At 38.4% G+C, this 144179-nt stretch overlaps 9 protein-coding genes and 1 long non-coding RNA gene across 14 annotated transcripts in view; 4 read left to right on the top strand and 6 right to left on the bottom strand.

The window, feature by feature from the left end:
• Positions 1–42581: 42581 nt before the first annotated feature.
• LOC147490131 (uncharacterized) lies at positions 42582–43202 on the top strand. Its single transcript, XM_086574807.1, has one exon. It carries the CDS (start codon positions 42582–42584, stop codon positions 43200–43202), a length of 621 nt encoding a protein of 206 aa, XP_086430933.1.
• A 4108-nt stretch (positions 43203–47310) lies between these two features.
• Positions 47311–48252, top strand: LOC147490132 (uncharacterized). Its single transcript, XM_086574808.1, has one exon. The coding sequence runs from the start codon at positions 47311–47313 to the stop codon at positions 48250–48252; it is 942 nt and encodes a 313-aa protein (XP_086430934.1).
• Positions 48253–68172: 19920 nt separating this feature from the next.
• Positions 68173–72442, bottom strand: LOC147490133 (glyceraldehyde-3-phosphate dehydrogenase GAPCP1, chloroplastic-like). The gene is made up of 13 exons (XM_086572015.1): positions 72193–72442; positions 71626–71717; positions 71463–71530; positions 71336–71374; positions 71088–71188; positions 70706–70818; positions 70513–70612; positions 70247–70393; positions 70060–70120; positions 69385–69482; positions 69149–69291; positions 68917–69000; positions 68173–68521 (listed from the first exon to the last, which is right to left on the bottom strand). The coding sequence occupies exons 1-13, from the start codon at positions 72259–72261 to the stop codon at positions 68377–68379; spliced, it is 1260 nt and encodes a 419-aa protein (XP_086428141.1). The 5' UTR covers positions 72262–72442; the 3' UTR covers positions 68173–68376.
• Positions 72443–88156: 15714 nt separating this feature from the next.
• Positions 88157–89118, bottom strand: LOC147490134 (uncharacterized). Its single transcript, XM_086574809.1, has 2 exons — positions 88826–89118; positions 88157–88526 (listed from the first exon to the last, which is right to left on the bottom strand). The coding sequence occupies exons 1-2, from the start codon at positions 89116–89118 to the stop codon at positions 88157–88159; spliced, it is 663 nt and encodes a 220-aa protein (XP_086430935.1).
• Positions 89119–89472: 354 nt separating this feature from the next.
• LOC147490135 (uncharacterized) lies at positions 89473–90786 on the bottom strand. Its single transcript, XM_086574810.1, has 2 exons — positions 90286–90786; positions 89473–90012 (listed from the first exon to the last, which is right to left on the bottom strand). Exons 1-2 carry the CDS (start codon positions 90784–90786, stop codon positions 89473–89475), a joined length of 1041 nt encoding a protein of 346 aa, XP_086430936.1.
• Positions 90787–91767: 981 nt separating this feature from the next.
• LOC147490136 (uncharacterized) lies at positions 91768–92676 on the bottom strand. Its single transcript, XM_086574812.1, has one exon. It carries the CDS (start codon positions 92674–92676, stop codon positions 91768–91770), a length of 909 nt encoding a protein of 302 aa, XP_086430938.1.
• A 15-nt stretch (positions 92677–92691) lies between these two features.
• Positions 92692–93000, bottom strand: LOC147490137 (uncharacterized). Its single transcript, XM_086574813.1, has one exon. The coding sequence runs from the start codon at positions 92998–93000 to the stop codon at positions 92692–92694; it is 309 nt and encodes a 102-aa protein (XP_086430939.1).
• Positions 93001–124894: 31894 nt separating this feature from the next.
• Positions 124895–127444, top strand: LOC147490138 (uncharacterized). Its single transcript, XR_015203073.1, has 3 exons — positions 124895–125286; positions 127173–127236; positions 127355–127444. It is a non-coding gene; the product is annotated as an uncharacterized LOC147490138 (long non-coding RNA).
• Positions 127445–134100: 6656 nt separating this feature from the next.
• Positions 134101–135855, bottom strand: LOC147490139 (uncharacterized). The gene has a single exon (XM_086574814.1). The coding sequence runs from the start codon at positions 135853–135855 to the stop codon at positions 134101–134103; it is 1755 nt and encodes a 584-aa protein (XP_086430940.1).
• A 6191-nt stretch (positions 135856–142046) lies between these two features.
• The window catches only part of LOC147490140 (uncharacterized), a 13654-nt gene continuing 11521 nt past the window's right edge, over positions 142047–144179 (top strand). Inside the window, exons 1-5 of one of the 5 annotated variants that reach the window (XM_086571214.1) lie at positions 142047–142372; positions 142714–142844; positions 142950–143066; positions 143591–143713; positions 143873–144058. In XM_086571214.1, the coding sequence (XP_086427340.1) occupies positions 142807–142844; positions 142950–143066; positions 143591–143713; positions 143873–143999 (405 nt within the window). In that variant the 5' untranslated portion in view covers positions 142047–142372; positions 142714–142806 and the 3' untranslated portion in view covers positions 144000–144058. Of the gene's footprint in view, positions 142373–142710; positions 142845–142949; positions 143067–143590; positions 143714–143872; positions 144059–144179 lie in introns of all 5 variants that reach the window. The other 4 variants (XM_086571215.1, XM_086571217.1, XM_086571216.1 and 1 more) reach the window with 4 other exon arrangements.

Here is a 144179-nt window from a genome sequence, read left to right on the forward strand (position 1 = left end):
GAACACAAACACTTAAAAAAGCAGATGTGATAGAATTAAAGGCACTTGTGGCGACCAAAGATCGAACTTAAACGTCGCAAAAGAGGCAAAAGAAAAATAACAAGCGAATGACGATTTAAACGAGCGGCTCGGCCAAGATCACGCAAATGGCACATTGTGAATCGTCCGTAAAGACAATTGACGAGACTTTAATAGAAATGGGAGATGAACTAGAACGTGAGAAGATGAATTACAAAGATTTGTACGAAGTTGTATATCGCGAAAAAGTTTGTAAGGAACCATTTGATTTGCCCAAACCAATGATCATGTGATTGTGCGTTTGTAATACCATAGAGCTAAAAATTCTTTTTGAATAAAATAAAGTATGTGTTGGCAATTGAATATCATTGTGATGTCAGATAACATACCTGTGGAAAACTGACAATGTTGTTGAATTATATAGATGACACGAAATATAATGAAACTCCCCCAATGCTAACTTTAAGCTTGCAAAATTAGATTGAGCAAAAAAATACTCCGACGCAGAACTGACGAAACGAAACGGGGTAACTTCATCAGATGTTGACATAGCGCGAGTAACTGACTAAGCGAGCGTAAAATCGTTCAATTTAGACTAACGAAATTAAATGTGGTACGTTAGTTAGATTTTGTCGTAGCGATAATACGACTAAGCGGCGAAACGAATAAATGCTCAATCTTAGATTGCCGAAATTAAACGTAGTAATTTCGTTAGATTTTGTCGGAGCGATAGTAACGACTAAGCGAGCGTAAAAGCGTTCGACTTAGACTGACAAAATTAAAAGTGGTAATTTCGCCAGATTTTGTTGTAGCGATAGTAACGACTTTTTTAAATAAAAGCGCTTCATCTTAGACCGACGAAATTAAACATGGTAATTTCGGTCAAATTTTGTTGTAGCGATAGTAACGACACTAAACGAAATGCGTAAAGCGCTTCATCTTAGACCGAATTTAAATTAAACGTGGTAATTTCGCCAGATTTTGTTGTAGCGATAGTAACGACTAAGCGAGTGTAAAAGCGTTCAACTTAGACTGACGAAATTAAACGTGGTAATTTCGCCAGATTTTGTTGTAGCGATAGTAACGACTAAGTGAGCGTAAAAGCGTTCAACTTAGACTGACGAAATTAAACGTAGTAATTTCGCTAGATTTTGTTGTAGCGATTATAAGGTTCGCTAAAACAAAAATCATACCATTGGAACTGAAGTGAAAGAACTGCTTCTTTATTTATTACCGAGTCTTAAAAAATGCAAAGATAACAACGGAAAATACATGCCCGAATTGGAAACAAACTAAATATTGTATTATTTTATCCAGGATAACGGAAAAACACAACTAAAATGTACTTATAGAACTTGCGTAGATGAAACGCATTCCACGGCTTATCGAGAACATTCCCATCTAAATCTCGGAGAAAATAAGATCCTTTGGTGGCAGGGCGATCTATGATGTATGGACTGTCCCAGTTTTCTCCAAATTTATCGAATCTATCAACCTCGCTTTTCGACAGAGTACCCAATCATCTTTCTCAAACACTTTAAGTCGAACTTTCTTATCATATTTTCGTTTCATATCAGATTGATAACGAATTAACTGTTGAAGACCAACATCTCTTGTCTCATCTATTAAGGCTTTGGCTTGAGCAAGTGCTTGATCATTCGACTCCAATTCCACGTTAGAAGTTCGTGGTGGTTGGTGTCATCAACTCTCAGGGCAAGACCGCTTCGCATCGTAAGCAAGATTAAACGGAGAAAATCCAGTTGAATGCTTAGGTGTGGTTCGATAAGCCCACATAACCGCTAGAAGTTCCTTAACCCAATTTCCTTTGGCCCGTTGAAGTCGCCGCCGAGCATTGCAAGAATGGATTTGTTAGTAGCTTCAAATTTTGTCCATTAGCTTGAGGATGGTATGGTGCCGAAAATTATGATTAATCTTCAAGTCGAACAAAATTGTCGAATTTCTTCAAAGATCAAATTGTTTGCCATTGTCGGAAGTCAATGATGTTGAAATACCAAACGACAAAAACAATGTCTCGCCATAAGAATTTTTAACATCCGAAGCATGGATCCGGGCTAAGGGCATAGCTTCAGCCCCACTTGGTAAAATAATCGGGCCCGCGACTAGTAAGAAACTAACACCGCCGGAGCTTTCGGAAGAGGACCGACGATGTCAAGACCCTACTTTGCAAACGGCCAAGGGCTCAAGATTGGATGAAGTTCTGTTGCTGTAAAATTTCCCATATTAGCATATTTCTGACAAGGAACACACTTCTCAGACAAACGCTTAGCATCTTATTGCATGTACGACCACCAATATCCTTGTGTCATTGCTCTATGAGCGAGACTTCGCCCCCGGGAGTGGTTCCCACATAGGCCTGAATGAATTTCCGCCAGGACGAGCAAACCTTCACTTTCTGGCGAGACAACGGCTATAGGGTTAAGACTTGTGCCTTTGCGATAAAGTTGCAAATGCATCGCTCAAGTCGATATGAGACAATATTTCCAAGCATCGCGTTTGACACGATCACCCACTTTATGATCGGGAGGCAAGATGTTATCATGTAAATATGTGATATAAGGAAAACGCCAATCATTTTCGTCACAAGGTGTAAGCGGAAAAGTTAGCTCTATATCAGGAACCTCTGGAGCATTGTCAGCTTCATGATCGTCATCGGTATGGACCGAGACAATATCATTGACAGGATTATTGTGGTCATCTGATAGCATAAGTTGTGGATCAAGCGTTTTCTCTGCAATGATAGCTTGATTATCAAGATCACGCTTGCGCTTCCGAGTCAGCACAGGAGATATCAAATTGGCATGACGTGATTCCTCAGAAAATGTCTTAATGAAAAACAACTCGAAAGTGATGTACATATCGCGCGATCTTCGATGGACGGTCGATACTTTCGTTCCTTTTGAAATTCAATGGTAATCTGGCGAGGCTTATCTAACTTAACTGCTGCGGATAAATATGCGAGAGAATCCGCATGTCGCACGTCATGACGCGGACGCTGCACAATACTGATAGAATCAAAATTTCGAGCAATCCGATGAATTAAGTCTACATAAGCCGCCATTCTATCATCACGAGCTGCATACGATCCACCAAACTGGCTAGCGACTAACTTAGAATCTGTGAATAATTCTAGCTTAGTCGCCCCCAAGTGAAGAGCAGTGCGCAAGCCGCAAATGAAAGCTTCGTACTCGGCCTCATTATTTGAAGTGTCAAAACCCAATCGCACTGACTTCTCAATTTTTTCTCCATTCGGTTGCAAGATTACACACCCAATACCGGAGCCATACTTATTATGCGAACCATCAGTGTAAACAATCCAACAATCAACAGATACATCTGATAAGTTTGGCAAATCATCGTCCCTGAGAGGTAATGGCGTGTTGTCAACGACATTCTCTTCGTCTAGTAATGCGTCAGACATAAGAATATCCTCAATTGGAAAATCAGCCATTAGCATAGCCAAAACTTGTCATTTCTCAGCTGTGCGAGTTTCAAACACAATGTTATAAGCTTAAGGTAACTTTCCCATTCTCACGAGGCTTAATTGATTCCCCGAAAGCATTGCGAAAAGCTTTCGCGGTGGATATTCTCAGATAAACTTTGACGATTAGGCCCCTCGAAATAAGGTTTAAGACGCCGGGCAAAGATGAACCAAAGCCAATGCAATATTCTCCACTTGAGAATATCTTGTTTCAGCAGTTGTAAGAGTCTTGTTAACAAAGAATATAGGGCGACCATCGCCACCGCTGACAAATAAGATGGCACTTACGGCATGATCGGGCGGCTAAATACTGACCTATAGGCTACCCCCTTCTTCGGACCGGCAAGAACTAGAGGTTGGACTAAGTATGCTTTCAAATGACGAAATGCAAGTTCACACAAATTCTCCGGTCAAATTGATCGTCTTTCAATGTTTGGAAAAAAGGACGGCATCGATCAGAATACCGAGAGATAAAGCGATGTAGGGCAGCCAAGCGTCCTGTAAGTCGTTGAATTTCTTTCTTTAACGTCGGAGAAGGCATTTCAAGGACAGCTCGAATCTGATCCGGATTTACTTCAATTCCGCGTCTAGTCATCATGTATCCTAAGAATTTACCATATGATAAACCGAAAGAACACTTAGCCGGATTCAAACGCATGTTGACATTGAAGAGTCTGTCGAAAACAGCTTGTAAATTAGTAAGATGATCAGGTGCTTCTGTAGATTTGACAACCATGTCGTCGATGTATGCTTCGACTGTCTTTCCAAGTAGGTCAGAAAAAATAGTGTTGACTAGCTTTTGATATGTGGCTCCAGCATTTTTCAGACCGAAAGGCATTACCTGGTAACAGTAAATGCCTTGGTCTGTAATGAATGCAGTGAACTCTTGGTCCTCAATGAATAACGGAATATGATGATAACCAGAATAAGCATCCAAAAAAGACAAACGCTGAAAACCAGATGTTGCATCGACCATTTCAGATATACGAGGCAATGGATACGGATGAACCGGACAAGCCTTATTGAGATTTGTGAAATCGATACAAACACATAATTTGCCGTTCTTTTTAGGCACTGCAACAACATTTGACATCCATGTTGGATAAGTCACAGGCTTATAAAGTTAACAGACAAGAGACGGTTGATTTCGTCTTTCACTTTCATCTTTCTATCGGGGCCATCCTTCGGGGCTTTTGTCAAACTGGTTTTGCATTAGGATCAATGTCGAGTTTATGACAAGCCACTGAAGGATCTATACCAGACATTTGCTCTATTCGCTAAGCAAACACATGATTATTCTTCCGCAATAACAAAATAAGCTCTTGTCTCTCCTCTTCTGGAAGTTCGGCTGAAATAATAGTAGTCTCTTCGTGGAGTTGGCCAATTTGAACTTCTAAAAGTGGATCGACGGGTCGGAGGTCCTTCAACATTTCTATTGGCGAGTAAACCGAAGGTCCCGATGTTGTAATTGCTATTTGACGGCGGAACTCGTAATAGTTAGATCCAACAACTTCAGACTTCTTATAATCATCAAGAACATTGTCGTGGCAAATTAGAGATGCCAGTTGATCGCTGCGCACCTTACAGACTTTTTTATTGAATAGGAACTTGATGGCTTGATGATATGTTGAGATGACAGCTTCCATATAATGAATCCAATCTCGACCAAGGATGATATTGTAAGGGGATTTACAATCCATCAATAAGAAATCAATATTGACTTCCTTCTGCATAAGAGTGACCGGGAGAGACACCTTTCCAATGCAATGAGTAGCGGTACCATCAAAACCAACGATAGACACATTTTCAGGGGTGACCAAGTTATCAATAAAAGGAATATTGTGATAACACCCAGAAAACATGACGCTAGCTGAACTACCAGTGTCGATCATTATACGTTGTACACGATACATACATATATATCTGCCGGTTATTACGACATAATCATAATGAGGAACATGTACGCCCATTAGATCTTGGTCAGTGAAACATAATGGTTCATCTTCAATAGTCTCCGTGCGAAAACCTTCCACGAAATTGATCTCGTTAACTTCATACAAATTAGACAGATATTTTACTTTAGAACGACGAGCAGTTTTCCGCTGAGTATTGGACAATGAATCAATGATGGAATGTCCACCCTTAATGACATTGTGATCAGTGATAGTTAAAGCTTGAGTTGTTACTTTCTTCTGCACATATTGATCAAGTTTCCCATTCTGCACAAGCTTTTCAATTCTTCCCCGCAAAGACCAACAATTCTCTGTCTCATGACCATAATCATTATGAAATTTGCACCATAACGATTTATCGCGAGTTGTTTTAGTGTCGCTGCGGTAAGGGAAACGGGCGGAGGAGCGGACTATTATCCTTGATTTTGTCGTAAACTACTGCATATTTGGTATTAAAGCGAAGTTAATTCAAAAATCAGTAAAAGGCTTTCCGTCCCCGCTTTCGTGTAGTCTTCTTTCTTATACCTGAGGCTTCCGACCGGTTGATGTTGATCAAAAGTCGGATTCTTCGCTTTATTCACTGATCATTGAAATCCTTTCCTTTATTATCTTTGTCACGAGAAGTTCGAGCAGCCCATGTCTTCAACATTGATAAATTGTTGAACTCACCGGTATAACGACGCCGAGAAGATGGAATATCCCGAACAAGAGAGTTGTATAACCCATCTTTATCAAACAAGATAGCTTCTTTAAAAGCGTAAAACCACCATTAGATCGGATTGCTCGAAATCTCGGTTGCAGCTTTCATGAAACGAAAGGCGATAAAACTACGGAGAGTGTCCTCACGTTGTTGCTTGATGTTGAAAAGAACTCGGACTCCATTTGGACGTTTGAGATTATGATGAAAATGTCTTGAAAACTTTTCGGTTAAGTCCTTGAACCGACGAATAGAGCGCGGAGGTAATTCGCTAAACCATACCAACGCTTCCCCTTTTAATATAGAAGGGAAAAGTTTGCATTTTAAAGCATCATCACCTCCCGATAAAACCAATTTGTTTGTGAAATTAATCACATGAAGCATAGGGCAACCCTCGACATCATCATATTGATCAAACTCTGGTTGTTTGAAGTCTTTGTTATGAGTAGCCCTTTAGACGGCGAGAGAAAATTTGTCCAAAATACCATCTTCAACTGCCAGATTTTCTAGTGTCGATTCAAAAGGATCGCTGTCTAGAAGAGCTTTTTTAATCATTTCTCTAACACGTTGAGGAGTCATCAGATCCGGGTTGGATCGTGATCATAGTCACGATGACGCCTATGGGAACGAACAGAACGAGAAGAAAACGACGAAGATTCATTGTTTCCGTGTCGAGATGATTGTGGATGGTACGTTGAGCTTTCAGTACGATAATGTTCGGAATGATAAGAACCACGCGTTGCTGAAGTGTTTCACCATACTGATGGTTCCGATCATGAGTGCGATCATTATTCTGTTAAACCACTCGAATTCCTCGATTTGCCGATAATTTGTAGGATCGTGGGGTGCGGACGACGATTATTAGCGATTTGCCTACCGAAACGTGACCAAGTGGGTGGAGATTTCTCGCGGAGGTCGGGAATTCGTCACCCATTACTCTTAACTCGTTGATGGTTGCATTCGCGAATATCGCGAATCTCTCATCCTCACCACTTAAACGATCCCACACACTATTATGTCATTGGCGCAGTGTGGCGTTGTGGTGTGACGATACAACATCATCTCAAGTGGAGCGCCGTTTAAGATGACGCCTATAGTAATTATTCTGTTTGTGGACAGTCTTTAACTTTTGAAGAAGTGCTTCTCGAGACATATGACTTACATTATCCGCGATCGATACGGAGAATCGCCGAGGCAATAACCTCACGCTTAAATAATTTGGCGATTGGTGGAACGACAAGATTAGAAGGTATCATCTTTGTCCGGTATTAAGTTGTCCTTGACCATCATGTTCGTGATGATCGCCGCGAATCATATCGGGACCTTGAGCTCTTCGAAGTATCGTCCATAACTTTTCGCAGAATGTAATCGGGGTGTAGTATAAGAACCGCAGACGGCGCCAATTATGTTTCGACCAGGATATGATCAAAACATCAAGTGTTGATAAAAAAGACGAAGAAGAACGAGAAAAGTAATTAGAAAAATGATGGTGATCGGTATGGTACTTTTATGCCTTTTGTTTAGTGTGCAGTTACATAGCTTTCAAGATCAGAACATTACGAGCTGAATTAGTAATGAAACTATGAGGACAATGATGCAATAAGTGGTGCGTCTCAAGTTTTCTAATTTGGAGGCTATTGAAACAGAAAGTCAAGAGTTGGAGCTAGACCTATCGAGTTTGGGAACTGTCAACACCATGTTCGCTGCACTTTTTAGTAAAGCTAGGTGTGGCAATAAAGACCACCGTATCGGCAACGGTGTTAGAGGAAGCACTGAATGGTGTGCCAAGAATGTTGAGAAACAGTGTGCTCACTTTTATTCTGTCACCCTAACCGAACAGGAAGCACAAGCAGGCCTTGTTTGTCAAGTCCAATCATTGGACAAGAAGAACTTAGTACAGGGTTTAGCTGAGCTTGCACATACAAATGAGGGCGGATGGGAGGAGCCATCCGCAGACCCACATGTAAAGATAGAACTTGGGGCGGCAGGTAAATCGTTTCTTTTACCGTCATGTACATAATAGACGGACGAGTAGTGACTCGGCCATCAGCCATAGTTACACTGGGGGCAAGCAAGCCTTGTCCTCGTCCTTGGTAGTGATGTATGTGGGGACAGATTAGGATTGTCCCCAGACCGTGTGGTTTTCCACAAACCTATTCGCTCTGAGAGGTCGCGGACTATGAATGAGAAACGTGGTTGAACACCTCAGGGTAAGATGGACACTGTTTGGAGCAAATGATCACCATTATATTTGTATGCAAATACTTATGCTGAATTAATGTTTTTCGTTAAAACTCACGTGTTATGTGTGCGAAACTCAAATATGAAAGTTTCAGGTTACAGAGAAAGAAAAAGATCTCCAAGGCAGCGGAGGGGATGAGCCCTTCACGGACGATGAGATCCGAATTCAACTTGGGGGCAAATTGAGTTGCCCCCAACATCTCCATATTCACATCTCCATATTCAACTTGGGGGCAAACTAAACTGCCCCCAACATCTCCATGGCAGCGGGGGGGATGAGCCCTTCGCTGACGGTGAGGTCCGAATTTAACTTGGGGGCAAACTGAGCTGCCCCCAACATCTCCAAGGTAGCGGAAGGGATGAGCTATTTGCGGACGATGAGGTCCGAATTCAACTTGGGGGCAACTTAGTTTGCCCCCAATATCTCCATATTCAATTTGGGGGCAAACTGAGCTACCCCCAACATCTCCATGGAAGTGGAGGGGATGAGCCCTTCGTGGACGATGAGGTCTGAATTCAACTTGGGGGCAAATTTAGCTGCACCCAATATCTCCAAGGTAGCGGGGGGAGGGGGAGGCAGCGGAGGGGATGAGCCCTTCGCGGTCAATGAGGTCCGAATTCAACTTAGGGGCAAACTGAGCTGCCCCCAACATCTCCAAGGCAGCGGAAGGGATGAGCCCTTCATGGAAAGCAACTTGAGGGTGTCGGAGGAACACAAAAAAAACATGAGATCAAGTCATATGGTACGACGAAGGTTTAGAATTCAAGTATGAGTACAGGAGAGGTCATGTAAACCCCAAATTTGAGTTTTTGGGCCTTGTTTTATCATTATCGATATGGGGGTGACATGTTTAAAATGCAGGTAGCTAACCACTAAAATCAATTTGATTGGTACGACCAAATGTTAGAGTTGAGTGGTGGCTGTATAGGTGATCGTTTGTTTATTTAGTTGTATTAATCATCCCATTTCATGTTCTAAGGGTATGGTATGTACAAGAGTGTATAACTCGTTGTTTATGGCTTTTATAGCTAAGATTTTAGTGTGTGCATGGCTATTGTTAAATTTTATTCTTGGCGATTGAATACGCATGAGACCTAGTATTCTTTGAGTTTGGTATCCTTGTGTATTAGTGTGAGATGGAAGAACTACGTATAGCTGGATCCCTGAAAGGGAAGCGGCTTCCTTAGATGCGGGAATTGCACTGAGAGTAAAGTTTTACTATAACTTGAATATTTATTGCTATGGGTGTCATTATTTCTAGTCATGTTTGTATCCACTTGGTTGCAAGATTAGAGATATCTTCATTTGTTTAGTTTATTTAGTCGATATTCGCTTGTTACTTAAGTGATCTGACATTTATCCATCCTTCATTTATGGGTGTATTTGGAATATGTAGGGCTAGATGGTTTTGTTGAGGTTGTTCTGGTAACGTGGAGATGTATGTTAGTTGCATTGTATAAGTCGTCTATTAGGGATTTCTAGAATGTTGTTTGTATATTTATAGTTTTCTTCTTATTCGAGGATCGGTTACTTGACTTAACTGGCATTGGTCAAGATGGTTAAGTAGCTGGTTCTACGAATCAGTATATCTTTTAGTAGTTTGGTTTACGACTGAGGCATGAGGTTTTATATTTGGTTTGGATGTATTCTTATTAAAAGTTCAGGTTATGACAGGTTATTATGTTTATGAAATGTCGAAAGTACAGAGGAGGTTCTGTTGAATTTTTTTCAAAAAGGTCACAGCTTAGGAACATTTGTTTGAGTTTTGAGGCGCTACAAGTCAAGGTCTTCTCGGGTCCGCCGTTTTCAGTGACGGACCCGAGAGGGGGCATCGGTGTGAGCCAGTTTCATGACCATTAACATCACATGTAGAAGAGTTCTAAGAATATAACACTGAGAGAAAATAAAGGCAGAAGAGGTGAACCCAAAAAGGAGGAAGAGAGATACAAGTGGACCTGGTATGGTATTGGGCAAAAGAAAGGGGCCCAATATCAGAGAGGTCCAAGGAATTTGACCTAAGAAGAGAGAAGGGAGAGACAGGGAGGGAGGAAGAAAAGGGCAGCAATGAAGATAAGGAGGAGAACTACGGACAACTTGATCCCCTAGGACGGGGGTACGTAGGCAACCCAATGGGTTCAACTGATGAAGAAAAAGGGGAAACATTTCCTATCTAAGAGAGAAAAATGAGGGAGAGGTGACATGTAAGAGGAAAGGGTATGAATTGGGTTCATACACCATACTAGTAGTCAAGGCACTTAGAGCATCTTTAGGAGAGATACCAGAAAAACACCAAATATTTGAACCAAACCAAATACCAAACCAAACCAACACCAAGCAACTTCAGGAGAAACATCAAATATTCGACACCAAATCACGCACGACTTTCGCAAAACCGCAATAGACCAAGCCCAAGCCCACGCACGGTTTTCGGTAAACTGCGACACATCAAAATTTGGTGTTCAAAAGACTACGAGACAAAGGCCCAAACTAACACCAAAGCCCATGTGGTGTTCATAAAACTGCGCAAATTATCCAAAGCCGCGAGAGAGATTTGATACATCACCAAAGCAAACACCAATGTTTCGCCGATCGATTTGGTGTTTGCTTTGGTGTTTTCATCAACATGTGTCTCAACTGAAGATGAAAAAACACTAAATTATTAATAATTTGGTGTTTGCTTTGGTGTTTTTTTGGTGTTTTCATCAACATGTGTCTCTCTTGAAGATGAAAAAATACTAAATTATTGAAAATTTGGTGTTTGATGCTAGGATAGTGTCTCTTTTAGAGCATCTTTAATGGTGAGATCTGAAAAACACCAAATTTTTTTGAGCAAACCAACACCAAACCAAATAAACACCCAACAACTTCAGTGGAAACATCAAAGAGTGAGCACCAAATGTACGTCACGGTGTTTCCAAAACCACGCCAAATAAATCCCAACACGTATAGTCGCTACTTTCAGAAAACCGCGAGAGAAAAGCCCACAATAGAGGCTTGTTTTTGTCCAGAAATGAGAAAATGTGTTTGCCCACGCCGCCACACGGTGTTGGAAAAGCCACGCGGTGTTCAAACACTGCATCGTACATTTGGTTAAACACCAAAGCAAACACTAAACTCCAGCCGATTTGGTGTTTGGTTTGGTTTGGTATTCAAGAGGTCTCACCATTAATGATGCAGGACAATAATGGTATTGCTAATTAATATTAGTATTAGTTTTAACAACTATGGTTATAGTTCTAAGTTAGCTATTAGTTCTTTTTAGTATTGTTTCTATTTTCAAATTAGTAATAGAGTAGTCTATATAAGAGAATGTAGTCTCTACACAATTAATTCAATATCAATATCAAATTATTCAAGTATTTTACATACCCTTTTATTTTCTATTCGCTTCCACTTCGTTTTTATTTTCTATTCGCTTCTGCTTTGTCAATTGGTATCGAGCCAAGGTTCGATGGGCCATCACGATGATGCTGAATCGCATTACCCGGACGCAAATATGGGAGATTTTGTTACCATGGCAGATGTCAATCGTGCTTTGGAGCAAGTTTTTATGGATTTCCGATTGGAAAATCAATGCTTCATACGAGAGGTGATTTCGGTGGAGTTCCAGAAAGAAAGTGAGTGAGGGAAAAGTCACGCTGAAGGCGACAAACAAGTTTGACTTCAAAGCACCACCCATAGTGCACCGAATTCCAACCTTGAACGTCTTTCTCACAATACTGACAATTCCTGCAACAACAACAATCCACTTCCCCAAACTATTAAAACCCATCAACCCACCGCCACTCACCAACTACAGGCCACCACCACCAAATTCTCAACCCAACCCCACTTCTAAATTTAACAACAGCAACCAATAACTCAACTTTACCAACGTCAAGTTCTTCCATAAACCCATATTCCTCCCTCCACTATTAGAACTCTTTCTCAAACCCAACATCCCTATGATCCCGGTCCTTACTTAAATTACACCCAATACCCCATTAATCTTCACATCCACAATAACACACCCTTTATTCAAACCCAATATCCCATCATTACAAACCCCATTACGAATCTTAGGTTTCAAGGTGTTGAAAATGTTTCTGGCCATGCTTTCTGACCACCCACCCATCGTCCTCAACCCCAAATTCCTTGTGTTTCCGATATTAACCCACCCAATTCACAAGCCTTTAGTATCCAACAAGCCCAATTAGCCCACCAAGCCTAACAGGTCTTTCAATACCCATCCACACGTGACCCAGTTCAATATGGTTCAAAATTTAGCACACCCCCACCCATTAATGGCCCAACCCAAATTGGTTTTTCAACCCAACATAATTTCCTGCCCAATATTCATGAAAACCTCAAGCCCTCTAATGGTCTAGCTGACGATGAAGACGACGATGATGTAATTGAGGAAATTGTTATCCCAAATACTTTCCAAAATTTGCAAAATCAAAATAGTTTTTGTCGACAAGGGAATAATTATGGTGGTACCCGAACCAATTATGGTGAAAATAGTAATGAGTATCGCATCAAGGCGGATTTGACAACTTTTAATGGTCTTTTGCATATTGAGGAGTTTATTGATTGGCTTAAGTCTGTGGACCGTTTTTTTTTATATTATGGAAACTCCTCAAAGAAGCAAGTTAAGATTGTGGCTTTTAAATTTACTGGTGGCGCATCTTCTTAGTGGGAGCAAAAACAACAACAACATATTCGTCAAGGTTTGAAACCGATTTGTTCTTGGAAACGTTTGAGGCAGATGTTAATGGAACAATATCTTCCTCCAAATTTTGCTCAACTTCTCTTCACTACACTCTAGAATTGCAAACAAGATAATCGTACTGTTCAAGAATATATTGATGAATTTTATCGGTTGCTTTCTCATAATGATTTGCAAGAGAATGAGGATTTACAAATTGCTAGATTCATTAATGGTTTATCATAGAATATTCAGAAAGATCTAGCTTCACATCAACACTTCACTTTACATGTTACTATTAATAATGCATTTAAGGTTGAACAATTCATGGAACGACCTAAACCTTTTAACCGTCCTTCATATAACCAAAGATCCCCACCATTTAAATCCAACCCATCTTATCATAATTCACCATCTTTAGTGTTTCACCATCTCCATTTTCACAAGTCCCTTCTACCCGATCCACTCCACATGATACCCCTACCCAACCCACCACCTCTCATTATAAAACACCTCCCTATCATCAACCTCCAAACCGTCCTAATACCCGCTCAAATCGTTTTCCAAATTCCTCCAACACTAACACTCAAAATCCTAAACCTCCATCCACCAATCCATATCTCCGTCCCAAACCTGGTACGTGTTATAAGTGCGGTAACTCTGGTCATTCTTTAGATGAGTGTCAAAAACATAATATTGCTATTGCAGATGAGGTTCCTAATATGGATGATGGTTTTGAGGCTAATATTGATTGTGGTGACGATGAACCGACATATGGTGATGACGAGGGTGAACACTTTTATTTTGTGGTTCAGAATTTGTTATATACTCTACATGTTTCTATTCCACACCGACATAATTTGTTTAGAACTACTTGTACAGTTCAAGGCAAATTGTGTTCTCTGATTATTGACAGTGGTAGTAGTGAGAACATTGTGTCAAAAAAAAATAGTGGAAAAATTGGAACTTGCTACCAAGCCACATCCCCCCTTATGAAGTTGGTTGGATACAAGATGAGTGCAAACAACATGTTAAGGAATAGTGTCTTCTCAGTTTTTCTATTGGCAACTATAAGGATACTATTCTTTGTGATGTTGTTGATATGAATGCTTGTCACATTCTTCTTGGTCGTCCTTGGATGTTTGATGTGGATGTTATTCATCGTTGCAAGCAGAATACTTATTCTTTAGTCAAGAATGGTTTGAAAGTGACATTGGCTTCTTCCTATGCCAAACCTAAGTCTTCTTCATCTACTGCTGAGGCTCCTACTTTATTGGTTTCTACTTATGTTAACTCTGACTTTGAGAAGCCAAATGAGATATTTGCAGTTGTCGTGAAGCCTACTTCTTCTGATTCTCCTATTGAGGTTCCTGATGAAGTTGCCCCCATCTTACAAGAATTTTCATGTGTTTTGCCTTTTGATGGCCCTCCTTTGCCTCCCATGAGGAACATTCATCATCATATTAATTTTGTTCCAGGTGCTAGTTTGCCTAATTTGCCACATTATCGAATGAGTCCAAAAGAACATGGTATTCTCCAGGAATAGGTTGAATAGTTACTAGAAAAATGATTGATTCGTCACAGTATGAGTCCTTGTGCTATTCCAGCATTACTTGTTCCAAACAAGGATGGTTCTTAGTGTATGTGTGTTGATAGTAGAGTCATCAATCTGATTACCATCAGGTATCGTTTTCCTATTCCCTATCTTGATGATATGCTTGATATGTTAGCAAGTTGAGTTATTTTTACTAGACTTGATTTAAAAAGTGGCTATCATCATATTAGAATTCAAATTGGTGATGAATGGAAAACAACTTTCAAAATGAAGGATGGATTATTTGAGTGGCTTGTTATGCCATTTGGCCTTCCCAATGCGCTTAATGAATCAGGTTTTGCAGCCCTTTATTGGAAAGTTTGTTTTCGTCTATTTTGATGACATTTTGATATTTAGCCGTTCTGAAGATGAGCATCTTTCTCATCTATGGGAAATGTTTAATGCTCTCAGCCAGAGTCAGTTGTTTCTTAACCTTAAGAAGTGCCATTTCATGTCTTCCAAAACTACTTTCTTAGGTTATGTTGTATCCGATGATGGAATTCATGTGGATGATGAGAAAGTTAAGGCAATTCGTGAGTGGTCTACTCCTAAATCTGCCCATGATGTGCATAGTTTTCATGGCCTTGCTACTTTCTATCGTCGGTTCATTTGGAATTTTAGTGTTATTGTTGCTCCCTTAACTGATTGCTTGAAGGGAAATAAGTTTGTTTGGTCTGATGAAGCTGAGCAAAGTTTTGCTTTGTTGAAAGAAAAGTTAAGTTTAGCTCCTGTTCTCACTTTGCCATCTTTTGAGAAATTATTTCAGGTTGATTGTGATACCTCCATTGTTGGCATTGGTGTAGTTTTGTCTCAAGAAGGTAGACCTGTTGCTTATTTTAGGGAGAAACTTTGTGAAGCTCGCTAGAAGTGGTCTGCTTATGAGCTGGAATTCTATGCAGTGGTGCAAGCTATGAAATATTAGAAACACTATTTGATTCATTGTGAGTTTGTTCTTTTTTCCGATCATCAAGCTTTACCCTTTATCAAGAGTAACAAACATCAAAACCGATTGTATGCTCGCTGGGTTGAATATTTGGAACCATTTAATTACATCCTGAAACATAAATCTGGTATTCAAAATAAGGTTGCAGATGCTCTTAGCAGAAGTAATTTCTTGATTGGTGACTGTTTGTAGTGAGATCGTTGCTTTTGATTATTTGAAAGATCTTTATCTCGATGATCCAGATTTTATAAATATGTGGTCCAAGTGTTCTGCCAATCTATCAGGTACTGCTGATTATTTATTACATGAGGGTTTTCTTTTCAAAGGAAATCGTCTTTGCATTCCTCAAGGTTCTCTACGAGATTTTGTTATTAAGGAACTTCATGGTGGAGGCCTTGGTGGTCATCTTGGTCGTGATAAAACTCTAGCATTGGTTGAAGAGCATTATTTTTGGCCTTCTTTGAAGCGAGATGTTGCTGATTTTGTTCGACGTTGTTTCATATGCCAACAATTCAAAGGACATAGACAAAATACTGGAGTGTATACACCTCTTACCATTCCTTCTGTCCCCTGGGTTGATTTGTCTATGGACTTTGTACTAAGACTTCCTAGTACAATGAGGTAATGATTATGTCTTTGTTGTTGTGGACCGCTACTCTAAAATGGCACACTTTATTCCTTGCAAGAAGATAATAGATGTTGTTAATATTACCAACTTGTTCTTTAGAGAGATTATTCGCTTGCATGGTGTTCCTGAGTCTATTACTTCTGATCGTGATTCCAAGTTCCTTAGTCATTTTTGGCAGACATTGTGGAAACGTCTTAATATTTCTTTGAAGTTTAGTAGTACTGCTTATCCACAGACTGATGGCCAAACAGAAGTAGTCAACCGTACTCTTGGTAATCTTATCCGTTGCATTACTGGTGATAAACCCAGATAATGGCATTTTGCTCTTTCCCAAGCTGAGTTTGCATATAATTCTTCAAAGAGTCAGTCTACAGGCAAGTCTCCTTTTGAGATTGTGTACTCTCGTTTACCTAACCATACTTTGGATCTTGTTACTTTGCCTTCTTTGCCCGATTCCCATGCTGTTGTAGATGAGTTGATTGATAATGTGCAAAAGTTGCATGACGATGTGAAAAAGAATCTTGAATCTTCTAATGCTAGTTACAAAGAAGATGCAAACAAACATAGGCATCTAAAGACTTTTGAAGAAGGTGACATGGTTATGGTTTTTCTTCGTAGAGAGCGTTTTCCAGTTGGTACTTATAACAAGCTCAAAAGGAAGAAAATTGGTCCCATGCATATTCTCAAGAAGATAAGTGACAATGCTTATGTTGTCGACCTACCTGCAGACTTGCATATTTCTCATACATTTAATGTCCAGGATATCTTTCTTTACCATGGAGATGAGTATGCTTCTTTACTTGAGGTGAACTCGAGGTCGAGTTCTTTTCAAGAACGGGGGACTGATGTAGGACAGTAATGGTATTGCTAATTAAGATTAGTATTAGTTTTAGCAACTATGGTTATAGTTCTAAGTTAGCTATTAGTTCATTTTAGCATAGTTTCTATTTTCAAATTAGTAATAAAGTAGTCTATATAAGAGAATGTAGTCTCTAAACAATTCATTCAATATCAATATCAAATTATTCAAGTCTTTTACATACTTTTTTATTTTCTATTCGCTTCCGCTTCGTCAATTAAAGATGAAAAACACCAAATTTTCAAGAATTTGGTGTTTGGTGCTCAAGAGGTCTCACCATTAAAGATGCTCTTACACATCAATCAAAATTCCGAAAGTCATGTGTCTCCTCTTATTAATAAAATAAGAGACAAAGTCCCCATTTTCATTCTATAAAGCATTACCATATGATAGTTGTTTAATATGACTTGCGAACTCTTGGATACTATTATGTTGTCTTTAGTTACTTACAACAATACAATAGTGTGCAAGAGTTCAAGGGAAATATTCCTTAACAACTTGAGGTCGTATGCTCACTGGACCATTAAGACCAAATAGAAAATAAGTGGCTTCTTCAGATAAGAGAGAAAAGTAGGAATTTGTATAGGCTTCATTCTCAAACATAAGTCAAATGGCCTTTAGTTATTGGAATTGTTTCTAACTTAGCAAGGATACAATTCGAACAGAGTGTGTCACTACCACACTAGCATTCCTCCACAACGAAAATTTGCAAAAAGAACTAGTATACGATTAGTAAACTTTGTAATGTCACGTAAAACATTTAGCGTCATGTCTTATCGTCTAGTGCTGGCAGTGCACCACTTTGCCAATTTGGAGCGGACTTGGAATCTCCTAAAATTGAGAACCCGTTACATTTTGTTAGAATATATCAGTATTAGAATATGTCAGTATTAGCATATGTCCAATATGGAAAGTCCCACGTTTCTATAAGTGTGGACATCTATATCTAGTAGTTTATATTATCATGTTTTAGTTTAATATAAGTATGTAACTCTGGGTAGAGAACAATCTCTCAACCTAAGAACTCTTTAACCCTAATCAATCTCTAGTCTTCTTTGGTCTTCTTCTTGGTGTCTCTAATATATCAATGTCACAACTCTCCTAGCATCACCACTAACACATAATTTAACATGGTATCAGAGCGAAGTTCAGTGGTATGCTAGGAGAGGATTCTCTCACCAAGAAAATCTAAGTTTGTTTTAATTTTCAGTATAGTATTCAAATTAAGTTTCAAGCTTTCTCACAAGAAGAAAGTCTCGATCGAAGTTTCAATTGTTTCTCTGTTCGCGGGTTTACTGTTCACCGCACCGTTCACCGGTGGTACTATTCACTGGTACTGTTCACCGCAACATTGTTCACCGGTACTGTTCATCATAACTATTCACCAATACTATTCATCAACATGATTAAAGAAAGTTTTCAAGATTCCGCTAGTGTTTAAAGTTTGTTTGAAGAATATCAGAGCGAGGTTCAGTAGAATGCTAGGAGAGATATCTAAAAGTTTCAAGAGGCCCTTTTGAAAGATTGGTTTCTTAGTATTGTTTAAAACTTCCGCCCAATCTTGTCTTCCCGCAATCTCTCTGTCTTAGTATTGATAAGAAGGGCACAACCTCTCTATATTCCAGAGTCTTTGAAGTTAGTATTGGACTAGGCACACATGCGCTCAGTCCGCACGCCAAAAGTTGTTTTTAGTATTGTTCGTTTTGTATTTAGAGAAGAAATTTCAGTGTTTATATCATGTTTAGTTTAAATTACGAGATGGATGCGCTAAACCTCCATTTGGGGTGAGCTCTTGCTTGACTCTACTTCCAGGTAGTTGGGCACAGGGCACGCTCCAATATGCCTTGATGAAGGGGCTCGCACGCGCTCTTGCCTCCACACATCAGGTTTCGAGATTTTTGAAGTATCAAGCCTTTGGAAGGTAGTTTACACTCTCGTCCATGATTAGAGGGGTCGTATTGTTTGTATGCCATTATGGATGTTGGGGTTTCTAGCTTCTGCCGCAGTTGATATTGATGCCGTCTTCTGTCTCAGTTTCTAGAACATGATCAAGTTGTTTGTTTGAAGTATTATAGGGGCACATGACCTCTATCTCACGAGGAATTATTCTTTCCATATTCCACTGTTCCAGAAGTTCGCAATCATAAAAAGGCGCGACCCACCATCCACCCTCTAATGTGAGTATTGTTTGATGCATGTTCTGTTATAATTTTTTTTGTATTGGAGTATGAAGTATTGTTTTTTGAAGTTGGCATTGGTTGGTTGTATAAGTTGGTATTTGGTTTTCTCTGTTTCAAGTTCAAGTTGGAATAGACAAGTCTTTGTATGTTCCTACTCAGCCTAGTATATTCCACCTTGAGAGGGGGAATAGGGAGATATGAAGACATTCAGTAGTGTATGAGGGAAAGAGAATATGGAGACGTATGAGAAAGAGTACTCATGTCTCCATATTCCAGCATGCCTTGACGAACTCTTCATGACAAGGCATATCCCGTATGCAGTCTTCAGTATTCAGGTAGCAGTCAAGCCTCAACTGCAAGTATGTTTCAGGTAGCAGTCAAGCCACAACTGCACGTATGTTTCAGGTAGTAGTCAAGCCTAAACTGCAGTCTTCAGTATTCAGGTAGCAGTCAAGCCTCAACTGCATGTATGTTTCAGGTAGCAGTCATGCCTAAACTGCACCAATATTCAGTATTCAAGAGTACCCATAATAGTATTTTGTTGACTTCAACAGTGATATTGATAGTAGAAGCCAAGAAGCGCACATCAAATCAGTGTTATCGTTTGCAATTTAGATTATGAAAGCCATAGCAATGAATGAAGTGAGTAGCAGCCAAGTAGCGCGCCATCAAACCGGTGTTATGGTTTCAGTTTGTGACTGTGGTACACCTTCAGTATTCATGTTAGGCCATTGCCTACACTACAGTTTCACCTCCAGAACGTCTCAACAGTTGTTCGAGTTCTTCAACTAAAGACAGTTCTATGCGAAAGGGGGAGCAGTATTCTTATCGTTTGTTTTTTTGTAATCCAATCTGTAATTTGCATAGTTTGTGTAATTACAGCTTGAGGGGGAGTGTTAGAATATATCAGTATTAGAATATGTCAGTATTAGCATATGTCCAATATGGAAAGTTCCACGTTTCTATAAGTGTGGACATTTATATCTAGTAGTTTCTATTACCATGTTTTAGTTTAATATAAGTATGTAACTCTGGGTAGAGAACAGTCTCTCAACCTAAGAACTCTTTAACCCTAATCAATCTCTAGTCTTCTTTGGTCTTCTTCTTGGTGTCTCTAATATATCAATGTCACAACTCTCCTAACATCACCACTAACACAGAATTTAACACATTTATTTATGCTCCCAATTTCCAGGACGCAGCCAATGCAAGTCCTTTCCAAACTGTCAAAAATGGTGTAGTGGTTAATTATCTTTTGCAAGTTTTCAACCAAAACCACCATAAACTAGGGAGGTATTAATCCAAGGACTGTGACCACACACACTCTCTCTCTCTTAATTCTACACCAGTTCATCATGATCGAACTTGTTTCTCTTGACTAGCTTCCTTCATTTAATACTGTTTCGCCGATTTGGCACGGCAGCAACAATGGGGTTTTGGAAGTAGTGGCTCCTGTGTAATGATGACTAGGGGAGTTTCAGTTTCCGAACACGGCAGGCTTAAGCAAGAAGTTACTGTTCCAGGCTTTTGGAAATAGTGTATCGCCTCAGATAATCTCATTTTTGGACAAGTAGTGTGGCAGAATTTCTAAGTTTGGGGATTTTATTGAAACGTCTCTGATCACAGCACAGGTGTCGCCTTTCTGCTGATTGTGGTGTGAGTGTTTGACTTGGCCAAAATTATTTGTTCTCGCCTTTCAGTTGATGAGTTTCTGCTTCAATCAAAGTTTCTCTTCTCTGATTTCTTCTTGGGTGTTTGTTGTATTAGAGAGGGTAAATATAGTTAGTACAATAGCTGGTAAATCGCGGTGATTGGATGGAACTGTCGTGGAATGAGGCAACCCTCTATGGTTAGTGTGATTAAAGAAAAAAATCAAAGAGAACCGGCTGAAGATTATATTTTTATGTGAAACTCTAGCAAATTGGGATAAATCAGTCAAGCTAATCCTACCTACATTAATATCCATTCTTCCAAGATACTCCTATTGAGCCACGTCAGCAATATTTTTTAAAAAGTCCCTATTTAAAAAATAATTAATCATCTGATTACCAAGATAACCTTGGTTTTGGTCTTTTTCAAAATTTTAAAAAAAACTTTTTGGTCTTTTTCCAATGTTTTGGAAATAAAAAGGTCGAACACACGCCATGATTTTCTCTTTTCAAAATAAATAAAGAATAGACCCTTTGTCAAAATCTTGAGCGGCAACCACCCTCATCTATTTTTTTCTAGTCTCCAAATAAACACGCAATTTTTTTTTTTTCTCTCAAAACTTTTTTAAAAAGTAATAGGCTTGCTTCCGGGATGAACACGATTTGAAGGAGTAGAATTTAGTTGTATGTGTTAGTTCACCTACACTGGAGATGGCAGATTTAGGTGAGGCTAATCCACTTTTCCAGCAATCATACCCAATTCTTGAGGATGACTAATCCATGTTTCCTCTAGTGATTTGGCATACAAAGAAACAGGTACGGAAAATAAGAATTTTGATATTGTATTTCTTAAATGGCAAAATGTATTTCTTGGGTTTTGATTATTCAAAGAATCATAAATTGAGGTGGAAAAAATTTTTTAGTGGCATCAAAAGGTGTAAGCTATGCTATTGTTTGGTATGAGCTCAAATGGAGTTTGTTTGGTATGAGCTCAAGTTATGATTAAATTTGAAAGAAAATGGTCTTACCTCTTATACTTCTTCAATGATCTAATTAGTGCTTTTGTATTTTATTAAGTAAAGAGCATTCTGCTGATCTTGAAGTGAAGTGAACTGAAGTATCTTAAAATTTTCACATTAAGCTATATGAATTATGGGTGCTTTGTACGGAGTTGATAAATTAAAGGGTCAAATTTTGTTACTATTGGTGTTTTTTATATTATTCTTATGTAGTTGTTCTATCTTAGATATATTTTTAAGACATACTAAGTTGTAAACCTGTCAAATTTAGGGAAGACATCCAATGATATACAATGGAGACTTGACACACTTCTTATCATATCAGCCTACTATTTTGTCGATATTGTTGTGCAAGATATTGTTATTGCTTAAGAATCGAACACAATAATAGCTTTGTGGCATACTCTTATCTAGACCAATCTATCATAACTTAGGTTACTGAAGTCATGTTCTTCTGAAAACATGATGGCCTTTCTTCTTTCTTCTTTCTTCTTTATTATAATTAGGCAACTCTTCACTTTGCAACGGTCCACTAAGGAAATTAAGGTAATCAGAAAAATGGCCGAGAACAAGACTTCAAACTAAAAGTAGTGCAACACTCTCTTTGTAATATTCTTGAATTTATACAGTTTCACTGAACAATATTTTGACAGGAAGCTAGTTGAGGTATATATATTTTGCATTTGTAGTGATGTGCTCATTAAGAACTGGAAGGGTTTCTTTTTCCAATGCTGCCAACATTTAATGAGCTTTATTGCTGCTGGCCTTAGGATATGGCGGGGGTTTTCAAGTAACAAGTCTCGAATAGTTCGTGTTCTATTTACTAATCAATCTATATGAAAGTTAAAGGAACCAAAGTTTAATCAGTGTGTGTAGATGTTTAGTTTACATTGGAAGATTTTTTTTTTTTTTTTTTTTTTTTTCCATATAATTTGAATCATTGTGATATTTGTTTTCTTAAGTTAATCCATATAATTGTTTGATTTAGTTTGTTGTTTGTTTTTAATTGATGTTAATGGGAATGTGGGATCCTATTGTAGGTTCCAATTTTGTACATATTGGATTGTTACAAGCCAAAAGTTATACTAACTTGCTTATAGAAGATTTGTAAAGGCTATAGGCACTTGATATCGTGATTTGCTAAATGGTTTTGAATACTTGCGTTTGCTCTTGAAATGGTTTCACAACAGGTAACGACTCTTCCACAACAAATTCTTGGATACCAAGATTCTTGATTTATTGAAAGAGGAATAAAACACAAAGTGCTTAAAAACACCATTAATCACTTTTGCTATTGTAAATATTGCCAATCTATTCTTTGACTAGGATGGGTATTAAATGTAGTAATATCATACGTGACCCATGATTGTTTTGGCTTGATTAAGAAGCATTTAATTTGTTCTTTTAGCCGATTATGTGTATTGGATGAAACGTGTAGGTTCTTACTCAGATACTATACTATTATCATCTAGCCTTCAACATTGACAAGAAATACAAGGTGCTAGAACCTTAGAAAAGTGTGTGCAGATAGAAGAGAATGAGTGACTCACTTAAAAGGTCAATATATTCTTCTTTTGAGCCAATGAGTTAAGTTGAGGGTTGAAGATGTATGGTTAATCAGAGACATTTGCGCCTTTGCATTGCTACTCTTACAAATGAATGGCTACTCATTTACTTAAGCCGAGGGGTGTTTTTTTTCCCCTCCTGTTCAGCTATCTTTATTACAAAGGAAGGATGATTAACTGGATCTATATGTGGTATGTGGTGTCTTTTCAATGTACGCATCTCTGTTTCCTTTGTGTTCTGAGTTTGTTAGTTTTTAAATAGAAATCGTGATTGGTCAAGTACAAGCTTTTGTGCTGATGATTTGCCAGATGGGCTCTTGATCAAAACTTTTAGTATTATTTTTACACTTAAGTTTGGTAATGGTTGTAATATGGGGTTGGTATGTACATTGGATTGTTAATGACAAATCTTATATTATAGAAGAGACCATTTAATAGTATTTATATGAAACTTATTTTTGACTATGCATTTTGTGTAGTATGTATAACCTGTAAGTTGAGTTAACTGCAACGTATTACTTAATATGCAAATGGAGATGTATTTAGAATTCAATTTGTTTGATTTATCTATACTATATTTACTGATAAATGGCACCATCCTATGCACCAACTAGATTTAACAATCCCGGCCATGGCCAGGCAGATTAGCTAGTCAATGATGTAGGGGGTTGTGATAGGGACAACAATAGGAATCGATCCCCACTACTAAGATAAGTTGCTCTTGGACCAACTACAATCTCCAGACAAAAAATCTAAACTTTTACTACAACTAACCTAGCATGCCCAACTCTCTAAACAACTATCACAAACAAATAATAATGCAAAGAAAATATAAAACATACCACAACACAAAGATGTAACATGGTTCGGCCAATGATACCTACTTCCACAAGAGCTAATCTTTTTATAAGTGTGGGAAGGAAGATTACAATCACTCCTCTCAAGTCTCTCCACCTTACTAGATCACTCCTCTCTCCTTACAAGTTTTTCTCTTTGCAAGGGTTATCTCTCAATTTTGATAGCTCTCAAAATTGGGTTTCAATTCATGACTTAGGTTTTCCAAAACCTTACTTCTGGTTTTTATAGTAACCCACAATTTTGCGGTTACTATAGAAATAGAAGTCTGCAAATATAGACATGAGCGCGGGCGCGTTCTCGGTAAGGCAAAATCGAGCGCGCGCGCCCTCTGATTTTTCCTCAAACCAAAAGTCCAATAACTTTGTTTCGCAAGAGGATGAAAAAAAACTATATTCTTTTTCACGACAAGGGCGTGGGCTCGCCTTGGGCAAGACCAATTTGAGTCGTGCGCGCTCAGACCTCTTCACACGACCAGTACTTGCTTTCTCTCATCTTCCTCATCCTCATGTGAGGGATAACTTCAACAATCTCCCCCTCCCGAACAGTGAGGGGGGATACCTCCATGCAATTTCCAAATCAACAGGAGGAGTGTGCTACCATTCGGGTAGCATAACAAACATCAAACTTATCTTTCGGTAAGACTTAAGTCATCATATCCGACCCGTTCTTGTCGGTATGGTTTTCTCAATACACAAATGCTTGTCTTCGAGAACTTCTCTAATCTAATAATAACGCACATGTATGTGCTTGAATCTAGAATGAAAACTCGGATTCTTGCTAAAATGGATGGCGCTATGACTGTCACATAGAACTACAAACTGTTTCTACTTTAGCCCTAGTTCATCGAAAAACCTCTTCATCCATAGCATCTCTTTGCAACACTCAGTGGCTGCAATAACTCGGCTTTTGTAGTGGAGAGGGAAACACACTTTTACAACTTAGATTGTCAAGAAACTGCTCTCCCTACAAAAGTAAACAAATAACCGGAGGTGGACTTCATCGAGTCTACATCACCTGCCATGTTTGCATCAGTGTAGCCTTCAAGCAAGGTCTTACTTCCACCAAAACACAAACACGTTTTGGAAGTGCCCTTGAAATATCTCAATATCCACTTAACACCTTCCCAATGCTCTTTACCCGGATTTGACAGAAAATGGCTTACAACACCAACGGCAAAAGCAATATCCAGTCTTATACACACCATTGCATACATCAAGCTGCCCACTGTGGATGCATAAAGAATCTTTTCTATTTGACTCTACTCATGCTCACCCTTTGGACACATATCTTTGGTCATATGGAACTGGCCACCAAGCGGACAACTGACTGGCTTTGCTTGATCCATGTTGAATCTCTTCAACACCTTCTCAATGTAGCTTTCTTGAGAAAGCCACAACTTCCCACTTTTTCTGTCATGAGTGAGCTGCATACCAAGTATCTTCTTTGCTTGACCCAATCCTTCATCTCAAAGGACTTACTCAAGTCTTTCTTCAGCTTGGATATCTTGTAGATGTTCTGGCCAACTATCAACATATCATCCACATACAACAAGAGCACTATGAAATCCCCATCTGGAAATTTCTAAACAAAACACAATGATCGGAAGCGGACTTCATGTAGCCATGCCTCACCATAAAAGAATCAAACTTTATGTACCACTGTCTCGGTGCCTGCTTTAACCTATACAAACTCTTTATCAGCTTGCATACTAGGTGTTCCTTGCCTTTGACCTCAAACCCCTCTAATTGGTCCATGTAGACATCTTCTTCAAAGTCTCCATGAAGAAAAGTTGTCTTGATATCTAGTTGCTCAACCTCTAGGTTCATACTTGTGGTCAGACCCAATACCACCCTGATAGAAGTCATCTTAACTATAGGAGAGAAAATTTCATCACAGTCAATACCTTTCTTTTGACCGAATCCCTTCATAACAAGGCAAGCTTTGTTCCTTGGTTGTGGATTATTCTCCTCATGCTTGACTTTGTAGATCCACTTATTCTTGAGAATTTTTCTTCCTTTCGGTTTCTCAACTAAGTCATAATGTGATTCTTATGCAAAGAATCTATCTCATCATGTATGAGTTTCAACCACTTCTCTTTGTTTGTACCTTCAAGAGCCCCTTGATAGTACATAGGTTCTCCACCATCAGATAGTAAAACATATGTATGTGGTGGATACTTGGTTGAAGCTAGTCTCTCTCTGTCAAACCTCCTTTCCCCATCTTCTTGTGGCTTAGGAAGATGCACTTCTGCTTGCTCAGGTGGTGGTTCATGCACTTCATCTGCATCTTCTATATCAATAGGTTCTATCCCATCATGAGCAATAGGATCATCATCATGAGCTTCAAACCCATGGTTCTCTGCATTCTCAATGCCTTTTGCACGTTCCACAGTAGGAACTTTTGGTTATGAATCAACAAGATCATTAGTGAAAGCTTCTAGCTTCTCACCATCCTCAAAGTCTGCTATGGTTTGTTCTTCCAAGAACACAACATCTCAACTTTGGATTACCTTCTTATTAATCAGATCATAGAGTTTGTAGCCAAACTTTTCATCCCCATAACCCAGAGAAATACACTGCTTAGCTTTGTCAACAAGCTTGGATCTCTCATCCTTGGGAATATGAATAAATTCCCTGCACCCAAATACCCTCAAGTATCCATAATCAACATATCTGCCTAACCATACTTTAGACACCCCATTTTTGCACCCCAGGCATAATTTATTCACGATTTTGCCTTGAATTAAATTTGATCATATAAGGTGATTTGTTTTCTAGAGTCTTCATTTCTACATCAATCTTCTTTCTTTTTATTTTCTTTTAGCATCTTTAGGCTCTCCCCATCATGTTCTAGCTATGGCTAAAGTTTCGTTGCTTTATGAGTTTTGAGCTAAAAATGACCAAAATGCCCTTATAACCCTTTGGAGCCCAAATCTCGTTTTTTCCACTCTTTCTTTGGATGAGATTATTTCATATTTGAATTCCCCTTGAAAAATCCTTCAGAATGAGTACAAGCTTGCCTAGGTTCCTTTTGGATTTCAAAAACCCTAATCTTGCCCTATCCCGTTTCGGCCCGTTGTGCGCGATGGTCAGTGCAATATATTTTTGGAGTAAGATTTCGGCCCAAGGGGTTTTTTAAGAGTTCATGGGCCTTCCTAATGGATAATTGAACAATATTTGTGAAGAAGAGTTTGCCTAATTTTGACCCGGTCAAAGGGAATTTGCAGTGTTCATAAAATGGTCAAAATGGGCTTTTTTGTGGATTTTGGACCCGTGCTCGTAGGCTGTGGATCCAGCTCGAGTTGGACCTTTTCATTAGGGTTTCTAGACCATTTTTCAAGCCTCTAAAAATCTAGAGAACCTTCCTTAATTGTTTGATTTGATTTGATCCCTAAAATCAAGAATATTCTAGAGAATATGCCATTTTGGAGCCAAGTTTGGAAACTCTGGATGGTGGACTCATTGAGGACGTCTAGGGTTTGTTTGTTTGCCCTAATCCATCTAAAAGATCCAAAAATCAAGGGCCAAAATCGAACCCCTTATCCCACCTCTTGAATCAAGGGCCAGATTTAGGAGGTGCAACCAAAAAGATATCAAGTCATTGGATTTTTCTTAATCAATACTCCGCCATTGGATCAAACTCATTACCATATTGAAATCAATCCCAAAAATCTATAAATATGGGTCTCATTCACCCATAAAAAACATCTGGAGCTAGTATTTCGGAGTTAATAATCTGGAACTAGTTATTCAGAGCTAATAGCCTAGTAGTCTTCTTTTCTTGAGTGTTCTTCTTTTTTTCTTTTTTAGTTCATCATATTAGAGTAGAATTTCTTTAGTTTAATCTGGAGTTGAAGGTAAAATTTCGACTTTGAGGTTTTTCTAATGAAGTTCTTCATGTTCTTCGTCTTGAGTCTCTTTTTCCCCTCTTTCGATCTTGAGTAGAAGCTTCTTTTCACCAAAAGTTTTTTTTTTCTCAAATCACCTGTTTCAATCCAAAAAATCATAGTTGTCAATTCCAAATCAAGTTTATCATCATCATTCATCAACAATCAATCAAGATCATCAATCAATCAATCAATCTACAATCAAGTATGAGACAACATTCAAAACAAGGTGACATCTTTCTTTTCTCTTTTATTTCATTTAGCATTGCATATTAGGTTTTTATTATTATTATTATTATAGAATATAGTTATTAGTTTTTAAATAATTTAGTGAAGATCATCCAACTTGGTAGATTAATTTTTCAAGCTTTCTCCGTTCACCTATCTCAAAACATTACACCTCAATAGAAGTAAGGCTGGTTTTTACCAGGCGAGTGTGGGTGCCTAACACCTTCCCACATCGTACCTTGACTCCTGAATCCAATAATCATCTAGTTTTGAGGGCTAGTCCTTCACATAGGTTTTACTTAATTTTTCCTTAATAAAGTTAGTGGCGACTCTAAAATCAATTGCATAGACCTAGGTACACATTTTTGTGCGTACACATACTCTCTCTGGATAATCACTATTCAGAGGCTTCGAATGTGATAGTTTGATCACGTGTACGGCTGTGCGCATTGCTTCTACCCAGTAACTTCTCGGTAACTTAGAGTGAGACAACATGCATCTCATCCTCTCTACAATGGTCCGGTTCATCCTCTCGGCTATACCATTGTGTTGCGGAGTCTTGGAAACGGTCTGCTCATGACGAATCCCATGACTCTTGCAATACTCTTCAAACGGCCTAATGTACTCACCCCCATTATCTGAGCGAATACACTTCAAAGGCTTCCATGTCTCTCTTTCCACCATGCTATGAAAAGTCTTGAACATGCCAAGTACTTCATCTATGGTCTTCATACTATATGCCCATATCTTTCTTGACGCATCATCAATGAAAGTCAAGAAGTACAAAGCTCCCCCGTGGGACTTTACTTTCATAGGACCACATAAGTCAGTGTGAACTAGCTCAAGGACATTGTCCTTTTTGTGAGATGAGAATCTTTGGAAACACACCCTGTGTTGCTTTCCTACCAAATAGTGAGTACATCTATTTAAATGCTTATCTTTGATGTCTGGCAAGGCTTTTTGCTTGGCAAGAACTTCCATGCCTTTTTCTTTCATCTGGCATAGTCTCTTATGTCATACCTCGGAGGAAGTTTCTTCTTCTACCGCATTTACTTTTGCTTTACACAAACTAGCATGTGTCTTGTAAAGAGAGCAAGTTTTCTTCCTTTTGGCTGCTACAATGGAACCTCTGCTCAGTTTCCATACCCCATTACCAAACGAGTTTAGAAAGCTATCATCATCTAACTTCCCAGCGGAAATTAGGCTTAGCCGAATGTCAGAGATATGTATTACATCCTTGAGTGTTAAGGTGTAGCCGACATTGGTTTCTACATGAACATCACCAATGCCTACAATTTTCGAGATGCCATTGTTACCCATCTTTACCTCCCCAAATTCACCATAGCTGTAGGTAGTGAAGAATCCCCTGTGCGATGTGACGTGATAGGATGCTCCTATATCTATCACCCACTCTGTATCCTAGCATGATGTACTAAGATAGCACACACTACATTCTAACATAATTCCCACTAGACCATCGTCGACTAGTGCGGTAGTATCTCTGCCTGTGTTTCCATTCCTCTTTACCATGTCTTCATGTACAAAGTTATTCTTTTCATCCCTCTTCAGTGTTCTGCACTCATACCTGAAGTGACCTTTGGTGGCACAATAGTAACATTGTCTCTCTACCTTAGGAGTTCTAGTTTCACTCTTAGATTTGCTTCTGTCATCACTTCTAGAATGAGATGGTTTTCTGCTCTTACCTTTCCCCCGCTTCTCTGTGACAAGGATCTCTGAGTGAAAGGAGCTGCTTCTTGAACCACTTCTTGTCTCCTCATTCAACAATGCCCGTAGCCATCTCCATGGAAATAACTCCATCCTTAGCGGCTCCGTTAAGAGAAACTGCTAACGTCTCCCAATTGTCGGGTAGAGAGTTTAATAGGAACAAAGCCTCAACTTCGTCACCTATATCAATCTTCATCAAGTGCAACTGATTGATGGTATTATGTACTTCATTAAGATGCTCAAACATTGAAGAACCTTCTTTGTATTTCGTGTTAGCAAACTTCTAATGAGCAGCACTTTGTTTTTGGCTGACTTCCTCTCATAGAGGTCTTCGAGTTTCTTCCACAAGCCAAAAGTAGTAGTTTCTTGGGATACATGGTGGAAGACACTGTCGTCAATCCACTATCGAATGTACCCTATTGCTTTTCTATCAAACTTGTTCCACTCAGCCAAAGCAGCCGCTTCCGATTTTACTCCCCCATTCTCAATGGGTTGTGCCAAGTCCTTGCAATAGAGGAAGTCTTCCATCTTGGTTTTCCAAATAGTATAGTTAGCTCTATTCAGACTAGTCATGCTAGTGTTTACAGAATGGTCCATCTCTACAAGCTATTTCAACTTAAACCTTCTCTCAGGAATTTTGTCAAACACCTTCTGAGCAAAATTTGGATAACAACCTAGATTAATCTAACCTGACTCCGATACCACTAGTTGGGGACAACGATACCAATCGATCCCCACTACTAAGATAACTTGCTCTTGGACCAACTACAATCTCTAGACAAAAAATCTAAACTTTCACTACAACTAACCGATCCTTTCATAGTATTCTTAAACTGATAGAAGCACACTTCACTACATTAATGAGAAAAACTTGGGAGAGTTTGCACCTTGGCATTGATCTCGTGTTAATTTTGGCATTTTTTGAATCGAGTGTTCTAGTGTATATATGTGAGAGGTTGTGTTTGGATGATTATTATATATATCATTAGATTGTCTAAAGAAACAATGTCATACAAAGAAGCATAAATCAAATGTGCAAATAAAAACACCACTTCATAATAAGCCGGTGTTCTTTCTACAGATTTAGACTTTCAATATGTATTATCATATTGTAGCCTGCATGTGTTTGAAAATCAGAATGAGATCCAAGAAAGAAAAACGAAAAGGAAGAAAAGTCATATGTTAAAAATGTGAGAGTGCGTGATGGGTATTTGGGCCCTTACTCGGGAAGTATATTGGTCTACTTCTTAAGAAGTTAATAACTAACAACAAATGCAAATTCCATGTATATAAAAGGGTTATGCGAATAATATTTTGAGTATTCTAATTCGGTATATCTCACATAATCTTTAGAGAATATGGGAAACCGTTGGAAGCTGATTTTACACCCTATAATAAGTTATTAACTGAAGAATATGTAGTATTTTTGAGGCTGCGTTAAAGATATATTCGAAATAAGTCGATGCTTTATTATAGACATTAAAAGTGTATGATTTGTAATAGGGAATTAGCTTCTACAAATCATCTATTTTTTAGCAATTTTTTTTATTTGATCAAATATATAAAAATTGGAACACTAAAAGTGTTTGATTCGTAATAGAAAATTATCTTCTACAAATCACCTATTTTGTAGTAATTTTTTTTATTTGATCAAATATATAAGAATTGGAAATACATTCAAACTCTCCAAATATAAGAATTAGAAATATACTCAAACTTTCCAAAGAGGTTCCATGTACGTAGAATTGTAGGCTATTAAAAAAGACTATCTTTCATATTAGAGTACCACATAAGAGATAGAAAATGCTAACTCTCATATTAGAGTGCCACATAGGAGAGAGAAAATCCTCCATTGGAGATCTCTGCTTTAGTATATAGATAATAGATAATTGCCCAACGTTAGGTGTTTATTGAATTTCAATGTAACTGTTTTTGTTGCAGTTATCTCCACAAATTCAAAAATTGATCACCTTATAACAAGTAGTTATTTCAACACAATGGAACCATGCATAAGAGTTTTCATTCACATTCCAACACAAGTCTCTCTTGGGGAGTCCGGTTCCTCTATAACCGGGGACAGAGATCACATCCCTGCAGCTGTTGAAAATTGCATGCCACGTGTACAAACATAACAATCCTCGATCATCAATACTATGTTAGTTTCATTTTTTTTTCATATTTTATTTTTGTAGGGTCTAAAAACAACATAAAACAGAAAGTACATATTACAGAACCCTCAGAGCCCTTGTCTTCTACATCAATGCCCCCACCAGTCCACCTCAAAGGTCTCATCTCCATCTCCTACCACTTATACCACTTAAATGGGGACAAAATCTCAACACAAGGTTCAACACCAATAGTACACAACCTTCTCTCCCTCTTAGCACACTTTCAACAATAATTCCTCTATTTTCGGCAGTGCGTGAATCCATTAAATTTGAATGGGAATTTCTATCTATAAACACAAGCTTAAGAAAGAAAAAGAACCTTTCAGCAATCAAAATAGAAAAATGTTCAAATATCAAGATTTGATCTAATTGAATAAAACTGCAAAATAACTCCTTGTAGTATTGAAGATTGAACTTTTGATTCTTAGATTTTAAAATATCTACATTGAGTTGCTGGGTTCTTAGAGGAGGAAGATGGTAGATGAATATGTTTAATTGTTTAAGGTACAGAAGATGGAAGAAGCATTTTTGGTAAGTATTTTTAAGGAATGAAATAGTAAAAAGAATAAAAAAAAAAAAATAAATGAAAAAGAAAACAACCGAACTAACATCCAAGTTTGTTGTTACTACTTTGTACACGTGGAATGCAACTTTCAACAGTTGTAGGGATGGGATCTTTGTCCCCGGTTATAGAGGAACTAGACTCCTTTTGGGGGGCAGGTTCTTAGGGAATGCTTGCGCAGCTGGACGAACATGGTTGTCACTTACCAAGCCTCCCAAACCAGTTCGAGCATGGCAGTTCATGTCCCCAACTAGTGTTGTGCGACAAAAATTAAGTTTTGGAATAACAGATTGATCATACCAGGTCGCATGACTTCTTTCAGTGTACCATAATTGCTCACAACAAATTTTTAATTTTTCCATGCATATATATATATATATATATATATATATATATATATATATATATATATATATATATTTTATTTATGAATGTCCGATACGATTTTGCAGAGAGTGAAAAAAAAAATCACTCTCAAACCCATCTTTTTTTATATAATCACTCAAAAGGACCGGGTAGATTTTAGGACAAGTATACCCCTGACGCGAAATAAAAAAATGACCCGACCCGGCGTATGTAGTATGAACAACCATTGTTCATACCTCAACATGAACTATGAACAATTCTTGTTCACACCTCAACATAATGTATGATTTTAGGACAAGTATACCCCTGACGCGACTTTGAAGTCGGGAAGGGGATGGAATGGAGCGGGTTTGCCATCCCCATCCCCATCCCCGACTTCAATTTTATTCCCCATACTCACCCCAATCCCCACTTGAGAGTAGTCGGGGATTCCCCATCCCCGCCCCGTATGGGTACCGGGTCCCCATACCCACCCCATTCCACATTAACCTACTTTGACAAAAAAAAAAAAAAAAAATGACTTGTACTCATCATACTTACCTAACTAAGTAATTGTACTAAAAAAGTTTAGATCATTTAATAAAAACTAATAAGCTTTCACAATAGTCTAAGTAGTAAATTGAATTTGTAAATACAAAAAACTATATTCTAGCTCAATAATATCTAAGTCTAAGTATCTAACCAATAATATATTTTTTATAGCATAAGTGGTTTCGGTCTAGTGGTTTGAGGGTTACTTTTCCATAAGAGGGGTCTTGTGTTCAACTTGTATACAAGTGAAAAAAAAAAAAAAAAAAAAAAATCATACATACATAATCGGGTCGAGGACCACCTTCCCCGTACCCGCCCCCATACCCCCCATTAGGGTCAGATCCCCATGGAGCCCCGTACCCATGGATAATATTTACATCCCTAATTTAGGGTATGATTGTTCATACCTCAACATAATGTATAATTAGTGAGAACATCTATTCATACCTATTTGGGGTATGAACGATCATTGTTCATACCTCAACATAATGTATGATCAGTAAGAAAACACCTATTGGAGTATGAACAATGAACAATCATTATTGTTCATACCTATTTGGGGTATGAACCTCAACACTATGTATGATTAGTAAAAACATTTATTGGAGTATGAACAATCAATGTTTTTTCCTATTTCGGCATACCTCAACATAATGTATAGTATGATCAGTAAGAACATCTATTGGAATATGTTCATACATATTTGGGTATGAACAATTATTATTCATACCTCAACATAAACTATGAAAAATCTCGATCTGTTCATACATCAACATAATGTATGAGGTATGTGAACTTATTTGGGGTATGAACAAACATTGTTCATACATGAAGAGGCCAAAACGACAAAAAGGGTAAAATCAAAAGATATTAATTTCAAATCCGGGTTATTTGTCCTTAAGTTTCACCCAAAAATTGAGTTTGTGAGTGATTTTGAAAAAAAAATGTGTCCTTGAGAGTAATTTTGGCCCGCAATTGGTCCTCTAGACCAATTTCTTGTAAAATTTTGTCTCCCAAATTTTGTACGCGCATAGAAATATCAATTATGGCATTTCTTCATTTCTTGTGTTGGATCCAGAACAAGAACATTGCGGCTATCTGCCTTGAAAATATCAAGTTTTCAATATATTATATATTAAACCTATTTTCCAAGAGTGGAACTTGGACGGGCTAAGCGTGACTTTTGGTTGGGCTTGGGCTTGGGCCTGGAGTATTGAATTGGGTTCTCGTTAGGGATGTTGGCTGGGTTCCGACCCAAACCCATGGGAGGCAGCCTTTATTATGGAAACTTAAGTGAGTTCAAGCTTTTCAGCCTTTTCGAAAGCCCAGATGACAACGTCCATGGATAAGGCTGCTGCTTAAAAGATCACATCGCCCATTTAAAGCCCATCTCCACAACTCCACAGTCCACAGTAGTAATCAAGATTTCCTCTGCAATCTTGTTGACCAAACTAGATAAAGAAAAGTATGTTGAGATCATTTTCCATTTATGTATCTTGATCTGACATAGTAACATTTAATAAGTGATTCTTAATAAATTTCATCAACAATGCCAAGCATATTTCTACAGATTAATTAAGGATAATTGTAGAGGTGTGGATTTGTATCTACGACCTGATGTTGAGGTTGATAGGGAATGGCTGCACTCTTGCTTGGGATAAGAGTTGTTATGTAACAAGTTCCTTGGGTAAACTTGAATCAAGCCTTACGTAGTTCATCTCTCTCTAACTACTTATAGATGTTTGAGCTGACTTTCCTTATTTGCTCCAGGTCGTTATCAAGTGTAGATCCATATTTTGTGATATCTTGATGCTTCGTCATTACTTCTAATGTTACAAAGTAAATGTCTCCTTGATTGGTGCATTGACTGAGCTTCAGGATCGTGGTAAATTATTTGCTTCCATATATGGCTGTGTTTGATATTTGGGACAACCTGAGTCTGGGTTGTTGTTATGTCCTGGTGGTGTGGTACGAGCTGGTGATGTACGAGATGTGAATATACGACCTGGGGTGTGGACACATGTGTTGTAGTGATATGTTTGAGAATGGAGGGTACTTACACAGCCCCTTTTATTTTATTTATTTTTTGGACAGTTGTGGTGTGAAAAGAAAAAATAAAATAAAGCTGTCAACACGTGTCACACAGCTAGTTTTGAACAAGTTTGGAAAATATGCGGGAACTGTTACATCTTATCTATGGGCCCAAATCGCGGCGGTTTGTGGGTGAGGTTATGATTGTGTTTTGTGGGGAAGGCAAAACGTTTTGGCTTTTTCAAGGTTTGTGCAGCTGAAGGGTTTAGGGTCTGGCGGTCTTTCATTTCTTCACTCTATCAACAAAAAAGAAAAAAAAAAAAAGAGAAAAAGAAAACCAAAATCTTTTCGATTTTTCATCTTCAGGTGCGTCTCTTTCAATCTAAAAAATTTGATCTTTTGTTTCCTTTTTACTTTTGTAATGTCGATTACTAGTGATAGTTTGAGTGGGGAAGTTGAGTTGGATCAGTGGAGAAAGAGAACTGTGAGTGATGAAGATGATGGTATTAGGGCTCGTAGTGGAGGTGAGGCGTCATCGTCTTCCTCATTAGAGACGATGGTTAAGAAGGCGGTACCCAGGTCGGTAGATTGTACTGCTACTTTGAGAGAGAAGTTTGGTTGGGTGGACTCCGATCTGACTATATACGACCTTGGTGGAGAGAGGAATGTATTTGGATTGGATTACGTTCCTCGGGATGAGGGTGTTGCTGTTTGTTATGGTCAATTGAAAGCTGGGATGAGGTTGGTCATTCTCCCATCTGACTGCGGAGGTTTTGAACTTTTGTGGAAAAGCTCATTGTCAGTTCATGGGGAATAGTTAGAGGGTTTTTCATGTGTTGGATTTGTTGAATGAGAGGGGTTACAACATCTGTTTATCAGATATGCTTGAGCATTTTTCTGTGAAGAAGCCATCTGCTATGAATTTTAGCTTGCAGGTGGTGAAGGGGAAATCCGTTATGATTGTGGGTGTGAGTAAGGAGGATTGGGGGCGTAGGCCTTTACTGGTTGTGGGTAATTATAGTCCTTCTGACTGGGAGTTGGATAATCGTACTATAAAGTGGGATGGTAGGTCGTTATGTTATAGGTCATAGTGTATGTATGGTAGTTGATATTTTGAACGTTTTGACCACTTTATTTTGGTTTTGCAGATGTTGCTATTCGTGGGCGTACGAGTACCGGGGCTATTGAAAAGTTTGCAAGGCTGAGTTGGGAAGAAAAAGAGTCCTTGTTGGAGGAGATTGCACACTACTTCAAAAGACGAGGTGGTGCTAAGATAAACTTGAAGAAAGCTGAGCAGAAGAAAAGGGCCCCAAAGCTAGTCTTTGACATCTCTGATTCTAGCTCGGATACTGAGATGGAAAGAAAGGATCAAAGGCGGGTACCTATTTTTGGAGTGAGAATGGCCGAGGAGGCTCTGGAGGGGCCGAAGAGCACTCGAACTGAGTTTGAGGAATGACTTGTTGTAGTGGAAGGTCGTTCTTCATCAGGTCGGGCTCCTTTGATAAGGATATGAACTTGAAGGAGCTGGCAGTGGATGTGGGGGTGGCTAATTCTAGAGGCAAGAAGAAGGCTAGTGAGACTGAGTCAACTGCCCAAAAGTGTAAGGGGTCTGGGAGTGCGGTCCCAGGTGACAAAGGCTGGTGATTTTGACGTTCTAGATAGAATAATCACCTACTATGACCTCGTTAGTGGGTTGATGCGGCTAGTGAAGAATAGGGACTGGTGAAGAATGGGCTGCTGAAAAGTATTACCCTGGATGGTGATAGGCATCAACTGGAGACTGGGAAGGACTTGGAGGCAAACCTGAAAGACATGGATTGTTCAATGTGCTTTGTAAGTGTCCTTCCAATCTGAGTTTTTGTTTTGTGCTTTGTGATGTTGACTCCTAACTTACTTTGATGGTTTGTCAGGTTCTGGCTATGTACAGGAAGCTGAGAAAGATGGCAACTATCTCCAACCAGTACAAGAAGGAGCTGGAGGTTGCCAATAAGGTTTATGACAAGTTGTTGGCTGTGTAAGAGGTTGAACGGGCTGAAGTGGTGGGGCTGAGGGCTCAGGTCGGGGATTTGGCTGGGAAGGTGGCCTTATTGCAAACGTCTCTTGATGCTTTAAGGGTGGAGGTAGCGCATTAGATTGCTGAGAGCAAACAATCGCAGGCCATTGCTCAGCGAGCTCAGAATGAATATAACGGCCTAGTTGATCTGGTAGAGAGTGGGGATGTCTATGTTCTGGTGGATGATTATATGGAATTAGAAAGTAAGTACAAAACCCTCAAAAGGTCTATTGAAAGTGGGGCTGCAATAGTAACTATAGAAAGTGTTGTTGTAGATGCTAGTAGACGATCTGATCTACCAACCGACACAGGTCTTGCTCCATTTTCTTTCGATCATGAAGATCTTGCCAATCGAAGTCTTGAATGTAAGCGGTGACCCGGCTAGTAGCTCTGTTGGTAAACTGGGTTGCCAACTAGACCCCTTGAATGTGGAGAATCTGCCTCATGTCAACTGATTGAGCTCTTCTTGTAATTTTGATTGATGATGGATGAAGTTTCTGAACTATTTTTTCTTTTGTTGTTGATACTGATAACTTTATTTTGATGGGGATGCTGAGGTCGTTTTCCCAGGATAACTTGGGGGCTTCTAGTATCTAACCGAAATTGTATTAAGTAAAATTATTGAAATTACTTACTTATTTTGAAATGAGATTGTCAGTGAATTTTGTATGAATGTGATTGCTTCCCTTGCTTTTTGTTTTATTGTTTGACAACCTATGTTGCATATTAGTAGACTCGATGACCTGTCATACTTTGTTAGGTCGTCTGATGATTGTAGGTCGTAGGTGTTTGCGTAGGACCTGATAGATGCACGTAGTTGGCACCTAGGTTTTTTCGTGTCCTTAGGTGTGTATATTGATTGAGTGGTTCCTTTTGGGGGACTTTTTATTGATTTTTTACTGATAATTAGCCTTTAAGTGGTAATTATAATTGAGTCAAACTTAACCCTTTCAAAGGCCTTAAGTTGACTTGTGGTCTTTTTGGGGGGTACCTTGGATTGTATTTGACTGATAATTAGTCTTTTCGTGGCAATTACAGTTGAATCGTTATTAACCCTAGCATTGGTGTTAAATTGATTTGTGGTCCTTTTGGAGAACCGTGGATTGAATCTGATTGATAATTAACCATTGCGTGGTAATTATAGTTGAGTCGTGCTTAACCCTGGCGTTGGTGCTAGGTCGGTTACTTTGATATCCCAAATCGGGTAGCGAGTGCGTGGTACTCATGTAATACAAGGATAACATTTATACGCGAAATGCTAATGAAATTTTATCCATATTGATTGATACATCTAGAGAAAAATTATTGGTAAAAGCGTTTGAGTAAAGTTGTATTCCAAGGTCGGGGAAGCATATCACCGAGCTGAGTTTTAATCCAGTAAGCTCCATTTACAACGACTTTGTGAACTATGTATGGGCCTTCTTAAGTTGGGTCAAGCTTGGCTGGTGCTAAGGTCCTTTTGAGGACTAGGTCGCCAGCTTGGAAACATCTTGGGACGACCTTCTTGTTGTAAGATCGTTGGATGGTTTGGTGGTACCGAGCTAGGGATATTGCAACAGTTTCCCTTTGCTCCTCTAGGAGGTTGACTTCTTTAGCTAAGATGTTGTCATTTTCTCCTGATTCAACGATGTCAGAACGTGTGGTTGTGATTGTAAGTTCTGATGGTATGACTGTTTCTATTTCGAAGCAAAGTGTGAAAGGAGAGTTGGTGCTGGCTCGGGTTGTTGTTCTGTATGCCCATAAGATGTTCTCGAGTTGTTCTGGCTATTGACTTTTCTTGCTCTCCAACTTCTTTTGAAGATTTTCTTTGATAGATTTGTTTGTGGCCTCTACTTGGCCATTGCTTTGTGCATATCTAGGTGTAGAAAATACTTGAGTGATACACCAATTTTGTAGGAATGCCTTGACTTGTGTGCCAGCAAATTGGGTTATGTTGTCCATGATGAGGGTGTGGGGTAAAGCAAATCTTGTGATGATATTAGTCCATATGATGTTGATGATGTTGACTTCCTTGACTTGAACAAGTGGGATTGCCTCCACCCATTTGGTGAAGTAATATGTGGCTGCAAGGACGTATTTGAGTCATGTTTTCTTTTGTGGGATAAATGGTCTCATGATGTCTAGCCCCCACATATGAAAAGGCCACGGGCTGGCAATGTTGATCAACTCCCGTGCTGGACTTAGGTGGTTATAGCCAAATGTTTGACATTGGTGGCATTTGAGAACATACTTCTTTGCCTCGATGTGCATGCCTGGCCAATAATACCCTTAGGTGATTGCTTTGTGAGCTAGAGATCTTGCTCCTGCATGGTTGCCACATTCGCCTTTGTGAATTTTGTCGATGATGAGTTGGCCTTAGCGTGGAGTTATGCACCTTAGGTGGGGTCCGCCTGGATTTTACTGGAACAATCGTCCGTTGATCACGGTGTATCTAGGAGCTTGAAATTGTATGGCACGAGCATTCCTTGCCTCGCTTGGAGCTCGCCATGTAAGATAAATTTCAAAAATGGGCCTATTCAAGATTGAGTGATCTCTTCTTCGGATGAGGGGTGGAAGTCCGTGAGGATGTTGACACTTTCTTGTTGGTATCGCGGGCCTCTCTAGGATGTCAATATAAACTATGTTGGGACATGCATCTTGGGTTTTGAGGCTAAGAATGTTAATTAACAATTTTTGTGAAGAAGAGTTTGCCTAATTTTGACCCGGTCAAAGGGAATTTGCAGTATTTGAAAATATGGTCAAAGTGGGCCTTTTTGTGGATTTTGGACCCGTGCTCATGGACTGTGGATCCAGCTCGAGTTGGACCTTTTTATTAGGGTTTCTAACCCATTTTCAAGCCTCTAAAAACCTAGATAACCTTCCTTAATTGTTTGATTTGATTTGATCCCTAAAATCAAGAATATTCTAGAGAATATGCCATTTTGGAGCCAAGTTTGGAAACCCTGGATTATGGGCTCATTAAGGACGTGTAGGGCTTGATTTTTTGCCCTAATCCATCTGAAATATCCAAAAACCAAGGGCCAAGATCGCACCCCTTATCCCACCTCTTGAATCAAGGGCCAGATTTAGGAGGTGCAACCAGAAAGAGATCAAGCCATTGGATTTTTCTTCATCAATACTCAGCCATTGGATCAAACTCATTACCATATTGAAATCCATCCCAAAAAGCTATAAATATGGGTCTCATTCACCCATAAAAATAATCTAGAGCAAGCTAGAGCTAGGAATTCGGAGTTAATAATGGACCTAGTTATTCGTGAGCTAATAGCCTTCTTTTTTCAGTTCTCTTCATTTTTTTTCTTTCTAGTTCTTCATTTTAGCCTTCTTTTTTTCTTCTTGTCGATCTTGAGTAGAAACTTCTTTTCACCAAAAGTTGTTTTTTTCTCAAATCACCTGTTTCAATCCAAAATCCACAGTTGTCAATTCAAGATCAAGTTTATCATCAATCAATCAATCAATCTACAATCAAGTATGAGGCAACATTCCAACCAGTGACATCTTTCCTTTTTCTTTTATTTCCTTTAGCATTGCATATTAGGTTATTTTTTTTAGTTTTATTATAGCATATAGTTATTAGTTTTTATAATTTAGTGAGGATCATCCAACTTGATAGATTAATTTTTCAAGCTTTCTTCGTTTGCTTATCTTAACACGCTTACCCTCAATAGAAGTAAAATTTGGTTTTACCAGGCGACATTGTGGGTGCCTAACACCTTCCCACATCGTACCTTGACTCCCGAACCCAATAATCATCTAGTTTCGAGGGCTAGTCCTTCACATAGGTTTTACTCAACTTTTCCTTAATAAAGTTAGTGGCGACTCTAAAATCAATTGCATAGACTTAGGTACACATTTTTGTGCTTACAGGTTTTGGCTTTCTGGCTGGGATATCCCTAGAGAGTCGGGACTTACATTTTCGTTGAGGTGTTTCAGTTAAGATAGGAAAGAAGAAGGCTTATCCGGAAGCTAGTTGGAATAGAAGACCAGGGTTAAGGTTATCTCGTGCAACCATTAACTCACTGATTCAAATGGAGAATCTACCAGACGGTTCTTCTCAAGAGTTATCGCTGCCACCTATATCTTCATCACAGATGTATGTGCCACAAGGAAGTTCTCCACCAAAGACCTCCATCGAGGGGACAAATTTTATCAGCGAAAATTCGAAGTCCACATACAAGTAATTCTGGTGAATCGTCAATCCCTACCGGTCAAGAGGAATTAATGGAGAAGGCGATGGAAAAGATGTTTCTCAAGATGATGTCAAAGTTTGCAATAACTCCAAGTCTGGGTCAACCACAACAACCAGGTATCACACTACCTCCCATGGTTAGTCCTAACCCTACCATTCTACCAACCTCATTACCCACTCCGTATGCGACACATAGATCAACCCAATTGCATGTTCCTATGTCAACCCATACTCCGTCCCAATTTTTTCCTCAGGATAACACAACCTACATGCCTCAACCATCCACTCATCAAACTTTTCAAAGCCCAAACCAAATTCCAACTACAACCATGATGTCCAACCCATTTATGTTACCAACCCCAACCTATTTTCCACAAACTCCACAACCACTGTTCTACACGAACCCCCAATACCAAGTGCAAAATCCAATCCAACCACCGGTTGACCCCGTAATGGAGGAGATTAAGAAATTGAAAGAAGCAATGACCAAGATGAAAGGTGAAGACCTGGACCTTGATAATCTGTGTCCATATCCACAGATCAGAGTACCACATGGATTCGAATTTCCAAAGATGGAGCGATATGAGGGAACCGGCTGTCCAAAGGCCCACATTCGTATGTATGCAAGTTATCTACAACCGATGGGAATTGGGCCAGAACTAATGGTTCAACTATTCCAGAGGAGTCTTAAGGGTGCAGCCCTTACTTGGTGGATGAATACTGAAACGCAAAAAATCAAGACTTGGCCTGAACTGGTAAATGCTTTCGTAGCTCACTTCTCTTACAACACTGACATCCAAATGGGCCGAAGGCAACTTGAAGCTTTGAAGCAAGGTCCGAATGAAAGTTTTACAGAGTACATTACAAGATGGAGGACAAAAGCGGCCCAAATCATTGATAGGCCCGCGGAACAGGAGCAAATTAGGATGGTTATGAAGAGTTTGAACCAAGAGTATGCAACCAGGCTAAGTGCTAGTTATCATCCGACATATCAAGCCTTAGTTGCCGCTGGATCACAAATAGAAGATGGGTTATCATCCGCAATATTTCTCCCATCAGCTCAATGTCTATAGGATCTAACCAGCCAGAAGAAGCCTCCCAATCAGAACGGTGAACAACAAAGAAGCCAATGTGGTTGCCGCACAAGTTCAACCTCACCACATACGCAAATTCAATCGAGGTGACAACTCATCCTTTTTCCCATCAAGTCGGTTTCCTCCAAGACAAAGAAGCGGGGTTTTCCTGTGCAATGAGACAGTTCACAGAATTGGGTTTCCCATTACAAGTTGTATTGAAGGCTTTAGTCCAACAGGGTTTGATTACGTTAATGCAGCCGAGGCCTCCTCCAAATCCGGTGCCGTTCTGGTATGACGCTTCAAAACATTGTGACTTCCATCAGGCTCCAGGTCACACGACGGAGAGGTGCATGCCCCTTAAACATCTTATCCAAAACTTAATTGATGAGGGTAAGATAGATGCGTCCAGTCTCGGCACTCCCAATATATCGACAAATCCACTACCAATGCATAATGGGAGAGTTAATAATTTGGAAGCTGTCAAAAAAGATCCAGCATCATTCATCATTCCGATTAGACAGACATCCAATGTTAACACCACAAGGCCTGTTAATCTTCAAGATGCAGTCAGAAGATGCATGGAGCAAACAAAGCCTAGAGGTATCCAATTAAATGAGGTGGTAGCACCATTTCTTCATACTCCACAGATTCAAAAGCCATTCAAGTTGACTAGAGAGCACCTGGAATCCTTTATGATGCAGAGGCCCATTACAAAATGGGTAGATCCTTTGAATACATCTCAATCTATGACATCACGAGTGGGGTCAGAACCTCAAGGACCCATGATTCGCCAGAATCCAACTCAGCAGCAGGTGATCCCAACTCCGATCACAATCCCCAAGGTCCAGTTCGTGCCAGCCAAGAGTCATGATACCGAGGAGGTTCTAGGGAAGAAATTAATTGAGCCCGAGAAAAGTACAGATGACTCAACAATCTCACTACATCAGTTGAAGCAATTAGAACCTAGTTTGACGGAGGAATGTGTTGAGACTCACGGTTTGACAAGAGGAGGAAGGATATACAAGCCACCACACTTACAGAAGGATCAGGTCTTGGCCCAACAGCCTGACCCACCCACGCCATCGAACCGAAAAAGCGGAGGGTAATGAAGTAATCCAACAATTGCAGAAAACCAAGTCCAATATTTCCATATGGGGCTTACTCATGGCGTCACCCCAACATAGGCAAGCAGTTCTTCAAACCTTGAACCAAGCTCATGTTCCAGCTTCCATCCAAATTTAACGATTTGGCGGCGTATTCATCGCTTCCCTCGGGAAGACAAACTCCATAGCATTTTCTGATGATGATCCGACCCGGATGGTATAACCCACACGAAAAGCATTGACTATTACGGTGCATTGTAACAACCATAAAAGTACCATTTGTACTAATTGACAATGGATCCGGTTTGAATATCCGCCTATCCAATTCTGCGAAAGCCATTGAATCATGCCGTAAGACTTCACTTTCACTAAGGATACGACCCGAGCAGCAGTTCATGGGTTTGATAATCAAAGAAGAGAAGTCCTTGGCGAGTTTACAACCGACGTCCAAATAGGTCCAGTCACGTTCAAAGTCACATTCTTGGCTATGGACATCGAGGCTAATTACAATTTCCTTTTGGGCAGACCATGGCTACACCAGGCCGGTGCAATTCCCTCTACACTTCCGTAAAGCTTAAGTTCTTATGGCAAGGAAGATTATCTGCATCACTGGTGATTCGGATGATTTGGATTCTTCAGAAGAGCATAAGGTAATACCAATGATTGAAGAAAAGTGTAACTACACTGAGGAACCATTAGGGATTGTGGAGTTTAGGGCACCCGACAAGGAGAAGCTCCCTACCCCATTTTGCAATGGAAATCCCAAGACGATTTCGGTTGTTGTTCCGCGGAGCGTAACTATTTTCCAGACTTTGGATTAGGAAAAAACCAAAATGGCATTTTAGAACCGCTGCAGATTCCTAGTCAAGATGATCGAAAAGGACTAGGCTATACTGAGGAGGTTGTGGAAGGACTGTCAGAATTGTTTATCAATTCTAGTGCCACGTGAATCATCTCGATTGGCTCTACCGATCTAGGGCGCAGATTGAGGCTATTATTGATTCCAATATATTTTGGGGCTTAAGACGACGCACCCGGATCCAAACTCGAAGTTACTATTTCAGAGCCAGATGTTAATTCCTATTCAGGATATCGCCAACTTAGGTTGGATCATGAGGCTAGACAGTTTAATTGGATAAATGAGGTTGGATCGACATCCTCCTCGTCAGGTATGGACTATACTCCATCTTTTACTTTGGCCAGTTCCCGGGTTAGATGTCAACCGAGGAGGAGACGGCTAGATCTCCTTTTATCATGTCCAAATGGACCCTCGCACCATACTTGATTTGGATGATTTGTTGAATATGGAATCTCTTATTGACCCGGCTTCGAGTGGATGTTGAGAACATGCCACTTTCTTCTCCCGCCGCATCGCAATATGAAATTTGGGAAAGGTTTCTAGATACTTTAGATTCTGATGAGGATCCATTCATTGATGGACACTATGATGATTGGGGAACCCAAATATCCATGACCGATCCGGTCCCCAGCCAACATAGTCCTCTCTTTGAGCCTTCGGATGAATCCGATATGGCCCAAAAAAAAAGCCCGTGAGACTTTCTGTTTCAACCCATGTATATAATCATATTTCAAAAATCCAAAAAAATTCAAATATTTCAAAAATCCAAAAAAATTCAAATATTTCGAAAATCCAAAAAAATTCAAATATTTTAAAAATCCAAAAAAATCAAAAAAGTTTTAAAACTCCCGCAGATTTGATTTACCCCCTTGCCTTAGGGCAAGATGATTGGATGATTTGTGCAGGTTATGACCCCTTTTCCCCCGACGATGAAGAAGAAATGGACAATGAAGTTGCTGAGTCCATTCTTCCTCACGAACATTATGAAGACCGATCGACGCCACCATCGAGGAAACAGAGACAATTAATCTTAGCACCACGGAAGAACCACGATGTGAAGATTGGTACAACTCTAACCCTCTCTCGAAATAAGCGAAAACCGATTGAATTGCTAAAGGAATACAAAGACGTGTTTGCTTGGTCCTATGATGATATGCCGGGCTGGACACCAATATAGTAGTTCACAAGTTGCCACTATCTCCGAAAAAGAAACCGTTAAAGCGAAACCGGGAGGCTTAGACCGGAATGGATCTTGAAGATTAGAGAGGAAGTAATCAAGCAATACAATGCTTTGGTTTTCGATGGTAACTCACTATCCTACTTGGTTGGCTAACATCGTCCCCAATCACCAAGAAAGATGGTCGAAAGTAAGGATGTCGTCGACATAGAGATCTTAATAAGGCAAGCCCGGGATGACTTCCGTTGCCTAGCATTGATATGCTGGTAGATAACACTGCTGGTCATGAACTATTATCATTCATGGACGGATTCTCTGGATATAACCAAATCAAGATGGCGGAAGACGATAGAGAAGACCTCGTTTATCACCCCATGGGGACCTTTTTGCTACAAAGTTATGCCATTTGGTTTGAAGAACGCGGGAGCTACGTACCAAAGGGCCATGACTGCTTTACTCCACGACATGATGCATGTGGAAGTAGAGGTGTATGTGGATGATATGATTGTTAAGTCATGGAGTCGAGATGACCACTATGTGAATCAAAGAAGTTGTTTGAACGGCCGTAAAGTTCAAGTTACGGTTAAATCCTCGAAGTGTGTTTTGGAGCCCGTCCGGAAAGTTGCTTGGTTTCATGGTTAGCAAAAAGGGGCATTGAAGTTGATCAGGCTAAGGTCAAAGCCATTGTGGAAATGCCCGCACCGCCACGGAGAAGGAAGTCGAGGATTCTTAGGGCTTAATTTCAGTATATCAGTGAGATTCATTGCATTCACGCCCGTTTGTGAGCCTATCTTCAAGTTGCTAAGGAAGGATCAACCTAAGGAATGGAATGAGGAGTGTCAAAGGGCCTTCGACAAGATTAAGCAATATTTGTTGAAGCCGCGCCGGTACTTGTTCCCCCCCCGGCAAACCATTGTTACTTTACATCTCTCACGAAAACTTCTATGGGAGGGCGGTTTGGACAACATGACCGGAGACGGTAGAGTTGAGCGAGCTATTTACTATTTGAGCAAGTGTCTTCACAAGTACGAAGCAAACTACACTCCTATTGAGAAGACATGTCTGGCACTAGTCTGGGCAACACAACGTCTTAGACACTACATGCTTGCATATTCAGTTTTGTTATTATCAAGGATAGATCCGCTCAAGTACCTGATGGAGAAGCCTATGATCACTGGCCGAACCTCACGTTGGCAGCTGCTTTTGGCAGAGTTCGAGATTACGTATGTCACACAGAAATCTATCAAGGGAAAGGCATTGGCAGATCACCTAGCAGCACACCCTTTGCCGGATTATCAGCCGCTCAGGACTGAGTTCCCAGATGAGTATATTCTAGCAGTCGAGCCAGACACGGAATTGGTAGAACCACAGTGGACTCTATATTTTGATGGTGCTATGAATCAATCTGGAAATGGAGTAGGGGCAGTTCTTATCTCCCCCGAAGGAGTACGCACGCCTGTTTCTATCAGACTCGAGTTTGAGTGCACCAATAATATGGCAGAGTATGAGGCTTGTATTGCTGGTCTTCGAGCTGCACTACAGCTCCAGATAAAGGAGATTGATGTTTTTGGAGACTCCTTGCTAATTATCAGCCAGATCACAGAAGAATGGAAAGTTAAGCATGCCAACCTCCTTCCTTATCACAAGTGCTTGAGAGAACTGGTTGGCGAGTTTGACCGTATTACTTTCACTCACCTTCGGCGGAAAGGCAATAGCTTTGCCGATGCTTTGGCTACTTTAGCCTCTATGCTCAAGATTCCGGAAGGTGAAACGTTTAGGCCCATCGAGATTATATCTCAAAGTGAGCCAGCTTATTGCTTTGCTATTGATATAGCGGGCCGAGTCCTCGATGGAGAGCCGGGTACCCGCGACATTCGTGAGTATCTTCAAAGATCAACGACTCCCTAATGGTCCGACTAAAAGAGAACGCGGCGATCACTTCGGCTTTTAGCTTGCCGTTTATCATATGTGGAGATGTTCTATACAAGAGGTCGCATGATGGGATTTTACTCGGATGCTTGAATGAGAATGAAGCTCGGACGGTTATGACCAAATACATGAAGGAATTTGTGGCCCTCACATGAGTGGGCACATGTTAGCTAAGAAGATCATGAGATCGGGATACTATTGGACAACTATGGAGACAGATTGTTTGCAAGTGCGTTAGAAAGTGTCATAAGTGTCGATTCATAGAATTTGATGCGCGCCGCTGCCGAAGTTAAACCCATTTTCTGCGCCTTGGCCGCTTCTCGCTTGGGGGCTCGATGTCATTGGCAAGTTAAATCCTTCGAAGATCCAACGGACCGCGGCTTTGTCCTTGTTGCCATTGATTACTTCACTAAATGGGTCGGGCTATATCTTTAAGTAGTGTTCACGGCATTGAATGTGGCGAAGTTCTTGCGCACCAACATTATTTGCCGGTATGGGATACCGCATGAGGTTATCACTGATAATGGTACATGCTTCAAGGGGAAGGAGTTTAATGCTATACTGCAGCAGTTCAAAATTCGGCGACATTTGTCTTCACCCTACAGACCTCAGACTAATGGGGCAGTTAAGGCGGCAAACAAGACACTTGTCGATTTTGTAGAAGATGACCGAGACATACAAAGACCGGCATGAGAAGTTACCATATGCACTATGGGCTTATCGAACTTCAATTAGATGCCCCACGTGGTCTACTCCCTATGCACTAGTCTATGGAATGGAGGCCGCTTTGCCACCGGCGTAGAAATGCCTACTCTACGTTTTGCGGGAGGGTGCCGTTTAGAGGAGGAATGGATCCAAGCCGAGTGGAATCTTTGAACCTAATCACGAAAAAGCGACTTAAAGCTACAAAATTTGCACGAAGCTTACCAAAGAAAATCGCCCGAGCATTTAATAAGAAAGTTCGTCCGAGAGATTTGAAGGAAGGGTATTTGGTCCTCGAAAGAAATTAGGCCTAAACATCCGCCGGACCCACGAGGGAAGTTCGCACCTAATTGGGAGGGCCCTTCATTATTAAGAAGATTCTACCGGGAAAGTTGTGATCCTCACGATCTTGACGGTGTTGAGTTCTCCAATCCTACCAATGCCGACCCGCTTAAAGAGGTACTTTTCGTGACCCAACCTTGTTTTTTTTGAGACAAAGAGTATAGTGGAAATCTTAGAGAAATGATGGGACAGGCCCTTTTTTCCGATATATTAGCCTAAAAAGCCCACCCAATGTCGTATGTTTCCTCTAGAAGCCATTTTGAGCCTTGGCCTTTTCTTTCATCCCCACGATTTGACCTATGTCCTTTAGGAAACCAGTTTTACCCTTAGCCTACCCATAGATACCCCAATCCCATTTTATAGAACTTGTCATGATCAGGAAAATCATTTTCATCACCAATTATTGATCGTTAAGTATCTACTATGGTCCCAATCTACAATATGCTATGATTACCCCAATGGTTACCCCCAAGAGAAGCTGGAAAAAAAAAAAAAAAAATCATGCAAGGGGCAGAAAAAAATCCATGCAAGGGGTAGTACAAATCAATTCGAAGGGCAGTTCATATGAAGTATAGGATACTTTATCATTTTCTTTTCATGACAAATTCTACTATATATAAAAAAAAAAAAAAAAGTTTTCCTTATTCTTTTAACCCACTACCTAAGCTTACATTATAGTCCCATGAAAGTCCGCTCTTGATCTTTAGATCCACTATGTCTCCTAGTTGAGAAACGTTCAAAAAAAAAAAAAAAAAAGGCATTGGAAGATACACCAATACAATGTGATCCATTCAGAGGTTATCAAGGCCGAAGGGATGTTTTCAAAAGTGTCTCTAAGAAGTTGTCCTATCGTTTTTTATGATCATTGTGAGTGGTGGAAAGGATTTATGGTTGGTTTTCAGCATATAGTGGATTGAGCGGTGGAAAGGATTTATGGTTGGTTTTCAGCATATAGTGGATTGAACGGTGGAAAGAATTTATGGTTGGTTTTCAGATCATCATGCAATCGATAGGGAAAAGGGTGGTGTGTGCTTACTACTTTTGGTGCTAAGATTAATCGTACTCCTATCCTGAGGTCGTTCTCGTGAGGATCTTCTTGTCGGTAACTCGTTCCCACACCTTTACTTATTATTCAATCATTTGTGGTATTTTTTTTTCTGCGGATAAAAAAAAAAAAATGTTTTGTTTTACATTGTTTTCAAAAAAAAAAAAAAAAAAAAAAAAAAAAAAAAAAAAAAAGATTTGTTTTCGAAAACTTGGTTTGCTTTGGATGGCTTATGATGAAAAATCTAGGATTTCAAGCACGTAGAAAATTCTGAAGCCAATATTCCTAACTAAACCATGTACTTGTTTTACTAACATAGTATGCATACACCATAATCTTTCTAATAATTCACGCTAACATAGTTGCATTATAGTTCATTGTGTTCATGCATATCATTGTATATTTCACTAACCTGTAATATGTAAGAGAAATAAATTGTCTAACCTTTGCCAAAGAAGTTTCTCCCAAGTTTCACAGTTGCTAAATGCCAAATTCCTGAGTATTGAGACGTGTTGGTGAACAAGATGAGCTTCAATAATAAATTGAAGGGAGTAAAGAGTTTTGGCATCACTGCATTCTCCTCCGTTGGACTGATCGGTCTGAGTAAGGTATGGCTCATCCTCATCGTATGTGTGTACTGTGAGTTTGTTGATTTCAGACCTAATTGATTGGTGTCGCCACGCAAATTTGAGTTAACATGTAAATACGTGAAGCGCAAGCGCATGTATGGGCTTCACGAGAAAAAATATTGCGCTGGCTTACCTTGGCCTGGCGCCGGCATGGCATGGCATGGTGTAGAATGTCTGACAGTGTGGCACTTTGGCTTATTTACCGCCCTGGACGATGGTTGAAGGTACGACTCTCCTATTCTCTTTCGCTCTGGACGAAGGTTGTTTTCTTGTAATTCTTCCTTGGAATCTCAAATATAGGCATGGTGGATTTGTACCAGGAAAGGGAATAAAGGCGGAATTTGTTTACAAAATCAGTACGTGTTCACGAAATTTGGCATGTTTTTGGTTTAAAAATAGGTAATTTTGTTTTTGGTTACAAAAATGTTTGACGGAAACAAAACTTTTGACTTTCAAAGATTCCTTTGGGGAAACCAACAACTGTCCGTTATTTAATTCATTCGGTGCAAGCACCAAATGAGGGTGGCGGGGCTGCCCCTTTACCTGTTTTATCATTCGGTCCTGTTCAACCAGTTTTGGACCCGTTTGATCCGGTTTGCCCAGGTTGACCCGGTTGGTCTAGACTGACCCGGGTTTGAACTGTTTGACCCGGTTTTCACCAATTGACCCGGTTTTGACCAGTTTTGACAGTTGACCCGTTTTTACTTTGAAAAAAAAAAAAATTTGACAAAAAAAAAAAAAAAAAAAAAAAAATAAAAAAAAAATGATGAATATTAGTACCATGGGGTTCTTACCCTCCAGTATGAGAAAATATTCATCAAATTTTGTTTTTCCACCGCACTATTGGTAACCACTTGATCATTAATATCATTTCGGTAATTCCATTTGTGCAACATTAAAATTGTTCGCGAGAACAATGTCAGTTTTTACTGACAGCCTCACGGATGGATCAGCCTGAACTCATAGTGACAGTCTTTTCCAACCCAAGTATACTTGAACGTAATTGATTGATTGATTGATTGAACTTGAATATCATCATCCCCAGCATCCATCTTTCATCTCCAGCACATCTCTTATCTTCCCTAAATAGATGCGTGTGTTCTTCGTCCATCTTCTTTAGAATCTCCTATCCCCAGTGGATCTTCTTGCTCTCCCCGGTGAGTCTTTCCTTTCGTCAGTGTTTGGTTATCACCATTATATGAGAATCTTTAATCCAAGTCAAAATCATGAATGAATTGATCTATCCATTTAATTTCACCCGCTTTTCCAAAATGAATTTGAAAATATTAGATTTTAAAAAAAATTGCCCTTAATTTCAAAAAGTTGTTCATCATTTTCAGAAAATATTTTTCAATCAACCAATATCATGTTACGCGGTGTAAGTCCGTCCGATGCTTCCGCTAGCATTGATATTTTGTCTTGTGGTATAAGTCCGTCCGATGCTTCCACAGATAATCCAATTTGCCATGTTAAGTGTGGTATAAGTCCGTTCGATGCATCCACCAACATTCAATCATTTTTAAGCCCTCACAAACAACTTGAAAAAAATCAAGGATTTCAAATATCTAGGGAAAAGCCCTATTTCAAAAAATATTTTTCAAATGAATTTTCAAAAATTGCATGAGATCTTTTGGCTGGAGCTTGGCAAAAATGGTTTGTCTCCATGGCTTTGCCGCTCGGTTACAAAGCAACCTCCGCCAAAGAGGGGCAAATGTAGACACCCCATTTTGCACCTCGCATAATTCATTCATGATTTTGCCTTTAATTAAATTTGATCATATAAGATGATTTGCTTTCAGAGTCTTCATTTCCATATCAAACTTTTCTTTTTCATCTTCTTTTAAGCCTTTAGACTCTCCTCATCATGTTCTAGCTATGGCTGAAGTTTCTCGCTGCTTTTCGAGTTTTGAGATGAAAATGACCAAAATGCCCCCAGAACCCTTTTGGAGCCCAAATCTCGTTTTTCCACTCTTTCTTTGGATGAGATTATTTCATATTTGAATTCCCTTGAAAAATCCTTCGAAATGAGTACAAGCTTGCCTAGGTTCCTTTTGGATTTTGGAAACCCTAATCTTGCCATATCCCGTTTTCAAAATTTGTTATGCGCTTTGTTGAGTGCAACGTTTTTGGAGTAAGATTTCGACCCAAGGGTATTTTTAAAAGTTCATGGACCTTCCTAATGGATTAATTAACAATTTTTGTGAAGAAGAGTTTGCCTAATTTTGACCCGTCAAAGGGGAATTTGCGATTTTGAAAATATGGTCAAAGTGGGCCTTTTTGTGGATTTTGGACCCGTGCTCATGGACTGTGGATCCAGCTCGAGTTGGACCTTTTCATTAGGGTTTATAGCCCATTTTCAAGCCTCTAAAACCTAGATAACCTTCCTTATTTGTTTGATTTGATTTGATCCCTAAAATCAAGAATATTCTGAGAATATGCCATTTTGGAGCCAAGTTTGGAAACCCCGGATTATGGGCTCATTAAGGACGTGTAGGGCTTGATTTTTTGCCCTAATCCATCTGAAATATCCAAAACCAAGGGCCAAGATCGCACCCCTTATCCCACCTCTTGAATCAAGGGCCGATTTAAGAGGTGCAACCAAAAAGAGATCAAAGCCATTGGATTTTTCTTCATCAACACTCGACCATTGGATCAAACTCATTACCATATTGAAATCCATCCCAAAAGCTATAAATATGGGTCTCATTCACCCATAAAAATAATCTAGAGCAAGCTAGAGCTAGGAATTCGAGTTAATAATCTGGACCTAGTTATTCAGAGCTAATAGCCTTTTTTTAGTTGTTCTTCATTTTTTCTTTCTAGTTCTTCATTTTAGCCTTCTTTTTCTTCTTGTCGATCTTGAGTAGAAACTTCTTTTCACCAAAAAAAGTTGTTTTTTTCCTCAAATCACCTGTTTCAATCCAAAATCACAGTTGTCAATTCAAGATCAAGTTTATCATCAATCAATCAATCAATCTACAATCAAGTATGAGGCAATATTCCAAACAAGGTGACATCTTTCCTTTTCTTTTATTTCCTTTAGCATTGCATATTAGGTTATTTTTTTTTTTTTTTTTTAGTTTTATTATAGCATATATTATTAGTTTTTTTCCAACTTGGTAGATTAATTTTTCAAGCTTTCTTCGTTTGCCTATCTTAACATGTTACACCCTCAATAGAAGTAAGGCTAGTTTTACCAGGCGATTGGGGTGCCTAACACCTTCCCACATCGCACCTTGACTCCTAACCCAATAATCATCTAGTTTCGAGGGCTAGTCCTTCACATAGGTTTTACTCGAACTTTTCCTTAATAAAGTTAGTGGCGACTCTAAAATCAATTGCATAGACTTAGGTACACATTTTGTGCAATGGCTCAACCAATTATTGTTTTCAACTAGAAAAATTTACTAATGAACTATCACCAAGTTCAAAGTAAATTCACGATGATTAATATCTAAAACTAGCATACTACAAAACCTTAACATATGTTATATTAGATATAAGCTACAAAGTTACTTCATCTAACATGTATTTTCACAATATTACAATTATAACCATCGTCTAACAACACGCATTACATCTCAATGGAGGTAAGCAATTATGTATTGAATACATTATAATTACTACCCCAAGATCTGAGTGTGGTTGATATTAACTATATTAAGGTCTCTTAGACCATCTACATACATCTACATATGTACAAAGTAAATTAATATCAAACTACTTCTAGTCAAACCAATTAATATCTTAGTGATAAACACGTATAATTTGTTGACTAGATTATTAAAAAAGTTTAAGCTTAGAGATTTTCCTCCTAACACAAAACCTAGCATGCAACTCAAGGCAAGAAAATCATCATATAATCAAACCAAAAGAATTGCAAAGAGTGAAAGAACACGATACCTAACCAATTGAAAAACCAGATTACCATATTTTCCTCCTTCCAGAAAATCAGTTCAAAAGAACTGTACCACTGAATCAACTCATTATGAATTGGGTATGAAGTCTTATACCACTGGAAAGCTCTTTGAATCAGCTATCCAACACAAGAAGCGGATTGCAAAATCAAGCTCTGAACTGAAAGTTATAGCAGTTTCGTGATGAGTGACGAGCTGTCAAAAGACGAATTGAACCTTTATGTTTTTCTTGATAGAAATCTCATATTTGACTCCTACAACCGTAGGATAAAGGTCTACAACCATATAGGGTATGATACACCACAAAATATCAATAAATATTTAATCCTTAATTGGTTTCCCTAACAAAAACGAAATTATTAGAAAATTTTTAAAGTCATAACCTAATAACACAAACAATAACTCAAAGTAAAAGACTTATCTTTTGATTGCCGTATTAAAGCACTCTCCTTTGTTCTACTACAAAATTATTTTCTTAAGATTGTTAGAATAGTTGTATGAAAACAGCAACTAGAGTAGAACAGAAGGAACAGTAGACGAACAGTGAACAACCAAGGCGCGTACCAAGACATTTCCATACTTTGTAGTTCAGTATCTTTCATCAAATGCATGAAGAACATATTAGGCACTCGAACCTCAAAAACGAAACAAAAGCACACTATTACACATGAAGCTCTAAATTGCATCCCATTTCTTGTTCTGTCTCCCAATAGTGACCTGTCTTCCAAACTCTTGCCACAACACAACAGATTGAGTAAACTGATAAATTCACAACACACCTTTTCATGTTATTAATTGAGTATGTTAGTGATGTGATGATTGCTCCAAGCATGAAGTGCAAGAGTGAAGTAGGTCGATGTAGACAACATTTCTTGTGTGAACTCCAAAGAAACAAGGCAAAACTCCTTTTTTTTACCATAATCTTTGTCGTATTTCTCAAAACTCCTATAGACAGTGACATATAGTTGACCGTTCTTGAAGACATGATCAAGCAAATATATACCAATATATGGTATTGTCTGCCCTTATAATTTCTTGCATAGTTATGATAAGTGCGGTGTCGATTAGTTGTGGCAGTCCACGATATAAAACTTGTTCAGAATTTTTGGTTTTACAAAGATAAAAAAACTAACACAAGGATTAGTCAATAAGACATAATGTTGTAGTGGAAGATCAATGTCAATACTAAGTTTTTCAAGATATATAGCATAATAATTATTTTGAAAGAAAAAATATTGAAGTGATAAATAGTCAAGTTAAATGAAACGGCAATACAAACGGGAAGTCTATAGTACAACTACTACAACTAAAAAACACCAAAAAATTTGTTCTTGAATGTATATACCTCCCTTTTGCCTATACACATAATTAAAATGGTATACCCCGTCCATACCGATTCAGGTGTTGTTGGGGAGTCTATAACACCATTCTTAAAAGCATCGAGTTTCGTTTTGTGGCATAGCTATATTAAGAAGGCAATGATCGATGGACATGCCGACCACGCCTTGGAAGTTCAGATTACTACTTGTGCCTATTAACTTGAGAAAAAAATGAAATATCCATACATGCAAAACACGGAAATCGTGGCCATACATATTTAAGTGTAATACCTTGTGTACCATGAGCAAACGTTGATGGGGAGTCTATAGTAGTCGGTGATTGGAACTATTGGCTAAACAATGGCAGCAGCCCGTTGGTGGGTCGATTAGGTCAACTACATTACATATAAGTAATAATTATATCATAATTGCTAACCTAAATAACAATTGGTATACCAAAGATGGAAAATTTAGTAGAAAAAAATCAACTGTCATCATATTGAATGGAAGAGGACAACCGATCACTACACCATATCTGTTGAAAAAAGACACTTTTGGGTGTCATTTTTTAAAAAAGACACTTTTGGGTGTCGATGGTGACCCGCTTTTTTTTGTCTTTTTTTTCTACAACACTTAACAAGTGTCGTTTTTTTTTTTCATTTTTAAAAAAAAATCGAATCGAGCCAAAAATGCCCCTACAGTTTCAGAGCATTAATAGCATCGATAATAAACAGATACTTGTGCCTTTTGAAGTGTGTAGTAATAGACAAAGCCCAGTCCTCATCCATCATCAAATGGCTAATAGTAACAATTTTATAGCCTACTTCGAGATCTCACCTTAATAACAATGGTTAAAGGTTCCCATCAAGAAGTTACTCAAACTCCTACTAACAAACCATTGCAGCTTTTTTAGTACTTTTACAACCCACTAACAATACCACGGGCATGCGTGTAATTAAGATCTGCAAGTACATTGCATCGAAATCTACTAATCGGCATTTCTATTAAAGCTAACCAATCAATCAATGAGCTTCTCACAATAGATTGATTATAAGACCAATTCAACAACCAAAGTAGTATAACGTCCCCAAGTATAAGCGACATTCGAAACAAAAACAAATTAATGTAAAGTAAATTGAATGTTATGTCCATATCGATGTGGCAAAGGAAAAATCAGGGGACTACGTGAGGCGGGGGGAGAATATTGTGAAGGAGTAGATTCCACAAGCAACCACACTGCAAAATACTATGGTGAACACCCATCCAAATAAGAATTTGATGAAGAGCTTCCAGTTCAATGCTACGCCAAAATAAAACCATAGAATGCTTAAGAAAATAATGTATTAGAGGTCTTTAAGAGCAGTCCCGTTCGTGTAATTATATTTGTAAAACTCACCCAAGGATCGTCCCATGAATGCCTATGCCTATCAAGGAACCAACGAAAACATGGCAACTTGACACCGGAAGTTTCAACCTAGTCATCATGATCATAGTTGCCACAAAGACACAATTGTGAGGCCAATCCTCTAGAATTGCTCATATAAGTAAGCTTCCGCCTAGGCAATCGAAGTTAGTTTCCATCCCCATACATAAAATCCTATTGAAGCTGCAAATCCCAATGCCTCTAATCAACCAAGTGACTTTGATAGGACCCTAAGAATATCTTAAACGTTGGCATAGTTAGTGAATGCAAAACCCAATTACATGCAAGTACAATGAATTTGGATCGAGAGTTTTTGCTATTTCTGTGGCAAAAGATTGTAATGGAAGCTGAAATGTTGTATATCTAAGTGATCATGAGCCCCTGAAAGAATAAATCGGACTCACCGCATCTTGTCCGCCTCCTGAAAATTTAGCCCTATGATAAAATATTTCAAAAATGGCTCCATAGGGGCTCGCATAATAGCTGCAATCTCAATAGAGGATTGAATAAACCAGAACTTCGATTTAAATGAAGGTTTCGGGAAAAAAAAAAGGATAATAAAGAAGTAATAACCAATTTATCTATATAGGTAAAACCCACGCAAGAAGGCATGACACTAGGAGTTGTGGAAAACCAAAGAAGTTTTCAATCTCGTCAAATATTGATTTGTCCTTACCTTCTCATAAGGTTCCCCATGGCAAAATTCTGATAGTATTGAAACCTGAAATCACATTTTCACTTACTACTCACCCTGCATCTCATACGAATAGAAAGGAGAAAAAAAACAAATCAAAATCAATGCATTTTGGTACTTTTTCACTTATCAAGTTCTCCTCACTTTGAGGAACAAGAATTACAAGGCCAAGAATAAACTAATAAGTTGTTGAAGCTCACCGGAGGAAGTCTCTTTAGATTTAGAAAGAATGAATCAATGTAATATTTTTGATGTCCCGCTGACATTCTCTGCATGAACCTCGTGTTTAAGGCTAGAATGATTCCCAAAAGCTTTCTCCAACCATTTGGCTCCTAACCTTATGATTCGATCTTCGAATCTACAAAAAGCCATAAGCTTAGGCCCGCTAGACAAATTTCTCAATAATGGAGCATTTGTCGGCGTGGCGATTACATTCCCTCTTGAGTAGTCGTGTACATATATCCATTTGTGGAATTCTACCAGTTCCTTCATCACCGACCTACACTATATAGTCTTTGTAGTAACACCTACAACTGCTACTATACTTCCATTGGGAGAGTCCTTGATAGGCAATGCCGCCAGAGATAATGATGGCGAATCTGTAAATTTGCTTACTTTCACATGCCAAGAAGCCGCACCATCCGGTACTTCGATATTCCCCAATGTTGATTAGATCATCCGGTGGGATTGGTTTGGGATTTCCTCTAGTCTCACCAGTTATAGGATCAAGTGATTCACGATACCAAACTGCAGAGTTATGATGTTGTCGCCCCAACCTTGATCCGATATCTTGAAGAGTTTACAAGTTCGTAGTAGATGTAGAACTTATAGTTACTCCCCGTGGTCTCTATGGAAAGCTTGGACAACACCATTTTTGTATCTAATGGTTATAGCATTGAGAGCCCTTCGACTTGCAAAGAGGGCCCATGTCACATTCCTCATCACTTCATAACACCGCAAAATGTGAACATACCACAATTCTCTTCAATAAATGAATGCTAGGAATACATGATTTAGAAAGGTGTTCATGAGACTCTAGCCAAAACAGAATAAAATAATTAATGAAACGAACAAACAAACGAACGAAAAGAAAGAAAGAAGTTGGTAAAATGTATCATGGATCAAGATCCACCTCAAGATGTCTTTGCTTGCATCACCGGACTATCATCTTGTCGATAACAAATTCAGAAAGCTTGACTGAGCCTGTGTTATTTCCACAGTGGAGTTCAATATATTCCACATCCTCAATATGGGACGCCGTAGAAGTTAAATGAACGGCCCATACGCTAAGGTGTTTATTGATTTAGTTGTATAGGATTTGGTGAAGTGCCACGTTAATACGGTTAGCATCCCAATTAAAATCGCAAGCATGACCTGCATTAAAATTTAGAGAGGAATAATGGGTTTCTCATCAACAGACTTGTAGAATCACAAATATCACAGGCTCAGTTATTAAAATTAGAAGCGGAATATTCTCTCTTAACAACAAAACATCTGGCATCTCGAACTACTAGTAGACGGGACGAGTGCAATTTATTTAAGACTTATATGAATTGGTAAACCTTTCAGAACCAGATCATTCAGAGGAATGAAAGAGCTTAACTTGGTTAAAAATACATAACAAGCGACGGTGCAACTGATGACCACATTGCTGATAAAATTTCTAAACGTGCATAAAAACCAACAAAGAAATCCAACTTACCATTATAGCAAGACGAGCAACAAATACACACATGTAATACCTGACGAAAAGACAATTTGTATTTGCATATGAAAATTCCTCTTCTTTCACCTCCTTGTGGAACATTCTTCGTCAGTCCCCTTGGAATTGTATTCTCATTCATAGAGAGAGAAAACAACATAATCTATCTCAACACCTTCTTCTCTCTCGTGACCCCATCTTCGCCACGGAGATTGGAAACTCAATCAAGAAGATTTCTCGACTATTTCCATATACAAGTATTAGTATAGTAGTAGTACACTAGTACTACAAGAGAAGTCTCTAAAGTAATAGTAGTACTAAAAGAGAAGATAAGATATGAAAAGATTGTTTATACTAAATGTTGTGTCACTGCCCATCTCCTCTTTTAAGTTTAAGACAAAGTTTTCAATTTTCAAAAGTGAAGATTTAAGGATCCTTCTCATCCACAATACCATATCTTCCCTCCCTTTTTCAAGATTACTTGTGCATGCATATTTGGACCGTTGGAGTGGAATATCGAATTTTTTTAAAAGTGACGCAATGATATGAACAAAGTGCAGATGCTAAGAGTGGACCTGAGGAACTTGTACAGCAGGTAAGAACCTAGCTTGAAGAGCCCTAATTATATTGGAATCAATATCGATTCCAATATAATTAGGAAAAAAATCAGCTCATTTCAAAGATCTCTAGCCTTGTCGAATGTGGTTTACAAAACTGAAATAATATAGACCATTACAAAAAATTGCAAATGTAAACACAACTTTTGGAGATTACACAAAATGAAATGAGCTGTGCACCTGCAGTCTAAGGTAAGAAAAGATTGGAGTCTCAAGCAAGCGGATCAACTTGTCCAGCTGGACCAAGAACTTAACATTAATATCTTCCTCCACCGATGGATGAATCACGGAACTTATGCGTCTTTTTAAAAACCCTGTCAAGAAAGACAAGTACACCGTAAAAGCTTCACAAGGGGTTTAAATGTTTAATTGCCTGCCTGATGCACATGACAAGTTACCCACCGAAGTTAATAAGCAAAGACTTATTGTTGCTTGTTGGTGAATGGCACATATGTCAAATCCATGGCATATTTTTATTAGAAACAACACAAATTTTTTTATTACTTTCTTAGAAACATCAACTTTAAACCATACCTATTCAAGGTTTGATGTCTTAGCTATTTTCTTCATTACATTCTCTCTTGTCTTCCTACAAAATATGCTTGTTGGTACTAGTGTGTTATCGACTAGATGGACGCACCTTTGAATTTGGAATCCACAATCTTGACTTTTGTGAACAGCTATCATATGCCAAATCGGTGAGACAAACACATATGTCAAAAATTGTAATAAATTCTTCATCAATACTCTCTATCAAACCTAGCTTGGAAGAAGAACTGTTTTACCAGGCTACAAGCTTTCTCTCGTGAATATTCGATAATCGATCTTCTACTTGTGAGCTTCAACTTAGTATGTGTATTAATTCTTCTAGGTCTTATATAAAAACTTGAAAATTTGATTTCATTGAGTTCCATTCAATCACAAAATTTGATTTGCAATTCTGAAAATGAGACAAATAAATTTAGTCCAAACTAAAGGTTATAATTAGGATATATTATGCGATTCTTAGTTCTAAATAATATTTTAACTAACATTACTTGAACAAATAGGTGAATTGACGAAATTGATTGAAAGAAAACAACCATGGAAAGAAGAACACTTACCGTAATCGTTGTTCATGTTTCACGTTAACCAAAGAAAACAACGCAGCTCGAGAGAAAAGTGATTGGGAGTTTGGGAGAGAAGATGAAGAATTGAGTAGAGGAAAAATAAGTGAATCAAAACCCTAGGGTTTTAGCCATTTAAATCTCGAGAGAAACTTGGAAAATGAAAATGAGGAGGAAGAAACCGTATTTCCTATTTTGACTACTTTTGAGTAAATTCGAGCAGATATTCTAGATGTACGATCGACGGTTTTAGACGAGGACCACGGCGCTTATTTGTGTTGGAACCGCCGATAGATGACAAATGTCGTTTGGGTTAAAAAGATTTTGTCGATTTTAACAGTTAAGTGTAGTGGATGAAGCAATGACACGCTTTTCTGACAATTCGAAAAGAGGTATTTCATGTTGAATGGGAGTCCGAGATTGTCCCAGAATCGCATTGCTCCCTCATGTCGATATTAACAGCTCTGGCGCTCGTGTTTGATTCCTTTGGTGGTGCATATATAATGTTCTTTGTTCATCGGTTAGTCTCGCCAACGTTCTATACTTTGAAGGCGATCACGTTCCTAGACACCTAACGCTTGCTCATCATCGACATACTACTCACGATGTTGCCTCATTCAAGACGATCATATTCTCGTTATTGCAATTCTTCGCTCAAGAGTCATATTTCTAAGACGGCGATGACGTTGTTGTTGTTGGGTGAGAAGGATCCTAGACATAGACATGTAGAACCTAACGGTACCTTGAGTACTAGCAAAATCAATTGACTAAGCAACATTTATTTTTCCCGAACTCTAGACATGTACCAAAATCAATTGACTAAGTAGCCTAAATTTTTGTACCAACAATTAATGGGATAGTAGATGGGATAGCCTTGAGCATCAACCAAATTAATTGACTAAGTAGCCCTTTTTTCACCCTGAACTCTAGACAGTACCAAAATCAATTGCAATCGAAGTCGACTTACGCAAAACAAATAAAAATTGTAGAAAGCGGTATTCGCTTTACATGTATAGGGTGCGACACGCACTCGGATATAGTGTGTATAGAGGCGACCTGCCCCTCGTGCTTCGAGGTCCAGTAATTTGAGCGACCAGCTCGACTCAAAGTGTAAACAGGGTGCGACACTGGCCCGTGTTTCTTAAGCCACCGAATTTTGTTGTTTCCTATTTTGTAAACTCTATATATACAATTGTAATCACTTTAGAATTCAATCAAGTAAATATACATTGAATTGAATTGAATCATCTGGTTCTACATGGTATTAGAGCCAAACCATTGAAATCCGCTGCATTGAATCCTTGAGTCTTAAACCCATTATTGAATTCTTGAATCTTAAACCCCTCTCACAAAGTTTTATTTTTTATTTTCTTCAAAACCTAAATTGTTTGTTTTTTTTCGCAATGGTGACTCGACAACAATTCTTCAAGCATCATCCATCACCACTACACCCCACAAGACAACTCGGCGCTTCCCAAAACTGTTCCATTAGATGAGTCCAACTATACCATCCGGGCTCCTCTCATGGATGTGGATTGGAGCAAGGGAAAGCTTGGTTATTTGACCGGCACAAAGGTTGAACCGCTTATGAATTAATCGCCGAATATGAAGTTTGGGGCAAAGATAATGAAAAGGTAAAAAGTCGGCTTTATTGATTCTATGGAAATTTCTCTTATGAACCGTTATATTCGTCTTCCTACTGCAAAAGATATTTGGGATGCTGTGGAGAAAATCTTCTATGATGACTCTGATGAAACTCAAATTTTTGAATTGAATATGAAGTGTTTTGAACGAAGCAGAATGGGAGACTTATTCCTTCCTATTACAACGAATTGGTGGCTATGTTCCAGGAAATTGATCAGAGGGTGACCTCCCATAATAACAGTGTTGAAGCTGTAGTCTATGAAACGTCCACGATGTCCAAAATGCGTGTTCATATGTTTTTACGTGGCCTAGATCAGGAGTATGATCAGGTGCATGGAGAGATCCTTCGGAAAGAACCTAAATTTTCCTTGGAACAAAGTTATGCTTACATTCGTAAGGTACAATCTGAGAAACAGGCTATGGGGCGCTTTGTATCAAATGAATCCTCTGTCTTGGCTGTTCATAGCAAGACAACTCCTCCAGTTTTTTTTTGGTCCTCCATGCCATCCTAAAGGTAAATCAAATCCTTGGGCAGATAAAAAATGTGGTGTTTGCGGAGACTTGGGTCATAGCAAGGAGAGATGTTATGAAGTGATTGGTCATCCTGATTGGTGGGACTTCTCGAAGAGGCCACGAAAGAATTTAAGCAAGGCCGCCATTGCTAATGTTGTGAATGGAGAGAATCCTTCAGCTAGGGTCGCGCAATCAGGTATGAATGGTAAGGTTATTTCCAATAATACATGGATAATTGATTCAAGTGCATATGACCATATGACAAATGACCCTAACCTTGTGAAAAGTCTTAGACCTTCACCTCAGACCGTTGTTTCTACTTCTGATGGTACTCCAACTCTGGTTAGCGGAGAAGGATCTATTGAGTTATCTAACACCCTCACTCTTGAATCTGTCTTAGTTGTTTCATCCCTTGCTTATAACCTATTGTCTGTTTGTCAAATTATCCTCGTACTTGCATGTACTGTGACATTCTATCCATCTTTCTGTGTTTTTTTAGGACATTCTGACTCAACAGATTCTTGGTTATGGTGTTAGAAAGGGGAAAATGTACTACCTGGACTTGACAGAAACTGGAGAGAAACAAAAGAATTTTCTGGGGCAAGCTAATCAGGTTAATAGGGTCGAGAATGCAAAAGAAGTTGCGTGGTTATGGCATCGTAGGTTAGGTCATCTATCTTTTAGTTATTTGAAGAGGTTTCAACCTCAGTTATTTTCAGTTGTTAGTGAGTCTGAGTTTCATTGTGACATTTGTGAACTGGCCAAGAGCCACCGTATTTCTTATTCACCAAATATTAATAGATGTCATGTTTCTTTTATGAAAATTCATTCTGATGTTTGGGGTCCTGCTAAAGTTTCTTTATTTTCTGGAGCTAGATATTATGTGACTTTTATTGATGATTGCACTCGCATGACGTGGGTGTCGTTACTGAAAAACAAAAGTGATGTATATGGGATGTTTACTGATTTTTACAAAATGGTGGCGACGCAGTATCAACAATCTATTAGGGTATTTCAGTCTGATAATGGTGGAGAATTTGTGAATGGCCTCATGTCTGAATTTTGCAAAAGAATTGGAATTTGTCATCAAACCTCCACTTCGGTACTTCCCAACAAAATGGTTTAGCCGAATGGAAGAACAGGCAGTTGTTGGAGGTTGTTCGTGCTTACTTGTTTGGCATGAATGTACCTCGATCCTATTGGGGTGAAGCAGTGAAATCAGCAGCCTATGTTATCAACCCATTTCCCTCACGGGTAATTGAGTTCCGAATCCTTATCGAAACTCCATACACTTTTGTCCATCCCATCTATGCCTAACTTGGAGCCTCGGGTGTTTGGATGTACAACTTATGTTCATATCCCACAACCGAACGGCAAACTTGATCCTCATGCGAAGAAGTGTATTTTTGTGGGTTATGCCGAAGTTTCAAAAAAGGGGTATAGGTGTTATGATCCGATTAATGCCAAGATGTATATATCTCTTGATGTCTCATTCCATGAATTAGACCCAGATTACTCGAGGGGAGTTTCCCGCCTCTTCCGCCGGGGAGAGTGGCGATGAAGGAATCGATGTCTTTGAAGAATTGGAACACTTGGAGGAACGATTTGAAGTTCCCCGAAGCAGAAATTGATCCCAGAATGAGAGAGACGTACATGATCCGGATATATCTGAAATTGTAGTACACGACATTTCCCCTTCTACATCAATAACCGAAGATCTCGATCAGAATGCTCCACCTCAGGTACCTCCTATAACCTTTAATAAGCCTGTTGGGGTAGAAAGTCTTGAACCTAGACAATCACAAAGAGCTAGTAAGGGAGTTCCTAAGAAACAATATGAACCAGACATCAAAGCCAATGCTAAATACCCTATAGCTAACTCTATGTCTAACCATAGCCTTTCTGAAACCCATGCACTTGTCATAAATCAATTGTCTACTATATCTATTCTTAGTAATGTGCAGGATGCTTTGAAATATTCAAAATGGAAAAAAGCAAAGAATGAAGAATTGGAAGCCCTTCAAAAGAATGTAACATGGGAGGTAGTTGATATGCCTGTTGGAATGAAGACTATTGGATGTCGTTAGGTGTTTACTGTGAAGCTTAATGCAGATGGAACTATTGATAGATATAAGGTGAAATTGGTTGCCAAGGGATACACACAAATAAGCATGGAATTGATTATGAGGAGACTTTCGCACTTGTAGCGAAAATCAATACAATCCGGATTTTAATTTCACTTGCAGCAAATAGAGATTGGCCCTTGCACCAGCTTGATGTGAAGAATGCATTCCTGAATGGGAACTTGGAGGAGGAAGTATACATGGATATGCCTCCAGGTGTGAAGAACCATCCCAAAGATGTTGGGAAGGTGTGTAAACTAAAGAAGGCTTTGTATTGCCTGAAACAGTCTCCAAGAGCTTGGTTTGGAAAACTTACACAGTCAACGAAAGTTTTTGGGTACAAACAGAGCAATTCTGACCATACCTTGTTTATCAAACACAAGGATGGTAAGATTACAGCTCTAATTGTGTATGTTGATGATATGATCGTTACAGGAGATGATCCGAAGGAAATAAATGAATTGCAAAAGTATTTGTCTAAGGAATTTGAAATGAATGATCTAGGACAACTGAAGTATTTTCTGGGTATTGAAGTTGCAAGGTCTAAAAAGGGGATTTCACTCTCACAGAGGAAGTATGTCCTTGATTTGCTTGCTGAAACCGGGATGTTGGATTGCAAACCCCCCATTGGATAAATCACGGACTCGCCATTCATTCTGACCAAGTTCCTACTGATAAAACCAGGTATCATCATCTTGTAGGAAGGTTAATCTATCTATCTCATATTAGACCTGATATTGCTTATGTTGTGAGTGTGGTTAGTCAATTTATGCATTGTCCTAGTGAAGAACATATGGATGCAGTCTTTCGTATACTGAAGTATTTGAAAAAAGCACCTGGCAAAGGTTTACTATTTGGAAAGTATGATGCATTGGATATTGTTGGATACACATATGCAGATTGAGCTGGTGATAAAATTGATAGACGGTCTATATCAGGATATTTCACGTTTGTCGATGGAAATCTTGTCACTTGGCGTAGTAAGAAGCAAAAAGTTGTTGCCAGATCGAGTGCAAAAGCTGAATTTCGAGGTATGGCACAGGGAGTATGTGAATTGTTATGGATTCGTACTGTCTTAATGGAATTGGGCTTCGAACTTCAAAAGCCTATGGATTTACATTGTGATAATAAATCCGCCATTCAAATTGCACATAATCCAGTTCAGCATGATAGGACAAAGCATGTGGAGGTTGATCGTTATTTTATTAAAGAAAATCTTGACAGGAAGGTTATTCGTTTTCCGTTTGTAACCTCTGAGGAGCAATTAGATGATGTTCTTACCAAAGGTGTATCCCACAAGGTGTTTGACAGCTCAGTTGAAAAGTTGGGCATGATTGACATCTATGCACCAACTTGAGGGGGAGTGTAGAAAGCGGCATTCGCTTTCGTGTATATTTGTCGCGACTGCGCGCTTAGGCTTTGAGGCTCCAGTGATTTGAGCGACCGCGACTCAACTCAGGAGTGTAAGCAGGCCGACCAGCGTCGTTTTCTCAAGCCACCGAATTTTGTTGTTTCCTATTTTGTAAACTCTATATAAACAATTGTAATCACTTTATAATTCAATCAAGTTAATATACACTAAATTAATACCAGATGAAACTAAGACAAACCCTTCAATATGTAATAAAACTTTTAATCAAGTTAATATACACTAAATTAATACCAGATGAAACTAAGACAAACCCTTCAATATGTAATAAAACTTTTTTGAGACGTGAAAGAGAGGGAAGTAGAGCAGAAAAGGTTAGGTGTTTTTTGAGGCGGGGGAAGCTGAGCATAAAAGTCTTTTTGGCCAATTTTTTTAGCGGAGACAAAATTGGGAAGTGATAGACATCTCTACGTGTAGGAAATGTAGAACCGAGAGACAGCTTATTCAGGGAACTCACCCACGCCTCTTATAAGTAGTAGAGATAGAGATGTACATGTCTCGAAGACAACACAGTAAACAGAACTTAAATACTTATTCAGCTCATTACAAGGGTGTCAAGGTGTCGACTTACTCTAGATGTGAGGAGCTCCAAAACTATACAGAAACAAACATATACGATCTAATCCGGGCAAATAAATTAGATATTATTGAGATGGAAATCAGCTGGTCTCAGGGAGATTTGTAGATGACTATGAGTAACTAAAATAAGCAGATTCATTGATATAACGTAACATTATTAAGTCTTGGAGACTTTTGAAGCTCACCAATTATGTTTACATCACATCACTTCCTATAGCAAACTACATATAGGCGCCATTTAAGCCAACAAAACTGGACCAGTAATAAAATCTACGTAGCCAATTGTTTCTTCCCACAACAAATGGGGGATAATGACACTTCAGTTGTTTACAGCCACTAAAGCCATGTGCTCAATCAGGTCCAACACTCGGTTGCTGTAACCCCATTCGTTGTCATACCATGAAACAAGCTTCATGAAAGAGGAACTCAGTCCTATCCCAGCCTTTGCATCAAATATGCTTGACCTGAAAATAATGTCCACGAAAACTGTCATATAATGAGAGAAGCCACATGTTGCACATAAAGTCTATCCACTTTTGTGAGCTCAGGTTCAACGATACACCAAAACCAATAAGTTGCAGACAGGTTGGATCTTAAAAAATTCTAGTTTGTATACAAAATTATCAGCGAAGTTAAAAACAGATCTCATAATTTTGGAAGACAACGCTGCTAGTACATAAGATGTGCCTCAGCTAGAGTGCTAGACTATGATCAGACAGATTTTGGGGCACTATTAGATTAAGGGTAATTAAGCAGTCCCTGTGAAAGCTTAATGGATTACAGTGACTAAACTCATATTAATGGGTCAGCTGTCGCCTGAACCACTGAAAGAAACGAACATGCAAAGTTTCGACTCTACCTTGCGTCACCAACAAAATCATTAGAGACAACATCCTCGTCTGTGTATCCAAGAATGCCTTTCAATGGACCCTCTGAAGCATACCTGGGTAGAAAATAATAAACCAAGGTTAGCTGCATACATCATTAACAACATCTATAACAAAAAACCAAAAGAACGGAGTCCACAATTTGATGCAAATGAGAAAATTGTTCCACACTGTTCACAAAAGAGGAAGAAACAATAAGCATACTTGATAGCAGCTTTGACATCTTCATAGGAAGCACTTTTCTCAAGTCGACAAGTCAAATCCACAACTGAGACGTTTGAAGTTGGTACACGGAAGGCCATACCAGTAAGCTTGCCATTGAGTTCTGGAAGTACTTTTCCAACAGCCTATATAGTTCCAGGGAAGAAACCATGGTCTTTTAAAAACTTTAAGAGAAAAGAAGGTGAAAAAAAGGGATTATTTGGTGATTCTCCAAGTACCTTTGCAGCACCAGTTGAACTGGGTATGATGTTCTGCGCAGCTCCACGGCCCCCTCTCCAATCCTTCATTGAAGGGCCATCCACAGTCTTCTGAGTCGCTGAACAGGAAAGCAGGTGTTACAGTGATGAGTGTGTACAATTGCAAATATTTCAAATACTAAAAGTCAGTGTTCAGGTAGGAGGAATGCTATGAAAGAAGCCGTTTGAAGAGGGCTATAACCTTTGCCTTTGGACCTCTGGATATTAAAGGAGGGGACTCTCTTTTGATAGTCTAATACTGGATGGGGGGTTGTCATCTCAGGTTTTACTTAGTTGGGGTTTTCTCAATTTTCTTTCCTAGTTTTGATTTCCATCTTTATCTTTTCTCTTTTATGTATATGATGGTAGGTCTCTCCCCTCACCCTTTCTGTATTCTTTGAACAATGAAACAGAAGCCAATTTAACAAATATCGAGAGAGTGAGAGAGAGAGAGTTGCACCACAAAGCGCCCCTCGAAAGAAAAGGAACACAAGTTTTTTGTTTTGGGTGACTTTTTTCCTCAATTAATTTGTGGTCTTGGGAACTGAGTATCACAATCCGACTTCTAAAAACGAAACGATGTCGTTTAGGGAAGGGTTTTCATCTTCCAACATATATGCGCTTGAGATTTAGAGCAGAGAAGGGAGAGAGATATACCTGTAGTTGCATGAACAGTTGTCATTAAGCCTTCAAGAATGCCAAACTCTTCATGGACTACCTGCAAGATATATTTGATAAGTAAAGTGTAGCACTTGTTTTCAAGCATGTCTACGAGGTAACACGGATATACATTAAAGCTGAAGCAAATGGAACTGATCTACATAATCTAAAGTTTCTTACAGACCTTGGCAAGAGGAGCAAGACAATTGGTTGTACAGCTAGCATTGGAAACAACGTTCATGCTTGGCTTATCGCCCTCCTCGCTCACTCCAACCACAAACATGGGTGCATCTGCCGATGGAGCTGATATTATAACTTTCTTGGCACCACCCTGTAGAGGCAAAGCAGATCAGTCAGTATAAGCTGAAGAAAGAAAAAGAGAAAGGAAGGTGGGGTGTAATTAAGAGAAGCAGAAGACATTCAGCTCATACTCAACCTAATAACACCAACCTTAATATGTAGTGAACCCTTTTCCAATGTTGTGAAGACACCAGAAGATTCAACAACATAGTCAGCCCCAAGTTCACCCCAAGGGATCTCTGCAGGGTCTCTATGAAAAAATATGTTGTTAAAATCTAGAAACTAAGTATGTTCTTTGATAAGCACCAGTGCCTCGATAAAAAAGCTGGTACCAAAGCATCACCTTTTGCTCGTGACTACAACCTTCTTTCCATTTATTTCCAAGGTGGAAGCATCAATTACATTTATGGTTCCTTTAAAAACTCCATGAGTCGAATCATATTTGAACATGTAAGCCTGGAAAAGGATAACATCAGCCCAAAATTTTCACCAAGTAGCACAATTTGAAGTACGTATACGACAAAAAAGAAAAATGTGTTAGGTTTTACATTGGATCGAACTAAGGATGTATGCTGATACTAATTTTTGTATAATGACATAAACCACCTTAAGTCTCACAATCAATCTCATAGTCGGTACAAACAAAACATTTGTAAAATTTAGCTCCAATGGCAACAAAGAAAGGAAAAGAAAAACTGGAGAAGATACAAACAGTGTCCCCATACCATGTATGAGGCATCAATGAATGGATCATTGACAGCTACAACATCGATATCATCTCTACTTGTTGCAATACGTAAGACCAACCTTCCAATCCGACCAAAACCTACACAATATTAATTTTCAGATAGGCTGGAAGACCAGATGCATTCTATGCTCTAAAACTAAACTGCGATATTGCTAGTCTAGATGGAACCTAAAAGATGCAAATAAGCTAATAATAAACAAGATTTCAAGAAAAAAAAAAGCTCACCGTTGATCCCAATCTTTGTCTTCCCACCGCTCCATGACTCTATACATGAGCAAAAATGACACCAAATAAGACAACTTCACAGAATTAAAAACTAATCACCTTAAAAGTCCTATAATACAGCTCTTACTAGGAATGGTAGGGGGTGTCTCTGTGGCTGTGGCTTTGATAGGCTGAATACTTCTTCCACTACATTTCCTATACAGTTCAGACAGAGAATCATGAGATTTACTGTGAAATTAAAGCAAAATTCACTACAATGTCATAGAAACCACAGTGTTTGATCACTCAACTGTAAGGATAATGAGTCAACTTGAACTGAGTTACCGAAAACGCTTGTCTGGACCTTAGCTGACTTCAGACTGTGATTGCCACTGAATGATTGCTGAGAAAGACAAAAAGTAACAAAAATCATTGTAAATTCAAATAAAACAAACAAGCAACAATAAAAAAAAAAAAAAAAAAAACTTATTCCTCTCCTTGAGACCATTTAATTCAAACATGCCCATATGATGTTGTTCTATCCTCTTCTTGATGTAAAACTCACAAACATTATAATGGATGATTGACAGTGGAGGGTGTACTATTCACTATCACACTATGAATCAATAAAAGCTGGGGATGCAACTTAAGCAGTTTCGACAAACAACAACAGCAACAAGAAAAGTGATAGTATCGAAACTTCATTTATATCTCCACTCATAATGCAAAATACTACCTTTAACCAAATAACCAATACTCATGTCCAAGCTCAAAAAAGTCAATCATTCATTAACAAATTATTTCCACAGTTCAGCTCATAAAATCATGACTACATATATAGAAAAATGAAATAATATTAATATTTAAAGATATATCACCTTGGGAGGTTCAATGAAAGAAGGAGGTGATGCTGCCACAGTTGATCTAATCATAGTAGAGAAAGCCATGTCTTTTTCTTCTTCTTCTTCTCTCAGATCTATAAACCCTACTACGAGAGAGCAGAAGAAGGATGTAACAAGAAAGCGCAGGCAGAGGAAAAAAAATGTTTTTGTTTTTTTTAAGTGGAAAGGAAATAATAAGGTTGCGTTGTTGCGGAGATACTTATGTTTTGGGTCTTTTAGTTGTTGGAGTGGAAGATTTTTGGAGGGGCATTTAGAGAAAATACTAAAAATACTGTCTATTGGTTGACATCTACTGTTAATGTGTGTTTGGTTTGTATCGCGATGGGATTGAACGGTTGAAGGGGCTTTATTGATGTGACCGACTGTGTTTTGAAAATAGTTAGGTGTCACTCTCACTTTTAAAACACGTTGCACGGTTGCTCTGTTTCTCCCGTACTCAATTTTGTCGTTTTTTTTGGCTTAGCTGGGTCACTGGGGTGAGCAGTTGGGTAGGGTTTCAAATGGTCCAATTCTCGGTTAGAACCGTATATGCTTTATTTTGTTGTTGGAGTGTTGGACTCTTTTTTGTTGTTCCAATTCAACAGGATCCAATGTCACTCTCTATGGTAGGGTATCGTTGAATGGGAATGGTTCATTACGGCATTACCAAACAAAATGCTTAAGCCCTAGTATTTCAATGATATTTGTTGGAATTTCAATGAAATTGAAAGATATCTTACTTACTTAGTTACTTCTTGCAGTCAAAGCATTTTTTTGACTTGTCGAGATTGCCAAACTACTACCCTAGGCTTCCGCCCAACTTTTAATTAAATACTAGCTAATTAGTCCGCCTGCGGCCGGACCTGCTACATTGATAGTTCACGATGAACAATTTTTACTTTTATCATTCTATTAATGGGATGCTAGAAAACCCTTAATACACCCGAATGTAATAAAAGTAGACATGAATCAGATGTGTACTTTCATAGAAAGAAAACCCAAACAAACTACACTAACAAAGAAGAAATAAAATTAAGGACATAGAGGCACACCTTCAAACACTTGAAGTTGAATATGTTGGTTCTTTTTCTTCCCAAGATCCAAGCCATTTTATTTTTAACACGACATTGTAATAAATTTCAGAAGCTCTTGCAAAAGGTCATTCTGTAAAGGGGAACCAAGGAAGAAATTTCTAAGTGAATCTGAGTGAATAACGAAAAAAGTAGAAACTTCCTTTGGCTGTTGTTGCATCCTCGACAATGCAATTATGCAACACAACTAACATGTGAACTAAAATTTGAACATTTTTCTCAAGATTTAGGCTCATCGACATATTTTTGAAATATAAAACTCAGTTCTTGAAACTTTCTTTTAAATTGAATAAATTCATGTTATCCCCCTATTCTTCATTATTAGTAATGTTGTTTACTGGTCCGAAAAAACTCAACTGGGAAACAATTGGGTTGTGAAACCTCGAGCAAAATGTTATTCTAAATCTCATTTTAGGTTTGACATCTCCTAGATTACTTAATGGATAATTTTCAAAAATAGAGTTTGCTCAAACCCAATTGGAATGGGAAACATTGAGCTGGATTTAGTTGTACCAAATCCAAAGCATCCTAGAGAAATGAATACCAAATGAGGGTGGTCTTACTATCATGTTTTGCTCTTGAACTTCCTCGTGTGCCTTATCTTTTTGCTTCAAGTCCAGCGGGATCAACTCCTTTTGGAGAGCAAATTTAGATAGGTACTTTCGAAAATAATGAAATACAAATGTAAGAAGAAGTATACCAATGCAAGTGATATTCAACGAAAGATAAAACAATGAGCTCATAAAAAACTTGTTTGGGTCTTTCTCAAGGGAAGCCTTCATTTGCATCAATCCATGAAACAAACAGAAAAATTCATGTACATTAGTAACAATATATGCATTACCAATTTACCATTTGCTATTTATTTTGTATAATAATTCCACTCCAAATAAAGCTAAATGCGACCCGGTGAATGTTGCTTCTTCCATGACATCCATAACCCAAAAGGGTGAACTTTCAATGTATTAAATTTTAACAAAAGATATCACATAACCTCAATCCATTTTTTTCACCTTATCAATTGCAAAGAGAAAGTATCATAAAGCATAGACAAAACACCGTCCAAAAGTAAATATATATTTTGTATCAATGGAGTTTTATTTTGTAAAATCGAACCGCCCTAGAATGACTCTAATTCAAGTGAGTGATTATAACATACAATACTCTAGTTGTATTCTTTTTCAGTTCATCACTCGCGTCTAACTCACCATGTACAAACTTTCAATGCAACTCAGATTTGGAGGTTTAATATAAGCTTTCATAAGGCATTAGGTTACCCTTTGTATGTTCATACCTAATCTTTTTCGTATCGTGATAATTGTCCATGCAATAAACCTTGTGTGTAAAACTAGCCTTCTGTGGGATTTTTGGTCTTGATTGTTATCTGGCATTAGTATGCAGCCAGAAAGACCAACACGTCTGCGCTATAATTTTGAATGAATATGTTGAGGTGAACAAAACTTCAAAGGTGGCTCCTTAGGCTATGAAAGCATGTGTTTTCTATGGTATTGTGACTGTTGGTGCTCAGTAACTCTGTTGGGTCCTCATTCCTCAAAGCATAGCTGGGAACCTTTACATTGTTGACTACATGCTTTGCTGTATTTCATTTGTGTGCTTAGCTGGTGCATGTATTCCACTCATCCCTTGTAGCTTGATGTTGGCAGGTTTACAGGGTGCTCAACACTTCTTTGTTCTTACAGGACTCTGGATCTACATCCCACCTTACAGGCTCGTGTTTATAGGGCAACAGTTGCTTAGAGATAACTGGTTTGTGTTTTTGTGACACTCAGGAAAATATCTTTGTTTGTAGAATATTTATGCTGCATCTATTGAGCTAGTCTGTAATCTTGTAATGTGTTTTGTGAGACTGCTTCTATTGAGACCCTCCCAGTTGGCTCTCTTTGTTACAGAGTAGGTAAGCTTGTGAATACTTGGTGTTCAGGTTTCAAAGACAGCCAGACTCTTGTATATACCCGTAATGTTGAACTGTACGTGTCACCACACTTGGGTTGCAACATCCAATATTTAGAAAACCTGCTTCCAGCACAATTACTACCATTGATAGTTCACAATTACTACCATTAGAAAACCTTCTACATTGATAGTTCACAATAAATTGTTTTTACTCTGTACAGTAACTACGCTTTGACATATTTAGATATCAAATCTGCACGCATGACAAAGATATGACCAATTAGCCAAAACATTCTCACATTAAAACCGACATAATGATCAAAACATAATGAGTGGCCATTAACTAAGAAAGAAGGGGGATCACGACCAACTAATATCCTTATTTTCACTCTACTTGGTACAAAAATTCAAATCTTATGAGCATTCGAAATCATTTTTGCACATTATACGAGAGATTTCTGATCCCCTCTTGTCGAAAAGTCTTCATGCTCATTATCTAAAGGATCATTCTCGATACCATAGCACGCCACTTATTGCACCACCACTAAAAAAATTATCACTGCCACCTCCAGCATCTTCAGGCTCATTATCTAAAAGATCATTTTGACCATACCATAGCCGTTGCCACTTGCACCACCACTAAAAAGGTTATCATCAAGCTACCTCCAAAGAAATGGCACCATACATCCCCCACCGCTTCCACCATAACCACCAGCAGTAGCACCTCCATCAAAATTGGTTCCACTACCATAGACACCACCTCCACCACCACCATAGCTGATATGCCGCCACCATAACCACGTGTCATGTGTCTTCACATCAGGTTAGAAAACGAAGGAGTGCATTTCAAGAAGCTTGGACAGATGGGTTTCATGTTAAGTCATAGAATTTACGCACTTTTAACATGTAATTAACTTTCAAATTGATCTTGAATGTCTCATGTTAACCTGAGCTCCTACTTGCACTTTTGTGGTCGTTAAGTACTCTTCAATAGAATACGGCTTCTTTGTAAGTGATAGCATCTCAATACATTGCTAAATAAGATTTAATAGAAAATTAAAAGACACATGTTAAAGGCAGAAAACACATTAACCACATTAACAAAAACCTTAATAAGCACCATAATGTTCTACTTAAATTATAAATATTCCAAAGTACATACCAAAGTCACATCTACAGAGCCAGATATCCAATCTAGGCTTTGGCATAATAATTTAAAAAGTATGTGCAAATGCAAATCAAATGTAGGCTTCAGTCTGACTATTTATAAGATTAATCACGAACTGGATTGTTTATGGTATTAGCTAGAAGAACTTACAATGGTCCATTTGATCTTAGAGTTAGAAAGTGAAAGCAATCATATTGCGAGAAGGAGTATGTAGACACGTATCGAGCCTTCATCTTTCATCCAATGATCAGTGTAATGCAATTTTTTGCTGCAAAAGCAAAAAAATAAAAATGATGAGAGCAGCACCAAGAAAAAATATATATGAGTTCTAGTGTTTCGAAACCCTTTTATCCTTCTTTAAATTGGGGAAGAAAGTGGAAGTATTAGGTAAGAAATTGCATTTATCAAAAGCGGTGTTACTAAAAAAATGAGAAAATGACAGTAAAAAAAATACACTACTGGAAACGGCATCCACTTCCAATCATAAAAATTCCGATATCAATTTTAGAGCACCTACTGCAATGAAAGAAATTAACATGACAAACCGCAAACTCATTAACAACTACTAATGGGAAAACTTTAAAAAGAGGACAACTACTACGTACAACAACACTAAAAGGTTAGTTGCACGATGCTTTCTGACTCGGATTCCTATCTACAATGTAGCACCTGATTTTTTCACACAATAATTATGTGTTTTGTTGCCCTTGGTATTTTTTTAAACAATAATTGTTTTTCAAAATAAATGTGTAAATAATTTGCAAGCAATGACATTGGTGCAACTTTGCTTGATTCTTCCTTATGGTCAAAAGTAAAAAACGTTAAGACTACATAGTACATATATAATTAATGGCTCTGAGATTCTATTTGATGCATTGTTAAGCTGTTGATTACTTCAAATTTCAAGAGCAAATCTACATGAAACTTTGGCATACACTTTTCAAGACTTGAGCATTTCTATGTCCTGAATCCGAACCTACCTATGCAATGCATAAAAAGTTGCTAATACTATTATCATGTCATATTTGCTATCGAAGCAAAAAGTAATCTAAAAAGTAATTTAGTGACTTGAATATACCCTTGAACCAAAAAGACACCTAAGAAAGATTTATGTACTATCAAGTTATACATTTTTTTACACACACACACCCAAGAAGGATTTTAAACTTCGAAACATTAGTTCCACGACTGAATTTCTTTAACTCACCCCTACTTGTAATATACTTACCCACTTTGGTTAGATCGAAATCGAAGAACCACGAAAAGACGATATAGGTTCTTCAAACATACGATAGTCAAGACTGATTAAACATGACATTGTCTTCTTTAGTCTGCAAATTAAATGTCATATTATGAAGAAATCCTTACCAATATCTTCATCTTGATAAGTACATTTTAACCATTAAGAACATAAACTATGGTACGTTCTAACTTTTTTTTTATTGTACAAATCAAAGTTTTTCTGTTTCTTTTTTTTTTCTTTTCCAAATGATGTAGGCAAATAAACTATTCCAGTTAGTGAAAAAGAGCTGACTTCATAACCAAAGACAAACTTCAATCATTCATTATGGAGGTATTGAATCATCGATTTGACACAAAGAGTTGATTGCAAATTAATCGCAGATTGCAAAATCATAAAAAAATAAACATTCGAAAAATCCCAGCATCACCAACACAAAGCACTCATTTATATACATATGTTAAGTTATGCATATCATATACTTAAACTGAAAAAGGTGAGCCAACACAAAGCCTATGAAGCTTACCAACTGATGGTCTTTCCTCCTGTGAAAATTTCTCCAGAGCCTCCCGATCTCTGATTGTTGCCAAAGTAGATACTTTGAGCTGGTACCATTGTTTATCGAAAACCTGCAAACTGATTCAAGGTTTGACGATACGTTTTGTAGTGCTGCAACAACAACTATTTCTACAATAATAATTTGTAAGGAACCAATTTATCAACCTTGAATTCTTTCTTCACTTTCAATGAAACATGATGATTGCCAATTACAATACACGTTCTGATAGTTTCACTAATAATTGAATCAACACTCGAATCGAGGCACGTAGCAAAGTAGCAAAACGTGTTCAAACACTCAACACTCACTAGTCTCAGAGATGCAACTCGTCTATCTAGTGTCTATTAATACATTCCTATTTTCCATTAGAACCCCATATTATAGACTAAAGCATTTCTCTTTCACAGCCTCAGATTCACGTTCAAGTAAGAAACCTAATAAACACTACCAAAGTGGGGAACCCTCTTCCAACCCCATTTTCCCACGCCAAGCAAAAGATTTAGGGAAATCGATTGATTGTTGATTTCTTTAAAGGCTGCTTAAGCATAAGCATTTGGAATGATTTATAGGTATGGCTAAGTACTTCCATATGAAGTCTCTTGGATACTAATACAACCGAGCATTTAGTTTTTCTTTTTTTCATTTTCTATTTTTCATTTATTTTTTGCTTCAAGGTAATCGTATTGATTAAATAAACAAAGTTTACAAACTTACAACGAGATGTTTGTATCCACGGTATAGGATTAGTAAATACTTTTCATTTTCAATATTTAAACAACTAAAAGATGTTATTATATACACAGGAGAGTTCCTTTCCTAATACTTGGTTTTACAACTAAAATGATGCAAAAGTTGGGAGGAACAGCTCACAAGAACTTCTCCATAACTTTCCAGCGAGTTTAGTGTCATAAGAAAGTTTGGAAGAAGTTATTGTCCTTCCGCTTCTGCCAAAGAAGTACTCTCCTGATATGTCCTGAAAAGGGAGCACATTAGCCTCCCAAATTAGTCTTCACACAAGATTAAAAACTTAGACAGAATGGTATCTACAAAAGTTCATATTAGTGGGATATCACTATGAAATATGGCTCCACGGTCCTTTCAAAGATGTGATATGGATTCCAGGCCCACGCAGAAAAAAATCTAGCTTACTAAGAAAATGGACATCTCTCAAATCACACCATAATCAAGCAGGCAAACTAAACATTGCCATCATTAAGTGGTGACTCTATTTATAGATGATAAATATACGGCCAGTAATGGAGGCACAGTATTTACACCCAACTAATGAGATTGGCACCCCTTCGAGAAATTCCCATGTATTAGCACCCCTCCATTAATCGTATAAGTTGACGTACACCCCTCCATTCTCGCGGGAACAAACTTACGCAATCTTTATATACTCGCGGCAACGTCTTACCATGGTTTTGGAGACATCACGGTATTCGTTTGCTGTGGGATATCACGGTATCCGTATGTCATGGGTGTTCAAAACTTGAAGTACAAAAAAAAATCCTTCGCGGCAAAACTGTGTCGTGGGATGTGGGAACCCACAATAACTCGCTGACGTGGAATGTGGGAACTCACGGAGTCACGACAACTCGCTGCCGCAAAATGTGGGAACTCACGACAATTCACTGGCGTGGGATTATCAGGCATGTTGGGGGTGTAAAAGGACATATAGGGAATAACTATTATTCTTCTACCCTTTTGTCAAAGAGGTGTCAATCCCATAAAGTGGGGTGTAAATACCGCCGCCTTACTTTTATGATCTCTTAATCTGACATTCAGTAATGACTCGGTGCACAAAGAAACCAAACTTATTGGAGGAGCAAGAGCTGCATCAATAATCGAGTTGACCCGGCTTCAGAGATCAGAGAAGTCCCAATACTTTCAGAATTGTAATAGCCAAAACCGAAAGATGTGAGGGCAATTCTTGCATGATGTTTGTTGCCATTTGCTCGGGATCGGTACCTTTGTCTGAGAGAAGTCATATAAACCGAGTCTACCTAGTATATGAAATAGAAACCTACATATGGCAAATAAAAAATTACAATAATTTGCAGTAAGAATTGTTATTTGTAATATAATCCATTTATCCTGACCATCGCACTCGGCCGCGGTGCATAGAAATTATGCACTAAGTTTCTGCAATCCCACATGTTTGCCGTGAGATTAAACGTAGGTGGGAATAATAAGTTGTTGGAACAACATACAAATTGACTTTTAGATGACAAAGTCAAAACAAAAGTGGTGTTCTCTAATAGATGGCTGTGGCCGATAATTAGGCCATCCACCAAATAGACCAATATAGCTCATTGATTTGGGGGCTTTTGCACCATCCACAACTATCCTTTTCTCATCAATGTCATGCTTGCAGATGATCGATTTTCAATTTTTCATTAGATTTCTCTTAATTGGCTATCTTCTACATTAATTTTAAGTAAAAGCGGGAAAGGAGACAAAGAAGTTCTTAAATACATACAAGACAGAAACCTGGGAAGAACCTTCAACCAACCATAGTTGCCGATGGAGCTCGTAAGAGAATAGCAATAAGCATACTGTTGAGAAAATAATTAAATGTGATTATTATTTTAATTTGGGATCCATTAACATACTTACCAAATTTACTGGTATAATCATTGATTGATATTTTCCCATTTCTAATGTTATTCTTTTCTCAAGACAGCTTACATTTGGTGGATTCATAAACTTCAGCACATGGATATGCTTTTGACAGAGATGAACACTTCCCAAATGACGTTTCCTCAATGACTTGTATAGTAGATACTGCAGAAACATCATCAGTTATATTTATCAAATTAATTTTCTAGATACAAATGGAAAGATGACTGAGAAGAAGAGTAAAGACTCAAGCCCAGAAATAATGTGGGAACCCCATATTTGCACACACACACACACATGGAAAGAAATTGAAAAGGTAATAATTCCCAAAAAAATTGAGTATACCATAGAGCACAGTTTGCAAGATTTTGCATACAATTTCAAGGTACCAAAGAATCAGTAGAAGATATTTCAACTTTTTCAACACTGGATAAAACCGAAACAATTAAATAAGCATGATCAGAAATAACCTGCTTGCGATTCATAGCAGTGCTAGAGTCGGTCGTACGGTTCATAGAGAAAGCGTTTGTTGATGAACGAAAGTGGGGAGAGAGGGAAAGGTTTTTACTGCTCTGTTTCCACAATTAAGTCTCCCAACACTTCGTAGTTTAATTTTGACATTACTTTATCATTCTTAGTTTAATTTGGGAAGAAGAGAAGAATAAGAGAAAGGGCTTGAAGAGATGAATTTTTATTTGGAGAGTTGGGAGTGTTTTGTAGAATTGAAAAAAGAGCATGGAAAGAGGTTTTTATCTATTTCGGGTTAGGAACAATTGAAATCATCAAAAAAGGGCGTATAATTCCTTTTTTTATGAAAAATCCGATGTGTCAGTCTCAGAGAAAAAAGGGGGGCTGACGTGGGTCACTGGGAGCATTTTCCACTACTCAGTATTAATGGTCTTTGATTAGAGAAGATGATCACTACATATAAGACCTATTTTTCAACAATTGGATTACTAGTTGACGGTGGGGATTAAAAACAAATAGTTACATTATTTAAGGTTTTCAACCTTACAAGTTTCGACATAAGGAAGACCAAGAGTTAAACTATTCTAGCTATTATTGTTTAGGAAACTATATGGTTATTTCTATTAAGAGCCATTATTGAATTAGGAAGTTGAGTCTAGTAGAAGTCGGCTATCTACTATCTACTATCTATATACTAAAGCAAGAAATGAGGCTCAGTCCCTTGGTTCTAACTTAGTTGAGTATAAACTCCCTCCCATCGGCCCATATTATATAACCTCCTTATTATTTAGGTCTCGCTAAATAACCTCACTGCTTTCCAAAAAAGAGATAAAATCTAGTCTGTTTTTATTTACTATGTTATCTTATTTCCTTTTTTACCTTTTTGGGATTGAAATTTTCCCGACTATATGTAAATGTATTTTTACACACACACACACACACACACACACACACATATATATGTAAAACTATATTTGCATAGTCATCGGAGTTATAAAAACTTAAATTTACATAGTAACTTTTGGGTTTGAAAATTTCCCTCACAAAATATATATATAAATTTAAATTTAAATAGATTAAGAAGACTCTGTAATTTTATATTGTCATATGTAAATTTACATTTTCATATGAAAACTTAAATTTACATATGTAAATTTAAATTTTAATATGTAAAAATACTATGAATGTAAATTTAAATTTTCCTGAAAAAAAAATTTCATATGAAAATTTAAATTTAAATAGGTTAAGAAGACTGTATAATTTTATATTGTCATATGTAAATACAAATTTACATAGGATGACGTCAGCCCGGTTTATCCTTAAGCCGAAATTATAAGTAAAGATTGATGATATCAGCCTGATTTTCACAGGGGTATTTTGGTCTGTTTTGGCTTTGTTGTTATGTTTTAAATAATAGGGAGGTTTTATGCATTTGTTCGCTCCTGGGGGGTTTTTGTGTAACAATTTTTTAGTGAGGGAGATTAAACCCAAAATCTATATACTAAAGTAGAGACTTCTAAGGGAGGAATTTCTCTCTCCTAGGTGGCACTCTAATATGAGAGATAGTCTTTTTTTAATAGCCTACAATGCCACATGAAACCTATTTAGAAAGTTTGAGTGTATTTATGCTTCCTATATATTTTACCAAAGAAAAAAAATTGCTAAAAAATAAGTGATTTGAAGGAGTTTCACTCTCGATTTAGAGAAATTTTAGTAGTTCCCATTATTGCCGGACCAAAAAGTTTATATATTTAGGGATGGTTAAACGAACTCCAAAACTGGTGACTCCAATCTAACGCCATTTATAAAATGTCAAATCTTGCACAATCCAACGAATGAGATCTGTTTGCTTAACAAGAGGTGGGGCATTTCTGTCAAATGAAATATTCTTTTAACAGAACAAAAACCCACGACTCATCTTCTTCTCTTCATTTGTCTTCTCCAGTCTCTAAACCACTTCTCTCTCATCCTGCTCTCTCTCTTGTGAAATTCAGTATATGCATAAAATTTATAAATTTATTTTGCTTCTCTTTGAATCAAATTTTCAATTTTTAAAGTGATGAAGTTCCCTAAGAAATTGGAAGTTTTTTATGTGATATGGCCTCACCTGATATTAGGGGAATGCTGAATTTTTGGACTAAGCTTTGAAGTGAGAAAATCCAAGTGTTTCGCATAAAATTGATAATACTTTATGGATGATGTCTTGGTGTTTGATTTTGAGCTTTGATTTGTGTAAGTTTTTTTTTAGTTTGATCGTTGCAAGTACAATCTTGTCTGAATCAAATGAGAAATAACTAAGTGTTTGTATTGACCTAAAAACTCCTTCTCTTATAAGTCCAAAAGGATCTTTTCCTCTCTTCTTTCTCTTCCTCTCTTTCTCTTCTTTTATCTCTCTTTTTCTCTCCTCCTTCCCTTTCATTGTGCAGCCCCCCTCTTTTTCCTTCCTCTCTCATTCTTTTTATACCCCTTCCTCTCGCTTCCTGGCCGTCCAGCTGTCCCCCCCATCCAACCATTCCTCTTTCTGCCGTACCCCTGACACGTCCGCGCTCTAGGGTTTCCCGGCTATGATCGCCTACCTCTCGGTTGGCCTCACTAAGCTACCCCCCATTTGGTGCCCCGCGGACCTGGTCTTCCTCTAGGTTCAATTCCTGTGCTCTTGCTCTATCACACTATCCTGCCTCCTTCATGATGTCCGCTGACCTGGCATCATTTCCTCAATTGAGCCCATACAAATGCCCCTTCTTGATTCCACGGTCCTATTTATGGACCCGAGGTCGAGAACCCATTTCTCCTCGTTCTCTGCGCCCCCTTATGCGCACTCCTTGGGTTGCGTGTGAGAATGATTGCACTCATCACGCACGTTCTTTGCCGCCTCTCGTACCTCGTGCTGCCACATGTCTCCTTTAGGCTGGCTCGCTGTCTTGTCGCCTTGGTTTCCTCATTCCTTGCAAGTACTCTTCTACCCCCAGTCCCTTCGATTTTCCCCACTCTTTCAAATGACGCCTTTACCCCTCCACTATATAATCATCTCTACTTCTTCTTCCTCTCCGACTTCACCTTCCTCCTCTCTCTCTCTAGCTTCTTTTTTTTTCTTTTTTTTTCTTCTCACTGCTCTCTTTATTCACTCCGGCCAACCTCCAGCTAGTGACCACCCTTCCCCTCTTTTTTCGGTGAACGTCTTCCTTCTTGAGCATTCCACTCGGGCTACACTCTTCCTTGGTAAGTCTCTCTGTGCTTAAATCTCTTTAATTTCCGCTTTTATTTGAAATAATCACCTTCTCGAACCTATTCGTCTTCCTTCGATGTCGGTCTCTAAACCCTCTAACTCTTCGTCTTCCCAATCCGATGGGGTAGCGTCTCCGCCCCCTCCTGTTCCGGCTGTGGTCCCTTTCGCCTCTGGCCATCCAGCCTCTTTACTGCCGCCCCCTTCTCGATTCCGTAAACCTAATTTGGCCGCAATTAGGGCTGCCTATGGTATTCCGGCCGACATAGTTTTAGAGCATGTGCCCTCCATCACCCATTACCCTCACCTGGTTCCCCGACGTCCAGGGTATCTTGTAGTCATGGTGGGCCAAATTGTAGCCGGCTTGCGACTACCTCTTACTTTGTTAGATGTCGAGGTATGCAACCATTTCAACATTCCTCCCTGCTAAGGCATAGGAAACTATTGGAGACTTATGTATTCTGCGAACTCTTATAATGAGACCGGGGACTCCAAAATCACGAGCCACGACATCTTTTCTTAGTATTACATCAAAAAGAGCACCAAAGATGTCGGGGTTGGGTACCAGTCTTTCTGTGTGCGTCCTCGAAAGAAGTCCTTCCTACTTCATGTTACCACCTCGGATAAAGTATGGCACCACTACCCGTTGTATGTGTCAGGTCACTTTCTATCCGTGGATCTTCCTAATGATTTGACTCTTAACCATCTCGCCTTCAAATCCCGCGGTGCGTATCTCGGTTCTCCCTTTCTCTCTTGGTGTATTATTTCGCTTTTTCCTAACTGCGGTTTCTCTTCCTTGCACAGGGTGGCGACCTGATTCCAAGTCCCAAATCTACTCTGGTATTTCCAGTCCTATCTTCCAACGACTCCGCGACCTCGGACCTAACCAAGCCGCCCACCTAGGTATTCACCCTACCACTGCGACCCCACTTCTGCAAGTTCCTGAACTCCAACATATAGGTAGTTTTTCTGCCTCCTTTTACCGCCCTCCCCCTCCCAAAGAACGCAAACCCCGAGCCTCCCCCAAGAAAAGGTCCCTCTCCCATGCCCCACGCCGCAACCGAACCCGGTCCGCTACCCCTACACCCATCTCCCACAGATCCCAAGATAATCCCACCTCCTTTTACCGCCCTCCCCCTCCCAAAGAACGCAAACCCTGAGCCTCCCCCAAGAAAAGGTCCCTCTCCCATGCCCCACGCCGCAACCGAACCCGGTCCGTTACCCCTACACCCATCTCCCACAGATCCCAAGATAATCCCACCTCCTCTGCTCCGGAAGGTGTCCATTCATTCCGCTCCATCTCTGATTGGGATGATCAATACCACAACTCTCCTACCAACGACATGGATGAACACACGCAGAAGTTATTTGACAGCGACTCTGACGATGAGGAGGTTATTAAGGTTCCATCCGCCGAGGTCCAAACTTCCACTGAACAACCGCCCTCCAAGAAGCCGCGGACCTCAGGTTCTACCGAGCCCGAGCTTTCTACACAATAGGACTCTATTTCTGGTGACCTCGCCCCCAACCCTGCTACCCGGCCCCCTGCCATTTCATCACCCCTCTCTCACCGGGCTGGCAAGGGACCTGCTTCCGCGCCCCTACCCAGAGATGCCCCGGCATCCTCCCTTGCCACTGTAGAAGAATTTCGCCCAGTCTTCAAGGTGCGCAACCGCCGAGTAAATACTGACGACTCGGCTCTCGACAATGCCGCGGTTGCCTCTTCCTTATTTTACAACTCTCACTTACCCCGCGACATCGCATATGCAGACGGCGGCACGTTCGATTCGCATCACACTTCATTGTACACTAACTGGGAAAGTGTACGTTTGTTTTTTTTTTTTTTATCTTCTCCCTTGTGTATCAGGTCAGCTTGGATATCTCTTTTATGATTCGCGGCCTGCTCAGTGCCCGAAACAAACTATCTACCTTGCAGAGGGAGCTAGATGGACCCCTGGGTCTGAGAGCGGCCTATGCTAGCCTTCAATCCGAATTGGCGGCCACCAACTTGGCCAAGCTCCAGGGCGAAGATGAGCTCCAGGTTGCTGAGCGTTCCCATCAAAAGTACATGGACCAAGTCAATGACCGTCTGAGTTAGCAACGGGATTCACTTCTCCAGCACCATCAGCTCACCTTGGAATCCGCGGCCTAGAAGCATCAGGAGGCTCTGGCGGTACTTAAACAGAAGTATGAAGAAGCTAGTGCTGCTGAGTCACAAAAGAACCTATAGGACATGAACATACTCCGTGACCGCTTCAAACTTCTGGCCGACAAGAGGGTTGCCAAGAAACTTCAAGAAACAATGGATAAACTTATCCAGGAGGGCTGCCTCCTCACTGAAATGCCTGCCACTTCCGCGGCTGACCCTCCTGATATCACTGGAGACATTTTGTCGGCCCCAGAGGTCCTGCCCGCGGCTCCCTCCGAAGAAGCTGCCGAAGATGTCACAGCTGCCACTTGCCAATTACCTTCCGATGTGCTGCCTGTCAATGAGCCCGCTTCTGATACGATTTAAGGACCATTGTTTTGTAATAAGATATTTTTGCTTTCCTGGCCCTGCTGTTGGTCATACTTCCCTTTTAACATGATATTTTGGGTTTCATATATTTTATTATTGTCTCTTTATCATTTGAGATTACTTGTACTTTTCATCTACACTTTTTCCTTCATCCAAATCTTTGCTATTCTCCTGAGTCTCTTCCGCGCTATCTTCTTCTCTAGTGCCAGCGAAGGGCTCACCCCCTTCGCCGCTTCATCTACTGAGATGTTCTAAAACATGCCGAGGACATTCTCTTTGCCCCCGTGTTTCTTGAGGGTTGGTCCACGGGACGAATATGGCTCTTGCGCCACCCATCTCTGGTCCGCGAGGGGCTCATCCCGCCCCGCGGCTTGCTCAGGCTACCACACTTGCCGGGAACACTCTATTGCCCCACATGTCTCTGACCTTTCTGGTCCGCGAGGGGCTTATCCCGCCCCGCGGCTCGCTCCATCTCTTTGACTTGCAGGGAACGCTCTATAGCCCCACGCGTCTCTGACATCTCTGATCCGCAAGGGGCTCATCCCGCCCAGCAGCTCGCTCAGTCTCTTACACTTGCTGAGAACACTCTACTGCCCCACGTGTCTCTGACATCCCTGATCCGCGAGGGGCTCATCCCACCCCGCGGCTCGCTCAGTCTCTTACACTCGCTGGGAACACTCTATTGCCCCACGTGTCTCTGACACCTCTGATCCGCGTGGGGCTGAGCCCACCCCGCGTCTCTGACATCTCTGATCCCCAAGGGGCTCATCCCTCCCCGTGGCTCACTCAGTCTCTTACACTTGTTGAAATCACTCTATTGCCCCACGTGTCTCTGACCTCTCTGATCCGCGAGGGGCTCATCCCGCCCCGTGGCTCGCTCAGTCTCTTACACTTGCTGGGAACACTCTATTGCCCCATGTGTCTCTGCCCTCTCTGATCCGCGAGGGGCTCAACTTGCCTTGCGGCTCGCTCAGTCTCTTGCACTTATTGGACGCACTCTATTTGCCCTTATCCATACTCGCTCCACTGATCCCTGGTTTGCACTATTCCCTACAACATTGCAATTCCATTACCAAAAGTGCTGTGGTTTTATACATTTACATTCAGCTGTTGTCCTCTATTTTGGACCTCCTTACATTGCTCAAGATTTCCTTACATTCAATTGTAAAACTTTTTCAATAGTCTTACATTCCATGGCTTCTCTATCAGCTTACCCTTCATGGTCTGCAACTTGTAGGTTCTTGACCCTCCTGTCTCTACCACGGTGTATGGCCCCTCCCAAGTTGGACCCAACTTCCCATCTTTCTCTTCTTTAGTGCTTGGAGTCACTCGACGCAACACCAATTCCCCAATCTTGAAACGTCGCGGCCTGACCCTTTGGTTGTACTGTCTCTGTAGTCTTCGGTGATATTCTTTCAGCCGGATGCGAGCGGTGTCTCTTTTCTCTTCTACTAGGTTCAAGTCCCCCGCCAATATGCGCCAATTCCATCCTCCACCGCCTTGGTTCTCATCGTGGCCGCGATCATCTCTGAAGGAATCACGGCTTCAACTTCGTATGCCATGGCAAATGGTGTCTCCTTGGTGCTTGTCCTCGGGGTGGTTCGGTAGGCCCATAGCACATGATTTAACTCGTCAGCCCAAGCGTCCTTTTTATCTTCCAATTTCCTTTTCAAGTTGTTTATTATCATTTTGTTGGAAGATTCCGCCTATCCGTTGCCCTCTGGGTTGTAAGGGGCTGAGAATCTTTGTTTCACCTGGTATGTCTGTAGAAACGCTGCCACTTTAGCTCCCGTGAACTATGTCCCATTATTTGCGATGATAGCATACAGCAACCCAAACCTACATATGATGTTCTCTCGTAGAAACTTAATCACTTGTGTTTCTTTGACTTGCTGCAAAGGGACGACCTCAATCCATTTCGTGAAGTAGTCTGTGGCCGCCAGCATGTATCTCCTCTTGCCACTTGCCATGGGAATTGGCCCCACGATATCCATCGCCCACATGGAAAATGGCCACGGACTCGACACATTATGCAGGGGTTCTGCGGGTACGAATATCCACTGTGAGAACCTCTGGCATTTGTTGCATTTCTTGGCGAAGTCCACCGCATCCTTCTTCATATGGGGCTAAAAGTAACCCTGCGTCAACAGCCGGTGTGCAGTGGTCCTTCCCGCAGAATGGCTCCCACAGTCTCCTTCGTGCAATTCACCTAACACCTCTTTCGCCGACCGCGGCCCTAGACATTTTAACAAGGGCCCGTTGAAGTTTTTCCGGTACAGCTCCCCTTCCACTAGGACGTACCTTCGTGACGTCTGTTCCAACCCTCTATTTTCTTTCTTGTTGGTCACCTCCCTTCCCCTCAAGAAATCGATGATGGGATCCCTCCAGCATTCTTCTTCCTCTGTAACCTGACACACCTCCGCCCCCTCTTCTATACTAGGCCTGTCCAATATGCCTACCCGTATCATCCTTTCCTATGACCCCGGCATTGCTGCCGCCACGTATGCCAATGCGTCTGCGTGTCTATTCTCTCTGCGACCCAAGTGTACAAATTGGATCTTTGCGAACTTGCTGGCCCTCTCACGCACCACCTTAAGATATTTTGCCATTCTCGGGCATCGAGCTGCAAACCCTCCATTAACTTGGCAAACCACGAGATTCGAATCCGAGTACACTATCAGTTCTCTGACCCCCACATCCTCAGCCATCCTCAATCCTGCTATCACTGCCTCGTACTCTGCTTCACTGGTGGATACCGCAAACCCCAATTTTGTGGTTAACTCTATTCTATGGTTATCGGGTGTAACCAATACCACCCCTATGCCGCTACTTTCATCAGTGGATGACCCGTCCGCGAATATCCTCCATCCATTTCTTTTATCCCAAGGGTCCAGTAAATTGGGCTCCCCGTCTCTCTCTGGTTCCATAACCATCTCTTCTCCCCAATTGGGATCCTCGGCTGGGAACTCCGCTAGAAATTCTGCCACTGCTTGCACCTTCTCCGCGGTCCTCACCTAATACTGTATCTCGTACGCACTAAGCATCACAACCCATTTCAACATTCTCCCAGAACTTTCTATCCTTAATGCCTACTTGAGTGTGAGGTTGGTGACCACTACGATGGAGTGAGACTCGAAGTAGGGCTTCAGCTTCAGAGTCGAGAAGATTAGGGCTATGGCATATCTCTCGATTATGTTATATCTTGTCTCTGCATCCAGTAATGTTTTACTTTGAAAATACACCGGTTTCTCCACCCTGTCCACGAGGCAGACCAATACTGAACTCACCGCATAATCGGATGCCCCGAAGTACAAGTACAACTTCTCCCCTTCTTCCGGCCGGGATAACAAAGGTGTTTTGCCCAAATACCCCTTCAACTCTTGAAATGCCTCTTCGCACTCCGCTGTCCACAATAAATCCGGAGTACTTCTCAACAGTCGATACAGCAGTCTGCATTTGTCGGATGATTTGGAAATGAACATGTTCAACGCTGCCACCCTTCCTGCTAGCCGCTGTACCTCCTTTACATTCTGCGGGGATGGCATTTCTATCAAGGCCCTTATCTGCTCAGGGTTGGCCTCTATCCCTCGATGTGTCACGATGTAGCCCAAGAACTTGCCCGTGGTCACTCCAAAGGTACACTTCTCTGGGTTCAACTTCAAGTTATACTTCCGCAATATACTGAATGTCTCCTGTAAGCCCTCCAAATGCTCTTTCTCCGACATGCTCTTTTCCACCATATCATCTATGTATATTTCAATCCCTTTTCGAATCTTGCTTTCAAACATTTTCTACCCCAACCTTTGGAACGTGGCTCCTGCATTCTTCAGACCGAATGGCATCCTTGTATAACAATATGTGCCGCCTTCCACCACAAATGTTGTTTTCTCTTGATCTGGCCCATACATTGCCACCTGATTGTACCCCATAGATGCGTCCATGAATGAGAACACCTTGTACCCCGCAGTCCTATCTACCAACTCATCTACTCGTGGCATGGGGTATCTATCTTTCGGGCACTCCTTATTCACATCCGTGAAATCGACGCACATACGCACTTTGCCATTCTTTTTAGGTACCGCAACTACATTGGACAACCACTCGGTGAATTCTATCTCCCGTATTATGCCCGCTCCCTTCAACCGTGACACCTTTTCGCGGATGCTCTCCGCATACTTTGGTCTAATACTCCGCATCCTCTGTCTCACCAGCTTGGTGTCTTCCTTCATGTTCAACCTATGGCATGCAAATTCTGGGTCTAATCCCGTAACGTCCTCAATAGTCCATGCAAACACATCCCTATTTTTTGACAAGAATTGTATCAACTTATTCTTCCAATCATCCAGCAGACTGGATCCTACCGATGTGAGCCTCCCTTCTTCTCCATCCCCTATATTCACCACTTCAATTTTATCTAGTGTCTTCGGACCCTCCGCAGGTTCCCCCTTACTCTCCACAGAGGCGATCTGTAACTGCTATGCCTGCCTCTCCTTGGGTGGGAGCTTTCTTCTTCGTTTACCAATACCGCTCGGCTTCTTCCTTCCCCTATGACTGTTCTTAGTTGTCACTTGATCACCGCGGACTTCATATGTGCCCGTTGGAGTTGGGAACCGTATCACTTGATAGTAGGTAGACGGGACAACCTTCATCTCATGAATCCACCTCCTCCCCAAGATAGCGTTGTATTGGGAGGCGGAATCCACCACCATGAACCGCGCGAATACCGTCACAGGATCCGTGGTTACCGACAACAAGAGTTCCCCCATAGGCTATGTCATACTTCCATTGAACCCGTATAAATTAGTGCGGGGAGGCCTCAATTGACTAGGATCCACTCCCATTTCTTCTAAAGCTCCCTTGAACAACAGATCAACCACCCTACCACAATCCACTAACACTCTCTTCACCAGGTAATTGCCCATTGCCACTGTGATCACCAACGCGTCCTCATGTGGGGAGTCCACTGCCTGCAAGTCCGCCTTGCTGAAGACGATCATGTCTCTGTCCTCGGTTGACCCCACCCTTGGTCGCGGCATAGTAGTCCTGTCATTGATCTGTTGGATGCTCGCAGTCCTCCTCACCTTATCTCTATGTGCATTATGACTTAGTACCTCTCCACTGAAAATCACATGTATAGTCCCTAACAACTGATCCTGGCGTGGCAGGTGCTCATCATTCTGTGCTTCCCTCACAAACTCCTTCATCTTACCCCTCTGCACCAATCTCTGAACCATCCACTTCAAAGCGTAACAGTCATCCGTCTCATGGTTTCGCATCTGGTGGTATGCGCAGAACGGTTTATCTAGCAGCTTTACTGGTGTAGTCTGTGGACCTTCATACCCCTGCAAGTTTTTAATCAACGGCAATATTTCTCTCAACGGTCTATTTAGCGGCGTCACCTCTATCTCCCGGTATGGCTTCCTTTCTCTATTCTCCCGTCGAACTCCTTCCTGAGCTCTTTCGACCCTCGGTGGGTAACCGCGGTATCCACCGCTTCCTTTCTCCGAAGCCCTTTCTCTGTGGTGCTCCCTATCCTTATCCAAAGACAAAACAGCTTTCCCTGATCTCTTTGATTCCCTCGGTAAATTATCCTCATACCTAATGTATTTCTCTACCCGCGGATATAACTCGTGCAACGTTGCAATTTCATTCTTCGCGATCGACTGATGCACTCCCATCCCCGGCCGCAACCCTCACTCAAAGGCGATAACCGCAGTCCTCTCATTCAAATTCTCGACCTTCAGTGTCTCAACCTCGAACTGGCATAGATACTCCCTTACAGTCTCTGCAAACTTTTGTCTCACATTGAACAGGGCCGCGATGTCCACCGCCCGCTTCTTATGGTGTATGAAATGATCTACAAAGGCTTGTTCCAACTCTTGGAAATTCCTTATGCTCCCCGCCAGCAATCGATAGTACCAATCCAACGCCCCGCCTTTCAAACTGGTTGGGAACATCATGCATCGCAATCCATCGTACCGTGATTCCTGCCATAACGACATTTGTTGCCTGAAGTGGTGGATATGATCTGCTGGGTCTCCTTTCCCATCGTATCTCTCGAATCGGGGCTGGTTAAAGCGTTTTGGGACCTCAGAAGCCCAAATGTCGTCCACCAAAGGGTTGCGGTTTAAGCCCTGCCACCACCTGGCTAGCCGCTCCTCCATGACTTTTCCCCTTCTGTTGGTTCGCTTCTCTATCCTTGTCTATCATATCTTGCACTTGTTCAATTGTCAAGCCGGCCACCCGATTTTCCACCAGGTTGGGCTCCTCACCTTCCTCCCCCGAGCTATCATTCGCTTCTTCGTCCAGTCCTTCCTCTTCTCTTTCCTTCTCTCTCCTCAACACGTCGTTCTCCTCCCTCATAAGTCGCGTCTCCTCAGTCTCCAGATCTGCTCTCCCGCCTCCTTCTTCCTCTACCCCCGCCTCTGGTGTCGTTTCCCGTACTGGTACTTTCCTTGGTCTGCCTACCTGTCTCTTCGGTGCCATCTCTACTTCGCTTTTGCTCTATCCCCACAGACGGCACCAAATGTATTGACCTAAAAACTCCTTCACTTATAAGTCCAAAAGGATATTTTCCTCTCTTCTTTCTCTTCCTCTCTTTCTCTTCTTTTATCTCTCTTTTTCTCTCCTCCTTCCCTTTCGATGTGCGGCCCCCCTATTTTTCCTTCCTCTCTCATTCTTTTTATACCCCTTCCTCTCGCTTCCTGGCCGTCCAGCTGTCCCCCCCTATCCAACCATTCCTCTTTCTGCCATACCCCTGACACATCCGCGCTCCAGGGTTTCCCAGCGATGATCGCCTACCTCTCGGTTGGCCTCACTAAGCTGCCCTCCATTCGGTGCCCCGCGGACCTGGTCTTCCTCTAGGTTTAATTCCTGTGCTCTTGCTCTATCACACTATCTTGCCTCCTTCATGATGTCCGCTGACCTGGCATCATTTCCTCAATTGAGCCCATACAGTATTTTAGTCCCTTACTATTTTTTCGACATCCATATATATGTACAACCCTGCTATACAACTCCTGCCCGCAACATTGATGATTAGATTTCGAAAGATGGATGAAGATGAAGAGTGAAAGGAAGAAAAGAAAACCCAACCCCATTTCTGTCGTTGTTGTTAAGAGATTTTTATTACAAACCCAAATTGACCTTTGTTATGTAGCAGGTATATAGTATTCGTTGGATTAGACGGGATCTGACGGTGAAGATATGGCATTAGATTGGAGTCACCAGTTTTGGAGTTCGTTAACTTCGTTTAACCATCCCCATTGAGGATATAGCCATATCATTTATTTTCTTCCTTGCTTACGTTTCCATCATCTTAATTTGGAAACCCATATCCATTCACCTTACCTATTAAATCATGTCCATATATATATTACGAAAATTTAGGAATTAATATTAATTAATCAAGAGTTACATAAGAGTTTCTATTTCTCCACACTCAAAATATGTTTCAAGGAAATTGGTTTGATCAAGGCACTACACAATAATGCCAGATATGGCGATCAAGAAGTCAGACATTATTGTTAATTTTCTTTTTCTCTAGACTGCACTAGAGGATAGTTTGCTCATAGTGAAAGTTTGTTCTCTCATTTGAAAATGTTAACATTGCCTCTATAAATATATATGTCATTGGCCACTGCCAATCCAATGTTACTAAAATGCCATCAAGTATGACCTCATTGCCAACGCTACGAAATGTGGTAAGCGGAAAACTTGAGCAAGATTATGAGCTCAACTATACAATATTTTTTTTCATCGATGCCTCATTCTCTTAATATTTGATTTTAACTCGGTAGTGCCAATGGCTTTTTACCAATACCTCATGATGTAATTGCCTTTATAATCAGTAGCGGAGCTAGGAATTTATTCCAGGGTGAGCCGATTAGCACTACAAATTTTGAGTGCAAACTCAATTTCGCATCAGTGCAGCACCTTTTTAACATTTCTACCACACTTAGCCAATTAGACTAAATTTTGTTTAGAATTTTATTTCCCTATGGCCATTGGCCAACGCTAGCAGCATGCACTTTAGTATGCTTTGAATGCAAAATGCCGCATCATGCATTCTTAATTAGCTCCTAGCTCCAAGAGTCCAAGGTGCCTACTAGCATTCCTCTATTTGCTTATATGGTCAAAAATTTATCTACAATCTCCTACTACAACGTGATTGGTTTCGATTTTTTTTTGATATATAATAATCATATTGGGTTCCAATAGAAGTATATAACTAACTCACACAAAAATGTATACGGGACTACTAAAAAGTAGAGTCAGACTTTAACTTTAGAATGAGATGAACTAAATGTACATCCAAATATAATACCAATTTACAATATAATCAAATTTTACTTGGGTAAATTTGTAAAAGAAATGACTTTCTCATAATCCTCAATGATACAAATTCAAAAGTTGTCCACTCTCCACTCCTGGTGGATGATATGGAGAGGTGAATGGTGAACATACACACTCTTACAGTCTTATAGGCTTACCAGAGTGATAAAATATATTCTATTCCTTTTCATTCTGTGTAGGTCCATTAGTCATTTTTATTCCCTTTAATTTTTATTTCTCCATGGCGTATGGCCACAAATGAAAGATGAGAGTTGCTGGCTATACGCCAATACAATTCAACTAGATGCCTAGATATATATCGTGCATTGATAGGACAATATTTATGTCGTTTGATATCAATTTTATTTGTGAATTTCACGTAATTGTTTCATGTCGTTGTGATTAAATCAACATAGAGTTTTTGTGATTACATGCTCAAGAAAGTTTTCATCCTGGTTTTTTTTTAATGTATTTAAGGATTCTGATTGTGGGGGTGCATTGTTAGGATGGATTGGGAATCTCATAGTAGCTCGGTATATTATTGAATTACGTATGAGGTGTGGTATATGCTCAACACACACTGTCTCTAAAATCCTTCAACAAAATTTATGTCATTATACCAGATTAGTCTAAATAGTTTGAATTGTAAGAAATGTTGTAGGTTCATGATATTATTTCCAGATAAAAAGAGTACTGCTCAAGTCTGTTCAACACCAATTGAGAAGACATAGCCAGCAGGAGTTTTAAGGGCTTAGAAGCGGGAATAATACAATTAATCTTTTAGAGTAAATAATGTTAATAGGGAACAAGAAATGAGAAATTAAAATTTTGGATTGTTCGATTCTCGATAGTGTTATTAAAGATCCTTTTAATACTCAAATATGCGTTACATACTCATTGTATTAGATCAGTTTGGCTCTTTTTAGTGAGTATTGTCACTATGTCGAGGAGAACACTTAAGATCGTACTTTTCTTAGAAGATCTATAATGTGTTCCTCAAGTAGAATCTAGCATGTACCCAGCCCGTCTATGTTTTTTTTTAAAAGGTACTCACATTTATTAGCCCATTAGGTCACATTATCTCTTCTGTCTATATTTGTTAAATGTCTTGCTTTCCCTTTTCTGTAAATTTATATTGTGATTTTGTAACAAGTGAAGTCTTTTCCCTTGAGGCGAAAAATATGAAAGACCCCCTAGAGCCGGAATACAATTTTAACAAATGCTCACCTTCAGCAACAATATGATGGATCTATCATTTTTTATTTTTATTTTTTTTGCAAAAGCCTCTAAAGGGGAGGGGGTTTGGCACTCTAAAGGAGATTTTAACAAAGTTGATGCCCATGAAGCTATCTGATGCCCATGAAGCCCTCAAGAAGAGAGTAATGAAAATGTGGTGGAATAAGCATCTCATGGGAAATACACCCCAGATTACAAGGCATAATGGCCAGCTTGGAAACTCTTGCATTGCAAAATCCCATGTAGATTATATAGTGCAGCAGCAGGGTGTGCATCTGACATTCTTACTCTTAAGCGTACAATCAAGCACTCAAGGCCTACTGTTACAGAACTATTGACTGTTACTGTTGTATCTCTAATGGATGGTGGAGGTCTACAAGGAAAGGAATATATGTTATTTTGATGATATAGTTTTTAGCGTCAACACATGCAAGTTTAGAATCCATGGTATGAAGATCATCTAAATAAACCCTCAACTTATTGTGAAACTTCCTCTTTTGAGCAAGGTATTTATGTAGGTGTCTAAATAAGATGTCCATACTCCATATATCTGTTCCTAGTAAAAAATAGTATTCCTGTCACGTAGAATTCCTTTTGCAACAATATTTTTGTATAATAGTTTTTGGATTAGAAAAAGTTGAAGAAATTTAATTGATGAAGCGGGATCGAACGGAGCAAATGGAAATGAAAAATTGATTGTTAGACGATACGTTAGATAGTAGTGGTGTACAATGTACTTAGAGCAGCTCATAGGAGTTTTTTTTTTTTTTTTTATGGATGCCAATAAATCAATATTAAGTCTGCAATGTTATGATGTTTTATCATAATTAATTGGTTTAACACACATTTACCAATTGATTTCCAAAATATTTCAAAATTTATGCACAAAAAATGAAGCTTTTTTCAAGCAAAATATCTTAAAGATCCTGGGCGTATTCCCTGGTCCAAAATCTAGTCTATATACTAAAATACTAAAGCAGAGAGTTCTAGATGAGATTTCTCTCTCTCCTAGGTGGCACTCTAATATCAAAGCTTTTGAGTCTGTTACGCCACATGGCACTCTAATATTCTAATTGAAACCCTTCCTACTCTAATTGAAACACTTCATGAAACCCTTCCTACTTTAATTGAAACACTTCCTACGTATAATTACGAAATAATACTACTCTAATTGAAACACTTTCCACATGTACTTAAGTAACTTTACATAACATTATTCTAGCATCCTATCTACACCATATACTGCATGATTGAAAGGGGTAGAGAATAGAATTTATCCTCCAAAGTTCTATGGGATAGACAATATGTATTATTCTTTGACGACAGGAAGTTTTAGTTATTTTGGGAGCAAAGATCCTTGTGCAAAGTGGATCGACTCGAGCGAAATTTTCGACTGCACCTGGCTTCAAGCCAATCTGTAGAACTCAGATATTTCCATTGGAGGATTGCTATCGTCTTGCCTTTATAGAACCCTCCTGACAGAAAATATATAAATAGTTATGCGTGTTGTTGTTGGGTCACTTACTTTTATTAAATGTGCTAACGTTCTGTGTGAAGTTACCGTAACTTTCTATATAGTTGTTGAAAATTGCAATCCACACTAAGGCTGAGTCCAATGGCTCCCTATCCCCTTAAAAGTAGAGCTAAAGTCAACAGATTTTACTCTCTATCATTAATTTCCTCTGTATATATACAAAGGATTTTATTCTCTATCTTTATTTTACTCTTTATAATTTCAGGAAATTAATGATAGACAGAGTAAAATAAAGATAGAGAGTAAAATCCTTTGTATATATACAAAGGAAATTAATGATAGAGAGTAAAATCTGTTGACTTTAGCTCTACTTTTAAGGGGATAGGGAGCCATTGGACTCAGCCTAAGTGGTTCCTCTGGGTGAATTTTGACTTTTTATTTCTTTTAACTTAAGTTACAGTACTTACTTACGGATGGGAGTATGCTCTCATTTCATATAATTATATTTTTTACTCTGAGTAGCTAAGTAATCGATCACATCACTGCTTCTCCTTCTCTATCAGTAATTTACTTAATGCTCTCATTGCCTATTACTGTTTAACATGCGAACAACCTATCAGACGTTTAGACTTTGAAAGTAGATGACCACACTCTTATCCTCTAGAGTCTTAAAAGTCAACACCAACTCACCAAAACCGAAAAAGGTTAACGAATATTACTCCAAAGACAACCGCCCTTGCAGCCAAGTAAATAGCACAAGACACACTTGAAAACACAGGGTCCCCATCTCTCAAGATTTTTCCTAACATATTTGTCATGACCTCCTTCCTGGACTAGAGTTTCTTAGCGTCCACATAGTCACATGAAGATTCACTGATTGTTTCAACAATTTCTGCTATACCCACATCTTCGACTTGGTCCAAGCTCAGTGAGTCAACCAACAGAGTTGCGTACTGCATTTTCTACATCTGCAGCACTGGTTGCTAATTTGTACACATTTGTACGTAAGCCGAACGATGATGATTTACCATTAAATCACTATAAATCTAATAAAACCTAACTATTATACAAACTAGATCGAGTTTAAGATAATTCCATTTGAAAATTACGGATTAATATTATAAACCACAAAGTGAAGATGTTATCTCAATTTGATCTTTTAGTTTCTAAGTACTTATGCACCATAATCGCTGCTCATTAACGTATTTCGGTTTATTTTCAATAAAAATATATTTTGATTCAAAAATTTAACACTAAATCACCATAAATCTAAGAAAACAATTATACAAGCTAGATCGAGTTTAAGATAATTCTATTTGAAAATTACGGACCATAATCACTGCTTATTAACGTATTTCGGTTTATTTTCAATAAAAATATATTCTGATTCGGAAATTTGTGTGAGACATTTTGTAAAGCCTTTTCAGCACACAAAAAAAGAAGCTTTTTACTTCAAGCAAAATATCTATATACTAAAGCAGAGACCTCCAATGAAAAAATTTCTCTCTCCTATGTGGCACTCTAATATGAGAGTTAGCCTTTTCTCTATCCTATTGTAGCACTCTAATATGAAAGATAATATTTTTTAGGAACCTCTTTGTAGAGTTTGAGTATATTTATAATTCTTATATTTGGAAAGTTTGAGTGTATTTCCAATTTTTATATATTTGATCAAATAAAAATAATTGCTAAAAAATAGGTGATTTGTATAAGATAATTTCCTATTATGAATCAAACACTTTTAGTGTTCAAATTCTTATATATTTGATCAAATAAAAAAAATGCTAAAAAAATAGGTGATTTGTAAAAAAATAATTGCTAAAAAATAGGTGATTTGTAAAAAGTAATTTCCTATTACGAATCAAACACTTTTAGTGTTCCAATTCTTATATATTTGATCAAATAAAAAAAATTGCTAAAAAATAGGTGATTTGTATAAGCTAATTCCCTATTACAAATCATACACTTTTAATGTCTATGATAAAACATCAACTGATTTCGAATATATCCTTAACGCGGCCTTAAAAACACTACATATTTTTCAGTTAATAACTTATTATGGGGTGTAAAATCAGCTTCCGGCGGTTCCCCACATTCTCTAAGGATTATGTGAGATATACCAAATTAGACACTCAAAATGTTATTTGCATAACCCTTTCATATACCTGGAATTTGCATTTGTTGTTGGTTATTAACTTCTTAAGAAGTAAACCAATATACTTCCCGAGTAAGTGCCTGAATACCTATCACGCACTCTCACATTTTTAACATATGCGTTTTTCTTCCTTTTCATTTTTCTCTCTTGGATCTCATTCTAATTTTCAAACACATGCAGGCTACAATATGATAATACATACTGAAAGTCTAAACCTGTAAAAAGAACACCGACTTATTATGAAGGGGTGCTTTTATTTGCACATTTGATTTATGTTTCTTTGTATGACATTGTTTTTTTAGACAATCTAATGATATATCTAATAATCATCCAAACACAACCTTTCACATACATACACTCGAACACTCGATTAAGAAAATGTCAAAGTTAACATGAGATCAAATGCCAAGGTGCAAACTCTCCCAAGTTCTTTCTCATTAATGTAGAGAATTGTACTTCTATCGGTTTAATAACATTATAAAAGGATTGGACGATCACCGATAGTCATATTTGGAAGATAGATATATGTAATACATGGTTATGCATGTAATGTTGTTTTTCTATTCAATGTATATAGAGCAATAAAGTATGTTTACATGTGAATCCATAGATTTTTTTGCAAGCACAATGAGCTGACTATAATAATCTAGATTTTGTATTCGAATATCATTAGAAAACACAAATGAACTCAAAAGCAAAATTGTATTTGGCACTTGGGACAGTTTCCTTTAGGGCCCAAATGGTAAGCAAAACCTTAAGTATATGTACTTAACTAATTTCATTTATAAGCAATACATTGGCTTTCTTTGAACTGAATATATACAACCTTCTTACATTTCATTTTAGCTCCTAGAATAGAAATTAGAACTGTCTCTTATAACAAATACAAGATATAGTGAGTGAAATCACTTCATTCAGGAGCGAGGATTAAATTAACTGATCGAGGCGGCTGTCTTTGGTTTCCTAAGTTTTGTTCTTTTTTTTCCCGAGTACAAGAAGATGAGATAGTGTTAAAAATAAATTTTCAAAATGCGTGCTCATTCTGAATACAGGAAGATGTGATAGTACTAAAAGATATGGGTCAGGATGCTTATAGAATGTCCATATCATGGAGTAGGATCCTGCTAAGTATGTTTTACCTCTCTAACTTCATAAATGGGTGTAGATGCTTATAAAATGTCCATATCATCATGGAGTAGGATCTTGCCAAGTTGTATAATATTATGATGTCCTATATGAGCTACTTAGTATTACATAAGAAAGCTATTATTGAATTTGCATTGTGATGAGCATTTTAAAGCAATGGAACTACAGTTGAATTTGCAATAGCTCAACAACATTTATTCGATATGCAACAAACTTTGGTTGTAAAGAGAGCCACCTAAACATTTTTTGGTTGTAGGAATTTTACTAATTTTGGAGTAAAATATATCGAAACTTAAAAATTCTTACAAGTGATGGATGATAATTCTTTGGTCCAAAAGAATGAAGAGTGTTTGTGTGAAATATTGTTATACTTATTTTTGTGGCACTTTATTGATACCATCAAACTTAACCCTTTCAACATTAGTGCAATATTGGAAGAACTTTATGGTATTATTTCTTCATCCGAACTTTGTTTTGCAATGTGTTTGCAAAAACATTGAGAATAGATAAATCTACTATAAGAAACAAGGAAAAATGTGGAATAAGATAGAATATTTGAGCATTTTATTGTAAGTTCAAGGTGTGTATTAGAAGTTTCAAGTTTGGAAAGGGAATGTTATTTGAAAGGCACACTCTTCTTCCATCCATTTGATTATTAGATTGTTCAAATCTGAAAATTAATAGTCATTACTCATTTTACCTATCCAATCTTACGTTAACACTTTGACATGTTCACATTGACAAAAGACATAAAACGACATGATCTTCTCTGTTATTCATGTTAGAATTGAATACATATATTTTGCATGTATACAAACAATTACCTAGAAAAAGATAAAATGCTTAGGAGAGTATTCTAAGTAGGTGAATACATTTTCGTGAAAGAGAATTTTTTTGTATTCATTAATTCATCGTAGAACACGTTCATGTGATAAATCTTTTCAAGTGGGAGTAGTGTATTCCTTGAGGATATGAAAACAATCAATCTGTTTTAGCGATTTGATAGATATTTTAGTGATTTTTATACATTAGTATGTAAGCCGAGCGGTAATGATTTACCGCTAAATGACCATAAATCTAAGAAAATTATTATACAAGTTAGATCGAGTTTAAAATAATTCCATTTGAAAGGTACGGATTAATATCCTAAACCACAAAATGAGAAGAGGCTATCTCAATTTGATCCCTTAGTTTCCAAGTATTTATGCACCATAATCGCTGCTCATTAACGTATTTCGATTTATTTTCAATAAAAATATTTTTGATTTGAAAATTTGTGTGAGACATTTTGAAAAGCCTTTTCTAAACACAAAATATTTAATATGTCACAGGCGTATGCTTGGGTCCAAAATCTAGTATGTACTAAAGCAGAGACCTCTAATGGAGGATTTTCTCTCTCCTATGTGGCACTCTACTATGAGAGTTAGTTTTTTTTCTCTCTTATGTGGCACTCTAATATGAAAGATAGTCTTTTATAATAGCCTACAATCCCACATAAATGGAACCTCTTTGGAGAGTTTGAGTATATTTTGAGTGTATTTTCAATTCTTATATATTTGATCAAATAAAAAAAATTGCTAAAAAATAAGTGATTTGTAAAAGGTAATTTCCTATTACGAATCAAACACTTTTAGTATTCCAATTCTTATATATTTGATCAAATAAAAAAAATTGCTAAAAAATAGGTGATTTGTAGAAACTAATTCCCTATTACAAATCATACAATTTTAGTGTCTATGATAAATCACCGACTTATTTCGAATATATCCTTAACATGGCCTCAAAACATAGTTAAAAATAATTATACAAAATATATAATAGAAAATGAAAAATAATAACGGCAAAGCAATAATGAGAAATATTTTAAAAAATATATAATACTGAATGAAACTAAAGTCAAAAAACAATTAATGGGGAACCGAAAACTGGATGCAAATGCATCGAACTAATCTCAAATAATATTTAATGGGAAATCGAAAACTGGATGCAAATACAAGCATTAAATTAATCTTAAAAAGTAATTAATATAAAATTGGAATATGGATACAACTGCATTAAACTAACCTCAAAGAATAATTAACGGAAAATCAAAACTTGGATGCAAATACATCAAACTAATATAAAAAAATAATTGTCGGAAAATCGGAAACTAGATGCAAATGCATTGAGCTAACCCTCAAAGATTAAATTAACGGAAAATCAGAAACTGGATGCAAATGCATTGAGCTAACCCTCAAAGATTAAATTAACGGAAAATCGAAAACTGGATGCAACTGCATTGAACTAACCTCAAAGAAAAATTAATTATAAATTGGAAACATTATACAAATGCGTGAAACTAATCTTAAAAAATAATTAACGGGAAATTGGAAACCGGATGCAACTGCACTGAACTAATCTCAAAAAATAAACTGAATGCAAATGCATTGAACTAACCTCAAGAAATAATTAACGGGAAATTGGAAACTGGATGCAAATTCATTGAACTAACCTCAAACAATAATTAATGGGAAATCGGAAACTAGATGCAAATGCAACTTTATCAAATAATAAACGAGAAATCGGAAACTGGATGCAAATAGCATTAAACTAATCTCATAGAATAATTAACATGAAATTAGAAACTGGATGCAAATACATTGAACTGACCTCAAAGAACAATTAACAGGAAATTGGAAATTGGATGCAAATGTATTGAACTAATCGAAAAGAATAATTAACGAGAAATCAGAAACTGGATGCAACTGCATTGAACTGATCTCAAAAAATAAATAACGAGAATTAGAAATTGGATGCAACTACATTGAACTAACCTCAAAATATAAATAATGGAAAATCATAAATTGGATGCAAATGCATTGAACTAACCTCAAAACATAGTTGGGTTATATGTTGTGGGAATGTCTCGATAAGTATAGTTTTGCATTTAAAATGAGTGTTTATCTTATCTCTTTTCGTATGATTGGGAACTCCTTGATATTAAAGTAGCTTCAATATATATGAACTTCACCTAATAATTAGGCAATCTCACAAAACTTCAATCAAATTTCTATTATTAAACAACAAAATGAAGTTGAAGGGTTTTATCAAAGGTGAGTTATTTTTTTTTAATGGAGAGTGAGATTTTCACGTTATAAGAAATTTGATTAAGTGATTAATATAATATTAATATATAATAGTTATGCATATTTGCAAATATTTTTTAGAATAATTAATATAACAACACCCGTTTGTAGATAATTTTTGAAGAATCAACATAGTGAGTCATGCATAATTTAAAAAATAATTAATGGGAAATCGGGAGCTGGATAATCTTCAATGATCCCATATAGTAAATCAAGCATAATTTACTTTTTATGTCATGTTTGCAAGGACACTACAGATGGATCAGTAGAAGTTGGTATTACACACCACATTGGATAATTAAAAGAAAATCAGAAACTAGATTCAAATACATAACTGAGCTCAAAGAGTAATTAACGGGAAATCAGAAACTTTATGCAAATTCAATAAACTAAACTAAAAAAGTAATTAACTATAAATAGGAAATTGGGTGCAATTGCATTAAACTAATGTCAGATAATAACTAACGGGAAATTAGAAATTGGATGCAAATCCTTGAAAAATATTTAACAGAAAATCGGAAACGGTATACAAATACATCAACCAAACTTCAGATAATAATTAATGGGAAACCGGAAACTAGATGCAAATAGGAGTGGGCAATGGGCCGGGTCGGGCTAGCCCGGCCCTAAACATTTAAAGCCTTTTGGTTATTAGGGTCGGGCTAGCCCGACCCTAAAGTCCCCATAGGGCCGGGTCATAAGTCTAAATTTCAAGCCCTGACCCTACCCTAAGCCCTCTTTAACAGTTTAGGGCCGGGTCAGGCCGGGCCTATATATTTTTTTCTTTTTACTGCATCAGTTTTAAAACTCATTTATATTACAAAAAAAATTCAAAGATTTGCAAACTCAAAGTCCCACCACTTTGAAATTTGAATAATAACCAATCTAGTAATAATTCTTGATAAGTCCAACAATTTAAAATGCATATCCACAATCTAATAAACTGAAGTACATAGAGACTCATATTTATATTTCAAAATTACAGTTAAAATGCACAAGACACATTTTGGAATAAGCTTTCAACGACATAAATTAGATTTATTTCTTGTACTCAAATCTCACCAAAATTACATTTAACATTGAAGAACACAAAGACAAATAAGAGTATGGAATGAGTTTTTCTTGACGTCAACCTATTTTTCATTAGGCTAGTGCCCGGTGCTCATTATTGTTCTTGGCGACTAGGTTAGGCGGGAGAGTTGTGAGGTGTGCGTGAGTTGTGAGATAGAAACAATTAGGTTTACAAGTTTTTATGATATGAGACAAGTTATTAGAAGTACCCATACGGTAAGTGATAAATTACAAAGGACAGTGTTATTTTAATTGAAAATATGTAACAAGGAGTTGGATAGTTTTAGTTGTGTATTTTATAGTGAAATTATAACTAGGGCTTGGTTAGGGCTTAGTTAGGGTCGGGCCTATGTTTCAGAACTTTAGCCCTGACCCTTCCTTAGAAGGCATTAGGGCCGGGTCGGCCCTGCCCTAAACTCTGTGAGGGCTTTAGTTGTAAGGGCTTTATAGGGCTTAGGGTCAGGTCGATCAGGGCCGGGTTAGGGTCGTTAGGGCCAAATTCCCACCTCTAGATGCAAATGCATTGAACTAAACTCAAAAAATAATTAAAGAAAATAAAAAACCAAATGCAATTGCATTGAACTAACATCATAGAATAATTAGTGGGAAATCGGAAACTAAATGCAAATGTATTGAAATAATCTTAAAGAATAATTAACGGGAAATTAGAAATCGAATATAATTGCATCGAACTAACCTCAAAACATAAATAATTATAAACTAGATGCAGATGTATTGAACTAACCTTAAAGTGTTATTAACGGGAAATCGGAAACTGGATCAAAATACAATGAACTAATCTCAAAGACTAATTAACGAAATATTGAAAAATAAATGAAACTGCACTGAACTAACCTAAATGAATAATTAACGGGAAATTATAAATTTGATGTAACTGCATTGAACTAACCTCAAAAAATAATTAAGGAGAAATCGGAAACTTGATGCAAATACATTGAACTAATCTCAAAAAACAATTAACATAAAATCAGAAATTGGATGCAACTGCATTGAACTAACTTCAAATAATAATTAACGGAAAACCAAAAACTGAATGCAACTACATTAAACTAAAATCAGATATTAACTAACAGGAAATTAGAAATTGGATGCAAATGCATTGAAATAACCTCAAAAAATCGATAACTAGAAATTAGAAGTCGGATGTAACTGCATCACACTGACCTCAAAGCATAAATGTCAACTTTTTTAGCCTTCTCACATGAGTAATTACGAGTAATTATGAACCCAAAACGAAAGTGAATTTATAAAAACAGGACTCTTACATATATGCAAACTGTATAGAAATTGTAAACTATCGAACTAACCTAGAAAAACAATTAACGGAAAATCAGAAACTGGATGCAGATGTATTGAACTAACCTCAAAGAGTAATTAACGGGAGATTGGAACCTGGATGCAAATACAATGAACTAATCTCAAATACTAATTAACGAAACATCGAAAACTGGATGCAATTGTACTGAATTAACCTTAATGAATAACTAACAGGAAATCATAAAGTAGATGCAATTGCACTGAACTAATCTCAAATAATAATTAACAGAAAATCTAAAACTTGATGCAACTGCATTGAACTAACATCAAAGAATAATTAATGAGAATTTGGAAACTGGATGCAATGTACTACATTAAACTAACCTTAAAGAATAATTAATGGAAAATCAGAAACTTGATGCAAATATATTGAACTAATAACCCTAAAACATATTTGTATTATATGTAGGGAGAATAAATGTCTCAACAAATATAGTTTTGCATTTTAAGTAGTGTTTATCATAATTCTTTTATTGTGATTGGGAATGTCTTGTTATTCAAGTAACTTCAATATTATCTTCACCACATTGGGCATTTTCACAAAACTTCAATCAAACTTCTATTGTTAAACCTAACAATAAAAAGAAGTCGACGAGTTTTATCAAGGTTTGATGCTTCCTTTTTATAGAAAGTGGTGCAAGAAATTTAAATGAGTAATTAATATAATTTTCATATCTCATAGCTATGCATAGGTGCTAATATTTTCTAGAATAATTTAATATAATGGCACTTATTCATAGGACACGTTCATGTGATAAATTTTTTCAAGTGGGAGTAGTGTATTCTTTGATGATATGAAAACAATCAATCTGTTTTAGTGATTTGTACATATTAGTACGTAAGTTAAGCGATGATGATTTGCCGCTAAATCACCATAAATCTAATAAAACTATTATACAAACTAGATCTAGTTTAAAATAATTTCATTTGAAAATTACGGATTAATATCCTGAACCACAAAGTGAAGAGACTATCTCAATTTGATCCCTTAGTTTCCAAGTACTTCTACACCATAATCGCTGCTCATTAACATATTTCGGTTTATTTTCAATAAAAATATATTCTGATTCGAAAATTTGCCGCTAAATCACCATAAATCTAAGAAAACTATTATACAATCTAGATCTAGTTTAAGATAATTCTATTTGAAAATTACGGATTCATATCCTAACCCACAAAGTGAATAGGCTATCTCAATTTGATCCCTTAGTTTCCAAGTACTTATACACCATAATCGCTGCTCAGTAACGCATTTCGGTTTATTTTCAACTAATAATTCTCTATTTAAAGAGAATGATTGTAATTTGGTTATGGAATTCAAAAATAATATTAAGAGATTAAGGTAGTCTGGTCTCTAATCGAAAGATTAGTTGGTGGTTTGATTTCCAATTCAAAAGATCAACTCAGGGTTCTTAATTAGTTTGATCAAGGATCATATCACCAAATCTCTCTCTCTCTCTCTCTCTCTCTAGCCGAATAAGTTGTTAACAAATATCTCTACAACACTTCAGCTATTACTTCATTTATTAAATGGACTTGGAATAATATATCCGAGACTATCTTAGAAAATAAAGAAGAATGAGGAATGAAACTCAAATTTTGGTTGTTGTTAGTTTTTCTCAAATAAATATTCTTTCATTTCCATCTTTCAATCTAACTTATTTGTTTGTCGATCTTATTTCAATTTGTCTTCGATAAACCCTAACTTCTATTAACCAAACCATGACTCCTTCGAATTCCAAATATCCAATAGAAGTTAGGGTTCTTTGAGAAAGAAATGGACTGTGAGATTCCCGCAATACTTGGAAAAACGAAGTCTCTCTAGCCATCGGCAATTCATATGTTGTAAGAGCATTTTCTATGTTTCCTATTATTTGTTTTCAATCATACTTTAGTATATGTTTATTTAATATATGTTTATGTTATTTTGCTATTAGTATTTGCTTGCTAGAGAAAATACTTTTCACCAAGGAACATTCCACCACCTACAAAAAACATTGCTCCTGCAGACCTGCACCACCTAAAGTATCAACTCAAATATATTATGTGGAAATGACATTTTGACTACTACTAACTTTGCCCCTTGTAGGTTATAGTTCAATTATTTTTATTATTTCTTTTGTAGGTCACATGCTTCTATAACTATGGCAACACATGTTTTGTAAATGTTGTTATAGTACATTAATTGGCCCGTTCACATTGATCTAGGATTGCGTGATGTTTAACAGACATCATGCTCTCACTGTCACGATGTAAATATCCAAGATGAAGTGTCTACCACAATGAGCATCAAGACACTTGTCGTGATCCATGTTTGAGTTGCCTTCTTCAAATGGCTTGATCTACAACAATATCCCTTTGGTAGACCGGCCATATGTGGTAAAGATGATTGATTGACAACATACTTAGCCGGAGGTGTATTATATATCTATATACACATATGATTTAACACATTGTGTTTGTTAGTTGTTTCATTCTCTTATTCTCACTTAGACAACAACTGCTCTCTCTCTCTCTATACCTTACCACTAAACCCTAACATAAAAAGGGTCGCGCAAGTAACTAGTTTGTTTTTAAAAGTTGAACTTGTAATGTTTCACCTTAAATAATAATAATCTCAATTAGTATAGTACACCATAATTAACATGGACATTTAAATTGGACCAGCCTTTTTATAACACCTCGTGTTTTTATTTAATATTTTCCCAGTACAATAAATAATAATAATAATAAAAATAATAATAAGAGATAAAATAAAATAAAAGGATAAATATTAGAAAGAGATAAGGTAAAGAGGATAAACCTCATTCCCTATTTTTAAGGGGTTTTGGAAAAAAAAAAATGTTTACACAGGAGTTTACACGGAGAGTTTTAAACAGTAGAGAGAGTGTGTGTTTTTAGACAGAGAAGAAAAAAATAGAATTTTACACATAAAGGAGAAGGGAGGATTCTTGCTGGAAATCTACTGATAGATAACTGATAGCAGGAGCGTATCACGGGTGAGTGAATTTTTCATTTTATTTCTCTTTGATATATATTCGCTTCTACGATCTATTATCGTAATTATTAATGTCTTGTGGTTTGACAAAAAATTGGTTAGAACGGATGATGCAAGTGTTGTTTGATATGGTGTCAAGGTAAACAATTAAAATATAATGGGTAATTTCCACATTGGTTTCCTATTGGATAATTTCGTATGTATTAATACACTTATCTTGTGCGTGCTGAATTTCTCCTCTTAAATTTTGTTTAGGTTTGGTTACTTATATTAACTAGGAATATTTGATAAGAAGATGAACTGAGAAAGGGTGACCTGAAAAACTACACTGTGCAGTTAGAAGTTTCTTACTAGATGGAGGTCAAATTATTATTGGATTGACTTTATATTTAATCTGTAGTTTTATAAGACATTGTAGTCTGACATATTAATACTTTAGACAGATCCAACGGTTAGATTTTTGTCGAGGCGCTCATAAGCGTGACAAGTTGTAGTGTTTCTACACCAGAAACACTGCAGTGCGCAGTCTTTTGTTTCTGCTTAGATGGTGACCTTTCCGTACTCGGATTTGTATGAAATTTAATCCATAGTTTTCTGACACATTGTAGTCTTCCATATTAGATTTTTAGATTTATCCAACGGCTTGATATTTGTCGAAGATTCCATTAGTGGGACTGGTTGTAGTAGAAACTACACCAGAAAACTGATGGGTGCAGTCCTTTGTTTCTGCTTAGATGGAGGTCAACCTATTATCGGATTGACCTCAAATTTAAATCCGTAGATTCTTGATACCTAGTTAAATGACATATACACATTTTAGGCAGATCTAATGGTGGGTTGTCTGTCAAGGCACGGATTAACAAGGTTGTTAGAATTAGCTAAAGTTTAAAATGGATATAGTTGGGTGGTTACATGATGGCATTAGATGGTCAGTGGTTATTATACTTTCGATATATTCTTACTAATGTGGAAATTTTGGGTGTGACAGTTTGATATCAGCGCTTAGGTTAGCTTAGAATGAGAAAGTCTAGGTGATCCTCAGATTGTGGTAATGGGTAGTAGGAGTATTTTTGTGGTGCTAAGTTTTCTTGTTGTTTTCAAGTTTGTTTGTTCCTGTTGGATTTTTGGTCTTCCGCATTTTCTTATAAAGTGGTGTTTCTCATGACGTGGTTTTAATTTACGTATATCCACATATAAGGTTATACATTATTGTATATGTGTATTCATTTTAAGGTGTGTATACTTGGGTATAAACTTATATCTCATTTCTGATATTTGTTTGCTATGATCTTTGGGTGCAAGCTATAAATAACGTGTTTAATTAATCTTACTAGACTGTTTTAGATTATCATATAAATTTCAGTCATTGAGATATGATCAGTTAACTTAGAAGAATTATTGCTTGGCATATGTTTGTTTGGTTAATCTACTCTCTTTCTTAAAATCTTGGGACGAGATTCCTTTAAGGTGTGTATATTATAACACTCTATGTTTTTATTTAATATTTTCCTAGTACAATAAATAATAATAATAATAATAATAATAATAAGAGATAAAATAAAATAAAAGGATAAATATTAGAAATAGATAAGGTAAAGAGGATAAACCTCATTCCCTATTTTTAAGGGGTTTTTGAAAAAATAGGTGTTTACACATGAGTTTACATGGAGAGTTTTAAACAGTAGAGAGAGAGAGTGTTTTTAGACAGAGAAGAAAAAATAGAATTTTACACATAAAGGAGAAGGGAGGATTCTTGCTGGAAATCTACTAATATATAGGTGATAGCAGGGGCGTATCACGAGTGAGTGGATTTTTCTTTTTATTTTCTCTTTGATATATATTCGCTTCTACGACCTATTATCGTAATTATTAATGTCTTGTAGTTTGACAAAAGATCAGTTAGAATGGATGATGCAAGTGTTGTTTGATATGGTGTCAAGGTTAACAATTAAAATATAATGGGTAATTTCCACATTGGTTTCCTGTTGGATAATTTCGTATGTATTAATACACTTATCTTGTGCGTGCTGGATTTCTCCTCTTAAATTTTGTTAAGGTTTGGTTACTTATATTAACTAGGAATATTTGAGAAGAAGATGAACTGGAAAGGGTGACCTAAAAGACTACACTGTACAATCAGAAGTTTTTTACTAGATGGAGGTCAAATTATTATTGTATTGACTTCATATTTAATCTGTAGTTTTATAAGACATTGTAGTCTGACATATTAATACTTTAGACAGATCCAACGATTGGATTTCTGTAGAGGCGCGCATAAGCGTGACAGGTCGTAGTGTTTCTACACCAGAAAAACTGCAGTGCGCAGTCTTTTGTTTCTGCTTAGATGGTGACCTTTCCGTACTCGGATTTGTATGAAATTTAATCCATAGTTTCCTGACACATTGTAGTCTTCCATATTAGAGTTTTAGATTTATCTAACGGCTTTATATCTGTCGAGGCTTCCATTAGTGGGACTGGTTGTAGTAGAAACTACACCAGAAAATTGATAGACGCAGTCCTTTGTTTATGCTTAGATGGAGGTCAACCTATTATCGGATTGACCTCAAATTTAAATCCGTAGATTCTTGATATCCAGTTAAATAACATATACAAATTTTAGGCAGATCCAATGGTGGGTTGTCTGTCAAGGCACGGATTAACAAGGTTGTTAGAATTAGCTAAAGTTTAAAATGGATATAGTTGGGTGGTTACATGATGGCATTAGATGGTCAGTGGTTATTATACTTTCGATATATTCTTACTAATATGGAAATTTTGGGTGTGACAGTTTGGTATCAGCGCTTAGGTTAGCCTAGAATGAGAAAGTCTAGGTGATCCTCAGATTGTGGTAATAGGTAGTAAGAGTATTTTTGTGGTGCTAAGTTTTCTTGTTGTTTTCAAGTTTGTTTGTTCCCATTGGATTTTTGGTCTTCCGCATTTTCGTATAAAGTGGTGTTTCTCATGATGTGGTTTTAATTTACGTATATCCACATATAAGGTTATACATTATTGTATATGTGTATTCATTTTAAGGTGTGTATACTTGGGTATAAACTTATATCTCATTTCTGATATTTGTTTGCTATGATCTTTGGGTGCAAGCTATAAATAACGTGTTTAATTAATCTTACTAGCCTGTTTTAGATTATCATATAAATTTCAGTCGTTGAGATATGATCAGTTAACTTAGAAGAATTATTGCTTGGCATATGTTTGTTTGGTTAATCTACTCTCTTTCCTAAAATCTTGGGACGAGATTCCTTTAAAGTGTGTATATTATAACACTCCGTGTTTTTATTTAATATTTTCCTAGTACAATAAATAATAATAATAATAATAAGAGATAAAATAAAATAAAATGATAAACATTAGAAAGAGATAAGGTAAAGAGGATAAACCTCATTCCCTATTTTTAAGGGGTTTTTGAAAAAATAGGTATTTACACATGAGTTTACACGGAGAGTTTTAAACAGTAGAGAGAGAGTGTGTTTTTAGACAGAGAAGAAAAAATAGAATTTTACACATAAAGGAGAAGGGAGGATTCTTGCTGGAAATCTACTGATAGATAGGTGATAGCAGGAGCGTATCACGAGTGAGTGGATTTTTCTTTTTATTTCTCTTTGATATATATTCGCTTCTACGATCTATTATCGTAATTATTAATGTCTTGTGGTTTGACAAAAGATCGGTTAGAATGGATGATGCAAGTGTTGTTTGATATGGTGTCAAGGTTAACAATTAAAATATAATGGGTAATTTCCACGTTGGTTTCCTGTTGGATAATTTCGTATGTATTAATACACTTATCTTGTGCGTGCTGGATTTCTCCTCTTAAATTTTGTTAAGGTTTGGTTACTTATATTAACTAGGAATATTTGAGAAGAAGATGAACTGAGAAAGGGTGACCTAAAAAACTACACTGTACAATCAGAAGTTTCTTACTAGATGGAGGTCAAATTATTATTGTATTGACTTCATATTTAATCTGTAGTTTTATAAGACATTCTAGTCTGACATATTAATACTTTAGACAGATCCAACAATTGGATTTCTATAGAGGCGCGCATAAGCGTGACAGGTCGTAGTGTTTTTACACCAGAAAAACTGCAGTGCGCAGTCTTTTGTTTCTGCTTAGATGGTGACCTTGCCGTACTCGGATTTGTATGAAATTTAATCCATAGTTTCCTGACACATTGTAGTCTTCCATATTAGAGTTTTAGATTTATCTAACGGCTTCATATCTGTCGAGGCTTCCATTAGTGGGACTGGTTGTAATAGAAACTACATCAGAAAATTGATGGGCACAGTCCTTTGTTTATGCTTAGATGGAGGTCAACCTATTATCGGATTGACCTCAAATTTAAATCTGTAGATTCTTGATATCCAGTTAAATGACATATACAAATTTTAGGCAGATCCAATGGTGGGTTGTCTGTCAAGGCACGGATTAACAAGGTTGTTAGAATTAGCTAAAGTTTAAAATGGATATAGTTAGGTGGTTACATGATGGCATTAGATGGTTAGTGGTTATTATACTTTCGATATATTCTTACTATTATGGAAATATTAGTATGGAATGAAAAGATATCTATATGTTTTCTTTTATCGTAATTATTAAAATATTTAGAGAATTGGTTAAGAACTACTAAGGCTTGATTCCAATCCTAAAAGATTTGGATACGTAGGCAGCTTTGAACAAAAGTGCGGCCACTATATCTATAATATATATATATTAGTTTGTGTGATAACTATGTGATTGTGTTAGAAATTACTATTGTTTTGAGACTACATAAATATATATGTGTGAGATAGAAGTTGTATATGAATATAGACTTTTAGTATATGTAGATCTATTTTGGACATTAGTGTGTGTGGACTTGAATTTGGGCTAATGAACTATTTGTTTATGATATTGTGTATATGAGTGTTGTTATGTAAATTGTATTTGTTTGATTATAAGTCTGTTTACATTCAATGATATTTAAGTGCTTGATTTGCCTTGACGCGCGAAAATGACTATCTGCATGTGTGGTCTGTTTTGACAAGAGTAATACTAGTATAATTATAAGTGATAATAATGTTTTAATGTGTCACCCACATCTTTAGAACTCTCCACGCCTCAAGATTTGGTAATGAGATATTATGACTTGTGATGTCATATGATAGATGGTTATTCATTGAATGTGCCATGAATGACCCAATAGTTTGGACTGCCCTAGAGAGGAACTAAGGTATTCGCCTTGCGGGTTGGTCGTATTCCTTGAATGTACGGGAATGTAGGTTTGGGTATTCTTTGAATGTGGTGGGAATGACTCAGGGCATTCATTGAATGTGCCATGAATGGCCCCTTAGTGTTATGATGGGTATTCCTTGAATGTGGCGGGAATGACCCAAGGTATTTATTGAATGTGCCATGAATGACCTGATATTTTGTTATGCCCAAAGGAGGCTTTGTGATTATGTGTATGGAAAGCCCAGAGATGGCTGTGACTCACAAGTTACGAGTTTACAAGATGAAAGTATGTTTTTTGGAGACGATATCCCACTTGGGACATATGTCTTGTAGTGGTACTCGGTGTGAGTGAGGCATATGGATATGTGTGATTTGGCAAATGTGTGTAGTGCAAATCGTGGAGTAGGAACTAAAGGTTAGGCTGTGTCTTTGAATAAATTAGTCAACAAGCTAATTAATAAGCAAAGTAAAAATATTGATTTTACGTGTGATGGAGTTATTGCATATGATTTATATGATTTTTTATGAGAAATATATATGTGGTTTGTATGAGTTGATACTCACAAGAGATGAATGTACTCCTTGGGTGTGATATTTTCCTGTTCTCATAAGTAGATGAGTGGTTTTTAAGTAAAAGTATATGAATGGTGTGATGTTATGGATGTAAAGTGTGACTGTGAATAATATTAGTAGATGATTGTGATTTCTATGTGACTTCGAAATGACTATAACTTGATATGTTATTACGAAAATATTAATGACTTGTGATAGTCTGAGATCTATGGTTATGCACGCAGAAACTTTATGACGTAATGATGTCATATGAATGACTACCCTTGATATAGGTATTATGATAAGTGGTATTCCCCGAATATGCGGGATGAACCAGGTTATATCAATTAGACTTAAATGTCTTAAATGAGGTTTGGTTATGAATGGAAATTTGACTAGCTGAGATAAATCATTTTATTGTGATGTCTAACTCTATTTTGCAGGAGGGTAGGATCTATTAATCTTTTATGCAGGGACGTAAATATCCTACCCTAAGACGACGTGTTGGCTTAAAGGTAAGGTATACCAAACTCATATTTAATTAGCTTATTATATGTGCATTTAATAAATAGAATGTAAGTGGTATTTATGTTGTGAGTTATTTTGGAAAGTGGGAATGATGAGTACGGTTATATGAGATTCTTGGAATTTGTATATTTGGGGTGAAATCTTACTTGGAAAGAAACTACACGTCGTTTCGGAAAACGGAACTATATTGTCTTCCAAGTTAAAATGGCTGGTAATGTTATATTTATTAATTTGAAAGATTATTATATATATTTTGTTGTTAGTTTACTCATACCAGCAAATTCAATTTGCTGACCCATATTTGGTTTGTTTTGCAACATGGGTGTGTTCTTGGGAACATAGATGGTGGAGTGCAGTGGATAAGGACACGTGATTTGGAGTTGCTCTTGGAGTCTTTTGGTTTAAGATTTTATGAAGGGTACGGTTTTGTTTTGAGACAGATGTAATAGAGTTGGTTAGTTTCTTTGTAGTTTAATAATGTGATTTAAGGATTGTTCATTTTAGTTTTCTTTTGATTTCAGTTTTGTATATATCGTGTTTGATAACAGGGTTTTGGGTTTTGTTTCACCCCGGGTTTCCAGATAATTGAATATAATTGTTTTAAATATTGTCTGAAAATTTGGGGTGTGACACTTTTTTCTACCACTAAATACCCTTGATAAAATATTCAAACAAATTATTCAATGCCTTTAAGAAGGACTATTTAGTCATTTCAAAATTTACTACCATTTATACCCTTAAGATTACATAGTATCTTAATGACGTATGTGTAAATTCAAATTGGAAATCAATTACACGCCACTATTCAATTGTTCGCGACTGAGCCCTCACATTAATTGCCAAATTATTACCATTTATACTGAATTTAAATGCAGGAAACCAGACATCTTTCTTTCTCTTCTTCTTATGCACCCCTTTCTCTCTCTCAAATAATGGCAATTTGATTATTGAAAAAGTGTCTCTTTGTTGCCATTTGATTTTTTCAAAAGGTAAGATTTTTTTCTCATCCTTTTGAGCATGTAACCATTGTTTAAGAATCTCTCCATCTTTTTCCTTACAAAAAAAGAGAAGACAAGAAAAAGAAAAAGATAAAACTTTGGCTTGGATTTTGATTTGGTTCAGTGTATAATCCCAAGATATACACGTTCGAGGGTTCGTCCATTTCCACTTCCTAAATAGCTTCAAAATGTATCATGTCTACATTTTACATACATTTCTTCAAGACACTTACGACGGTAAAACAAGGGATTTCTATAATTATATATTCTTTCAGGGTTTCGCCCTTCTTGCTAGGGGAATAATCGATTGGCTAAAACTTGTAGATAAAGGCATGGTTAACAAGCTCATGCAAGATCTTCCTGGTCAGGTATCGGGGGATACGAATCTATTTGAGGTTTTAATGATGTTGCTGAGGTCACTGTTCATGTAAAAGAAATGTAAAAGAAAAATATCAAATATATGTGTTAGTCTCTGCCTCATTCATCTTAATTTTCAGCGTCGCGAGTTTCCAGCGTATCTTAAGAATCTTTGTTTTTCTATATACCACTTTCTATAGACCGACTCCCAGCCTTCTGTTAGATATTTGAGAAAAATAGTAAGATTTTGATTTCAGTGTTGTTTATATTTACTGATTTTTATGATAGTTAGTTTGGTTATAATTTTAGTGGTGTTTGTATTTACTGATCAAGTTGTATGTGATCTTTTGACCACTGTATAATTCAGCTGCATTCAAAATGGAGAACTCTGCCCAAGAGAGCTCATTATTATTACTTAATGACAATGTAATTCATGATTGTCGAGAGGGGCAACGACAGAGAAAGAGAAATCGGCGCGAAAATATGACTGAAGAACAGTGTTGTTGTTATAAAGTAAGTCCATTTAGCTAACTGGAAATAGAGTGTTCAATCAAGGTGCATCTGTCCTGGTATGTATTCTCTATGTCCATGAATTTCTAGAAATAATATTATAAAGTAACTATGCACTATGAGCATATATGCAGGTTATTTTACCACTATATAAGAAATTTAATTTCTTATAGGCGAGCTGTTAACCGAAATACTTGGAAATCCTTACTATATGGATGCACAAGTCCTAAAACAGAATTATATAGTCAGAAGTCCTTACTATATGGCTTTAGAAGTCCTGAAACAGAAATATGGTCTTGAAGTTGATGTATGGATTGCTGGACTAATCCTGTACATCCTACTTTATGGGATTCCACTTTTCTTGGCAGGTGGGTATTCTCTAAACTATACCTTTTTTCACATTCTATATGGTGTTTTTTTACTTGAAAAAGTACAGTTAGCTCCTATAGATCCAATAATATATGTTGAAAGCTTCCAATATGGTTATTTATTGAAAAACCCCCAATATGCTTCAATGCAGGTACTTGCTATCTGATAAATCATTCCAACTTAATAGACATTGTAAATAAGGATAGTGTGTATTAATCCGGGTAAAAGACTATGCAATGGTACAAGATTGTTGTGTCAAGGTTTCTACTCAAACTTTATATTTGTTGAAATCGCAGTGGAAACTTTTTAGGTTCCCATCGACAACTTTCTTGCCTCGAATACCTCTAAGATCTTCTGAATATTCTCGAATTCCTATTGTACTTACGAGAAAGCAATTTCCAGTACGTCTGAGTTTCGGTTTTACTATAAACAGATCTCAAGGTCAAACAATACCGCACGTTGGAATATACCTGCCTGATCACGTTTTCACTCATGGGCAACTTTATGTTGCTCTGACGAGAGCGGTGTCAAAGAGAAACACCAAGATATTGGTGAAAGATGGACATTTGAATGGCAGATAGTGCATTTACACACGCAATGTTGTCTACAGAGAAGTTCTGCGTAGGTGAATGTTTCGAAGCACTCTACATTTTCATGTGCTCCTGGCAGTAAACATCATCTTTCCCAATTCGATGATCGAGTTGTTATATGTAAGTATGGTCATTATCTTTTCTACTTAATTATTCATTGTTTTTGTGTACACATCCACTTCATGCAATAACTTTGTTTTCTATTGTTGTCTTTATATGCAGAAGTGTTATTCATGGGTGTATGAAGGATGGCTGCAAGTTACAGATATAGAAGGGGTTATTCCTGCATCAATTGCTGTCTTAGAGAGCAAGGCCATGCCAGCTTACAGAAGTTGTGTGGGAAGCATTACAAGATAAGGCTTTTGAGTCTCAGTAAATATTGAAGTACCAGGAAAATTCATCTTACTGCTTATAGTGAATGCTTTGACTACATATGGAGATGCTCCTCTACTTATATTGTTTAAAATAAGCCTGCAACTTATTCTTACAAAAGTATCTCTTGCATTGCTGTCAGACCAACTTAAGGTCGGTTAGCAGGAAATTTGTAGAACCCTTTTTCTTTTTTCTTTTTTTTTTTTTTTTTTTTTTCTTTTTGTTTTCTTTTTTACTGCTATCACTTTGTTTGTACCTCAATAGCATTTTGTTTTAGGATAATTGGAGTTGTTCCCTGATATTATTCTTTTTTTTTTTTTTTTTTGACATGTTGTTCTCCTATGTTGTAATTACCTCCAAGGCTCCAATGCTTCTTTATAGAATTCAAATACTATATTATTTAAGATTTATATCTAAATTAGTAATACAACCTTTCGACTTTTTGCTCTTTTGTCTTTCGCAACTCTAACTAATGCACTTAAACAACCAATTATTTCATTAATAACTATATATCTATCTCTTGAAATCATGATCCTTTTTTCTTTCTTTTTTTTCTGTACAAAATTTTCTTTTTTGTTAGATGGTTGAGTGTCTAAGTGCATAAATAGATTATAGCAGTCTACTTTCCTCTAATGCTTAATATATTTGAAATTTGGTCTGAATAGTTTGATGTTATTTGAGAATGAAGATAAGTTGGTTTCTCATTTGATACCTCTTGCAACATAAAAGGAGTTGGTGCAACAGCGCCAGATTCCCCTTGGAAAGCCCAAAGAGTAATGAGGTCCCAAGGTACTGTACTATTTTGTTCTGCATATATAACATGGTAGTGTGGTACATATGACTCATTCTTATACACATCCTATATTGAAAATGTCTTGCAGGATAGTTTGCAATACAAAGAGTACAAAGTATACAATGTAGATCATATTCAAATGAGATACGTCATTCAAGTGAAATTCAATTTCAAGAGGTACTAGATAGCAAGTTCGGCCCACAACTTTGTGGCAACCACTTCTGATATGCGGTACAATCTTTGTATGTGAGGTGCGCTTCTATTGAGTTGTTGTCCCCTACCTCAGTCAATTTCCTGACTTTTTCCTATTGCGTTTTTGAGAGTAAATATTATTGAACAGTATTAGACATAGAACACAAGCATCAACATGAACTTTGCATCTTCAGAGAACACAGAGATTCCAGGGGTGCAAACCAGCCTATTTGGTGAAACAAATATTTATAAGGATTTAGAGTTGCATATTTCTGGTATGGTGGTTGCAATCCCTCCTAAAAGTTGTTGGAATGGAATTCAAAATGAAGATTCTAAAGATCACATACATGTATCTCTTAGTTATAAGCAAGTAGCAAGCTCCATCTATTGATGGGGCTAACACAGTATTTCAGTGGGACATGTGGTAGGTGTGTGAACGTGTATTTCACCCTCTAAGACTCAATATCTTTTTCCTCTCTTCCTCTTTTCTTTTTTCCTCTTTCTTTCTCTCCTAACACTATTCTATTTATACCCCCCTCCCTCGCACCACAGCCGTCCACCTATCTCCCCATCTCTCGCTCCTCGACCTTCCACGCGTAGGGTTTCGGTCCACCTTTGCACTTCGCGGTATGATACTATACACTCAACTCTGCCGCTTGTCTTACTTCGGGCCCACTATTCCCAACTATCCTCTACTCCCGACTCCAATTATTGCGACTTGCATCGGTCAATCGACCCTTGATCTTGATAGTCGTGGATCCTACCACCACAAATGCCCCTTCTCGATGCCGCGGCCTATGGAAATGGACCCGGGATCGAGAACCTTATCCTCCTTTTCATTATCTGGATTCGATTGGTCTTCCCTCGAGGTTTGCATTCGCCGCAGGCCACTGATTGCGTGCGCCGCTCCTGTGCCTCCTCGTGTTCTACACCCCCACGTGTCAAGCTCCAGGCGGCTCCTCTGCTGTCCCTTCGGTTTCCGCACCTGGGCAATTACCCTTTTGCCCTCACACTATTTAAACTCCCGCTTCCATTCTCTCCCTCACTTTTTTCACTTGGCTTTTCTTGTTTCGCATCTCTCTCCCTCTCTCCAACTTCACTGCTCTTTCTCACCTGCATTCCTTCCCTTTGGTGTGGCTCCGGTCAGATTTGGACGTCGTTGGGCTTAGGTTCAGGTTGGTCTTTCTTGGTTTTTGCTATTCTTATCTTTTTATCCGCATGGTTTGCATATACACCTTCCCTTTATAACGCCCCTTACAACTGTTAGCATCGTCTTTCCCTTCCAGCTTGTTCATCTTCCTCTCGATGTTGGCGATGACCTCCGAGAACCCCTCTTCCTCTCACTCCGATGACTCTTCGTCCTCTAGATCTACTGAGGTGACCTCTCCACCTCCTATGGCCGCTACGGCGGCCCCCTCTACTTCCGGCCGCTCCTTTGCCCCCTTACTGCCACCTTCTAGATATCGTAGGCCTAATTTAAGTGCGATTAAGGCTGCCTACGGTATTCCAACCGGCATTTTGATAGAACACGTGCTGTCTTTCACCCATTATCCCCACTTAGTGCCTCCGCGGCCCGGGTGCTTAGTAGTGATGATGGAGTCGATTGTCGCCGAAGCTCCCTCTCTCATTTATCTTGGTGTGTAATCATTTCAACATCCCTCCCTGCCAAGGCATTGGAAATTTCTAGAGAATCATGTATGCCACGAATTACTACAACAGGACCAGCAACCTTCAGATAACTAGCCGCAACCTTGTCTCCCAATATTTCGTAAAGAAAAGTACCAAGGATGTGGGTATAGGATACCAATCCTTCTGTGTCCGCCCCCAAAAGAAAACTCTCTTACTCCGCGTCACCACCTCGGATAAATAGTGGCACCACTACCTGCTATATGTTTCCGGTGACTTCCTGCCTGCAGACCTCCCGACCGGGGTGACACTCAATCACCTCGTTTTTCAGCCCAGTGGTGAGTTTCATTATCGTCTTTTCTTCTTTCGGCCTTAGCTTCGCGAACTAACATCGGTTTCTTGTTTGTACTCCTTCTCAGGTTGGCGGCCTAATTCCAAATCCAGAGTATACTCCGACTATCTCTGTCCCATCTTCGATAGACTCCGCGATCTAGGTAGTGCCCAAGCTGAGCGCTTGAACGTTAACCCCTCCACCGGTACCCCTTTGCTTGAAGTTCCTCAACTCCGCGACTTCCTGGGCTTCTCTGCCCCTTTTTACCGTCCGCCCCCTCCCAAGGAACGTAGACCCAGAGCCTCACCACCCCACAGAAACCGTTCACTACACCATAATAGGATATTTGCAACACGCACCTTTTTTTATTTGCAACGGTTATTTATCGTTAGTAAGTTTCCAACGTTAAATAAGCGTTGGTAATGTTGTAAAGCGTTGCTTTATTTGGATGAATTTCTGGAATTAATTGCTAACGCTTAAAAAGCGTTGGAGAAGTGTTACAAATTAAAAGCTTGAAATTTCGCAAAAGAGGGAAACGAAAAAATTCGAAATATAAAACATAACTTTCTTTCTCTCTTCTCTCTCTCTCACCGCCGCATTTCAATATCCCTAAAATCATCCACTCCTCAAAACTAATTTTCGCACTCCTCAAAACTAATTCATCACCACCGCAATACTAATTTTTCGATTGGATTAACCGAGTTTGTCTTTCTTTCTTCAAAACTTTAAAGTTCTAGGCTGTTATTCAATTTTTTGATTTGTTCAATTCTTCACGGATAATGGCAAACAATAGAAAAAAAAATTGAATAGAGTTGTGCATACCTTATCAACAAACAAGCAGACTTCTCTGCCACTACCATCTCTCTTGTTCATCTGAATCTGATAAGAAATGGATTGATCATCAGTTCAAGATCAAAGACGTGAGTCACTCTCTCTTTCTTTGAGATAATAAGCTAAGCTTGTTTGATTTTAAAAAAAATATATAAAAAAAGGTACTTTATGATTCTTCTCTCTCTCATATATATTCTTAAAGTTTTTGTCATAGAAAGCTTGTTTATTTAGCTTTTAGAAGAGATGGGTAAGTGAGATTCCTTTTAGATTTGGTCATGATGGAACTATGGTTTAACATACCAAATCCTATTGTACTTGTACGTGTTTGAATGATATATATATATGATCTTTTACTAAAGAGTGTTTTATTTTCTCTTTTTGTTTTATGTTCAATTCCCATTTTCCTTTTGTTACTATAGAACTTGACATGTAACAAACGAACTGACCATCAGTTCCTTGCAAATGCCTTGATGCCTTGATGGTACTGAAAAAGGTACAAAGACGGTATCAGTTTTGCTTTTACTTTCCTTCTTTCTGTTTGGATTTGCAGAGTTTACAATTGCATGACTGAATCCCTACAATCCTCTTCAAAATCATACTTCTCTTACATGGGTTCTTTTGTAATGATTTTGTCCTGGAAAATCAAGATGCTTTCCTTCTCATCTCAGACTTCTTTCATATATGTGGTTGTTAGTACTTATTTAGTATGTAACCTTGATCAGTTGTTTTAATTTAATGGTCACTACACCAAAATTGCTAAAAAACGACACTAGCTTAGGATTGTCATGACCGTCCTTAATTTAGGACTGCAAAAACCGTCGTATATGGCATATGGCCATCGTATACTGACCTAAGCTAAAATAGGGGATGGGTTTTGGTGTAGTAAATACACGACCGTAGAGGTAGTTCTAGAACTCGTCGCTTAGGTGGTGGGGCTAGTTTTCATTCTCGCCTCACTGCCTTTTCCCTATTGCGTTCATTTTTTTCCCATTCTAGCACTCGTTATTTTCACTAACACATCCCAGAGACACTAGTGGAAAGTGAGAGAAAAAAAAATAGAGGTGGCTTCTAACAAGCCATTCAAAGCTTCTGCAAGGAACACAAAGCAAGAGCTTGTGAGCTTCGTGAAGTTATGAAGCTCTCTCTCTCTCTCTCTCTCAAAACATAAAATTTAGTTAGTTAATAATTTTAAAGCTTCAAGTTTGTGTATTTTTAAATTCGATTTTTGCTAGTTAAATTGTCTAAGCCACCAAGAAGGTACTTTTAATTTGCTAATTTCGAGAAGTTGTTTGATACCGATGCTTTTGTATATTTTTGTGTATATACGATGCTTTTGTATTAAGTTGAATGTATTCCCCTGTTTTTATATATCGGTTCATAGAACACCTAATTTGAAGTTACTAGCCTCTTTGGTTGAAAGTTTGAATCTAGATCTCGTGTGATTGTTTGTTTCTATTTCCATATTTATTTTTGTTTCAAAATTTCTTCTTTGGCGATGGTTGTTATAGCTCAAAGATTGGAATAGTCGTTTCTATATCTATTACTAGTATATGGATTGTGAACCAGCTTTGGCAGCTCGTGTTGTTGTAAGTCAATGGAGGGAACAAGATCAATGATGTTGGGGTTATCAAGTAGGTATTGTATAGAAACTAATTTGGTGGGTTCCAGCCTTGCAGGACCAAGAAATCTCTGTTAGGATATGGTGTCACAAAGAATATGAAGTCATTTGTGTGGGAAAAGACAAGTAAAAAGGATTGTTAGATTTCTTGGTAAGTCAGCTTAGTTAAGCACCCTTTTCAGTTCTCACACAATTTTAGTGTTTGTGATAGTTCTCTACCTTGGATCATAACTGACTAGCTAGCTCGTTCTTCGACACGTCGATAAAAAACGATAACAACATGGGCACACCTTCCTTCCATGAGTTCAAGAAGCAGGCTTCTTTCTATCTTAAAGAGAAGCTCAAGATCGCTTTCGGTAATTTTTCTAGTAATGTTATTCCTGTAGAACTGTAATTTTCTTGTATATACAATATGTATAGATATGATTTTCTTGTGATTTTCAAGGAATGTTAACATGTAGATTTTTCACTACTGATTAGTTCCAAGGTTTCAAGCCGATAAGTACGCCATGTACGTTTTCCTTTGCTGCTTTTTTTTTTTGGTTTAATAAGTATGAAGTTTGAAACTTTGTTGATTGCTAGCTTTCCATTTGATTTTTTTGATTGGGGTTATATAGGTTCATGATTTATTTTTGGCATGCAAGTAGGGATATATTATTAATATAATAAAAAAATGTTACATCAATGAATGATATAGTTTACAACTCAAGGATTTCTGTGATCAGTACAAGCATTTCCTAGTTAAAATTGTAGTATATCCTACAAGGACTTTCTATGCATTTTAAAAAGGGAGGTGTTGAAGTGCTCCAAAGTCCTTGGCCTTGACTCAAAGTTGTTCCCATTTTTGCTACAACATCCGCTCCAAAATTTGCTTCACGATAGATGTGTGAGATTCTCCATTGTGATGGTCTTTGAGTTGCTCATAGCCATCGTGCTTTGAGAACCCATGGAATTTTGCCGCTAGTGAAGGCTAGGGTAGCTGCTATGGAGTCACTTTCTAGCCACAAGTTCACCCATCCATTTAATACTACTAGTTCTACTGCCAACACTAAAGCATAGCATTCCGCATCAAAATTTGTAGTGATTCCTAGACCGTAGGTTTTCACTCCTATCACTTGAGCATTGTGGTCTCGAAAAATTATTCCCTCGCACCTCCAAGTCCCGGGGTTTCCAACAGATGATCCATCGGTATTAGCTTTCACAAAACCATAGTTTGGCGGTATCCAAATGACTTCTTTGATGTTGTTTGAGGGTCGGTTCTCTACCTTTGATATTTAGTGAGTGGGGATACTCAAGTCATCAACTGTGTTGAACATGAACCCATTTGCAATCTTCCCTCCAGCTTTTAGTTCTTTAATGACTTCCTTCTTGATGTTGCTTTTTTCATCACCTTGTCATCAAACTAGCATCGATTTCTTGACTCCCATATTTGGGACATTAGGCTTGCTGCTGCTGAATGGGGCTGAGAAGTTTAGGGACATTGATTATACCTTACAAAGAGAACTGGTTGAACTTTCAAGAAGTCAAATAGCCACTGCCACACTTATGTAGCACAGTTACATTCCCAGAGCATGTGGCTGATGTTCTCTTCTTAATTTCTGCAGAATCTGCAGCGAGAAACCATGTGTATACCTTTAGTTCGTACCTTGTCATCTGTTAGGGGAAGCGTTCTAATTAGTTTCCATACTATACTTGTTGTTTTAGGGTGCAAGTACCCATTTATACCATCAAACAGGTTATAGGTTCATGATGAAGCTAGGAGAGAAACGCTTGTGAGTGAGCCTTGCTTAGGACCAGGGATATCGTTGTCACTCGTGAAGAACAACCCCTCATTTGATTCTTATTACGTGAAACTAGTGAGTACTTAGTATTTTGTTTATGTTAACTATGTGTATGATTTATTTTTATCTTATGATGTTTTTCTATTCGCCATAACATATATGTGTAGGAAGATGAATTGATAATATAGTATGTAAGCGGTAATTTTCTTGGTTTAGTTTTCTGGGGTCGGTTCAGAAAAGTCCTGAAAAATCATACTTGGGAATGAGGTATCGGGGCTTGAATAAGATTTTTAGATCTGCAAGTATTCTTTCCAATACAGTTGGATTCACCTCGTTTCAATATCTACACAGTAGGTTAAGACTGTTTTAATACAGAGAGGCCCGTCAGGATTTTTCTGACCAAGTTCTGTGTTTGGTCGCGTTATGTGAATTTTCTGTTAAGAACCTGCTTTCATGGTCTAAACGTTAGTTGTAGGTAATTTAATTATGTTTCAAACCCAATTTACCTTGTACTAATCCAAGTTATACAAAGGAAGTTACGACAGTTTTGTTCTTGCTTATACATGCTATTCTTACTTGCTCGCTCATCTGATTAATTGATCATGTGATTATGAAGGCCTCACCTATCACTTTCGGGGATTGTTAAGTTTACATAGAGGAAAAGAGAACTTCAACTAGAGGTAAGTGGAACTCTTATACATATAAAGGCATGGGTGCCTTTTCTGTAAATCCTATAATCTGATATAGTTCATCTATTTGCTGCAACATCTATTTGTTGTCGTTTAGTGTATTGTGTAGGGTATCGATTTTATGAAGGGAAAAACAAAAAGGCCAAAAAAATTGCTTCCCAATTTGATGAGTCATGTTCACCTCAAGCTCCTCGTCAAGGTAAAAACTTAAACCCCACTCTCCATTTTCTCAATTTTCAACTCATCGAGTTACTATAAGGTTTTCTTTTTATGCACCAATTTTATGTAAACATTATTTATGTCGTCGAGATATGGGAGTAGGCAACAAATGCTCTATCTTTGAGGAGGGGGGGTCAAGTATTTAATTAATTGCATGAATTTAATTAGTATGATTGTTTTTCTGAGTTCATTATTTGTTTTGTGATTTTTTTGGAATTAGATGGGCTTTGTGGAGCGGCACTAGGATTTCTATTGAGTGAAGCTATCGTCACTAATACTTGTTATTGCATTTTGAAGATTCGGGATTGCTTGGAAAATCGTATAGAAATTTGTAACCCTTAGTAAATTTGAATTTGTAACCCTCAAAACTCTTTTGAAGTTATATATATGGTTCAATGACTATAATATTTGTTTTCAGGTGTTTGCTTGTGTTTATTTTACTTGTCAAATGGTATGAAAAAACATTTGGTAATTTTATTTGCTTCTATATGAAACCACAGGAGGTGCAGGTTTAGAGTAGGAAAAAAATAAAAATATATTTTTTTACTATATCAACACATTAGTAACGGTTTACAACCGTTGCAAAGCAAAAAATAAATATTAAAGCATCCATTAATAATCGTTACAAATCAAACTACGTAACGTTTTTTAACCGTTAGTAATTGTCATTCTGCAACGGTTAATAACCGTTAGAAAATTTGGTTTGCAACACTTTTTAACCGTTAGTAATTGTCACTCTGCAACGGTTAATAACCGTTGGAAAATTTGGTTTGCAACGCTTTTTAACCGTTGCAAATTTTTGCAACACTTTACCCACGCCATATTTGCAACGCTTAAAAAGCATTGCGAAAATTATTCGCAACAGTTTTTTCCCGTTAGTAATAGCCTGTTATGGTGTAGTGGTTATCGGTCTCACCATCACCGCTGCCAACCTACTCGAGGCTCTCATTCCACGTCCGCAGCCCTATCGTCCCGTGCTCTCCCTCAGCCTTTGGCACCCGAACATTTACCTTCCTACAGAGCCATCTCCACTTGGGAAGATCAAAATACCCCTCCTCAGTCCCCTTCCGCGAACATGGATCTCTCCCAGATGAAGCTGTTTGATAGTGATGAGGATGAAGTAACAAAAATCTCTCCTTCTGCGGTGGCCATTCCTACTGATGGGCCCCGAACAAGCATCAGAGGATGGTAGCGCCTGAAGACCCCATTCCCGCCGCCCGCGTGACAGAAGAAGATGCTTCCCCTCCCACCACTCAGCGTCCAGGAAAAGAAGTTGCTACTCCTGCCGACTTTGTTCCTGTTTTCAAGGTACGCCACCGCAAAGTCAATGTTGAGGACTCAGCTCTTGAGAATCCCGCGGTGGCATTCTCAATCTTCTACGGCTCCCACTTGCCAAAGGACCAGGCCTATGCCAATCGCCGGCACCTTTGAACATCACCGCACCTCCCTGTATACCAACTGGGAGAAGGTACCTCCCCTCCCCTCTACTCCTGCTCCTTTGTCTTTTCGTTTTGTCTTACTTATCTGGTCTGTATTTAGGTGAGTTTGAACATGTCTTACATGATCCGCGGTCTGTTTAGTGCCCGGTCCAAGGTAGACTCCTTGGAGAAAGAGGTCGGCGGCTCCGACGGTCTAAGAGCTACTTGTGTACGACTCCAACAAGAGCTAGACGCTGCCGACCTAGCTAAATCCTGGGCTCAGGATGAATTGAGGATCGCAGAGAACAACCATCAGGATTATATGGACTCAGTCAATGACCGCCTGAGCCAGCAGCGTACCTCTCTCCTCCAGCAACATCAGTAAGATACCGCGGCTCTTCTAGGTCAGCACAAGACCAACATGACTACCCTCCAGGCCCATTACCGGATGTTAGCTGACAAGAGAGTGGCCAGGAAGATCCAAGAGGAGCATGCACGGCTTCTCAAGGAAGGTCGCCTCCTTCCAAAGGTGCCGCTAATCCCCGCTGATGAGGAGATGGGCATCGCCCGATATAAAGCGGGCGGGGGTCGGTGGCGTTAGGGATCTTTGTTGAAGAGCTAGAAGGAACCCGGGAGACCATTGATGAAGCCAATGCTGAGGCCGCTACCGTTCTCACTGAAGATGTCGCTGATGTTTCTGCTGAAGATACCCCTATTGGTGACTCTGTCGATACCACCTCGGATGCCCGTTTAGCTTCTCCTTGAATTTGAACTTGTCTTGTTTTTGTTTGTATTTGGCTCTGAATGCTTTAATCGTGGTGACCTAAACACTTCTGAATACTTTTATGTTAAATTCCCTCCTTATGTAAGGAGCTTTGCATGGAGTTGTAGCCTTGCTGACCATGTGGGCATCCTATTGGAGATGTCCCATTTTCATATGTTATGTTTAACTACAACGTTTGCTGTCTCTAGTCTTGTGCATTTTTTTTTTCTAACTCCCCACTCCCTCAACCGATCTGCCTGCCGGGGCATTGACTTGCCCCTACGTTTGATTCAGACTCCATGTCCGCGAAGGGCTCTTCCCCGCCTCCTCCGGCCGATCGGTGGCCGGGGCAATCGCCTTTGCCCCCCCCAAGTTTGATTCGGACGTAATGTCCGCGAAGGGCTCTTTCCCCCCGCTCTCTCTATGACCGGTAGGGCGGCTGGGGCATTGCCTTGCCCCTAAGTTTGATTCGTACATCATGTCCGCGAAGGGCTCTTCCCCCCCCGCTCTCTGCGACCGGTAGGCCGGGGGGCATTTTTGCCCCCCCTGTTTGATTCGGACACAATGTCCGCGAAGGGCTCTTTCCCCCCGCTCTCTCTATGACCGGTAGGCCGGCTGGGGCATTGCCTTGCCCCTAAGTTTGATTCGGACATCATGTCCATGAAGGGCTCTCCCTCTCTCTCGCGGATCGGTAGACCGGCCGGGCACCGCCTTTGCCCCTAAGTTTGATTCGGACCTCCTGTCCGCGAAGGGTCATCCCCCTCGCTCTCCTCGACGGCCAACGAGCCTGGTGGGGCATTGTCTTGCCCCTAGGAGTGACGGTTATTTGTTAACTTCTCAAAAGTGTCATTGTATTATATATGTGCAAACAACCCACATCTCTTGCCCGGACTGGCCTTACATTCAAATATGAAATTTTTTCAACATTCTTATATTCCAAGGCCTTTCTATCAGCTTTCCATCCTCGGTCCGCAATCGGTATGTTCCAGCTCCTCCGACCTCCACCACTACGTATGGCCCTTCCCAATTAGGTCCCAGCTTTCCTTCGTTTGCCTTTTTAGTGCTTGGAGTGACTCATCTGAGAACCAAATCGCCGATCTAGAGTTTGCGAGGCCCCAATCGCTTGCCGTATTGTCTACGCAGGCGACGGTGATATTCCTCTAACCTGATGCGTGCGGTGTCCCATTTCTCCTCTGCTAAGTTCAAATCCCGGGCCAGTATGCCCCAGTTCAATCCACTGTCGACTGCCCTTGTGCGTGTTGTAGTCGCCATCATCTCTGAAGGGATCACGACCTCGATATCGTATGCCAATGAGAACGGCGTCTCCTTTGTGGACGTCCATGGTGTAGTACGGTACGCCCATAGTACCTGACTCAGTTCATCAGCCCATGCTCCCTTACGGTCCTCCAATTTTCTTTTGAGGTTGTTCATGATTGTCTTGTTCGAAGATTCGGCTTGTCCAATTTCACATTATACGTCTGCAAGAAGTCTCTCACCCTTGACCCCGTGAACTGCGTTCTATTGTCTGCGATGATAGAATGTGGCAACCCGAATCTACAAATAATGTTTTCCCATAAAAACTTGATCACCTGCTCCTCCTTGACCTGCTGCAAGGCCACGGCCTCCACCCACTTAGTGAAATAATCCGTAGCAGCTAGCATGAACCTTCTCTTCCCCTTCGCCATTGGCAGTAGTCCCACGATATCTAGGGCCCACATGGCAAATGGCCACGGACTGGATACGTTGTGCAACGGTTTTGCAGGTGCAAATATTAGCTGAGCAAATCGTTGACATTTCCCACATTTCTTGGCAAATTCCGCCACGTCTCTTTTCATATGAGGCCAGAAGTACCCCTGCATCAACAATCGATGTGCCGTTGTTCTCCCCACCGAATGGCTCCCACAGTCCCCGGCATGAAGCTCCGCCAATACCTCTCGGGCTAAGCTTGCCATAGGCATCTTAGCAGCGGTCCATCAAAATTCTTTCGGTACATTTCTCCCTCTATCAGAATGTATCTGCGCGCCATTTGTTCTAATCTCCTTCTTTCCTTCTCATCTACCAGCTCTCCTCCCGCTAAGAAATGTTTGATAGGGCTCATCCATCCTCTTTCCCCCTCCGCAGCTTGATATACTTCGACCGCCTTTTCAATGCTTGACCTCTCTAATTTCTTTATGCTTATGGTTCTCTCCTCCGACCCCGGCATTGCGGCCGCGACATATGCAAGGGCATTCGCATGCCGGTTCTCCCCGCAGACCAAATGTACAAATCTGATTCTCTTGAACTTGGTTGCCTTGCGATGCACCACTTCTAAGTATTTCACCATTCGAGCACATCTAGCAACGAATCCACCATTCACCTGACATACTACTAGGTTGGAATCTGAATAAACAGTTAACTCGCCGACTCCCAAATCATCGGCCATTCCTAACCCTGCTATCACGGCTTCATACTCCGACTCATTATTGGTAGCCGTGAATCCGAGCCTCAAGGACAACTCGATTCGGTCGTTGTCAGGGGAGACCAACACTACGCCTATTCCGTTGCCCGCATCTGTTGCTGACCCATCCGCGAACACTCTCCACCCATTCCTTTTATCCCAGGGATCCGACCCATCTGGCTCTCTCTCCTGTTCGGGCTCCATGAGCATCTCTTCCCCCCAAGTGGGGTCTTCCGTTGGGAAATCTGCTAGAAACTCCGCTACCGCCTGAGCCTTTTCCGCGGTTCTCACTTGATACTGTATTTCATAGGAACTCAATATTACCACCCATTTGAGCATTCTTCCGGATTTCTCCGCCCTCAGAGCCTGCTTGAGAGACAGGTTTGTCACCACCACCACTGAATGCGCCTCAAAGTAAGGTTTCAACTTCAACGCTGAGAATATCAGTGCCAAGGCATACTTTTCAACTTTGTTGTACCGAGTCTCCGCATCCAGCAGTGTTTTGCTCCGGAAGTACACCGGTCTCTCGATCTTGTCTACCACTCGGACGAGGACTGAGCTTACCGCATATTCGGACACTCCCAGATATAAGTACAACTTCTCTCCTGGTTCCGGTCACGATAGCAAAGGCGCCCGCCCCAGGTACCTCTTCAAATCTTGAAAAGCCTCCTCGCAATCTGGTGTCCATACAAAATCAGGCGTCCTTCTCAATAACCTATACAACGGCCTGGATTTGTCGGATGACTTGGATATAAACCGATTTAAGGCCGCGACCCATCCCGCCAGCCTTTGTACTTCCTTAACGTCCTGGGGTGATGACATCTCTATTAGTGCTCGTATTTTCTCGGGATTGGCTTCTATTCCCCGGTGAGTCACAGTATAACCCAGAAATTTCCCAGTGGTGACTCCAAATGTACATTTCTCGGGATTTAGCTTCAAATTGTGTGCCCTTAATATGCCAAATGTCTCTTTCAACCCCTCTATATGCTCTTCTTCTGACATGCTTTTCTCTACCATATCGTCGATGTATACCTCAATACCCTTCCTTATCTTGCTAGCAAACATCTTCTCCCCCAGTCGCTGGAACGTGACCTCTGCATTCTTCAAACCAAACGGCATCCTTGTGTAGCAATATGTACCCCCCTCCACCACAAACGATGTCTTCTCCTGATCCGGTCCATACATCGCGACCTAGTTGTATCCCATCGAGGCATCCATGAAAGAGAAAATCTTGAATCCCGCCGTCCGATCTACTAGCTCATCCACTCGCGGCATTGGATAGCTGTCCTTGGGGCACTCGGAGTTGACGTTCGTAAAGTCTACACACATACGGACCTTCCCATTCTTCTTAGGTACCGCGACTATGTTGGATAACCAGTCTGAGAACTCCACTTCCTGAATTATGCTCGCTCTCTTTAACCTCACGACCTCTTCGTGGATCTCCTCCGCATATCTCGGCTTAACACTGCGCATCTTCTGTCTCACAGGCTTGGCGTCTTCCCTCATGTGCAGTCGGTGACATGCAAACTCGGGGTCCAACCCCATGATCTCTTCGATTTCCCAAGCAAAGACGTCCTTATTCTCTGAGAGTAACTGCACCAATTTATCTTTCCACTCTTTCGACAAATTTGATCCCACCGATGTGAACTTTTCTTCTTCCCCGGTTCCCACATTTACTAATTCGATCTCATCCATCGTTTTCGGTATCACCGGCGTCTCAGCCTCCTCTTCCGCGGAGGCACACTGTAACTGCTATGCCTGCCTTTTCCTTGGTTTCGAGGTCTCCCTCTCGTCCCCCCGAATCAACCTCTTCACTGTTCCCTGATGGCTGTTCCGTGCTGTCACCTGGTCTTCGCACACTTCATGCATTCCCGTTGGGGTGGGGAATCTGATTATCTGGTAATAGGTGGATGGTACCGCTTTCATCTCATGGATCCATCGCCTGCCAAGGATAGCATTGTACTGTGAGTTCGCGTCCACAACCTTGAACCGCGAGAACACCGTCACAGGTCCTGTGGTCACGGGCAACAGGAGCTCTCCCAGTGGTTGGTCATACTCCCATTGAACCCGTACAAGTTAGTCTGCGATGGCCTCAATTGTCTCCTGTCTATCTTCATTTCTTCTATCGTCCCTACGAATAACAAATCCACCGCACTGCCGCAGTCAATCAACACCCTTTTCACCATGTAATTTCCCATGGCCATCGTGATCACCAGCGCATCTTCGTGTGGGCAGTCCACCGTTTTCAAGTCCGCGTCTGTAAACACGATGCCGGTCTCGAGCCATGGGACGGGCCGTGAATACCCTGCCTCCTCATTAACTTGTTGGATGCTAGCTGTCCGCCGTATCCGATCCCGGTGAGAGTTATGGCTCAAGATTTCCCCACTAAATATGACATTTATTGTACCCAGAATTCTCCCCTGGTTCGACAGCTGCTCCACTTTCTCTTTCTCCTTAGTAAACTCCTTAAACATCCCTCTCCCTATTATCTTTTGTACCATCCACTTGAGGGCGTAGCATTCATTCGTTTCATGATTCTGTATCTGATGATATGCACAATACGGTTTGCCTGGTATTTCGTTGGGCTTGCTCCGCGGACCTTCATTGCCTTGCAAACCCTGAATCAGCGGTAACAGTTCACTCAGCGGCCAGTCCACTAGTGTCGGATCCACTTCTCGATACGGCTTCCGTTCTCTGTATTCTCTCCGGCCTTCGACGCTACTCTTTTTTGGCCGTGAAGTGTAACCACGGCGTCCACCACTCTCTCTACCTGATGTCTCGTACCTGCTGCGGTCCTCGCTTCGATCCAAAGCCAGCACGACCTTCCTTGTCCTCCTTGTCTCTTTCTGCAGTGTGTCCTCATACCGTATATACTTCTCCACCCTCGGGTACAAGTCTTGCAGTGACATGATCTCGTTCTTAGCCACAGATTCGTGTACTCTTGTTCTCGGTCGCAGCCCCCTCTCAAAGGCAATCACCGTAGTCCTCTCGTCCAAGTTCTCCACCTTTAATGTTTCTGCCTTGAATCTGCATAAGAATTCTCTCACTGACTCCGCGGTCCTCTGTCTTACGTTAAACAGGGCCGCTATGTCCACCACCCGCTTTTTCTGGTGTATGAAGTGGTCCACAAAGGCTTGCTCCATCTCTAGGAAATTGTGTATACTCTTCGAGGGAAGTCTATAATACCATTCCGAGGCTCCCCCTTTCAAGCTTGCTAGGAACATCATGCATCGCAATCCGTTGTACCTGGGTTCCTGCCACAGCGGCATTTGCTGTCGAAAGTGGTGGATGTGGTCTGCCGGATGTCCTGTCCCATCGTACCTCTCAAACCTAGGCTGGTTGAACCGCTTCGAGACCTCCGCCTTCCAAATTGTATCCGCCAATGGGTTGCGGTTTAATCCCGCCACCACCTGGTTCGCCATCCCGGATGTACCTTTTGCTTGCTCCAAGCTCGCTTTTGCAATCATCTCCTTCACCTGCTCCCTAGTGAGCCCCGGCACCCCGTTCTCCCCCACATGGGGTTTCCCTTCTTCCTCTCTCACCATTTCTGACATCTCCTTTTCTGATTCCTCTACGGTCTCCCTCTCCCTTCGCAACTCCTCGTTCTCTTCCCTCAACCTCGCCACTTCCTCTCTTAGTTGTCTCGTTTCTTCTGAAGATGATGCCGCTGTCTCTTCTACCCCTTGCTCTCCCCCATCATCTCCTACCGATTCAACCGCCTCCTCTATAACCGGCACTTTCCTCGGTCGTCCTACCCCTCCCTTCGCCTTCATTACCATACCTACTACTGTTCAGCTCTCGTTTCCCCACAGACGGCACCAAATGTGTGAACGTGTATTTAACCCTCTAAGACTCAATGTCTTTTTCCTCTCTTCCTCTTTTCTTTTTTCCTCTTTCTTTCTCTCCTAACACTATTCTATTTATACCCCCCTCCCTCGCACCACAGTTGTCCACCTGTCTCCCCATCTCTCGCTCCTCGCCCTTCCACGCGTAGGGTTTCGGTCCACCTTTGCACTCCGCGGTACAATACTGTACACTCGACTCTGCCGCTTGTCTTACTTCGGGCCCACTATTCCCAGCTATCCTCTACTCCCGACTCCAGTTATTGCAACTTGCATCGGTCAATCATAGTCGTGGATCCTACCACCACAGTAGGCAATGATAATAAAATTCTTGATAGTATGTCCACTATGGTAACCCAGTTTTGTGTAAATGTCTATAGTATATGTATACTTTAGTGTACCCAACTGACATTGTTGACACATTAAGTGTTTAAGATCTTTGGTTCTTTTGTAACATGATCAATATAAAAAGAAATAAGTATATATATATATATATGTAAATGGCATACCATGACATGAAATTTTGTTTAGTTTTAAGTATTTTTTAACCATAGATTAATTAGTGTTTGAACATTTTAGAATAATTCTGTGAAGTGTTTGCAAAAGTGATACATTTGTTTCAGTCAATTGGCTTAGGTGGAATGACCTATCTCTAATTTTCTATTGTTGCAGCTAGAAATTTACCCATCTCATGTCTATTTTAGATGGGGCAATTGTGAGTACGGATCAAGGTCTTTTATGAATTGTAAATGTGAGAGAATGTCATATTGGGACCAGGATATATAACTCATACTAACGTTTTACTGGTAAGAAAGTTGTTATATATGTTTTCTCTTTCTCTAAACGATGCCACCGGATACCTTTTGAAGTTGTGTGAATCACTAAATCAGGTTGACTCAGATGGAAGTATAAGTATATAGGAATAGGAATATAAGCAGGATCAATACAAGTTATGGATGAAGTATGAGGGACCACATAACTACGTTATCATACTACTATTGTATTACTCAAGGATGTCAAAGCTATGCTACAAATATTGTAAAATAAGAAAGAAGCTTTTCTTGAGCAGCTAGAGTTTGATATGATGTGTAATACGGTGCATAATCTATCATGTTTACAGAGACAAAAGAGGGCTAATAGTTGTAATTATGTTATAACATTATTTTAGCCTTTGTCGTAGCTTGAGTGTGATATGTTTTTTTTAGTGTAACAATCATGTCTTTGTAGCCTTTGTAAGACTGGTTCAATTTGACGCCCATAGGGCGTGCACAATGTTAGTAATAATAATGCCCAAGTGATCAATTATTTGTTTGGGCCAATTCTCGAGGAATTGAATTTTCGATCTCACATAAAGGAAAAGAAAAAGAGAATCAAGCTAGCCTGGTCGGTCCAAAGGTATAAGGGCAAGGGCAGACCTAGGAGATGGCTAACAAGGGCTATAGCCCCTCTCCCCTACCTTCTCCACCAAAAAAATAATATATTATTATATTTATAGAATGTAGGTTTCTATCCATATTAAGCAGTGGACTATACAAACCCAAAAAAAAATATTCTTGATGTCATCTTTATATATATATATATAGCTCTACCCTCTTCAATTGAGGAAGCGTTTCTAGAGTGTCCACGTGTCATGACTAATTAAGAAAAAGTAGGAGATAAAATAGGAAACAAATATTTATCTTTATCCTTAGATATATATATTATAGTTATACCCTTATAGAGATTCCAATTTTTTCTAAACTCTATTACTAAATATAAAAAAGTATGATATAAATAAGGAAACAATTCCATCTATAGTTTCACAGACTCTCCAACTTTTCCTAAACACTATAGCTAATTATGAAAAAACTATCCCATCTAGAATTTCACCAAATCTCTAACTTTTCCTAAACAATATAGCTAATTACGGGGAAAAAAAATAGGATACAAAAAACTAAATTGTTAAAAACAATAACTTCCACTGAAAACGATTTTTCTAAAACCCTTCCGATTTGATGCGCCATCCACTGTGTGATTTAGACATTTATTCAGTTAAGGATTCGAAAAATCACAATTACGGCCACAATAATTACAACGTATTCCAATTCCTTAGATCTATATTATAGTTATACCCTCACCAGTCTATTTTTTAGAACACTCGTTGGGACTCCAGTTTTTTCTAAACTCTATTACTACTTATAAAAAAGTAGGATATAAATAAGAAAACAATCACATTTAAAATTTTAGAGAGTCTAACTTTTCCTAAATATTATAACTAATTACAGAAAAATAATCCCATATAGAGTTTCATAAAGTCTCTAACTTTTCCTAAACAATATAGCTAATTACGGAAAAAAAAAATATGAGACAAAAAACTAAATTGCTAAAAATAATAATTTTCACCGAAAATGATTTTTCTAAAACCTTTTCGATTTGATGCATCATCCACAATGGGATTTAAACATTTATTCATAGTCAATGATTCCAAAAATCACTATTCTGACCACAATAATTACGACATATTTCAATTAAATTTATAAATTTATAAATTTTCAACACTATATATATATATATATATATATATATAATAACGAGATTCAGTTAAAGTGGACGTTGGGATTAAATAAATTATATACCAAACCAAAACAAATTATATGTGAAAAATTAAATTACACAAAAAATAATATCACAAAATATATAATATAAAATGAAAAAAAAATGAAAACTTGATGCAAATGCATCGAACTAACCTCAAATAATATTTAACGAGAAATCGAAAACTGGATGCAAATGCAAGCATTGAACTAATCTTAAAAAGTAATTAATATAAAATTGGAATATGGATACAACTGCATTAAACTAACCTCAAAGAATAATTAACGGTAAATCAAAACTTGGATGCAAATACATCAAACTAATATCAAAAAATAATTGTCTGGAAATCGAAAACTGGATACAAATGCATTGAACTAACCCTCAAAGATTAAATTAACGGAAAATCAAAAATTGGATGCAATTGCATTGAACTAACCTCAAAGATAAATTAATTATAAATTAGAAACATGATGCAAATGCGTGTAACTAATCTTAAAGAATAATTAACGGAATCGAAATCGATGCAACCTCAAGACCAACTAATTTTAAAAATAAACCGGATGCAAATGTATTGAACTAACCTCAAGAAATAATTAACGGGAAATTGGAAACTGGATGCAAATTCATTGAATTAACCTCAAACAATAATTAATGGGAAATCGGAAACTATATACAAATGCAACCTTATCAAATAATAAACGAGAAATCGAAAACTGTATGCAAATGCATTAAACTAATCTCACAAAATAATTAACGAAAATCGAAACGGATGCAAATGCATTGAAATGACCTCAAAGAACAATTAATTAACGGGAATTGGAAATTGGATAAATGTATTGAACTAACTCTGAATAACTAACGAGAAATCGGAAACTAGATGCAACCGCATTGAACTAACCTAAAAAAAATAATGGGAATCGAAAATTGGATTCAACTGCATTGAACTAACCTCAAAATATAAATAACGAAAAATCAGAAACTGGATGCAAATGCATTGAACTAACCTCAAAACATAGTTGGATTATATGTTGTGAAAATGTCTCGATAAGTATAGTTTTGCATTTAGAATTGTGTTTATCTTATCTCTTTCCGTATGATTGGTAACTCATTGTTATTCAAGTAACGTCAATATATATGAACTTCGCCTTATTAGGCAATCTCACAAAATTTCAATCAAACTTCTATTATTAAACAACAAAATGAAGTTGGAGGGTTTTATCAAATGTGAGTTTTTTTTTAATGGAGAGTGAGGTTTTCACGTTATAAGAAATTTGGATGAGTGATCAATATAATATTAATATATAATAGTTATGCATATTTGCAAATATTTTTTAGAATAATTAATATAACAATACCCGTTCATAGATAATCTTTGCAGATTCCACATAGTGAGTAATGCATAATTTAAAGAATAATTAACAGGAAATTGGGAACTGGATAATCTTTGATGATCTAACATAGTAAATCAAATATAATTATTTTTTATGTCATGTTTGCAAGGACACTACATATGGATTAGTAGAAGTTGGTATTACACACCACATTGGATAATTAAAAAGAAATTAAAAACTGTATTCAAATACATAACTGAGCTCAAAGAGTAATTAACGGAAAATTAAAAACTTTATGCAAATGCAATAAACTAAACTCAAAAAGTAATTAACTAGAAATCAGAAACTAGATGCAATTGCATTAAACTAACGTCATAGAATAACTAACATCCCATTAGAAATTGGATACAAATCCTTGAAAAATATTTAATGGGAAATCGTAAAAGGTATGCAAATACATCAAACAAATCTCAAATAATAATTAATGGGAAACCAGAAACTGGATGCAAATGCATTGAACTAAACTCAAAAAATAATTAACAGAAAATAAAAAACCGAATGCAACTGCATTGAACTAACCTCATAGAACAATTGGTGGGAAATCAGAAACTAAATGCAAATATGCATTGAAATATCCTTAAAGAATAGTTAACGGGAAATCAGAAACCGGATGTAATTGCATTAAACTAACCTCAAAGCATAAATAATAAATTGGATGCAAATGCATTGAACTAACCTCAAGAAATAATTAACGGGAAATCGAAAACTGGATGCAAATTCATTGAAATAAGCTCAAATAATAATTAATTGGGAATCGGGAACTAGATGCAAATCCAATCTTATCAAATAATAAACGAGAAATCGGAAAATGGATGCAAATGCATTAAACTAATCTCACAGAATAATTAACCAGAAATAAAAAACTGGATGCAAATGCATTGAACTGACCTTAAAGAACAATTAACATGAAATTGAAAATTGGATGCAAATGTATTAAAATAACCGCAAATAATAATTAACGAGAAATCGGAAACTGGATGCAACTTCATTGAACTAACCTAAAAAAAATAAATAATGGGAATCGGAAATGGGATGCAACTGCATTCAACTAACCTCAAAATATAAATAACGGAAAATCAGAAACTGGATGCAGATGTATTGAACTAATCTCAAAGAGTAATTAACGGGAGATTGGAACCTGGATGCAAATGCATTGAACTAATATCAAAGACTAATTAACAAAACATTGAAAACTGGATACAACTGTACTGAATTAACCTTAATGAATAACTAACGGGAAATTATAAAATGGATGCAATTTCACTGAACTAACTTCAAATAATAATTAATGGAAAATCGGAAACTTGATGCAACTGCATTGAACTAACATCAAAGAATAATTAATGAGAAATTGGAAACTGAATGCAATGTACTACATTGAACTAACTTCAAAGAATAATTAATGAAAAATCAGAAACTTGATGCAAATGTATTGAACTAATAACCCTAAAATATGTTTGTATTATATGTAGGGAGAATAAATGTCTCGACAAATATAGTTTTGCATTTTAAGAAGTGTTTATCATAATATTTTTTATTATGATTAAGAGTGTCATGCTATTCAAGTAGCTCCAATATTATCTTCGTCACAATAGGCATTCTCACAAGACTTCAATCAAACTTCTATTATTAAACCTAACAACAAAAAGAAGTCGATGAATTTTATCAAGGTTTGATGCTTCTTTTTTATAGAGAGTGGTGCAAAAAATTTGAATAACTAATTAATATAATTTTCATATCTCATAGCTATGCATAGTTGTTAATATTTTTTACAATAATTTAATATAATGACACCCGTTCGTAGGACGGAGTCGAAAGCTAGTATAGATTATAGGTCCACACTAGATATATTTACCTATATTTACCCACACTCTTGAATAAAAAAAAATCTACAGTTCAACTTCAGACTACAGCACAAAAAATATAAAAAATAGTTGCGAAATCAATTTTTATTGACTTAAAACAAGCACGTGGCGAGAACGCAAAAAAGAAATGGAAAGAATGACACGAAAATTACAAAATTCTTTTCTAATATTGACTCCATCAACAAAAATTAAAATAAGTCAGTAAAAAACCCAAAATAAATTCAACAATAAAGTAATATTATTTTATTTTTTGAGAAACGACCTTAATCCACTAGACTTGACCATTTTATGTGAAGCTGTGAAAAAAGCTCCTTTCAAGCTCGAAGTAGAAAGACAAAGGAGAGATGAACAATATTGGTGTCTCAAGTACCTGTATAAATTCTACCGATGGAGATGGATGAGTAAGTCTGTTGCACTTGGAACATGAGAGGAGAGATAAGAAAAGGGAGCAGAGGGATGACAAGTTTGATTACATGGAAGCAATGAGATAGAGGAAACAGTGTTCACATGTCACATGATCGACTGAGATGAGGGTAAGAATGTCTGAAAACTCAAACCACTTAAGGCGTTGGTCTACTATCAGGCTGTAGTTGACATTTCATGTCACAAATCGATCAGGTAATATATCTTTATTGCTTTCATCACTTTTTGTTTGTTTTGCATCAGTGTGTAATTGTGTATGTACATACTTACTATGAAAAAACCTTATCATCTCTATAAGCTGAACTTTACTAATTTATGTTGCATCACAACTGTGTGGAGTACCTTAATTACGACAAACTGTATGCTTCTAAATTTGAATTTGAGAAAACATTCTACAAGAATTTGACAAGCTTCCAAATTTTCCTTGTGCTTGTTTCAGTAGTAAAACTATTCTATAGATTAGATCCTTTCATTTTTGTTTGCACATTACTATTTAATTCCTCGTTCAATAACGATTATATAATTGTAATCAGCAGGAAATGATTTGCGCCATTGCGGAACTTGAAAGTGACTGACAACCCTTTACAACACGCTATACTCAAAAGTTCAAGGATGCTGCTTTGGGAATCATGCAGATTCTGCCAAAAACTGCTGAATGGCTTGTCAGGTAGAACATGGATGAACTGACCCCAATTTGGATATGTGAAACTGTTCAAATGTTCATACTTCCTTTTGTGTTTTTTACTACGTCAAATTTTAAAAATATTTGCAGTGAGATGGGCTACGGGGAATATGAAATAAAAGGGGATCCAATGATGCTGTACAGACCTTTAATAAGCGTGTATTTTGGAGCTGCTTACTTAAGGTGGCTGTCAAATTTTGAGGGGAAGTATGTCTGCAATTGCTTATGATTTTACTCTAGCTGTATATAATAAGCTTCCTCTTCTTAAGTTTAACCGTTTTGCTCTGTGATTGGGATGAACTCTCAAGAGTGTAATTCTTTTGCAAATATGAGTTCAGTATTTCACTTTTAACTTTCATTTGTAACACAATGTGTTGTTCATGCCACTCAACTCCATGATTTTAGGAGTAGGACCTTCAGCCCTAGACACCTCCTTAAGAGTTATACTGTCTGTTTTAGATCTTCTTGTTCTTCTAGCACTCAAATCTGCTTCCTAAGTCCATTTTTTCAGGAGTTAAAACTTTCCTTGACATTTCTAAGTAGTTAAAACTATTAAAAAGTGAGGTTGAGATTTTCTTTTTTCTTCAAGTTATTATAACATGAATTGTGGAGATGAACTATAATTCTGACAGAAAATATGATATCTAGCAATGAAAGGCCCCCTATACCGACTCATTAGGTAGATTGCAGTATCCTTATTGGAATTGATAATTTTGATCTGATTCTTGCAGAGAAAGAAATGAAGAGTTTGTGGTCAGGACTTACAGATTTGGCCCAAAGAAAGCAACTCACAAGTCAACTTTGGATTATTGGCAACGATATCTTTCAGTCAAGCAAAACCTTCCAACCAGAAGGTTGTTTTGGTTAACTCTTTTCTTATTTTATCTTGCATTTTGTTTAGTACCTGAAATTCTAGAGCATATGCTCTTCCCTTTTGTCCAATATATTTCAAGAGCAACGGCTTCGGTCCATGTTGTAGGTTGCTGATATCTATTTTTCTGATTGTTATGCAGAAAGAATATTGACAGTGACTCTTCAGTCCCCAATGACCCTACTCCAGTTGTATCTGTAACGCAAAAGACACTAGACCTAAGAGATTCTTTTAAAGGAAGTTACAAGGAAAATTTTGTGTATTGTTAAAGAGATTCTCTCTATATTTATATAGGGGTGAAACCGTGAAAGTGAATTGCTGTGAGAAGGTATTAACACTAGACCTAAGATAATGATGCTATGATAATGAAGTTAGAATCCAATTCATGATATTAAGATTCTGTTAGGAAAAGTAGAGAGAATCACTTTCTTTTTATGTATAAATCATGA

This window comes from Coptis chinensis, chromosome 7, assembly GCF_015680905.1.
Source record: "Coptis chinensis isolate HL-2020 chromosome 7, ASM1568090v1, whole genome shotgun sequence".
Classification (NCBI taxonomy): Eukaryota; Viridiplantae; Streptophyta; class Magnoliopsida; order Ranunculales; family Ranunculaceae; genus Coptis; species Coptis chinensis.

Bases quoted from the DNA above. Each gene is read 5' to 3' on its own strand.
- LOC147490139 (XM_086574814.1), bottom strand. From the start codon at position 135,855: ATGAAGGCGAAGGGAGGGGTAGGACGACCGAGGAAAGTGCCGGTTATA.
- LOC147490131 (XM_086574807.1), top strand. From the start codon at position 42,582: ATGGAGGAGATTAAGAAATTGAAAGAAGCAATGACCAAGATGAAAGGT.
- LOC147490133 (XM_086572015.1), bottom strand. From the start codon at position 72,261: ATGGCTTTCTCTACTATGATTAGATCAACTGTGGCAGCATCACCTCCT. The intron at 70,394-70,512 runs GTTGGTGTTATT...TTGCCTCTACAG, and splicing joins AGGGTTCACTACATATTAAG to GGTGGTGCCAAGAAAGTTAT. The intron at 69,001-69,148 runs GTATGCTTATTG...TTTTCTACCCAG, and splicing joins GATGTCAAAGCTGCTATCAA to GTATGCTTCAGAGGGTCCAT.
- LOC147490135 (XM_086574810.1), bottom strand. From the start codon at position 90,786: ATGTTTGAAAGCAAGATTCGAAAAGGGATTGAAATATACATAGATGAT. The intron at 90,013-90,285 runs GTGAGTTCAGTA...ATACAGTATTAG, and splicing joins TCGGGGCATCCGATTATGCG to GTGAGGACCGCGGAGAAGGT.
- LOC147490136 (XM_086574812.1), bottom strand. From the start codon at position 92,676: ATGGGAGTGCATCAGTCGATCGCGAAGAATGAAATTGCAACGTTGCAC.
- LOC147490134 (XM_086574809.1), bottom strand. From the start codon at position 89,118: ATGAAGAAGGATGCGGTGGACTTCGCCAAGAAATGCAACAAATGCCAG. The intron at 88,527-88,825 runs GTATGCTATCAT...TGATTCCTTCAG, and splicing joins ATATGTAGGTTTGGGTTGCT to AGATGATCGCGGCCACGATG.
- LOC147490132 (XM_086574808.1), top strand. From the start codon at position 47,311: ATGACCGGAGACGGTAGAGTTGAGCGAGCTATTTACTATTTGAGCAAG.
- LOC147490137 (XM_086574813.1), bottom strand. From the start codon at position 93,000: ATGTCGTTATGGCAGGAATCACGGTACGATGGATTGCGATGCATGATG.